Genomic DNA, 123,139 nt, shown 5'->3' with positions numbered 1-123,139 from the left:
CCGACCTCATGATCAGCCCGCCTCAACCTCCCAAAGTGCTGGGGTTACAAGCATGAGCCACCGCGCCTGGCCGAGAATACTGTATTTTCAATACAAGTTTGGTTGGAAAAAATCTGTGTGTAAATGGACTTCGCAGTTGAAACCCATGTTGTTCAATGGGCAACTGTATATTGAAATTTAATTTCCATTACATTCTCTGTGGAGCAACTTTTTTGCTTTGTTTCGTTTTGTTTTTGAGATGGAGTTTCACTCTTGTTGCCCAGGCTGGGGTGCAATGGCACAATCTCAGCTCACTGCAACCTCCGCCTCCCGGATTCAAGCGATTCTCCTGCCTCAGCTGGTATTATAGGCGCCCACCACCATGCCCAGCTAATTTTTGTAGTTTTAGTAGAGACAGGGTTTCACCGTGTTGGCCAGACTGGTCTCGAACTCCTGACCTCAGGTGATCGCCCACCTTGGCCTTCCAAAGTGTTGGGATTACAGGCGTGAGCCACTGCACCTGGCTTCTATGGAGTAACTTTCTATTTAAGAAGCAAGTAAGGCCTGGGCATAGCGACACACGCCTGTAGTCCCAGCTACTTGGGAGGCCGAGGCACAAGGACTGCTTGAACCTGGGAGGCAGAGGCTGCAGTGAGCTGAGATCACAGCACTGTACTCCATTCTGGGCGACAGTGAGACTCTCTCAAAAAAAAGGAAAAGAAGCAAGTAGTATAGTGTTTAAAAACAGACTTGAGCGAGACTGGCTCGATGACAAGTTACTCAGTCTCCTGGGGCCCCTGTTTGATCTGTAAAATGGGGATCATGATCAGATCAACGTGAGGATTAAGCGAGGGATGTAGGAAAATGCTAGGTCAGTGCATTTTCCTGGCGCGAAGTAAATGTTACTTCTCTTTAACTGTTGCCTTTCGGTGTTTGTGGTATGTAATTACCTTTTTTGCTACTCAAAATTCAGATTTAGAGTTTGTAGTACTTTAAAAATTTTTCCCACTTAAATTTTATGTCAGAAATTCTAATGGGTTCTACATGGGATATTTTAAGAAACTCAGCATTGTTATGAAGCAAGTGAATTCTGTGTCCTTGTGTCTATGCTATTGGATTGCACATTTGACACCAACAAATATCAGTGTTCTGTACAGGCAATGTCTTTAAAAGCCGTTTTTCATTTGTTCTTTATTTTGTTGGGCTAGAAATCCATATTGATTTAAAAAGCTTAAAAAGCATAAACCACTTAAGGGTTTCTAAATGAAATTTTTTTTTTCTGTTCACAGATATTTAGTCAGATATTTTCTTTTTTAGGTTGGTGCTAGGTGTAAAATGGTTATTTAAGCACATAAAGTATGTGTATGGGTTAGCATTTTCTTTTCTTTTTGGTAATTTGTAGGACAGCCTTGACACTAGGCTGTTTTACTTTTCAGAATCAGATTTAATTATGTGATTAATTTTAAATCTACAAAGACTTTTCTTTTTTTGAGAGCAAATCTTGCTCTGTCACCCAGGCTAGAGTGCAGTGGTGCGATCTCGGCTCACTGCAACCTCTGCCTCCTGGGTTCAAGCGATACTCCTGCCCCAGCCTCCCAAGTAACTGGGATTACAGGCGCCTGCCACCATGCCTAGCTAATTTTTGTATGTTAGTAGAGATGGGGTTTCACCATGTTGGCCAGGCTGGTCTTGAATTCCTGACCTCAAGTGATCTATCCGTCTCAGCCTCTCAAAGTGCTGGGATTACAGGTTACAGGTGTGAGCCACCGCACCTGGCCTACAAAGACCCTTTTTTTTTTTTTTCGAGATGGGTCTCACTCTGGCACCCAGGCTGGAGAGTGCAGTGGAGTGATCTTGGCTCACTGAAACCTCCACTTCCCGGGTTCAGGTGATTCTTCTGCTTCAGCCTCCTGAGTAGCTGGGATTACAGGTGCATGCCACCACACCTGGCTAAGTTTTCTATTTTTAGTAGAGATGGGGTTTTACTCTGTTGTCCAGGCTGGTCTCGAACTCCTGACCTCAGGTGACCTGCCCACCTCGCCGTCCCAAAATGCTGGGATTACAGGCATGAGCCACCACGCCTGGCTGCAAAGACCTTTTAATACACAGTTTTAAAGTCTGTTCAACTGAATATAGACTACAGACAAATATATTTTCTCATAACTTTAGTGTATCACACCCCAGATTTTTAAAATATTTTTATTGCGTGATAGTGATAACTAGCAATTATTTGTCATTGATGTTTCTTAATTAAAAATAATTGCAATGATAAGGAAAACTTTTTTCAAGTTTTTTTCTTTTATAACTATTACTAGGCTTTCATTCAGTAGCTTTCACCTGTAATGAGTTTTACTAAGTATGTGAAAGTAATTTTGATACGAGACTACCCAGATCAAAACGATTTCAGCTATAGCCCACTAGTATAATTCCTGGAGCTATTATCCATCTTTAGAAAATTTGAGAATTGGCCAGAGACTTTCTAGGAAATAACGATTAGCCTGAAACATTATAGGAAAACTGTGTGTAATTATCTCATTCACCAAGCCTTCAGTTACCATAAAGGAGAAGGGAAAATAAAGTTGAGTTGAAATAAGACTTTTTTCTGCTGTCATTTCCTACCGGCGTTTTTCTTTTGCTGTAGTCAGGTGTAGAGTTCTAGTCAGGTGGCTTACGCTGTAGTCAGATGAGAGCAGAATTAGATTGTTCCACCTCATTTCATTCTCCTAGAATTTCCTTGGCCTTCCAAGTACAGCCATATTCAGCCCTTTAGAGCCTCCTGGTGCCATGATAGGGAAATGCTACATTTGCCTGTGTAAATAAGCAAACACTGAATATCTGCAGCAAAGCCAGAAGGAGCATCCAAGCAGATGCATCTTGTTGAAGTAGCAGCTCCACTTTCCAGAGTTTGACATTCAGTTGGTGAGTAGCTGTCATATGTTTGGAGAACTAGGGGTCCAGATTGGCTAGGATGTAGTTTTTAATGTGATACTCAGAAGTTAAGGTTGAGCAAGATGGGGAAGAACTGCCAATTTCAAGTTAAGGAGGTTGAGTATATCTTCATTGGTAAATCATTGATGATTTGTTGTTGTTGTTGTTTTTGAGGCAGAGTCTAGCTCTGTTGCCCAGGCTGGAGTGCAGTGGTGCTATCTCAGCTCACTGCAACCTCAGCCTCCTGGGTTCAAGCAATTCTCAGGCCGAAGCCTCCTGAATAGCTGGGATTACAGGCACACACCACCTCACCCAGCTAATTTTTGTATTTCTAGTGGAGATGGGGTTTTGCCATGCAGGCCAGGCTGGTCTCAAACTCCTGACCTCAGGTGATCTGCCTGCCTCAGCCCCCCAAAATGCTGGGATTACAGGCGTGAGCCACCACGCCCGGCCCATTGATGGTTTTCATGCAAAGGGATAATAAAAAAGCAATGCTTTTAGATGATTAATCTGTTGATACCTAGTAGTTTTAGATCATGGCTTTTTTTCGTTGTTGTTGTTGAGACACGGTCTCAGTTTGTTGCCCAGGCTGCGCTGGACTGCAGTGGTACAATCTCAGCCTCACTGCAACCTCCACCTCCCAGGCTCAAGCGATCCTCCCACCTCAGCCTCCTGGGTAGCTGGGACTACAAGTGTGCCCCTCTACTCTCAGCTAATTTTTGTATTTTGTTGTAGAGACAGGGACAGGGTTTCACCATGTTGCTCAGGCTGGTCTTGAACTCCTGGACTCAAGTAATCTGCCTACCTCAGCTTCCCAAAGTGCTGGGATTACAGGTGTGAGCCACCATGCCCAGCCATGATTCCTTTCTTTTAAAAATAACAAATTTGGCCAGGCACAGTGGCTTACGCCTGTGATCCCAGCACTTTGGGAGGCCGAGGCGGGCAGATCATGAGGTCAGGAGTTCAAGACCAGCTGGGTCAACATGGTGAAACCCTGTCTCTACTAAAAATACAAAAATTAGCCAGGCATGCTGGTGAGTGCCTGTAGTGCCAGCTACTGAGGAGGCTGAGGCAGGAGAATTGCTTGAACCCAGGAGATGGAGGTTGCAGTGAGCCGAGATCACGCCACTGTACTCCAGCCTGGGCAACAGAACAAGACTCCATCTCGGCAAAAAAAAGTAATAATACTAACAAATTTGAGTACTTGAGTATAGGTTTTATCATTAAGTTAGATAAAATTTGGCTGTTAAATTTTCCACAAAATGCCAGAAGGTGACTGTCCCTCATATGCCTCAGAAGAGTCTTTCTCCTTAGTGTTTAATAAGAAGGTAAAGCTTAAGTAGTTTAAAGCTATCAGCAGGAAGTAACAGCTCATGGCTTACATATGATTGTATGTAAAGCCTTATTAATGAAAAATTCTTTACATATATACTTGGAAAGGAATGAAAACATGACCAGAAATCACTTTTCATCTTGGCAAATTTATTTTAAATACTTGAAAGACTTACTTGGGTTTCCACAATGAATTCAATTGCTTGTGGATACGGATTCCAAAGAATATAAACATTACAATGTTCCTCTGGAATTCCCATGTAGCATCTCTCAGAAAGTACTGTAGATAGAATCTTTAATCTATAGTATCTGGGATACAGGATATATCAAATCACCACAAATTATTAAAAAATGTACTTTATCTTTTAAATGTGATTGCTCGTGTTTTATGTTATCTGTGTGTGTATCCACCCCCTTTCAGTACTCAGTGGAGTCAAAGCTAGATTAAAAGCATTATGCATGTTTCTAAGATGAATATGTTGCAAAAATTTTCCCCCATAGCAGAGTTTCTAAGCTTCTAGAATGTGGTGCTAAGGCATATTTTAAAGAGAGTATTAAAAAGGTCTAACTTGGCCGGGCGCAGTGGCTCACGCCTGTCATTCTAGCACTTTGGGAGGCCGAAGCGGGTGGATCAGTTGAGGTCAGGAGTTTGAGACAAGCCTGGCCAACATGGCAAAACCCCGTTTCTACAAATACAAAAATTAGCTGGGCATGGTGGCAGGCACCTGTAATCCCAGCTACTCGGGAAGCTGAGGCAGGAGAATCGCTTGAACCTGGGAGGCGGAGGTTGCAGTGAGCCGAGATTGTGCCACTGCACTCCAGCCTGGGTGACATCAAGACTCTACCTCAAAAAAAAAAAAAAGAAAAAGAAAAAAGAAAAAATCTAACTTGAAACTCGATACTATACTATGATGAATACATGGTATGGGGAAAATACCTAATTTGGAACAGGCCAAGTCTAAATTAATGAAAAGTAGGCCAGGCCCAGTGGCTCACTCCTGTAATCCCAGTACTTTGGGAGGCCAAGGCAGGTGGATCACTTGAGGTCAGGAGTTCAAGACCAGCCTGGCCAACATGGTGAAACTCTGTCTCTTCTAAAAATACAAAACTTAGCTGGGTGTGGTGGCACATGCCCAATCCCAGCTACTCGAGAGGCTGAGGCAGGAGAATCATTTGAACCTGAGGGCTGGAGGTTGCAGTAAGATGAGATCACTCCACTGCACTCCAGCTTGGATGACAGAGTGAGACTCTGTCTCAAAAATAAATTAATTAATTATTAGTGAAAAATAAAATTATAGGTTGTTACTTTTGCCTGGGTTTATTTTGAAGTGTGGCACATTGAAAAGTTACTGTAATGGATGCTGTCAAATAAAATGGAGCAAACTAATGAAAAGATTCCACATTAAGCCTGCATCATGCTCCATGTCACTAAAATTCTTTAACATGTTAAACTTGTTAGGTACAATGGAAGTCTTACATTTCTGAAGCTTTTCCTCTTATAAAATTAAAGCATATTGACATTTCTCTCTAGTTCTACCCTGTCTTGAAAACTGGAGTAAAAGGGGTGGGTTATGAAACTGGCTGATTAGCAAGGAAAGCAAGCTCACTAATAATTGTATGAAACTTTACTATGGAGAATTTTGAACACAGGCAAAAGTAAATGGAAAAGCGTAAGGAACTTGGCACACATCCATCACCTCTTTCAACAATTAATTCATGGCAAATTGCCTTTAATTTATAACCCCATTAACTTACCACTTCTGTATTATTTTAAGCAAATTCCATTCTGCCATTTCATCTGTAAATATGTAATATTTCTAAAAGATAACTTTTGTTCTAATATAATCACAAAATCATTGTCAGACCAAAATGGAACAAACAAAAACAGTAATTCTCTAATAATATCATCGTATTTGATTACTGTTCAAGCTCCCCCTTGTCTTGTGGATATCACGATGGCTTTTTCCTAGTGCAATTGTTTGAATCAGTATCCAATTAGAGTCCATATACTGTGATTGGATGGTCTGTTTCTTAACTCTCTTAGATTCCAGGTTTCTACTTCATCTCTTTTTTCGCTTGCAATTTATTGAAGATAGGGGATTGTCTTAGGGAGTTCCTACAATATAGATTATGCTGATGATGTCAGCACATATGATTGTTCAACATTGTTCACATGAGCTGTTCAACATTACTTAATGACTTGAAAATATTTTTTATTAGTTTTAGAAAACTCAACAATTTTCAAATATTGCTTTGGCTACATTCGCCTTCATTCCTCTGAGATTCCACTTAACATTTATTAGGTCTTTTTGCTTAATTCCCTATGTCTCTTCTATACTTTCCTGTATTTTCTACTCTTGTGTCTCCCTTCACTCCAAGAATTTACTTCTTTTTTGTTTGTTTGTTTTTGAGACAGGGTCTCGCTCTGACACCCAGGCTGGAGTGCAGTGGCATGATCTTAGCTCACTGCAACCTCCACCTCCGGGGTTCAAGCAATTCTCCTGCCTCAGTCTCCTGAGTAGCTGGGATTACAGGCGCCCACCACCACACCCAGCTAATTTTTGTATTTTTAGTGGAGATGGGGTTTCACCATGTTGGTCAGGCTGGTCTTGAACACTTGACCTCAGGTGATCCACCCCCTTCGGCCTCCCTAAGTGCTGGGATTACAGGCATGAGCCACTGTGTTTGGCCAGAATTCTGACCTATATAACAGTTTATCAATTTTTTTCATCTGTGTCTAATTTTAAAAATCCATTTATTGAATTCTCAACTGCAGTATTTTTTTTCAGGTTGACACAGTTATTTTAAAGCCTGTGCCTGATAAGTTGATCATGTGGTTCCCCTGTGGGTCTGTTTCTGTTTTTCATGATGTTGACTTCTCTCCTGGTATAGCTGGTGGTGGCAGTGGTGGCTTTCTATGTTGATACTGGATGGGAGAAATAGTAGGAATTACTTCGAGGGAGGATGATGTTTTCTCTTCCTTCAGAAAGGATTTACTTTTGTTTCTGGGGGATGGGTAGGGGTATTTATGATCCTGGATCACTTTAATCCAGAAAGGGTTTGAGATTTTGAAGTTGGATTCAATTCCAGATTCTAATTCATCGTTAACTCGCACTGTGGTGGGGAATATCAGTCCAAAACCTGGAGTGCTGACCGGGGTCCCTTTTCCTTGGTGGGCCCTGAAGTCCTTTTTGTCTCCCATCCCTGCAAGTTTTTTTAAACCTCTGCTCCCCTCTGATCTACTTCATCAGCAGATGTCCCTAGTGGGTAGCAACCCTAAATGCTAGGCTCACCTGTTTAAGTCTACTTCTTCACAATTTTGTAATTTTTCACTCCTTTGTTAGCAGTCTGATGCTTTCAAGCAGCTGTTTTTGTTTTTCCAAGCTTCTTTCTCTCTCTTTCCTTCCTTCCTTCCTTCTTCCTTTCCTTTTCCTTTTCCTTTCCTTTCCTTTTCCCCACCCCCAGTCTCTCTCTCTCCAAGCAGCTGTTTTTGTTTTTCCAAGCTTCTTTCTCTCTCTCTTTCTCTTTCTTTATTTCTCTGTCTCCCTCTGTCTTTTCCTTTTCTTTTCTGTTGAGATGGAGACTCACTCTGTCGGCACATACCACCACACCCAGCTAAATTTTTATATTTTTAGTGGAGACAGGGTTTTGCCATGTTAGCTGGGTTAGTCTCGAACTCCTGACCTTAGGTGATCCACCCACCTCGGCCTCCCAAAGTGCTGGGATTACAGGCATGAGCCACTGCACCCAGCCAGTTTTGCCAAGCTTTTCTGGTTGTTTTCATTCAGTGAGAGAGGTGATGGATATTACCTCGTCTGCCATTACTGGACATTATTCTTTTTTACTCCAGCTTCTGATCCTTATATATATTTTATCTTATAGGAATGTGTACTATTTAGTTTGCTTCCTTGTAAGAAGCTTTCAAATGTCTCATTTGCTGGTGCCTGTTCAATTAAGCTTTGGATAACAGTACAAAATTTGGCCGACATGAATGCCTAGTTCACCGCTGATGAAAGTTGGGCACTGCAAATGTTCTGCTATGCTTCAGAAATCAGAAGTTGCCAGCTTTTATATCTAGACTGTGATTTCCTCATAGAGGATTTTGTACATGCCAATTCAAAGTTTAAATTCGTGCCATGTGTGAGTAAGTGCACAAAATGCTCAAATAAGAATGAGAAAAATATCTCCTTTTCCCATCCACATTGAGATACCTGAAACAACTATGAGATACAATTTTTCTTCCAGTTTTCCAAAATACTTATCTGGGTTGAGACCAAGAATGGAGCATTTTAGGCCAAAATGCTTTTTAAAATTTTATGATTTATGAGTTTAGAAAAAATCTCTTTTGGACTTTAAGCATATGTTATTTTTAGGATATCTTATTCATGAATAAAACAAATTTTTTACGTAGGTGAAATAATTTAGGTGTTTGTATATTATGAGTCAGTTATTTCTATAATATATGACTATTTTATATTTGTAGTTTTTCAGTTACATTCAGTAGCCCACATTTGTTTAGTAACAGAATTAACAAAAATTGCTGTCATTATTTTGAGTTAATTTTCAACTCGTATTTTTAATTTGCTAAATACATTCTAGCACTATTATATTGTCAGAGACCTTAATTCTAATCTTTAAATATTTAATAAAATTATGTGAAAAACTGAAATTATTTGATGTTTTAATTTTGATTGCTCTGGACAAAGACAGTATTTCCATCTTGATGCTTCAGGATAAAAATCGCGTTGAACAATACTTGAATTTAAATGTGGTTTAAAATATTTCTTAATTCTAAAGCTCTCTGTAGTTCCTATTTTCTAAGCAATATTAGCTATATTGGATCTTCTAGATGAAGAAAGATTTGACTATGATTAAATATGTGCAGTGCCATCCTGGAAGAGATTTTATTCACAGATTAATAAAATATGTGCAGCATGATTTAGGAGAAAATATTTTAGGACATTAAATTTAGTTACATAAGCTACAGTCTGTTTTAAATTCTGTGCAACCAAAATCTGTTTTGCTTTAAAGAGAAAAAATGTTCAAATTTCACTGGGAAATGTAGAGTATTTGTTTTCCAAGACTATCAAAATCATACCCAATCATACTTTTAGGAAATTTTCAAAATACTAGATTTAGCCTTTCAGCTTAATGACAATTGTTATTGTCTAATTTTCTTACCTGCACTTACCAGTATTAAGAACACTCTGATTTGGTTACATGTTTCTTATAGTACCTCCTTGGTTCAAATGTAATTCTTTTCTGATATTGAATAAACTGTAATGTCAAGGACCTAGCACAATGCCTGGTATATATTTGGTAGTCAATACACATTACTTTCTTTCCCTTATCATGTTCTTAGCTACTGATTTCTAAAGGTATTGAGAAATGGTAGCAAGAAAAATTTAGGAGCTCAACTTCCATTCTAAATCTTTAAACTTCTTTTTCTAAAAGAAAGATTCAAACTAATGCATGATGTTTTAGGCATAATTCTGTACTGACCTCCGAGACTTCTATCTTCTGGAGCACACACCCTGGAAAATCTCCTCCCCATGAGTGTGGTTGCAATCTGAATTTGATGGAATAGTCATTGCTTTGATTGGGTTGCATTAGATTGCAAAGGTGATGGTATAATTATTCCTGTGATTATGTTATGTAATATGACTCCTTCTTAGTAGGCTGGAGAGAGAAATTCCTGCTGGCTTTGAAGAAGTAAACTGCCATGTTTAAGAGGGCCATATGGCTAGGACCTGAGGGTGGCTTCTAAAAGTTGAGAGCAATTTCTGCTGACAGCCAACAAGAAGTCAAGGGTATCAGTCCCAGCCAAAAGGAGACTGTGAGAGCTTTATTCGTAACAAGTTTGCCACCAAAATATATGTATTGTGAAAACCACCACTAAACCCACTTATGCCTAATGTTCCATTATTTGAACACTAAGCTTGTGGGAGTTATTTATATCCTGCTCAAGGTCATTGCCAAGGTCTGATTCCGCCCCCCCACCACCCAAAATTTGCAACCTTTGGCATAAATGGGTTAAGGCCAAAATGGGAAAAACAAAGAATCATATCAACATTGCCGTCATTGGACATGTAGATTCAGGCAAGCCCACCATCTGATTGACAAAAGAACCATCAAAAAATTTGAGGGGGAGGCTGCCAAGATGGAAAAGGGCTCCTTCAAGTATGTCTGAGTCTTGTAAAAACTGAAAGCTGAATGTAAGCATGGTTTCACCATTGCTAACTCCTGTGGAAACTGGAGACCAGCAAGTATTATGTAACCATCACTGATGCTCCAAAACAGACTTTTTAAAAAGCATGATTATGGGCACATCAGAGAAACATTCTCTAGAGCTTCCATAGGAATACAGCTCTTCCAACACCCTGATTTTAGGATTTCCGGCCTCCAGAACTGTAAGATAATGAATTTGTGGTATTTTAAGCCACCAAGTCTGAGAATTTGTGCAGCAGTAGAGAAATAATGCACTCAATGTCAGAAGAGCCTCTTAACATGGAAGAAACCAAAACAAAGTAACTCGAAGGACAGAAACTATACAAGAACAAGAGCCTCTCAAAGATAAAAACTTTTCCTATACTTGGAGAGAGAATATACTTGGAGAAACAAGTGAATGTATGCATTCATTAAAGAACAGAATCATACGTATACATAGTAAACACTCAGAACAAAACATTCTTGAAAAATGGAATATAATAATGGAATTTTAAAACACAATATAAGGGCTGATGGATAAAGTTAAGGAAATTTCCCCCAAAAAAAGATTAAAGAAAGATAATAGGAGAGAGAAAACAAGAAGAAAAAGTAAGCAAATTAAAGGAGCAAAGCAGTAGGTCCAAAATCTGAATAATAGAGGAAATCATCAACAAAAAAATTTGCCAGAATTGAAAAATACGCACTGTCAAGTTGACAGCATTCACTGAGTAACCAGCACAATGTGTAAAAATAAACTCACACTAAAGCACATTACCATGAACTTTGATGGGTGCAATTAGAAGATTCTATAGGTCTCCAGGGAGATGGGGGATGGGGAGAGAAGGAAAGATTATGTACAAAGGAACCAAAGTGTGTATGAAAAGGAATATATCAGGAATCAAAATAGATTTGATCTTTTTAACATCATCATGGAGTAGCAAGATAATAGTCAATGCCTTCAAAGTTCTGGTGGAGAAAGAATTCTAACCTGGAATTCTATACCTAGCCAAACTGTCATAAATTGATGCTGGAAAAAATATTTTTACAGAAGTACCCTTACTATTTCACTGAGGGATGTCTTCCATCAAAATGAAAGAGCAAATCAAGAAAGAGGAAGATGGAATTCAGAAAAAAAAAGGGAGGAAATTGAAGATAATATCATATGATAGGAGATCTCCGAAATGCCCAAGGAACAGTCCTTGAAGCTCTTTTTTTTTCTTATTGATTGATTTTTACAATCCCCATGGATACCATGGATGAAGCTCTTTTCTATCAACAACAACTCGCCATGAAATTATTGCCTTTTTTCAAATTGAGTATAATTGGCATATCAGAAACTGTGCGTATCTAAAATGTACAATTGTATAAGTTCTGACATGTACACCAATCACCAAAATCAAGATACTAAGTATGTTTGTCACCTCCAAAGTTTTCGTGATGCATATTTCTATCCCTCCCTTTTCTTCCTTTCTGCCTCTGCTCCATTCCCAACCCAGGCCCTAGGCAAGCACTTAGTTGCTTTCTATAACCATAGATATTTGTATATTCTAAAAAATATTATAAGGGGAAGATACAGTATGTATTCTGTCTGACTTCTTTTAATCTGCTTGAGTTTCATCCATGTTTTTGCATATATTGATTGTTCAATTTTTTTTTTTTGAGACAGGGTCTCGCTCTGTTGCTTAGGCTGAAGTGCGGTGGCACAATAATGGCATGGTTCAATCTTTTATTGCCAAATAGTGTTCCATTTTATTAATCATTTGGGTTGTTTCCAGTTTGGGGGCTGTTATAAGTAAAGCTGCTGTGACTGATCATATACAAGTCTTTATATGAACATATGCTTCCTTTTTCTTGGGCAAATGCCTAGGAGTGGAAGTAATGCATCACATAGTATATATATATTTGGCTTTTCAAAAAGTTGTCAAATTGTTCTCCAAAGTGGGTTTAAATTTCACTTTCTCATGATATATATATTAATAGTTCTACTTCCTCCTCACCTTCACCAACATTTAATGTCATCAGGCTTTTAAATTTTAGCCATTTAATGATGTTATAGTCACTATAGGAAGGATGGACCCTCATCCAGAATTTGGTTCAGAATCCAATATTGATAATGCCACGCACACACACATACACACCCCAAAAGATGTGAAAGGACTTGTTACGTAATGAGTCTCTGAGAAGATCAGGGAAGGCTTCCCAGCTGGTTTGAAAATGGTTTGAGTGCTCGCTTCAGCAGCACATGTACTAAAATTGGAGTGATAGAGAGAAGATTAGTATAGACCTGCACAAGATGACAGGCAAATTCGTGAAGCATTCCATATTTTAAAAAAAGAAAATGTCTTGAGAGGCCGGGTGCAATGGCTCAGGCCTGTAATCCAAGCACTTTGGGAGGCCAAGGCAAGCAAATTACTTGGGCCCAAGAGTTCAAGACCACCTTCAGCAACAGAGTGAGATCCTGTCTCCACAGATAATAATTTATTTATTCATTTTTTTGAGACAGGGTCTTGCTCTGTCACCCAGGCTGGAGTGCAGTGGCATGATCAGGGCTTTCTGCAGCCTTGAATTCCTTGGCTCAAGCAATCCTTCTGCCTAAGCCCCCCAGGTACCCCTAAGTAGCTGGGACTGCAGGCACATACCACCATGCCTGGCTAATTTTTCTGAATTTTAATAGAGATGGGGTTTTGCTGTGTTGCCCAGGCTGGTTTTAAACTCTTGAGCTGAAATGATCCTCCTGCCTCAGCCTCCCAAAGTGCTGGGATTACAGGCGTGAGCCACTGCACCTGGCCTACAAATAATAATTTTAAGAAATTAGCCAGGCATGGTGGCATGTGCCTGTGGTCCCAGCTACTCAAGAGGCTGAGGCAGGAGGATCATTTGAGCCAGGGAGGTCGAGACTGCAGTGAGCTGCTATTGCGCCACTGGACTCCAGCTTGGGTGACAGAGTGAGACCCCATCTCAAAAACAACAACAACAAAGAAAATGGCTTGAGAGAGCAAGGGAAGGAGACTGGCTTGGGGATTCAATGGTGATTAAGAGGCGGGTGAAGAAGGAAGATTCTTAAACATAGGTCAGTGTTGTGTGGTTTAAACTTCCCACTGGCATTAAAGAAGGGAACACCAGTTTTCTTACCAGCTTTCTCAGTTGTTTGGCAGGAGAGGGAGAGGTGAGCGTCAAAGCTATTAGCTACCAAAATCAAAATTGGAGTCAGATACTTTATTACAAATGAGCATGTAATGGGGTCTGATTTTGGTGTTAATCTGCATTTCCCTGGTAGCTAATGATGTTTACCATCTTTTCACGTGCTTACTGGCCATATTTACATCTTTTTTATTGAGGTGTTTGGTCAAATCTTTTGCATTAAAAAATGAGTTATCAAAGTAATAAAAGCCATATATGACAAACCCACAGCCAACATCATATGAAATGGGGAAAAGTTGAAAGCATTCCCTCTGAGAACTGGAAAAAGACAAGGATGCCCATTTTCACCACTTCTGTTCTGTTCTAGTCAACATAGTACCGGAAGTCCTAGCCAGAGCAATCAGACAAGAGAAGGAAATAAAAGGCATCGAAATTAGGAAAGAGGAAATCAAACTGTCACTGTTTGCCGATGATATGATTGTATACCTAGAAAACCCTAAAGACTCATCCAAAGCTCCTAGATCTGATAAATGAATTTGGTCTCAGGATTCAAAATTAGTAGGATTGCTTTACACCACCAGTCAAGTTGAGGATCAAATCAAGAACTCAATCTCCTTTACAGCAGCTGAAGAAATATAAAATATAAAATAAAATAAAATAAAATAAAATACTTAGGAATACACTTAACCAAGGAGGTGAAATATCTCTACAAGGAAAACTGCAAAACACTGCTAAAAGAAATCATAGATTTCACAAACGGAAACATATCCCATGCTCATGGATGGGAAGAATCAATATTGTGAAAATGACTGTGCTGCCCAAAGCAATCTACAGATTCAATGCAGTTCCCATCAAAATATCATCATCATTCTTCACAAAACTAGAAAAAAAAAACCCTGAAATTCATATGGAACCAAAAAAGAGCCTACAGAGCCAAAGCAATGCTAAGCAAAAAACATATCTGGAGGCATCACATTACCTGACTTCAAATTATACTACAAGGCTATATTTACCAAAATGGCAGGTACTACTGGTATAAAAATAGCCACACAGACCAAAGGAACAGAATAGAGAACTCAGAAATAAACCCAAATGCATACAGCAAACTGATCTTCGACAAAGCATACAAAAACCTAGGGGACCCTATTTAATAAATGGTGCTGGGAAAACAGGTGAGCCACATGTAGAATGAAACTGGATCTCCATCTCTCACCTTGTACAAGAACCAACTCAAGATAGATCAAAGACTTAAATCTAAGACCTGAAACCATAAACATTCTAGAAGATAACATTGGAAAAACTTTTCTGGACATCGGCTTATGCAAAAAACTCATGACTAGAACCCCAAAAGCAAATGCAACAAAAATAAAAATAAATAAATAGGACTTAATTAAACTAAAAATCTTCTGTACAGCAAAAGAAATAATCAGCAGACAACCCACAGAGTGGGAGAAAATATTCACAAACTATTCACCCAACAAAAGACTAGTAATCCAGAATCTACAAGGAACTAAAACAAATCAGCAAGAAAAAACAAATAATCCTATCAAAAAGAGGCAAAAGGACATGAATAGAAAATTCTCAAAAGAAGGTGTACAAGTGGCCAACAAGCATATGAAAAAACACCCAACATCACTAATTGTTAGGGAAATGCAAATGAAAACCATACGGAGATACCACCTTACTCCTGCAAGAATGGCCATAATTAAAAAGTCAAAAAACAGTTGATGTTGGCATGGATGTGGTGAAAAGGGAACACTTTTACACTACTGGCGGGAATGTAAATTAGTACAACCATTATGGAAACCAGTATGGAGGTTCCTTAAAGAACTAAAAGTGGAACCACCATTTGATCCAGCAATCCCACTACTGGGTGACTACCCAATGAAAAGAAGTCATTATATGAAAAAGACACACATGCATGTTTACAGTAGCACAACTCTCAGTTGCAAATATATGGAACCAATCTAAGTGCCCATCAACCAACAAATGGATAAAGAAAATGTGGTATGTATATATACATATATATATATACCACGGAATACTACTCAGCCATAAAAGTAATGAAATAATGTCTTTTGCAGCAACTTGAACGGACCTGGAGGCCATTAGTCTAAGTGAAGTAACTCAGGAATGGAAAACCAAATATCATATGTTCTCACTTATAAGTGGGAGCTATGCTAGGAGAACACAAAGCCATAGAATGATACACTGGACATTGGGGACTTGGTAGGGAGAAGGTTGGGGGGAGTGAAAGATAAGAGACTACATATTGGTACTGCTCAGGTGACAGGTGTGCTAAAATCTCAGTAATCACCACTGAAGAACTTATCCATGTAACCAAAACCCACCTGTACCCCCAAAACTATTGAAATAAAAAAAGAGTTCTTATTGAGTTTCGAGTATTATTCATATGTTCTGAATACAAGTCCTATATCAGATAGATAATTTGCAGGTATTTTCTCCCAGTTTGTAGCTTATCTTTGAAGTCTGTTATCAGTGTTTTTTGAAGAGCAGAAGTTATTAATTGCGGTGAAGTCCAGTTTATAATCTTTTTCTTTTCTAAGTCATGATTTTGGGGTCCTATCTTTGCCTAACTCAAGGCAGCAGATTTTCTCATTTATTTTCTTCTAGATGTTGTATGGTTTTACATTTTACATTTAGGTCTATAGTTCATCTGAAGTTGATTTTTATATTTGATAAGGAGTATGGAATGAAGTTCTTATGGGATACAGCAAGAGCAGTTCTAAGAGGAAAGTCCATAGCTATAAATGCCTACATTAAGAAAAAAGAGGCTGGGTGCAGTGATGCACTCCTGTAATCCCAGCACTTTGGGAGGCCGAGGTGGGCAGATCACTTAGGTCAGGAGTTCGAGACCAGCCTGGAATACAAAAATTAGCTCAGCGTGGTGGTGCGTGCCTGTAATCCCAGCTACTCAGGAGGCTGAGGCAGGAGAATCACTTGAACCCAGGAGGCTGAGGTTGCAGTGAGTAGAAATTGCACCACTTCCAGCCTGGATGACAGAGAGAGAGTCCATCTCCAAAAAAGAAAAAAAAAAAAAAAGGGATCTCACAAAGCAGCCTAACTTTACACCTAAGAGAAATGGAAAAGGAACAAACTAAGCCCAAAGTCAACAGAAGCAAGGAAACAATAATCCAAGCAGAAATCAAAGAAACTGAGATGAGGAAAACAATTGGAAAGACCAGTGAAACTAAGAGTTGTCTTTTGAAAATAGAAATAAGGTTGGCAAACTTTTAGTTAGACTAAGAAAAAGAGAGGACTTTGCAGGACAGTGGCCTCTTCAGAGTGGTCTTGGACCACCCAGTTTTTCCCTGTCTCACTTGCAGTTCTCAAGAATAACTATAGAATGTGGTAGGAATGCGTTACCCTGAGGCAGGAAGAAATCACCTGAAACAATCTGCACCATAGTCCTGTCCTTCCTAGGGAATGTAACATTGTAAGTTAGGGAGAAAGTACCGAGACAGCCTGGACTTTTTTCCTCCCTCCCCTGGAATTAGGATGTCCTTCAAAGCTTTGCCCAGGATGTCATGTGGTCCTTGAGATATATAACCTGAGGTGGGCTGCCTTTCAGGGTCCGTCAGCTGTGGTGCAAATGAGGACCATGCAGTCCAGCTATTATCCATCCCATCCTATGCAGCTTTCATGAATGCTGGGGGACTGGCTCACAAGGGATTCTAGGCCCTTTTGATTGGTCCCTTGCTGTCTATCTGGAAGCAATCCATCTGCTTCATATAACATGTGTTTGTTCTGTCTTACCAGACTCAGGGAAATGGTAATTATAGACTCAAACAAATAAAATTAGCAGTGAAAGAGGAGAGCTTACAACAGATGCCACAGAAAATACAAAGGATAATAGACTAGTATAAATAATTATACGCCAACAAATTGGATAACCTAGAAGAAATGAACAAATTCCTAGAAACATACGTACAAACTAGCAAGACTAAATTATGAAGAAATAGAAAATCTTAACAGACCAATAACAAATAAGGAGATTAAATCAGTAATCAAAAACCTCCCAACAAAGAAACGCCCAGGACCAGATGACCTCATTAGTGAATTGCATCACTCTTTTAAAGAAGAATTAATGCCAATCCTTCTTAAATGCTAACAAAAAATTGAAGAGCAGAGAATGCTTCCCAACTAATTTTATGAGGCCAGCATTACCCTGATACCAAAGCCAGACAAAGACATTACAAAAAAAGAAAATCAAAGGCCAATATCTCTAATGAATACAGATGCAAAAATTCCCATTGAAATACTAGCAGACCAAATTCAACAGCACATTTAAAGGGTCATCCACCATGATGCAGTGGGATTTATCCCTGGGATACAAGGATGCTTCAAATAAACAAATTAATAAATGTGATGCACCACATTAACAGACTGAAGGGTAAAATTATATGATCATCTTGTTAAAGGAAAAACTTCTTTTTTTTTTTTTTTTAAGTATTTATTGATCATTCTTGGGCGTTTCTCAGAGAGGGGGATATGGCAGGGTCATAGGATAATAGTGGAGAGAAGGTCAGCAGATAAACACGTGAACAAAGGTCTCTGGTTTTCCTAGGCAGAGGTCCCTAAGGCCTACCGCAGTGTTTGTGTCCCGGGTACTTGAGATTAGGGAGTGGTGATGACTCTTAACGAGCATGCTGCCTTTAAGCATCTGTTTAACAAAGCACATCTTGCACCGCCCTTAATCCATTTAACCCTGAGTTGACACAGCACATGTTGCAGAGAGCACGGGGCTGGGGGGCAAGGCCATAGATCAACAGCATCCCAAGGCAGAAGAATTTCTCCTAGTACAGAACAAAATGGAGTCTCGTATGCCTACTTCTTTCTACACAGACACAGTAACAATCTGATCTCTCTTTCTTTTCCCCACATTTCCCCCTTTTCTTTTCAACAAAACCGCCATCGTCATCATAGCCCGTTCTCGATGGTCGCTGTCTTTTCGGAGCTGTTGGGTACACCTCCCAGACGGGGCGGCCAGGCAGAGGTGCTCCTCACTTCCCAGACGGGGCGGCCGGGCAGAGGCACTCCTCACCTCCCAGACGGGGCGGCCAGGCAGAGGCACTCCTCACTTCCCAGACGGGGCGGCCGGGCAGAGGCACTCCTCACCTCCCAGACGGGGCGGCCGGGCAGAGGCGCTCCTCACATCCCAGATGATGGGCGGCCGGGCAGAGGCGCTCCTCACTTCCCAGACGGGGCGGCCGGGCAGAGGTGCTCCTCACATCCCAGACGATGGGCGGCCGGGCAGAGACGCTCCACACTTCCTATATGGGATGGCAGCCGGGCAGAGGCGCTCCTCACTTCCCAGACGGGGCGGCCGGGCAGAGGGGCTCCTCACATCCCAGACGATGGGCGGCCAGGCAGAGACGCTCCTCACTTCCTAGACGGGGTGGCAGCCAGGCAGAGGCTGTTATCTTAGCACTTTGGGAGGCCAAGGCAGGCGGCTGGGAGGTGGAGGTTGTAGCGAACCGAGATCACGCCACTGCACTCCAGCCTGGGCAACATTGAGCATTGAGTGAGCGAGACTCCGTCTGCAATCCCAGCACCTCGCGAGGCTGAGGCGGGCAGATCACTTGAGGCCAGGAGCTGGAGACCAGCCCGGTCAACACCGCGAAACCCCGTCTCCACCAAAAATACAAAAACCAGTCAGGAGTGGCGGCGCGCGCCTGCAATCCCAGGCACTCGGCAGGCCGAGGCAGGAGAATCACAGGAGCCTGAGGCAGGGAGGTTGCAGCGAGCTGAGATCAGGGCAGTACAGTCCAGTTTGGGCAACAGAGGAAGACCAAAGAAAGAAGGAGAGGGAGGGGGAGGGGGAGTGGGAGGGGGAGGGGGAGGAAAGGAAAAACTTCAGCTGAATTACATTTAAAGGAGTTTAATTGAGCAATGAATGATTCACGAATTGGGCAGCCCCCAGAATCACAGCAGATTCAGAGAGACTCCAGGGGTGCTTTGCGGTCGGAACAAATTTATAAACAAAAATGTAAACTGACGTACAAAAATTGGAAGCAAGGTACAGAAACAGCTGGATTGCTTACAGGTTGGCGTTTGCCTTATTTGAACAGTTTGAACACTTGGCAGTGTATGAGTGTTGAAGTACAATGCCAATACTTAGCTATTGTTACAGGTGCATACTCCTAATTTACGTTTTCAATGTTGTCTACCTATTAAATTAGGTTACAGTTCATCTACAAGGACTCAAATATAGAAGTACGGAGTCTTTCTCAGGCCATATTTAGTTGGTCTTAATAATCTCAATAGATGCAGAAAAAGCATTTGACAAAATTTAACTTCCTTTCAGGATAAAAACTCTCACCTGGCCAGGCGCGGTGGCTCATGCCTGTAATTGCAGAACTTTGGGAGGCCAAGGCGGTGGATCACTTGAGGTCAGGAGTTTGAGACCAGCTTGGCCAACATGACAAAACCCTGTCTCTACTAAAAAAGCCAAAAATTAGCTGGGCATGGCGGCGCCCACCTCTAATCCCAGCTCCTCGGGAGGCTGAGGCAGGAGAATTGCTTGAACCCGAGAGGCTGAAGTTGCAGTGAGCAGAGATTACACCACTGTCCTCCAGCCTGGAGGACAGAGCGAGACTCCTGCTAAAAAGAAAAAATAAATTAAAAAAATAAATAAATAAAACTTCTCACCAAATTGGATATAGAAGGAATGCACCCCAGCATAATAAAGGCCATATATGACAAGCCCACAGCTAAAATCATTCACAAGGGTGAAAAGGTGGAAGTTTTTCTACTAATATTATGAACAAGACAAAGGTACCCACTCTCGTGCTTTCTACTCAACATAGTACTTGGAATCTTAGCCAGAATAATTAAGCAAGAGGAAAAAATAAAACACACCCAAATTGGAAAGAAAGAAATTAAATTATTTCTGTTTGCAGATGAAATGCCATGATCTGAAATATATAAAACCCAGCACACACCACCAAAAAACCTGTTAGAATGATCAACTTCAGTAAAGTTGCAGGATACAAAATCAACATACAAAAATCAGTTGAGTTTTTCTTTTATATTTATTTATTTATTTATTTATTTATTTATTTACTTTTTTGAGACGGAGTCTCACTGTCGCCCAGGCTGGAGTGCAGTGGTGTGATCTTGGCTCACTGCAACCTTTGCCTCCCACGTTCAAGTGATTCTCCTGCCTCAGCCTCCCAAGTAGCTGGGATTACTGGCTTGTGCCACCATGCCGGGCTAATTTTTGTATTTTTAGTAGAGATGGGGTTTCACCATGTTGGTCAGGCAGGTCTTGAACTCCTGACTTCAGGTGATCGATCCACCTTGGCCTCCCAAAGTGCTGGGATTATAGGCTTGAGCCACCTCCCCCTGTCCAGTTGTGTTTTTATACGCTAACAATGAACTATCCAAAAAAGAAACTAAGAAAACAATCCCATTTACAACAGCATCAAAAACAATAAAATAGGAATACATCTGATTAAGGAGGTGAAAGATCTGTACACTACAAACTATAAGACACTGATTAAAGAAATTTAAAGTACAAATAAATGAAAAGATATCCTGTGTTCATGGATTAAAAGAATGATCATTGTTAAGATGTCCATATTACTCAAAATGATTTAGAGATTCAAAGCAATCGCTATCAAAATTTCAATAATCTTTTTCACAGAACTATAAAAAAATTCTAAAATTTTTATGCACACACAAAAGAATCTGAATAGCCAAAGCAAAACATCCCACTATCTGATTTCAAAATCTATTACAAAGCTATAATAATCAAAGTAGCATGGTATTGCAGTAAAAGCAGACACACAGACCAAGGAAATAATAGAATTTCTTTAAATACAATCTCTTCTTTGGGACCTTTTATATTGCTGCTCTTTTTTCTTTCTTCCTTTTTAGTTATATGCAAGCCTGGTTGGAACGTTCCTGTAGATGTTTCCTGATGCACATATGAAAGACATTTTCCTAGAGCATGTACCTAGGAGTGTAGTTGCTAGTTCAATTTGATGATGAGATATTTCCAAATTGCTTTCCAAGGAGGTTTACCAATTTGCTCTCCTATCAGCAGGATATGATTCTGCACCCTTCATAACATTTGCTTTGGTCCTGTCAGGCTTCTTTCTTTTATTTAAAAAAAAAAAAAGCTTGTTTTTTTGACTGGGTAAAACTTTCAAGTGCTGCAAAATTCAAAGCTATAAAAAAATGGAATGTAGGCCAGGCGCAGTGGCTCACGCTGTAATCCCAGCACTTTGGGAGGCCGAGGTGGGTGGATCACGTGAGGTTAAGACTTCAAGACCAGCCTGGCCAATATGATGAAACCCCCTCACTACTAAAAATACAAAAATCAGCTGGGCGTGGTGGTGCACACCTGTAATCCCAGCTACTCGGGAGGCTGAGGCAGGAGAATTGCTTAAAGCTGGGAGGCAGAGGTTGCAGTGAGCTGAGACTGCACCACTACTCTCCGGCCTGAGTGACAAAGCAAGATTCCATCTTAAAAAAAAAAAAAAAAAAAAAAACAGAACATGAGCATTGTATGACCCTGATCTCCAGGCAGCCCATTTACAGTTTAGAGTAGAAGTTCCTAATGGAATGGTATTTTTATGTGGACACCAGCAAGTGTGTGTGTGTACATGCACGTGCGTGTGTGTGTGTGCTTTTTTGTTTTTTGACTTCTCAATCATTGTCTCATCGACATCTCTTTTATCTCATCTGAAAAAATATCTTGGAGATCATTCCACATCAGTACGCAGAACTTCCTCAGTCTTTGTTTTTTAAAACATTAACTGCTACTTGATTCTTTTTTATTTTTTAAAATTTATTTATTTATTTTGAGACGGAGTTTTGCTCTTGTTGTCCAGACTGGGGTGCAGTGGTGCGATCTAGAGTCACTGCAACCTCTGCCTTCTGGGTTTAAGCAATTCTCCTGCCTCAGCCTAGGCCGGGCTTACAGGCATCTGCCACCATGGCTGGCTAATTTTGTATTTTTAGTAGAGACGGGGTTTCATCATGTTGGTCAGGCTTGTCTTGAACTCCTGACCTCAAGTGATCCACCTGCCTCGGCCTCCCAAAATCTTGGGATTACGGCGTGAGCCACCATGCCTGGCCGTGACTGTTTTTTAAATTAAAAGAATAATTTTTTTTTGTGAAATGTATCATGCATAATAGAATAGAAAACGTTTGTGTAAGAGCAGCAGAAGAATAAAATTAATTCCTGCATACGCTTATCTCAGGCTCAGAAGAATCATGTCAGTAGCTTAGAAGTGCCCTTTGATCGTCTTCTCTATGACAGCCCCGAGCCTCCACCCCAAGGAAATTCCTCTCCAAACCTTTGTGTTAGTAGTTCCTTTGCCTTTCTTTATAGATTTCCAACTTGTTTGTATCCTCAAAGGATACATTGCTCAGTTTTGACTGAATAGCAAATACAAACTTAACTGCAATAAAATGAGTTAATTGCCGGTAGGTTCCTGGGATAAGATAAGTTCAACTGAATCTCTGGGTTTAGATTCCCTGGATGTGTAAGAGCATCCCTTCTGGAAAGGTCAGGGGCAAGGCCATTGTTGAAACCTGGAAACATGGAAGCACATCACTGAGGCATCCATTTGTGGAGCAGGGTCTGGATTCAGCAGTGATGTGGTCAGGCAAGCAGGCTACCCAGAACTTCCTGGGTCCAAACTTACCATAATCTGCCTCCAGCTCCCAAGAGTAGGTCAAAGAAGAACATTTCTCTGGGGGTGAAATGAGGATTCTCAGCTGATCCAAGTAGTAAGTCATAGAGGAGAAAAAAGAAACCTTGTCAGTACATAGACAAGATAGTCAATGAGCTCCATTGGACATGTGACCTTTGGTTTTAAAAAATGGCAGTGTGGATCTTGCTCATGACCTCCCAGGACATCCGTGGATGATGGTGCTTCTGTCTGGACTATGTTCCCTCTGTCTGGTCATTTTGAGACCTCCCTTTGTGATCCCAGGGATGCTCTTTGTCTCTCTGTTTGTGGGATTTCCCATGTTCCCATGCCTCTTCTTTCTTGGTTTACTCTTATTTTTGTGGAGTGCTTTCTCTAGTAGCTTTCTGAGAAAGGATATTTGGGAGATACATGTTTTGAGGGCTTGCATATGTTAAAATGTGTTTATTTTACCCTTATATTTAATTAATAGTTTTGCTGCGTATAGAATAATAGGTCAGACATCATTTTCCTTTAAGACATATTCTTGCTTCTGGTGTCTCAAGAAGTCTAAAGCCATGAATATTAATTCTATGCATGCCCTGTGTTTTACTCTCTGGAAACTTGTAGGATCATCTATCTCATGCCTCTCAGGACTTGAAATTTCACATGATGGGCTTGCTGTGAATCTCTGTGGGCTCTCTCAATCTGGCTACTCAGGTCCTTCAGTCCTGAGAATTTTCTTGGCTCATTCCATTGATGATTTTCTTGCTCCATTTTTTTCTAATATATTTCTGGAACTCCTATTAAATATCAGCATTGGACCACCTGGACTGGTCCTCAAATTTTGTTATCTTTGCTATTCTATTTTTCATCTTTTTGTGGTTTTGACTACTCTCTGGGAGATTTCCTCAAATTTAACTTTTTTTTTTTTTTTTTTTTAAGACAGAGTTTTGCTGGTCACCCAGACTGGAGTGCAATGGTGTGATCTCAGCCCACTGCAACCTCCGCCTCCTATGTTCAAGTGATTCTCCAGCCTCAGCCTCTCAAGTAACTGAGATTACAAGCACCCCACCATGTCTGGCTAATTTTTTATATTTTGGTAGAGACGGGGTTTCACCATGTTGGCCAGGCTGGTCTTGAACTCCTGACCTCAGATGATCCTCCCGCCTCAGCATCCCAAAGTTCTGGGATTATAGGCGTGAGCCATCATGCCTGGCCCAAATTTTACTTTTATTTGTTCTATTGAGTTTGTCGTTGTTGTGTTCCTGCAATCATATTTTAGATTTCCAAAAGCTCTTTTTCGATTTCTGAATGTCTGATTGATCCTTTTTTAAAAGACTCTGTTCCTGTGCCATGGATGCAAAGATTCCTCTTATGTCACTGGGAATATTGATTATATATGTAATTATATGTAAGCCAAGTGTCCATTGGCTTCTGTTCTTAGGTTCCCAAGAGATCCCTGTTTCTTTTTTAACTCATATGTACATCTTTACAAGGGACCCCTGCTACTTGAAGAAACTTGAAAGAGAATATTCTAGCAAGCAGAAAAATCGAACACATCTCTTGTCTCTAAATAGTCTATATTTGAACACAAGGCAGGTGCTGGATCCTTCCTGTTCTCTAGCTGCTGAGTAGGCATAATTAATTTGGTTTACAGTTTTAGGAACAATAATTAGCTCATGATTCACACTGAAGAAAATGTTCCTATCTCTTAGGCTCCTTAAGGGTTTAAGTTTCCTGATAGTTTATGTTGAGAGTTCCAAGATCCATTAGCTAAATGAAATGCACAGCAAATCCACTGTCTAGACAAACAGCACCTTTTACTGGGTCTGTCAGATACAGACTATTTATTTTTGTGTAAAAGTGACCAACATCAAGTGACACATTTGTCCCAGATGTTGCATGCAAAAAAGCTAAACTAGCCAGTGCATAACAGTGTCACCTCGGCTCCGGAAGTGAGAAAGCTGAACCCTCCACATGCTTGGAGAACAACGATGGTTAGGCCAAGGGCTGGGACATTGAAGGCTGTTGTGTTTTGTGGTTAAGTGTGGCCACTGTGAACATCTGGCCCATCCAGATACTTAAATTGGTCACACACTCAGCTAGTAGCGATCTGCCGGTATGTGAGTCTGTATTGCATTACTTTGTGTGTGAATGTTAGGGAAAGTCATAGAATTGGATTTAATAGAAAAACAGTTCTTAACTTGGACTCAAGAAAGGGAGGACGAGCTTGTGGCCATCATTAAGGGGCTTCATGCACATTCCCTTTCTCCAGGGCACACCTGGAATGGCACTGCCCTCTTGCCTAGAGTGCAGGTCAGGAATATGACTTGCTTTGGCCAATGAAATGTGAGTGAAAGCCTTAAGTGCCAGTGTGCCCTTATTGGCAGTCACTGCCAGTACATTAGACCCACCCAAAGTGCTTAAAATTCAGATTCCCAAGCTAAACTCCAGAGCAATTGGAATAGAATCTCTCCAAGTAGAAACAAGGCAACAATATGTTTTAAAGCTCTTGGGTGTTTACAGCGTTGGGCCCAGGTTGAGTCCCACTGCTTGAGCTCCTGGTTCTATTTCATGTCTCTTCATAGCACTTATTAAAATAGTGCTAATATTATTAATTGGCGCTAATAGTGCCAGTTACTATTGGCATGGTGTTATATATTTATTTGTTTTCTAGAATTTGCTCTTGTGCTTTGAGCTGAGCCATATACTGGGAACATGATTGGCCTCCTTCCAGCACCCCCACAACACCTACTGAGGTCCTGGGCTCCCCTATCAGGTGCGGGAAGGGTCCCTGGACTCTATGCCCAAGTGCTACTATATTTTTGCTTGGCATGTATGCTTCTCATTGTGTAAAACTGCTATTCTTTTGATAATTCAAGTAACTTTCATTTACTATAGCTTTGAAAACAAAAAATTGTAAGAAAAAACATCCAATGATTGTGCCGTGGTTGGAGACTTCATTACCAAGGTGTTTACATCTTCCTTTTACCTCTCATTTTAAGGAGCTATCTTGATAGAGGCAAGAGGCAGAGAAATTCTATGCAGACAGGGGTTGGTCTGTAGCAAAACCCCACCTTCTGGAAATCCTGAAACCTGCGGCCCAGAGTGAGAACTTCTATCCCTGTGTGCCCGCTGTCTCCTGATTGGTTCTTTTTGAATAATGTCTTTTTGCCAATCAAATGTTGCCTTTTCCAAAGCAACCTATGGCCTGCCCTGCACCCCATCCTGTGCCTACAAAGACCCCAGGCTTAGCCTGTAGAGAGGAGAAGCAGCTGGACACTGGGAAGAGGCAATTGGACTTCAGAGACAGCAGCTGGATGTCAAAGAGAGGCTTTCAAGGGAGAGCAACCTGCCCTTCCCATCTCCTTTCCAGCTCCCCTTTCGGCTGAGATCTGCTTTCATTGATCAACAAAATTATCCGCATTCACCATCCTTCAATTCGTTCATGTGACCTCATTTTTCTTGGGCACCAGACAAGGATTCAGTAGGCACCAAGGGCTGATACCCAAAAAGGCTGTAAACACTGGTCCTTTTCCCTCACTGGCAGAGGGCAGCTGCCCCACACGATGAGGCAAAGGGCCCACTGAGCTGATAACACACTGCTGTCTGTGGACAGTGGAGCTAAGAGAGCATTGTAACATGCTCTCTGGGGCTTTGGGGTCACAGGCACCCCCACCCAGACACTGCTGCGGGGCCTGGCTGGAGTTTGCTCCTGCTGGCACCAAAGCAGCCAGCTTGTTCCTGCACTCACTTGCCTACATGCCCGTTCATGTGAGGAGTGGAGCATGGCAGACCCGAAGGAACGGAGTTTGCTCCTGCTGGAGCTGAAGCAGCCAGCCGGTTCCTCCATTCATTTGCTTGTGTGCTTCCTCCTACAAGGGGTTAAGTGGGGTGGGCTGAGTAAACAGGGCACCTCTGTTCACGAGTCCCACGAAACAGTCAAGAAAATAATCCTGCATCAATTTGACTCCTCGTCCTCCTCCCCTAATGGTTTGCAGTCTTTCCTGTGTCATCATAAAGCTACATTTTATTCTGGAAAAAAAATTTGCTCTACAAGTTTAGAGACTTGCTGTGTTTTGTTCGCTGCCAATTCCTTAGGACTTAGAACAGTTTCTTGCAAATTATAGGGGCTCTTATTTAATTTCATAAAAGGAAGGACATTTCTCCCTGCAAAAGATAAAGAGGACGATTTCAGAAAAATATAATAGATCTTTTCTAAGAAAGAAAAATTGACAGCTTTATACTGATTTTTTTAAAAAACTGTGATTACTAGAAAAGATATTGCACACTATTACATTATGGGTTGCGTTAGGATGAGATTTTTCCCTTGACTTTGACCCCCTTTGTGGAACTGGAGTGACTCATTTCACTCAGCCTGCAGCCTGCAGCCTGCAGTCTGTGGATGGCTAAGTGTTAACAGCTCAGTAAAAGGTTAGTTAGGGTGACAGCCTACTGCACCTGCCCTTTTTGACACCCGAGTTCTTGTTCAATATTCTGGGAGAATCAGGTCACATGAACTGTTTGAAAGATGATTAGTACAGAAGACTCTATTGAGCAGTGCAAGTGGCTCTTGGTGGAAGGGGAGCTGGAAAGGGGATCAAGCGGGAAGAAGGTGATCTTTCCCTGAAGCCGAGCCTGTCTCCAGCCAGGCTCCCCTCTGAAGCCGCACCGTCTGAAGTTAGCTGCGTTTATCCGTATTCTACAGTACGTAGTTGCTGCTGCTTTGCTCGCCAGTCAGCTGCTTGTATCCCGACGGTCAGCAGCTTGTGTATGTGTGTGTTTTTTTTCCCTCTGCCAGATGAAGTCTGGTTTTTTATGGGCACAGGATAGGGGGCGGGGTGGGCCAAAAAGGAAATCATTTGGGTGGAAAAATGGGGTTGGCTGTTTTCACTTAGGGCCAAGGTTCCAGGCTTCAGGGTAGAGTTTAGCCAGGAGCCCAGCCCTTCTTGGATCAGTGCGATTATTTGTCCCTTAGATACATGTCTTTAAATTAGGAGTCTGTATTCAACATTACAAGAGAAGTGAAACTCAAATGTCCAGCTTGTACAAGTACTTCATTTTCAGTGGTGTACCGAAAATGGAAGCAACACTCACTGCTCTTTTACTCAATTTGAGATAGTTCCCCAAGATACCAAGCAGATACCTAGCAGAGCCCAGGAAAACCAGCCCTCACCACCCCTCCAGAGCTGAGGGCTGGGAGCTGCCCTCATGCATGGGTGATGGCTGAGTGTGGGAGGGCCCTGCCATCCCTTTCCAGCCTTCAGTAGCCAAACCCTGGGACTGTTCTTTCTCTCATTCCTTTGCGGGGAAGACAAGGGAAAATGCATATAATCCTTCTGAGACATGAAGATCCCAGGATGGTACGTCTTTCCCCATCTCAACAGGGAAACAGTGGTTTCCTTAATCTTTTGAACAAAGAAGAAACTTCCTATTTCATCTCTAAGAGCAGAAAGTGGAACAGATGATAAGCTGTTTGTGAAGGGTTTCATCCTCTGAAGGGTGTGAATATCTTCATGTCAACAGGAAACCCAGGGCCCTCGTGTACCTCTGGAAAGAAGAAAGGTGCCTTCTACTCCTGGTTAAGTCAGGTTCATCCTAAATAGAGGAGCTGGGCATTTGTTGGTGGCTGGATAATCTTCTTTTCCTCTAGGTGCCATCCTGGGGAAATGGATTATTAAATAATCTATCTCTTCTCAAAACCTAAGAAACTTAAAGAAGAGTTAAGTCAATTTACCTCACAAAAGGGAAAATCAGGCCAGAGAGTTCTTTTCACCATATTTATATGAGTTTCTGAAAATAGCAATACAAAGACTACAACCTCACTTAAAATTTCAAACAACGTAGGATTAAAATGTAGACAGCTCCCAATTTTACATTATCCATTTCACTCCTGAAGGGCAAATGCTATTTGCAGTTTGGGGTGGGACCTTCTAGACATTTGCTATGTATACACCACACACACACACACATACACACACAAAAACACACACACACACACACACAATAATTTCCTCCATTCTAGGATGCCATCAAATGTAAAGCCCAGGAGTGAAGGTGCCACTCCTCCAGGCTACTGTCCCTTCCTATTGTGTCCTCTCCCATTGTGCCCCAAGTGTAGGCACAGCCCAATCCCTTTCTCCACAGCAAGACTAATCAAGTAAGTGATGGTTTGCATAGCGATACTGACATTTTTGAGGGACAACTGGCAGGAATTCCATCACATAACAAGCCAGAAAATCAAACTAGATTATTGCTCTGGAATTGGACAGCCTGGGTTCGTATCCCAGTTTTTCTACTCACTAATGACCTGACTTTGAGAAAATTACCGAGGTGTCTTAACTTTCTTATTTGTGAAATGAAGATAATAATAGTACCTGCCTTATAGGGTTGTTCACAAAATTATGTTAAATATATGAGAAGAGTCTATAGCCATGCTGGGCAAGAAGGAGTGCTCAGCAAATGTTAAATTTGTTTTACTCTTCCAAAAATCCATGTGTCATACTACAAGGCAGGGGTCAGCAAACTTTTTCAGTAAAGGGTCACATAGTAAATATTTTAGGCTTTGGAACCCATATGATCTCTGTAAAACTACTCAACTTTACATGGGGGAAAGAAGCCCTAGACAATATATAAGTGCATGGGTCTGGCATGTTCCAATAAAGCTTTATTTATGACATGTGAATTTCATATAATGTTCACAAGTCATGAAATATTCTTTTAAAAAATTTATTTCTCAATCATTTTAATGTAAAACAAACAAACAAAAAAACAAACAAACCATTCTTCACTCCTGGGCCATGCAAAATCAGGTGGTGGGCTGGATTTGGCCTACAGGCTGTAGTTCACCAACAAATCCCACCACCAGCATCACAGATGCCCCCATCTGGCCATTTCTGTACCCTCTCTTTTCCAGGTCCCCATTTCCCTGTTTTTGCTCATGTTTCATCTATAGGAGAAAGCAAAACTCGGTAATCACCTTTCTACTCAAGAAGAGCCCTTTCCCATTAGGACACAGGGAGCATGGTCCCTCTGTCTCAGGCTCTACACTCCAGGTTGAGCTCTGCCCTCACCTTTGCAAACTAGAGGGCCCGGGGAAAATGGTCACATGTGTTATACGTGGAAGCCTGCCTTCTGTTGGGGACATATATTTTAATGGCTGCGTGGAAGGCAACTGCTTGAGCCCACAAACTTCTTTAACCTGTCCCTTGGTGATTGTTATGGTTTGGATGTGTGTCTCTGCCCAAATCTCATGTTGAATTGTAATCCCCAGTATTGGAGTTGGGGCCTGGTGGCAGATGATTGGATCATAGAGGTGGCTTTCTCATAAATGACTTAGCATCATCCCACCATCCTCTTGGTGCTCTCCTTGCAATAGTGAGTGACTTCTTGCAAGATCTGGCTGTTTAAAAGCATGGCACCTCACTCTCACTCTCTCGCTCTCTCTCCTGTTCCCACCATGTGAGATATCTGCTCCCCCTTCACTTTCTACCATGATTGTAAGCTTCCTGAGGCCTTCCCAGAAGCACATTCCTGTGTTACGCTTCCTGTACAGCCTGCAGAACCATGAGCTAATTAAACCTCTTTTCTTTAAAAATTATCCAGTGTCAGGTATTTCTCTTTTTTTTCTTTTTATTTTCTTTTCTTTTCCTTTTTTTTTTTTTTTTTTTTTTTTTGAGACAGAGTCTTGGTCTATTGCCCAGGCTGGAGTGCAGTGGTGCGATCTTGGCTCACTGCAGCATCCACACCCTGGGTTCAAGTGATTTCTCCCACCTCAGCTTGCTGAGTAGCTGGGATTACAGATGTGCACTACCATGCCGGGCTAATTTTTGTATTTTTAGTAGAGATGGGGTTTTGCCATGTTGGTCAGGTTAAGTATTTCTTTATAGCAATGCACAAACAGCCTAATACAGTAATGAATGTTTATATCATATTGTTTCCAGTTTTCCACTATACAAAGAATGTTGCATTTTCTCATAAAATCCTCAAATAACTCTATGAGAGGGGAACAATTTAATCTCATTTTACAGATGAAGTAAAGGAGAAAGGCACAGAAAAATGAAGTAACTTGGCCAATTTCACACATGGTTATGATGGAAGCTGCTATGACTCCACTTCCTGGATACAACTGACTGACCACCAAGGGTGGTCACCGGAGCCAAGATATTGTTACTGTCGTATTCATTTTCTTGTATTACTTAATTGGTCTATAGGCAGGCACATGGCCCATGCTAAGTCAATCAGTGTCCTTTTCCTAGAATTTTAGAACTGGAATCAGGAAACTCTTATAATTCAAACTCAGGTCTACTAGCAGACTTTTGGAGAAAAATTCCTGTTTTCAAAGAGAAGGAAGCCAAGGGAGGAAGATAAATGGATAAACCATGAGAATCTTGAGGGCACTCAAAGCTTGGTTCCAGGTGTTCCCAAGGCCCAGCTATACCCCAGACCTCCCAGAAGCTAAGCTGTTTTGTAAGAGTCCACAGTATATATTTAATCAATTACTTTTTTTTTTTTTTTTTTTTTTGAGATGGAGTCTGGCTCTGTCGCCCAGGCTGGAGTGCAATGGTGCGATCTCGGCTTACTGCAACCTCCACCTCCCAGGTTCAAGTGATTCTTCTGCCTCAGCCTCCCAAGTAGCTGCGACTACAGGTGTGCACCACCACGCCTGGCTAATTTTTGTATTTTTAGTAGACACAGGGTTTCACCATTTTGGCCAGGATGGTTTCGATCTCTTGACCTTGTGATCCACCTGCCTCAGCCTCCTAAAGTGCTGGGATTACAGGTGTGAGCCACTGTGCCCAGACTAATCAATTACTTTTTAAAGTGTTTTTATTTAAAAAAAATTTTTCTTTCACTTTTACCTGAGAGAGTTCTAATTACTTTAAGTAAATTAATCACCAAGTGATACTGTAAACATTATAAGAAAACAGCTATCAGGATACAGACAATTTCTCTGATGGCCACTTTAATATGTTTGTAAACCAAAAATAAATTTCTAAGCCCCCCAGCCGACTAAATAGATCCCTTCTTGGCCAAGAGGACCCCAGAAAAATCTGAAAAACTGAATTCCCAGCCATGACAGGAAGGGAGGTTGGACATACCACATTATATTCCCTCCCTTTTGGAGTTTAGGCACAACTGACCAGCATTAACATTAAAATACAGACCATAAGACTGAAAAAAACAGACTCTTTGTGGCAATAAGATAACAAATTCCAACCTGACTCTGGTATAGCATTGCATGACAGATAGTAGACCTGGAGAGAAATCAAAATATTTTACCCCAAAATATATTTATTTGACATATTTTGAAATTGTCCTGCCAAGCCATCTTTTATGGGGGGAATTTGCATTTGTAGAGAATCTCCATTAATGGAGATAATGCAGCCACACCTTCCTTTTCCAGGCCTTTCCTGGATCTAGGAAAGATTAACCAAGAGTCTGAAATCTTTTGAGGCTGGAAAAGAGACATTTACTATCTATTCTCTCTGAAGGCTGCTACCTATGAAACTTCATCTACATAACAAGAACTTTGGTCTCCATAAGCCCCCTTATCTTAAGCATTTTTTTCTACTGACTTCAAGTCTTTAGACAAAACTTAACTCTTTCAACCAATGACCAATTAAAAAAATCTTTGAATCCACCTATGACCTGTAACCCCCATCCCCATCTCACTGCCCCCTTCAAGATATCCTACCTCTTTAGGCCGAACAAATGTAGACCTTCCATTATTAGTTTAGTATTTTACCTGCAAGTCCCATCTCGCTAAAATGTATAAAACCAGGCTGGGCATGGTGGCTCACACCTGTAATCCCAGCACTTTGGGAGGCTGAGGTGGGGGGGATCACTTGAGGTCTGGAGTTCGGGACCAGCCTGGTCAACATGATGAAACCGTATCTCTACTAAAAATACAAAAATTAGCCAGGCGTGGTGGTGCACACCTGTAATCTCAGCTACTTGGGAGGCTGAGGCTGGAAACTTGCTTGAACCTAGGAGGTGGAGGTTGAGCCGAGATCACACCATTGCACTCCAGCCTGAGTGGCAGTGTGAGACTCTGTCTCCAAAAAAAAAAAAAAAGTATAAAACCAAACTGTAATCCAACTGCCTGGGGCACTCTTTCTCAAAAGCTCTCAAGACTGACTGTTACCTGGGCCATGGTCACTCATATTGGCTTAGAATAAACCTCTTTAAAATATTTTACAGAGTTTGGGGTATTTTTCTATCAGCAGATTACAGACTCATGACAAGTGATTTCTACTGAATAGCCAAAAGAAAATACATTTAGCAAACCAAGAAGCATACTCTATTAGCCATGGCATAAAAATAGACAAACGTAAGCCACCAGTGTTGCAGAACTTTCTTTGCTAAAAATAAAGAGGGGGAACAAGTAGAGAAGTAAAGTAAGAATAACAAATCTCAATCACCAGGAATACACCATTTAAACTCTTTGCTGCAACCTCCTCAGTTTTGTGTAAAATAAAGGAGGTAGACCAGATAACTGCCTAGCTCCCTACTATCTCTAAAATTATAATGTTTAGCTCTGATGTTAAAAATGCCAATGGTAGACAAACTTAGACTGAATGCTTTTAACAGTACCCAAGTCACCTCTTGAATGCTTTGCTGCTTAGAAATTTCTTCCACCAGATACCCTCAATCATCTCCCTCAAGTTCAAAGTTTTACAAATCTCTAGGGCAGGGGCAAAATGCCGCCAGTCTGTTTGCTAAAACATAGCAAGAATCAGTTTTACTCCATTTCCTAACAAATTCTTCATCTTTATCTGAGACCACCTCAGCCTGGATTTCATTGTCTATGTCATCATCAGCATTTTGGTCAAAGCCATTCAACAAATCTCTAGGAAGTTTCAAACTTTCCCACATTTTCCTGTCTTCTTCTGAGGCCTCGAAATGGTTCCAACCTCTGCCTGTTACCCAGTTCCAAAGTCGCTTCCATATTTTTGGGTGTCTTTACAGCAGTGCCCCACTCTATCAGCACCAATTTACTGTATTAGTCCGTTTTCATGCTGCTGATAAAGACATACTTGAGAGTGAGTAATTTATACAGAAAAAGAGGTTTAATGGACTCACAGTTCCAGGTGGCTGGGGAGGCCTCACAATCATGGTGGAAGGCAAAAGGCACCTCTTACATGATGGCAGGCAGGGCAGAATGAGAGCCAAGCGAGGGGAGACTCTATTTTTATATATGTATGTATGTATGTATGTATGTATTTATTTATTTATTTTTGAGACGGAGTCTCTCTCTGTCGCCCAGGCTGGAGTGCAGTGGCGCGATCTCGGCTCACTGCAAGCTCCGCCTCCTGGGCTCACGCCATTCTGCTGCCTCAGCCTCCCCAGTAGCTGGGACTACAGGCGCCCGCCAACACACCCGGCTAATTTTTTGTATTTTTAGTAGAGACGGGGTTTCACCGTGTCAGCCAGGATGGTCTCAGAGCTCCTGACCTCGTGATCCGCCCGCCTCGGCCTCCCAAAGTGCTGGGATTACAGGTGTGAGCCACTGCGCCCGGCGGAGGAGAGACCCTTTATAAAACCATCAGATCTTGTCGGACTTAGTCACTACCCAAAGAACAGTATGGGGGGAGCCACTCCCATGATTCAATTATCTCTCACCAGGCCCCTCCCTCAACACGTGGGAATTATGGGAGCTACAATTCAAGATGAGACTTGGGTGGGGCACAGCCAAACCATATCAGCAACTGCAATAGAGAAAGAGTAATCCATGCAGTGCCGGCTGTGCGGCAGACCAAAGTTTTAGTATTACACAAATCAGTCTCTCCAAGCATTTGAGGATCAGAATTCTTAAGGATAATTTGGTGGATAGGGGAAGGCCAGTGAGTCCAGAGTGCTGATTGGTTGGGTTGGAGATGAAATCATGGGGAATTGAAGCTGTCCTCTTGCACTGAATCAGTTCCTGAGTGGGGGCCACAAGATCAGATGAGCCAGTTTATTGCTCTGGATGCCAGCTGCTCCATCAAGTGCAGGGTCTGCAAAAATATCGCAAGCATTGATCTAAGGAACAGTTTAGGGATGATCAGAATCTTGTAGCCTCCAGCTGCGTGACTCCTAAACTATAATTTCTAATCTTGTGGGTAATTTGTTATTCCTATGAAGGCAGTCTAGTCCTCAGGCAAGAAGGAGGTTTGTTTTGGGAAAGGGCTGTTATCATATTTGTTTTATTTATTTATTTATTATTATTTTTTAAATTTTACTTTAAGTTCTGGGATACATGCGCTGAATGTGCAGGTTTGTTATATACTTAGGATTGTCTTGGCTATATGGGCTCTTGTTGGTTCCATATGAAATTTAAATGTAAACATGTGCCATGGTGGTTTGCTGCACCTATCAATCTGTCATCTAGGTTTTAAGCCCCATATGCATTAGGTATTTGTCCTAATACTCTCCCTCCCCTTTCCCCCTACCCACCGACAGTCCCCGGTGTGTGATGTTCCCCTCTCTGTGTCCATATGTTCTCATTGTTCAACTCCCGCTTATGAGTGGGAATGTGTGGTGTTTGATTTTCTGTTCCTGTGTTAGTTTGCTGAGGATGATGGCTTCCAGCTTCATCCATGCCCATGCAAAGGAAATGAACTCATTCTTTATTATGGCTGCATAGTATTCCATGTTGTATATGTGCCACATTTTCTTTATCCAGTCTATCATTGATGGGCATTTGGGTTGGTTCCAAGTCTTTGCTATTGTAAATAGTGCTGCAATAAATATACATGTGCATGTATCTTTATAGTAGAATTATTTATAATCCTTTAGTAATGGGATTGCTGGGTCAAATGGTATTTCTGGTTCTAAATTCTTGAGGAATTGCCACACTGTCTTTCATAATGGTTGAACTAATTTACACTCCCACCAGAAGTGAAATCCTTCTTCTTTCTTCACATCCTTGCCAGCATCTGTTGTTTCCAGACTTTTTAATGATCAGCATTCTAATTGGCATGAGATGGTGTCTCATTGTGGTTTTGATTTGCATTTCTCTAATGACCAGTGATGATGAGCTTTTTGTCATGTTGGTTGGCAGCATAAAACGTCTTCTTTTGAGAGGTACCTGTTCATATCCTTCACCTACTTTTTGATAGAGTTGTTTGTTTTTTTCTTGCCAATTTGTTTAAGTTCCTTGTAGATTCTGGATATTATCCCTTTGCCAGATGGATAGATTGCAAAAATTTTCTCCCATTCTGTAGGTTGCCTTTTCACTCTGATGATAGTTTCTTTTGCTGAACAGAAGCTCTTTAGTTTAATTAGATCCCATTTGTCAATTTTGGCTTCTGTTGCAGTTGTTTTTGGTGTTTTAGTCACAAAGTCTTTGCCCATGCCTATGTCCTGAATGGTATTCCCTAGATATTCTCCCAAGGTTTTTGTGGTTTTAGGTTTTATGTTTAAGTCTTTAATCTATCTTGAGTTAATTTTTGTATGAGATGTAAGCAAGGGGTCCAGTTTCTGTTTTCTGCATATGGCTAGCCAGTTTTCCCAGCACCATTTATTAAATAGGGAATCCTTTCCCCATTGCTTGTTTTTGTCAGGTTTGTCAAAGATCAGACGGTTGTAGATGTGTAGTGTTATTTCTGAGGCCTCTGTTCTGTTCCATTTGTCTATATATCTGTTTTGGAACCAGTACCATGCTGTTTTGGTTACTGTAGACTTGAAGTATAGTTTGAAGTCAGGTAGCATGATGCCTCCAGCTTTTTTCTTTTTACTTAGTATTGTCTTGGCTATATGGGCTCTTGTGTGGTTCCATATGAAATTTAAAGTAGTTTTTTTCCAATTCTGTGAAGAAAGTCAATGGTAGCTTGGAATAGCATTGAATCTATTAATTACATTGGGCAGTATGGCCATTTTCACGATATTGATTCTTCCTATCCATGAGCATGGATTTTTTTTTTCCATTTTTTCCTCTCGTTTCCTTGAGCAGTGGTTTGTAGTTCTCCTTGAAGAGGTCCTTCACGTCCCTTGTAAATTGTATTCCTAGGTATTTTATTTTCTTTGTAACAATTGTGAATGGGAGTTCACTCATGATTTGACTCTCTGCTTGTCTATTATTGGTGTATAGAAATGATTGTGATTTTTGCACATTGATTTTGTAACCTGAGACTTTGCTGAAGTTGTTTATCAGCTTAAGGAGCTTTTGGGCTGAGATGATGGGGTTTTCTAAATACAGAATCATGTCATCTGCAAACAGAGACAATTTGACTTCCTCTCTTCCTATTTGAATACCTTTTATTTCTTTGCCTGATTCCTTGCCTGATTCCTCTCGCCAGAACTTCCAATACTAATTGAATAGGAGTGGTGAGAGAGGGCACCCTCATCTTGTGCCAGTTTTCAAAGGGAATGCTTCCAGCTTTTGCCCATTCAGTATGATATTGGCTATGGGTTTGTCATAAATAGCTCTTATTATTTTGAGATATGTTCCATCAGTGTCTAGTTTTTTGAGAGTTTTTAGCATGAAGGGGTGTTGAATTTTATTGAAGGCCTTTTCTGCATCTATTGAAATAATTATGTGGTTTTTGTCATTGGTTCTTTTTATGTGATGAATTATGTTTATTGATTTGTGTATGTTGAAACAGCCTTGCATCCCAGGGATGAAGCCAACTTGATTGTGGTGGATAAGCTTTTTGTTTTGCTGCTGGATTTGGTTTGCCAGTATTTTATTGAGGATTTTCACATTGATGTTTATCAGAGATATTGGCCTGAAATTTTCTTTTTTTGTTGTGTCTCTGACAGGCTTTCGTATCAGGATGACGCTGGCCACATAAATTGAGTTAGGGAGGAGTCCCTCTTTTTCTATTGTTTGGAATAGTTTCAGAAGAAATAGTATCAGCTCCTTTTTGTACCTCTGGTAGAATTTGGCTATGAATCTGTCTGGTCCTGGGCTCTTTTTGGTTGGTAGGCTATTAATTACTGCCTCAATTTCAGAACTTGTTATTGGTCTATTCAGATATTTGACTTCTTCCTGGTTTAGTCTTGGGAGGGTGTATGTGTCCAGGAATTTTCCATTTCTTCTAGATTTTCTAGTTTATTTGCATAGAGGTGTTTATAGTATTCTCTGATGGTAGTTTGTATTTCTGTGGGATCAGTGGTGATATCCCTTTTATCATTTTTTATTGTATCTGTTTGATTCTTCTCTCTTTTCTTCTTTATTAGTCTGGCTAGTGATCTATCTATTTTGTTAATCTTTTCAAAAAAGCATTCCCTGGATTCATTGATTTTTTGAAGGGTTTTTCGTCTATCTCCTTGAGTTCTGCTCTGATCTTAGTTATTTCTTGTCTTCTGCTAGCTTTTGAATTTGTTTTCTCTTGCTTCTTTAGTTCTTTTAATTGTGATTTTAGAGTGTTGATTTTAGATCTTTCTTGCTTTCTGATGTGGGCATTTAGTGCTATAAACTTCCCTCTAAACACTGCTTTAGCTGTGCCCCAGAGATTCTGGTACGTTGTGTCTTTGTTCTCATTGGTTTCAAAGAACTTCATTATTTCTGCCTTAATTTTATTATTTACCCATTCGTCATTCAGGAGCAGGTTGTTCAGTTTCCATGTAGTTGTGCAGCTTTGAGTGAGTTTCTTAATCCTGAGTTCTAATTTGATTGCACTGTGGTCTGAAAGGCTGTTTGTTATGATTTCTGTTCTTTTGCATTTGCTGAGGAGTGTTTTACATCCAATTATTGGTTGATTTTAGAGTAAATGCTATGTGGTGCTGAGAAGAATGTGTATTCTGTGGATTTGGAGTGGAGAGTTATGTAGTTGTCCATTAGGTCTGCTTGGTCCAGAGCTGAGTTCAAGTCCTGAATATGCTTGTTAATTTTCTGTCTCGTTGATGTGTCTAATATTGTCCATGGGCTGTTAAAGTCTCCCGCTATTATTGTGTGGGAGTCTAAGTCTCTTTGTAGTTCTTTAAGAACTTGCTTTATGAATCTGGGTGCTCCTATATTGGGTGCATATATATTTAAGATAGCTCTTCTTGTTGCATTGATGCCTTACCATTATGTAGTGCCCTTCTTTGTCTTTTTTGATCTTTGTTGGTTTAAAGATCAGAGTTGTCTGTTTTATCAGAGACTAGGATTGCAACCCCTGATTTTTTATTTTTATTTTTGGCTTTCCATTTGCTTGGTAAATACTCCTCCATCCCTTTATTTTGAGCCTATGTGTGTATTTGCATGTGAGATGGTTCTCCTGAATACAGCACACCAATGGGTCTTGACTCTTTATCCAATTTGCCAGTCTGTGTCTTTTAATTGGGGCATTTAGCCTATTTACATTTAAGGTTAATATTGTTATGTGTGAATTTGATCCTGTCATCATGATGCTAGCTGGTTATTTTGCACATTAGTTGATGCAGTTTCTTCATAGTGTCGTTGGTCTTTATATTTTGGTGTGCCTTTGCAGTGGCTGGTACTGGTTTTTCCTTTCTATATTTAGTGTTTCCTTCAGGAGCTCTTGTAAGGCAGGCCTGGCAGTGACAAAATCTCTCAACATTTGTTTGTCTGTAAAGGATTTTATTTCTCCTTCACTTTGAAACTTAGTTTGGCTGGATATAAAATTCTAGGTTGAACATTCTTTTCTTTAAGAATGTTGAATATTGGCCCCCACTCTCTTCTGGCTTGTAGGGCTTCTGCAGTGAGATCTGCTGTTAGTCTGATGGGCTTCCCTTTGTAGGTAACCTGACTTTTCTCTCTGGATGCCCTTAGCATTCTTTTCTTCATTTCAACTTTGGAAAATCTGATGATTGTGTGTCTTGAGGTTGCTCTTCTCAAGGAATATCTTAGTGGTGTTCTCTGTATTTTCTGAATTTGAATGTTGGCCTGTCTTGCTAGGTTGGGGAAGTTTTCATGGATACTATCCTGAAGTGTGTTTTCCAACTTGGTTCCATTCTCCTTGTCACTTTCAGGGACCCCAATCAATCGTAGGTTTGGTCTTCTCATATAGCCCCATATTTCTCGGAGACTTTGTTCATTCCTTTTCATTCTTTTTTCTCTAATCTTGTCTTCACACCTTATTTCAGTAAGTTGATCTTCAATCTCTGATATCCTTTCTTTTCCTTGATTGATTCAGCTATTGATACTTGTGTATGCTTCATGAAGTTCTTCTGCTGTGTTTTCCAGCTCCATCAGGTCATTTATGCTCTTCTCTAAACTGTTTATTCTAGTTAACAGTTCCTGTAACCTTTTGTCAAGGTTGTTAGCTTCCTTGCATTGGGTTAGAACATGACCCTTTAGCTCAGAGGAGTTTGTTATTACCCACCTTCTGAAGCCTGCTTCTGTCAATTCATCAAACTCATTCTGTGTCCACTTATGTGCCCTTGCTGGAGAGGAGTTATGATCATTTGGAGGAGAAGAGGCATTCTGGTTTTCAGAATTTTCAGCATTTTTGCATTGATTTCTCCTCATCTTTGTGGATTTATCTACTTTTGATCTTTGAGGCTGATGAGCTTTGGATGGGATTTCTGTGTGGTTTTTTTTTTTTTTTTTTTTGCTTGTTATTGTTGATGTTGATGTTATTGCTTTCTGTTTGTTAGTTTTTCTTCTGACAGTCTGGCCTCTCTTCTGCAGGTCTGCTGCAGTTTGCTGGAGGTCCACTCCAGACCCTATTTGCCTGAGTATCACCAGCAGAGGCTGCAGAACAGCAAAAATTGCTGGCTGCTCCTTCCTCTGGAAGCGTCATCCCAGGGGGCACTGGCCTGATGTCAGCCATAGCTCTCCTGTATGAGGTGTCTGTCAACCCCAGTTGGGAGGTCTCTCCCAGTCAGGAGGCATGGGGGTCAGGGACCCACTTGAGGAGGCAGTGTTTCCCTTAGCAGAGCTGGAGCACTTGTGCTGGTAGAACCCTCCTTTTCTGGATCCACTGCTCTCTTCAGAGTGGGCAGGCAGGAATGTTTAAGTCTGCTGAAGCTGCGCCTACAGCCTCCCCTTCCCCCAGGTGCTCAGTCCCAGGGAGATGGGTGTTTTATCTATAAGCCCCTGACTGGGGCTGCTGCCTTTCTTTCAGAGATGTCCTGTCCAGAAAGGAGGAATCTAGAGAGGCAGTCTGGCTTTGCCGCACCGTGTTGAGCTCTGCCCAGTCTGAACTTCCTGGCCTCCTTAGCACTGTGAGGGGGAAACTGCCTACTCAAGCCTTAGTAATAGCGGACGCCCCTCCCTGCACCAAGCTCGATCCTCCTAGGTTGACTTCAGACTGCTGTGCTGGCAGCAAGAATTTCAAGTCAGTGGTTCTTAGCTTGCTGGGCTCCATGGGAGTGCGACCCACTGAGGAAGACCACTTGGCTCCCTGGCTTCAGCCCCCTTTCCAAGGGAGTGAATGGTTCTTTCTTGGTGACAGTTCCAGGCACCACTGGGGTGGGGGGGTTGGGGGAGGGAAACAACTTCCTGTAGCTAGCTTGGTGTCTGCCCAGATGGCTGCCCAGTTTTGTGTTTGAAATCCAGGGCCCTGGTGGTGTTGGCATGGGAGGGGATCTCCTGGTCTGTGGGCTGCAAAAACTGTGGGAAACGCTTAGTATCTGGGCTGGTCCTTCACGGCTTCTCTTGGCTGGAAAAGGGAGGCCCCCGGCTCCTGGCACTTCCAGGGTGAGGCGACGCCCCACCCTGCTTTGGCTCACCCTCCATGGGCTGCACCCATTGCCTAATCAGTCCCAATGAGATAAAGAGGGTATGTCAGTTGGAAATGCAGGAATCACCCACCTTCTGCGTTGGTCTCACTGGGAACTGCAGACCAGAGCTGTTCCTATTGGACCATCTTGCCAGATCTCCTGGACTCTTTTAAACATGCTTGAATAATAATTTTTAAAAAATTTGAACACTTGGATCAAAAAGTAGGAAATCGTTCCTCTTACATTATACCTATTGATAATTTGGTGTTCTTACACAAAGGGTTAGGGCATTGTGTTATGAAAACTGTAATTAAAAACCACAATTACTTTTGCACCAACCTAATAAAATGTTAACACATCTAATCTCCTCTGAGAAGAAATGTATTTCATTGTTTTTACTTATGTAGCTTGATAGTGTGAAAGATGCCCATTTATAGAATAAGTCATCTAAGTATACTTAGAAAATAAAATAACAACTTGAATTTGACCTCTGGATTGCCTCCAGAAAGAGTCCACTTTGTGTACTAAACTAATGTCATCTTAAGTCAGAAAGTGGTCTGAACGGGGCTCTTGTTTAGCCTATGTGCATTTTAATATTCTAGTGATTTGTTTGCTTTAAAAAGTGAGGTGGGAATAAGTTCTTTTGTGCTGATTATTTTTCCTGGGTTCACAATAGGGAAAATCTCTTTCCTTTTTTTTTTTGGACGGATTATCGCTCTGTCGCCCAGGCTAGAGTGCAGTGGTGCGATCTCAGCTCACTGCAACATCCACCTACCAGGGTCAAATGATTCTCCTACCTCAGCCTCCTGAATAGCTGAGATTACAGGTGCATGCCACCATGCCCAGCTAATTTTTCTATTTTTAGTAGAGACCATGCTGGTGAGGCTGGTCTGGAGCTCCTCACCTCGTGATCTGCCCACCTCGGCCTCCCAAGGAACATTTCTTAATTTAGGAGTTTCTTTCTTAACTTCTCATTGCATGAGTTTGATTTCAGTATGTTATCTGTTAGATAAATAATCATTACTGAAAATGGATTCAGAAAATCAAGGGTAGAGCAGTTTGAATTAAACTCGAGTGTTCACGAACAAGCCAATCCTAAGTACTTGTGGATTTCACTCAAGTAACCCATGGAGTAAAGTTTTCGTGATTTCTTGCCAAATTCTAATATGAAAATAAAGATATGTACTGTATTTTCTATCACTATTATATTTTCTTTATAGTATATAAAATAGGACAAACTGTCATTTATCTTTGTTATCGTGTTGTTTTCTTTGTCTTATTAGGACAGGTTTTTAATAATTTGTTTTAACATGCTCTCTTCAGAGTGTTATACTCTTGCAGTGTTTCTTTATATCAGATGCCTTGTGCCTTTTGATATTTATTTTTAGCTTAATTTAGCTTCATTTTAATATATAAAACACTTAATCACCGTGACTTCCTAAGTTGCCGTTTCTTCTATTCTGTTTAAACTCAGGATATACATTCCATTTTAGAGACAGTTTTAAGTTGATACTGTTAAATGATTTCATGCCCTCTGTTGGTTCTTTGATAAATTACAAGTTATATTTTGATCAGTAGGAATGTAATATTTTTAATTTAATTTAATTCTATTTTTCCTTTTTTAGAGACAGTGTCTCACTCTGTTGCCCAAGCTGAAGTGCTGTGGTGTGATCATAGCTCACTGCAGCCTTGAACTCTCGGGCTCAAACAATCCTCCTTCCGCAGCCTCCAGAGTAGCTAGGATTACAGGCACATGCCACCATGTCCAACTAATTTTTTAAATCGAATTTTAAAAATTTTGTTTCTCTTGTATATGTATATTTTTTATTTTTATAGAGACAGGGTTTCACTATGTTACCCAGGGTGGTCTCGAACTCCTGGGTTCAAGCAATCCTCCTGCCTCAACCTTCCAAAGTGTTGGGATTACAGGCGGGAGCCACCGCACCCAGCCAACAAATGCTTCTCTGTCTTTATTGATTATATATATATAAAAATATATATATTATATATATATATTCTACCTCTATTTACAGCCTTTTTGACCCTAGGCAAATTAATCTCTGCATGCCTCAATTTCCTCAGCCATAGAATAATGGATGATAATAGCTTATTTTATCAATTCTAAAACTAACTTTTTTCCCCACATTTTAATATCTGTGATATCAGAGCATGCCTCACTGTCAGCATTAAAAAGTACCATTGTGACTTAGATTACTTGGCAGCATTTTTCTATGATGGATAAAATAATGATGATGTCTTCCACTAGATAGAATATCACATTAATACCTGTATCCTAGGGTTTTGTGGGGGTTAACTGAGTCAAGATACATGAAATGCTTAGAACTGTGAATGGCTAATATTAATCACTTAATAAATGTAGTACACTAGCTGGGTATGGTGGCGTGCACCTGCAGTCCCAGCTACTAGGGAGGCTAAGGCAGGAGGATCACTTGAGCCCAGGAGTTCAAGGCTGCAGTGACCATGAAGATGCCCATAAATAGCCACTGCAGTCCAGTGCTGCACTGCACAGTAGGCCCTTTCTCTAAAATATACACATATGTAATATATATAAATATAGATCTCTATTCATATATGTATATATGTTATATATAACATATGTTATGTTATATATAACGTATGTTATATAACATACGTTATATATGTTATGTATGTTATATAACATATGTTACGTATGTTATGTATGTTGTGTAACATATGCTATGTATGTTATATAACATATGTTATATATGTTATGCATGTTATATAACATATGTTATATATGTTATGCATGTTATACATAACATGTTGTATATGTTATATATAACATGTGTTGTATAAGTTATATATAACATGTGTTTATATATGTTACATCTAATGTTTTCTGTTGTTTATACATGTTTACATATGTTACATATATAGATATAATATGTATATCTTATATATAATATGATATAATATGTAACATATGGTGATCTATATTTATATATAACATATAAATTACATATAAGTGGAATACATATGTAATATAATACATCATATAATACATATCATAATAAATATAATATAATACATATAATATAAATTATATGTGACATATATAAATAAGAGATTTATATTTATAATCTATTAGTATTCTAATCTGTGGATGGATTACAAATTAACTAGTCCCCTCCTCACATTGAAACTATAGATTGCTTCTAATTCTTCTATATATACAGCTTTGAATATTCTTCTACGTAAACCTTCATGTGCATCCCTAATTAGGATAGATTTCTAGTAATGGAATTACTAGATCAAAAAGCATGAACAAATTTAAGGGATGGATCATAGTGATTAGAAAGTCAGTCAAACCTGTGTGAGAATCACCACTTGAGTTGTTTTGGATTCCCCTATATATGTAAAAACACATGGTATTTGTCTTTCTGTACTTGACTTATTTCACTTAGCATAATCTCTAATTCATCCATGTTGTCACACATGACAAAATTTCCTTCTTTTTTTTTCTCCTTTGTTTTGGAATTACTATAGCTTTGTAGTATAGTTTTAAATAAGGTAGTATGATTCTTCCAGCTTTGTTCTTTTTGTTCATGATTTCCCTAGCTATTTGGGATTTGTGTGTGTGTGTGTGTGTGTGTGTGGTTCCATATAAATTTTAGGAATTTTTTTCTATTTCTATGAAAAATGATGTTGGAATATTGATGGAAATTGCATCGAATCTGTAGATAATTGTGGGTAGTAAGGACATTTTAATAATGTTAGTGTTTTCAATATATGAACATGAGATGTCTTTTCATTTATTTGTGTTTTTTTCAGTTTATTTCATGAGGTCTTATATATTTCAGTGTATAGATCTTTCACCTCCTTGGTTAAATTTATTCCTAAGTATATATTTTTTTGGTAGCTGTTGTAAATGGGATTGCTCTCTTCCTTTTTTGGATAGTCTCTTCCTAGTGTATAGAAATGCTATTGATTATTGTGTGTTGATTTTGTATTCTACAAATGTACTGTATTCATTTATTAGTTCTAACAATTTTGCTGGAGTCTGCAGGAAATTCTATAGAATAAGATTATGTCATCACCAAACAGTGACAATTTCACTTCTTCCTGTACTATTTGGATGCCTTTTAATTCGTTCTCTTGCCTAATTGCTCTGGCAATGACTTCCAGTACTATTTTGAATAGAAGTGACAAGAGTGGGCATCCTGGTCTTGTTCCAGATCTTAGGGGAAAGGCATTCGATTTTGAGTATAATGTTAGCGATGGGCTTCTCATATATGGCACTTATTGTGTTGAGGTATATTCTTTCTATACCTAATTTGGTGAGAGTTGTTATCATGAAAGGAAGTTAAATTTTGTCAATGGTTTTCCTGCATCTAATGAGATGATTATTTGGTTTTTGTGCTTCATTATGTTAATGCAATGTATTTATTGATTTGCATGTGTTAAAGCATCCTTGCATTCAAGGATAAATCCTATTTGATAGATGGCAAATGATAGTTTAATTTGTTGATGAATTCAGTGCGCTAGTATTTTGTTGAGGATTTTTGCATCTAAGTTCATTAAGCATATTGGCCTGTAATTTTCTTTTCTTTTAATTTTCTTGTCTGGTTTTGTATCACGGTAATGCTGGCCTTGTAAAAAGAGCTTGGATGTATTCCCTCCTCTTCTTTTTTTTTTTTTGGGAAGAGTTTGAGAAGCACTGGTATTAGTTTTTCTTTAAATATTTGGTAGAATTCAGCCATGATGCCATCCGGTCTTGAGCTTTTCTTTGATTGGAACCTTTTTATGACTAATCCAATTTCCTTACTCATAATTGGTCTGTTCAAACTTCCTATTTCTCCCTGATTCAGCTTTAAAAGGTTGCGTGTGTCTAGCGATGTATTCATTTAATCTAGGTTATCCAATTTTTTGGCATATACTCTTTCACAATAGTCTCTTATGATCCTTTGAAATATGGTGTCAGTTGTAATGTCATAATGTCTCCTCTTTTATTTCTGACTTTATTTATCTGAGTCTGCCCTTTTTTTCTTAAAGAGTCTAGCTAAAGATTTGTTGTTTTTATTTATTATTTCTAAAAACAAAAACTCTTAGTTTTGTTAGTCTTTTGTATTGCTTTTCTCATCTCTATTTCATTTTTTTCTGCTCTAATCTTTAATAATTTTTCTTCTGCTAACTTTGAGTCTAGTGTGTTATTCTTTTTCTATTTTCTTGAGGCATAACGTTAAGTTGTTTATTTGAGAGCTTCCTTTTTGATATAGGCATTTATTGTTAGAAACTTTTCTCTAAGAAATGCTTTTGCTACATCCCATAAGTTTTGGTTTGTGATGTTTCCAGTTTTATTTGTCTTGAGCCTTTTTTTTTTTCGACGGAATCTTGCTCTGTCCCGGAGGCTGGAGGGCAGTGGTGCCATCTTGGCTCACTGCAACCTCTGCCTCCTGGGTTCAAGCTATTCTCCTGCCTCCGCCTCCCAAGTAGCTGGGGTTACGGGCACCCACCACCACGCCCGGCTAATTTTTTGTATTTTTAGTAGATGCAGGGTTTCACTGTGTTAACCAGGATGGTCTCCATCTCCTGACCTCATGATCTGCCGGCCATATTTTTTTAATTTTTAATTTTTGTGGTTACATTGTAGGTGTATATATTTATGGGCTATATGGGATATTTTAATACAGACATATAATGTGTAATAATCACACCAGGGTAAATGAGGTATCCATGACTTCAAGCATTTATCCTTTGTGTTATGAACAATCCAATTATACCCTTTTAGTTATTTAAAAATGTACGATTAAATTATTATTGACTATAGTCACCTTATTGTGCTATCAAATACTAGATCTTATTCATTCTTTCTTATAACAATTTTTTGTACCCATTAACCATTCCCACTTTGCCACCCCCCATACCTCACTACCCTTCTCAGCCTCTGGTAACCATCATCCTACTCTCTAATTCCATGAGTTCAATTGTTTTAATTTTTGGCTCCCACAAATAACTGAGAACATGCAAAGTTTGTCTTTCTGTGCCTGGCTTATTTCACTTAACATAATTACCTCCAGTTGTCTCCATGTTATTGCAAATGACAGAATGTCATTCTTTTTTATGGCTGAATAGTACTCCACTGTGTATATGTATTTTCTTTGTCTATTTATGTGCTGACGGACACTTGGATTGCTTCCAAACCTTCACTGTTGTGAATAATGCTGCAGTAAACATGGCAGTGGAGATATCTCCTCAATACAGTACCTTCCTTTCCTTTGGGTGTATACCTAGTGTTGGGATTGCTGGATCATATAGTAACTTGGCTTTTAGTTTTTTTGAGGAACCTCAGAATTATTCTCCATAGTGATTGCACTAATTTACATCCAGTTTATGAGGGCCCCCTTTTTCCATATCCTCACCAGCATGTGTTATTTCCTGTTTTTTGGATAAAAGCCACTTTAATTGGGGTGAAATAATATCTCAGTGTAGTTTTGCATTTCTCTGATGACCGTGATGTTGAGCATCTTTTCATATACCTGTTTGCCATTTGTATGAATTCTTTTGAAAAAACGTCTATTCAGATATTTTGCCCATTTTTAATTGGATTATTAGTTTTTTTTTCTATAAAGTTGCTTGAGCTCCTTATATATTTTGGTTATTAATCTCTTGTCAGCTGGATAGTTTGCAAATATTTTCTCCCATTCTGTGGGTTGTCTCTTCACTTTGTTGATTGTTTTCTTTGCTGTGCAGAAAGTTTTTAACTTGTTGTGATTCCATTTGTCCATTTTTGCTTTGGCTGCCTGTGGTTGTGGAGTATTACTCAAGATCTTTGCCTAAAGTTTTCTTTTAGTAGTTTCATAACTTGAGGTCTTAGATTTAAACCTTTAATCCATTTTCATTTGATTTTTGTATATGGTGAGAGATAGGGGTATAGTTTCATTGTTTTGCATATAGATATCCAGTTTTTCCAGCACCATTTATTGAAGAGACTGTCCTTTCCCCATTTATGTTCTTGGCTCCTTTGTCAAAAATGAGTTTACTGTAGATATATGGATTTGTTTCTCAGTTCTCAGTGGATTTGTTTCATTGGTCTATGTGTCTGTTTTAATGCTAGTACCATGCTATTTTGGTTATTATAGCTCTGTAGTATAATTTGAAGTCAGGTAATGTGATTTATCCAGTTTTGTTCTTTTTGCTCAGGATAGCTTGAGCAAAAAGCTATCTTTGAGCTTGGCTATTCCAGGTCTTTTCTGGTTTCATATAAATTTTAGGATTGTTTTTTCTGTTTCTGTGAAGCATATCCTTGGTATTTTGATAGACATTGCATTGAATCTGCTGATTATTTTGGGTAGGATGAACATTTTAACAGTAGTGATTCTTCCAACCCATGAACATGAAATATCCTTCCATTTTTGTGTGTCCTCTTCAATTTCATTCGCCAATATTTTAGAGTTTTTACTGTAGAGATCTTTCACTTGTTTGGTTAATTAATATGTATTTATTTTATTTGTCTCTAATATAAATGGGATTACTTTTTGATTTCTTTTTCAGATTATTTGCTATTAGAATATGGAAATGCTACTGATTTTTGTTCATTAATTTTGTATTCTGTAACTTGTTGAATTTTTTAATCAGTTCTAATAGTTTTTTGGTGGCATCATTAGGTTTTTCCAAATATAAGGTCATATTATCTGCAAACAAAGAAAATTTGACTTCTTCCTTTCCAATTTGGATGTCCTTCATTACTTTCTCTTGACTGATTGCTCTAACTAGGATTTCCAGTACTATGTTGAATAACAGTGATGATAGTGGGCATCCTTGTCATATTGCAGATTTTAGAGGAAAGGCTTTCAGTTATTCCACCGTCAGTATGATACTAGCTGTGGATCTGTAGTATATGGCTTTTATTATGTTGAAGTATGTTCCTTCTATAGCCAGCTTTTTGAGGGTTTTTATTATGAAGGGATGTTAAATTTTATGAAATGCTTTTTCAACATCAATTGAAATGATCATGTGGCTTATGTCCTTCTTTCTTTTGATATGATGTATCACATTGATTGATTTGCATATGTTGAACAATTCTTACATCCCTGGGATAAATCCCACTTGGTCATGATAAATGGTCTTAATGAGTTGTTGAATTCAGTTTGTTAGTATTTTCTTGAAGACTTTCACATGTTCACCAGGGATTTTGACCTTTATCCTTCCTTTATTGATGCATCTTCATCTGGTTTTGGTATCAGGGTAATACTGGCCTCATAGAATGAGTTGGGAAGTGTTCCTTCCTCCTCTATTTTTTGGAATAGTTTGAGTAGGATTGGTATTAGTTCTTCTTTAAATGTTTGGTAAAATTCAGCAGTGAAGGCATTGAGTCCCAAGTTTTTCCTTGCTGGGAAACTTTTTATTACAGTTTTTGTCTAGTTACTTGTTATTGGTCTGTTCAGGTTTTGGATTTATTCATGGTTCAATCTTGATAGGTTGTATGTGTCTAGCAATTTGTCCATTTCTTCTAGGTTTTCCTATTTATTGGCCTATAGTTACTCATAGTAGCTGCTAATGATCCTTTGAATTTCTGCACTGTTGATTGTAATTCTCCTTTTTCATTTCTGATTTTATTTATTTGAGTCTTTTTTTTTCTTAGTCTGGCTAAAGGTTTGTCAATTTTGTTTATCTTTTCAAAAAGCCAATTGTTTTATTTATCTTTTATATTTTTTCTTTGTTTCAATTTCATTTATCTCTGCTCTGATCTTTATTATTTCTTTTCTTCTACTAACTTTGAATTTGATTTGCTCTTGCTTTTCTAGTTCTTTAAGATGCATTATTAGGTTGTTTACTTGAAGTTTTTCCTTTTATTGATGTAAGTTCATTTCTATGCTGCTGATAAAGACATACCTGAGACTGGGAAATTTACAAAAGAAAGAGGTTTAATGAACTCACAGTTCCATGTGGCTGAGGTGGCCTCAAAATCATGGAGAAGGTGAAAGGCACATCTCACATGGCAGCAGACAAGAGAAGAGTGACAGCCAAGTGAAAGAGGTTTCCCCTTATAAAACCATCAGATCTCATGAGATTTATTCACTACCACTAGAACAGTATGGGGGAAACTGCCCCCACAATTCAATTATCTCCCACTATCTCCCATAATACAAGGGAATTATGGGAGCTACAATTTCAGATGCGATTTGGGTGGGGACACAGCCAAACCATATCATTCCATCCCTGGCCACTCCCAAATCATGTCCTCATGTATCAAAACCAATCATGCCTTCCCAACAGTTCCCCAAAATCTTAACTTATTTCAGTATTAACTTGAAAAACTATAGTCCAAAGTCTCATCTCAGACAAGGCAAGTCCCTTCCACCTATGAGCGTGTAAAACCAAAAGCAAATTAGTTACTTCCTAGATACAATGGAGGTACAGGCATTGGGTAAATACAGCCATTCCAAATGGGAGAAATTGGCCAAAATGAAGGGGCTAAAGGCCCCATGCAAGTCTGAAATTATTTTCTCATAATTCTAGAGGCTAGAAGTCCAAGATCAAGCAATGTTCCATCAGGGTTGGTTTCTTGTGAGATCTCTCTTCTTGGCTTATAGGTGGTCACCTTCTCACTCTGAGGTCTCTTGGCCTTTCCTCTGTGCTGGCACAGAGACAGAGAGAAAGATACACACACACACACACACACACACACACACACACACACACACACACACAGAGACAGAAAGAGAGAGACAGAGAGAGAGATCTAGATCTAGTGTCTCTTCCTCTTGTCATAAGGATACCAGTCTGCTATGGTTTGAATGTGTCCCCCGAAGTCCATGTGTTGGAAACTTAATCCCCAATGCATCAGTGTTGAGAGTGTGGGAACTTGAAAAGGTGAGTCATGAAGGCTTCACCCTCATGAATGGATTAATGCTGTTATTGGCAGGAGTGGGTTAGTTTTTGCCATTACCCCACCCCCACCCCCAGTTTGCATTCCCTAGCCCTTCCAATAATTGTGGAAGCACATAATTTCTTATCTTAAATCCTATTTCTGATTGAAATATCAAGAGGATATTCTGTCCCCTGTAAACCTCCTTATACCCTAAAAATTTATGTGAAGGTGAAATAATATAGTCCTTAGAAGTCTGATAGAACTCAACGGAGCCTGATGATTTCTTTGTGGGAAGATTTTAAATTATTGATTTAATTTTAAACATGATTATAAGACTATCTATATTTCATTTCTTCTTGAGTCAGTGTTTCTGTTTGTTTGTTTGTTTAAACAGAGACAAAGCTTCACTATGTTGCCCAGACTAGTCTAGAACTCCTGGTCTCAAGCAATCTGCCCACCTCAGCCTCCGAAGTGCTGGGCTTACAGGTGTGAGCCACCTTGCCCACTGAGTCAGTTTTAATAAGCCATATTTTTCTATTTCATCTATAGTTTCAAATGTATTGACATAAAAATATTCACAATATTTTTCATGATCTTTGTCATTTCTACTATATCTGGATTATTAATACCCTTTGTTATTTCTAATATTAATAATTTGTGTCTTATCTCTTTTAATCAATCTTGCCAGACATGGGTTTAGTTTTTTTTTTTTCTTTTTTCCAAAGACAAACTTTTGGCTTTGTTTTCCATTTCATTAGTTTTTGTTCTTTAGAATAGCCATCTTTCTACTTTATTTGGATTGTGATTTATTTTAATTTCTCAAGTTTCATTCATAGCTCATTAATTTTCAACGTTTGCTCTTTTCTAAAAAGTATTTAGAATTTTCTTGTATATGCTACTTTCAATGTATCCTACAAGTTTGATAATTTTATTATTTTCATTTCATTATTTTAATGCATTTTAATTGTTATTTTGAAAATTTGCATTTCGTTGCTTTTTTGATCTCTGAGTTATTTAGAAATGTTTGTTTCTCTAATTTCCAAAAGTAGGGGACACTTTGTTTATTCTTATGTTATTGATTTTAATTTCCTTGTGGTAAAGAGCATGGCGTTACCAAGTTGCACATGGAGTTGAGATTTTCAGAGCATGGAGTTGCCAGGTTGAGCAAGGAGTTGAGACTTTCTTTGCTCTTAACACTTGATTTGTTTTTTTGTAAATGTTCTATGTATGCTTGAGAAAAATGCATTCTCAGAGTTCTACATTTGTTCAATAAGTTACAGTAGCCAATTTTTGTGCCAATCAAAATATTGTTTCCTAATTATTATTATTATTGCTATTATTTTTGGAGATGGAGTCTCACTCTGTAGCCCGGGCTGGAGTGCAGCGGTGCAACCTTAGCTCACTGCAACCTCCACCTCCCGGGTTCAAGCGATTCTCCTGCCTCAGTCTCCCTGGTAGCTGCAACTACAGGTGCTTGCAGCCATGTTTGGCTAATTTTTGTATTTTTAGTAGAGTCAGGGTTTCACCATGTGGTCCAGGCTGGTCTCAAACTCCTGGCCTCCAGTGATCTGCCTGCCTTGTCTTCTCAAAATGCTGGGGTTACAGACATGAGCCACTGCGCCTGGCCCCTAATTATTTTTTATCTCCTTAACTTTTCACTGAAAGAGGTGTGTTGAATCTCTCACAGTGATGATAAATTTGTTAGTATCTTCTGAGAGTTTAACAATTTTTGTGTAATTTTGATGCTATTTTTAAGATTGCTTAAACTTTAGAATAATTGTATACAAAATTTATCTTTATGTGGCACTCTCTATCATCTCTAATAATGCTTTCCATTCTAGTGTATTTTGTCGGCTGTTTTTATATCAAATTTAGGTTTCTTTTGAGTGGTTTTACTGGTATGTCATTCTCCATTCTTTCATTTTCGATACTGTGTGTCCCTGTGTTTTAAGTATGTCACCTGCAGACAGCGTATTGCTGTATTTTTCACAATCTTATCTCTGTTTGTTAACCAATGAGTTTGGTTCATAGACATTTCTTGTGATTATTGATATATTTAAACTTGTTTCTATCATTTTGTTTTTGTGTTCTCTCTTTCTATATTTTCCTTTTTAAATTGAGTATTTGTTGTTTATTTTTAATTCAATTATTAAAGTTTATACTGGCATTTCTACACTATTTCTGTTCTTACAGTGGTTATCCTTGCAATTTTAACACACATATTTAATTTAACAAAGTCTAAACTCTCCTGAATCACACAAAACATTTTAACTTTGTTTACTGTTCTTCAACTTATGAATTCTTGTTATCCACTATTTTAGTTCTGTTCATTGCTTAATTCTACAAATTGAGTCTTAGTTATCACAGATAGTATTCATATTTACAAACATGTTTACTATTTTACTTGGTCTACATTGCTGAGTGCATTTCAGAAATGTTATGTGCTGGGCATGGTGGCTCACACCTGTAATCCCAGCTCTTTGGGAGGCCGAGGCGGACAGATAACCTGAGTTTAGGAGTTCAAGACCAGCCTGGCCAACATGGCGAAAGCCCATCTCTACTAAAAATACAAAAATTAGCCAGGCATGATGGCGTATGCCTATAATCCCACCTATGCAGGAGGCTGAGGCAGGAGAATCTCTTGAACCTGGGAGGTGGAGGTTGCAGTGAGCCGAGATCATGCCACTGCACTCTAGCCTGGGTCTTTCATAATGCAGCTCCCCTGGCAGGATTCTGTCTGGTTTTGGCTATCTGAAAGTATCTCTATTTAACCTTAGTTCTGGAAATATCATATTGCTTGATTCTGGAAGGTTATGGATATATTCTCTTAACATTTTGAAGTTATCTCATGGTATTCTAATGTCTGGCATTGCAATTGAAAAGATCGTGGTTAGTCATATTGCCAGTTCTTTCCAAGAGCTCTGCTTCTCCTCTAGCTCCCCGCTCTTTCTGTTTGTCTTAGAAGTTCTGGAGTTTCATTATAACAGATTTATGCATGCCTTTTTTTTCTTTTTTTGAGATGGAGTCTCACTCTGTCACCCAGGCTAGAATGCAGTGGCGCAATCTTAGCTCACTGCAACCTCCGCCTCCTGGGTTCAAGCGATTCTCCTGCTTCAGACTCCTGAGTAGCTGGGACTACAGGCAGGCGCCACTATGCCGGGCTAATTTTTGTATTTTTAGTAGAGACAGGGTTTCATCATATTGGCCAGGCTGATATTGAACTCCTGACCTGAGGTGATCTGCTGCCTCGGCCTCCCAAAGTACTGGGATTATAGGCGTGAGCCGCTGCGCCCAGCCTATGCATGCCTTTTTTGTTTGTTTGTTTTAATTATTCTCTTTAGAATGTATTGTGCTTCTTGAATCTGTGGATTCTTTTTATGAATTCTAGAAAATTATCAACTATTACTAGCCAAATACTGCTGTCTTGATATCCTTGGTTTTTAATTTCCAAAATTTTATAAGACTGATTACATATACAGTGAACCTTTTCATTTCTGTCCTCCATATTTTTAATTTCTTTGGCAGAAATATCTATTTGTTTACATTTCCCAGCCTCCGCTGAAGCTAAGTTTGGTCTGAATTCTGGTAAACATAATGTAAGCCACCCGTGTGCATACAAATTTCCCATATAAAAGCCTAAACAAATATTGGCTAATGAAATTCAGTAAAAATTAAAAGGATAATCCATCAGGGCTAAGTGATTTTTATATTAGAAACATAAGGTCAGTTTTACACTTTAAAATCAAAGTCAAGGAGAAAAAAATGAATGATCATCTCAGTTGCTACCGAAAAATGAGATGAAATAACCCAACCATGTATTCATTATGGAACCTCTCAACAAACTCTGAATAGAAGGAGAATTTCATAATCTGAAAAATGCTATATGTAATAAACTTCCTGTAACTAACATCATACTAAATGGAGAAATATTGAATGTTTTCCCCTAAAATAAGAAAGTATTTCAGTATGAAATAAGACAAAGTATGAAATAAGACAAAGATGTATTATATTAACACTTCCAGAGAACATTACCCAGAGATCCTATCCAGTATGATTAGGCAAGAACAAAAAAGCTTGGAAAACCTGGGGAGAAACTAATTTTAGAAAGTAGAATCTTAATGAGCTGCCCAAATTTGAGAATTTTACTCAAGAATGCCCTGACTTGGCTAGGCGTACAGCTCCAGCAGTGAAGGCACACAGAAGTAAGGACGTTACAGTTGGAAGTCACAATCATCCGTTGCATTTCTATATGCTTAATCATTTTATGGTTAAGAAATTGACATGAATTCTGAAAGTCACAACCTAAGAATTCTGAAAAAAAAGTTAAGAAAATATGTTCATTTACAATTTTATCAAAAAGAATAAAACACTTAGGATAAACCTAGTCAAATTGGTTAAAGACTTGTATACTGAAAACTACAAATCATTGCTGAAATAAATGAAAGACAAAAAATAATGGAAAAATCCTGTGTTCATAGATTGAAAGACTTAATTTATTATGCTGTCAATACTACCCAATGTGATCTTCAGAGTCAATGCAATCCATATCAAAACCCAAAATGACATTCTTTTGTGGAAATAGACAAATTCATTCTAAAATTTATATGGAATCTCAAAGGACCCTGAAGAGTGAACACAACCTTGAAAAAGAAAAAGAAATGGAAGAACTCACACTTCCTGGTTTTAAAACTCACTACAAACCTATAATAGTCAATGTTGTACTGGCATAATGATAAACATGATAGACCAATGTAATAGAATAGAGGCACCAAAAATAAACTCTTACATATATGGTCAATTTATTTTTGACATGGGTGCCAAGACCATTACGTGGGTAAGAGAACAGTCTTTTCAACGAATGGTGCTGGGAAAACTGGATATCTATATGTAAAAGAATGAAGTTAAACCCTTACCCCATAAACAAAAATTAACTCAAAATGGATCAAAGTTCTAATTGTGGGAGCTAAAATTATAAAACTCTCAGGAAAAAACAAGGGGGATAAGCTTCATGACACTGGATTTGTCAATGATATCTTGGACATGACATTAGAAGCACAGGCAACAAGAGAAAAGAATAATATACTGAATTATCACTTTTGGCACAATAGGACGCTATCAACAGATTTAAAAAGGCAACCCCCAGAATGGGAGAAATATTTGCAAACCATGTATCTGATAAGGGAGTAATATCAAGAATGTATAGAGAAACCCTAAAATTCAACAACAAAACAACCCTATTCAAAAATGGACAAGGGATTTGAATGGACATTTCTTCAAAGAAGATATACAACTGTCTCAGAAAGCCATGAAAAGCTGCTCAACATCACTAGTCATTAGCGAAATGCAAAATCAAAACCACAATGAGATACCACTCTAAACCCATTAGGATGACTATTATTTTTAAAAAAAAAAGGAAAAAAAAAAGTATTGGTAAGGAAGTGGAGAAATCGGAACTGTGGTACATTGCTGGCAGGAAGGTAAAATGGTGCAATACTATGGAAGACAGTATGGTGGATCCTTAAATAGTTAAACATAGAATTACCATATAATCAAAAATACTATTCATAGGTATATATCCAAAAAACTGAAAGTAGAGACTCAAACAAATATATGTACACCAATGTTCACAGCACCATATTTACAATAGCCAAAAGATGGAAACAGCCTAAGTGTCTGTAAACAGGTGAATAGATAAACCAAATGTATTTATACATACAACTGAATATTATTCAACCTTGAAAACAAAGAAAATTCGAATTCATGCTATAACATGGATGAACCTTGAAAACATTATGCTAAGTGACATAAGCCAGGCTCAAAAGGTCAAATATATGATTCCACCTACATGAGGTATGTAGAATAAGCAAATTCATAGGGACAGAAAGCAGAACCGAGGTAACCAGGGGCTGGCTAAAATTAAAGGTTGACATTCCCAAGTGTTGTCAAGGATGTGGAACAACTAAAATTTTCATACATTTGTTGGTGTGAGTGTGCAATGATATGATGTAGTCACCTTGGACATCTACTTGGCAGTATTTACTAAAGCTAAACTTATGCTTACTCTAAAACCCAGCTTCCACTTAGGGTGCAGACAGCTGGAAAGAGCATTGTTCTCACCATTACAACAACAAGAAGAAACATGAGAAAAACTTGTCTACGACTTTGTAGGACTCATTAGAGTGCTGAGAATGAAAGGCAACTAACTAGCTCCAAATCTAAGGAGAATCAGGTACTTGCAGGGAGAGACAAGATGTGAGCACTTGCTTATTTGGGGCAGATGCAGCCAGGTATCAGTAAGAAGAATTAGCTAATGACCAACCTGACCAACATAGCAAGACCCTGTCTCTGCCAAAAAAAAAAAAAATATATACATATATATATATATATATATATATATAATTTTTAATTAGCCAGGCGTGGTGGCACAGACCTGTAGTTCTAGCACTTTGGGAGGCCAAGGCAGGAGGATGGTTTGAAGCCAGGAGTCCAAGACCAGTGTGGGTAACATAGCAAGACCCTGTCTTTACAAAATGTCAAAAAATTGGCTGTACATGGTGGCACAACACTGTAGGCCCAGCTACTTGGGAGGCTGGGGCAGGAGGATTGTTCAAACCCAGGAGTTCAAGGCTGTAGTGAGCTAAGATTACACCACTGCATTCCAGCCTGGCTAACAAAGCAAGACCCTATCTTTACAAAAAAAAATTAAAAAATAAGAATTAGTTGAAATTGTTAAAAGAATTGGTAAAGGCCAAGTGTGGGCTGGTGAGAAAATGTGGAACCTATGAGATATAAAGGGAAAGTGCATCCACTTGTAGGCCTTTTTTTCACAAACCGCACCAGGCGTTCACAGAAATGATACAGGAGAGGCCTGAGAATGTGCCCCTCATGGTGCCAGCCTGGAGGAGGAGAACAGCAGCCACTGTGGGAAAGTTATGAAGCTCTGCACATCTTTCTTCCCTTAAATGGAACTCTTAAACTATAAGGAAAAGGAGACAAGCACTTTCAGAGCACTGATGAAATACCATTGCAACTGAAGAAAGGGAAAAGAAAAGTAATTCCTCCTCCCGCCCCGCCCCCGGCCCCGGGGTTGAGGGGTGGGGAAAGGCAGGAATACATGCTGGGCCCAGAACTATAGCTATAGGAGCAGAAGGAGCTTTGGGAATCACCTCTTTCTGCCCACCCCAGACCCAGGGGCATAGTGGCTGCCTAAGACTGAAGCTTAATCAGAACAACACAGGATGATTCCCCTTACACCCTGCCACATAACTAAAAAGTGTTAAGTAACAAGTGACAGTGAAATATTGTTGGGAGAGTTGCTTCAAAACCTTCCCTGAAGTGCAGCCCAAAGGGATGGCCTAAAGTTGAAGGAGGAACAGACACTGAGAAAAACTCTCTGGCAAATGAGCCTCCCATAAACACAACACAAGATATTGGTAAAAGATTTTTTTTTTCTTTTTTTTTTTTTTAAAGACAGAATCACTCTCTGTCACCCTGGCTGGAGTGCAGTGAGTGATCTTCGTGCACTGCAATCTCCGCTTCTCTGGTTCAAGTGATTCTTGTGCCTCAGCCTCCTGAGTAGCTGGGATTACAGATGCATGTCACCACACCCAGCTAATTTTTGTATATTTAGTAGAGACGGGGCTTCACCATGTTCACCAGGCTGGTCTCGAACTCCTGACCTCAAGTGATCTGCCCACCTTGGCCTCCCAAAGTGCTGGGATTATAGGCATGAGCCACTGCACCTGGCCTTGATAGAAGATTTTTGGAGACTGGTGCACAACAAACACTAAACCCAACTTAACTCCTGATTAAGTTTACTCAAAGCCCATCCTAAAGGACTAGTACAAGGAAATGCATGTCCATTTATAGGCGTAAAAACAATTTGCCTTCGGTCACTATTGACTAACACAAGAAAAAATTAAAAGGCAAATGAAAGCAGCACATGCCAATAGACAAAGTGATCAATGGACCAGATTCAGATATGACACAGATGTGGGAACTATCATGCAGGGAATTTAAAATAATTATGATTAATATGTTAAAAGCACTAAGGAAAAGATGAACAACATACAAGATCATATGGACAATTTCAGCAGAGAGATGAATAAAATAAAAATGAAACAAGTAGAAGTGCTAAAAGTGAAAACCACATAACAGAGATGAAGAATGCATTCAGAGGCCAGGCACAGTGGCTCATGCTTGTAATCCTAGCACTTTGGGAGGCTGAGGCAGGAGGATCACATAAGGCCAGGAGTTTGAGACCAGCCTGGCCAACATGGTAAAACCCCATCTCCACTAAAAACACAAAAATTAGTTGGGCCTGGTGGTACACGCCTGTAGTCCCAGCTACTCGGGAGACTGAGGCAGGAGGATCACTTGAACCTCAGAGGCAGAGGATGCAGTGAGCAAAGAGTGCACCACTGCACTCCAGCCTGAATGACAGAGTGAGCCTCTGTCTCCAAAAAACAAACAAACAAAAAGAATGCATTCAATTGACTCATCAATAGACTTGATGCAGCTAAGGAAAGAATTAGTGAATTTGAAGATATGGCCATAGAAATTGTCCAAACTAAAACAAAAATGGAGAAAAGAGTGGAAAAATAAAACAAAACAAACATTCAAGAGCTATGGGACAATAGCAAAAAATCTAATATGTGTGGAATTGGAACCCAAAAAGGAGAAGATGGATAATATAAGCAGAATAAATATTTGGTTGAGTATCTCCAAAATTAATGTTAGACACAAATATCAGGTCAAGAACCTCAGAGAATATCAAACAAGATAAATACCAAAACAAATACACACACAGCACAAAGCATTTCATATTCAAACTGCTGGAAACCAAATACAAAGATAAAATCTTAAAGGGAGCTAGAGAAAAATTCATTAGTACTCATTTATGCTCATTAGTATAAGGAACCAATGCAGTGACTCTCAGTACTTCTCATGCAAAACCATCCAAGCTAGAAGCCAATTAAGGTAAAATGCTAAAAATAAATAAATAAATAAATAAATAAATAAATAAATAAACACAAAATAATATAGCTCCTGGTATGTCTTCTAAAAATGTGGTTTCTTAAAAAGATCACAAAAAGTGATAAACCCTTAAGCCATGAAAAAAGCACAGAAGACACAAATCACCAACATCAAGAATGAAAGAGGGGCCAGGTGTGGCAGCTCACACCTGTAATCCCAGCACCTTGGGAGGCTGAGGCAGAGGGATCACTTGAGGTCAGGAGTTCAAAAACAGCTTGGCAACATGGTGAAACCCCATTTCTACTAAAAATACAAAAATTAGCCAGGCATGGTAGTGCATGCCTATAGTCCCAGCTACTCAGGAGGCTGAGGCAGGAGGATCACTTGAACCCAGGAGGCGGAGGTTGCAGTGAGCCGAGATTATGCCATTGCATTCCAGCCTGGGTGATAGAGTGAGACACCATCTGAAAAAAAAAAAAAAATGAAAGAGAAAACATTTGAATTTTTGTTTATTTATTTAAAACAAAACAGATTTATTTCTCATGGTTCTGGAGGCTGAAAAATCCAGGATCAAGGAACTGATAGATTCAGACATTAGAATCTTAAGGAAATCTTACTTTTGATAACTTAAATGAAATGGACCAATTCCTTGAAAGACATAATCTACCAAAACTTACTAAAGAAGAAATAGATAACCTGCATAGCCTATATCAAAGATTTTGAAATCATAGTTAAAAATCTTCCAACAAAGAAAACTTCAGATCCAAATGGTTTCACTGGTGAATTCTTTCAAACATTTCAGAAATAATATTATTTATATATATTCTATTCCAGAAAATAGAATATTCATTTTATAAGGCCAAAATTATCCTGATACTAAAACCAAAGTCATTATAAGTAAAGAAAACTACAGAGCACTATTCATCATGAACATAGGTATAAAACCACTCAACAAAAAGAACATAGCACGACCAAGTGAAGTTTTACCTAGGAACACAAGGTTGGTTCATCCCTAAACAGGCAATCAGTGTATTCATTGTATTAATAAACTAAAGAAGAAAAACATATGATCATCTTAATAGATGCAGAAAAGTCTTTTGCCAAAATTCAACCTTTATTTCTGTTAAAAACTCCCAGCAAACCAGCAGGGGCATGGAACTTCCTTAAACTGATAAAGGGCACCTACAAAGTCCTTTGGCTAATACCATGCTTAATGGTGATAGAATGAATGCTTTCTCCCTAAGACCTGGAATGAGGCAAGGACATTTCTTTACTCACCTTTAATTGAAAGTTCTAAATGGTACAACAAGGCAAAGAAATAAAAAAAAGGATTATCTGAAAAGATTAAAAAAGAAGTAATAGAACTCTCTATTCACAGAAAACAACTGTCTAAAGTATAATAATAATAATAATAATAAAAATAATAAAAAAAAGAAAATAAAAAGTACTGATTAACTGAAAAAAAAAAAGAAAATTCCAAAGAATCTGTTAAAAAATCTCCTAAAACTAGTAAGTGAGTTTACCAAGGATACAGAACGCATGATTAATATATAAAAATAAATTGTATTTTCTCTACCCTAGCTATTAGAATTTAAAATTTAAAAAAGAACACATGTACATGAGAAATATTTAGGTTGAAGTTCAACAAAGATATATGTGGGGTCTTTATGCTACAAACTACAAAAGAAGCCAAGGAAAAAATATAAATAAATCAAAAGATATACCTCATTTATGGATTGGAAGTCTCAATATTCTTACAATGTCAATTCTCCCCAAATTAATCTATTAAAACTTCAGTTAAAATCCCAACAGAGCATTTAGGTTTTTGTAGATATTGAGATTTCATAGATATTCAGGTGTTTGCAGATATTGACCAGCAAATACTTAACTGTATGGAAAGGTAAAGGAAATGGAATAGTCAAACAATTTTGAATTAGAAGGTAGAGGACTCACACTATTTGATTTCAATACTTAAGCTATGATTAAGACAGTGTTATATTTGTGAGAAGGTAGCCAAAGAAATCAATGGAACAGAACAGAAAGCTCAGAAGTAAATCTATCTCTGAAACAGATGTGGACAATTAAAGAGAAAAAGCATAGTCTTTTCAACAAATAGTGCTTGAAAAATTGGATGTTCATATACAAAAAAAGAGTCTCAACCTATAATTCACACCTTATAAAAAATTAACTCAGAATGGATCATCAACCTAAATGTAAAACATATAAGTAGAAAATTTCTCGAAGAAAATATATAAGAAAATCTGACCTTGAGTTAGCAAAGAGTTCCTAGATACAATACCAAAAACATGATTCATAAAAGAAAAAATAAATCAGATGTTATCAAAATAGAAAACTTTCGACCTGCAAAAGACACTGTTAAAAGGATTAAGGATGAAAAGACAAGCCACAGACTGGGAGAAAATATTTGCAAATCATATAACTCATAGAGATGCCTTATTTATAATCACCAAAACCCAGAAACTATCCAATTGTCCCTCAGCTGATAAAGAGATAAACAAAACTGTGGTGTATTCATCCCATGGGAAAGTATTCCACAATAAAAAGGAAGGAATTATTGATACATGTAACAGTGTGTATGATCTCAAATATATGTTGCTCAGTGAAAGAAATCAGACCCAAAAGATTATGTATTCTATTATTATTCCATTTGTATGATATTTTGGAAAAGGCAGAGCTACAGCAATGAGAGAACTGATCAGTCCTCCATCAAGTTGCCAAGATTTGGTGGTGAAGAAAGAGTTTCAGGCTGGGCACAGTGGCTCACGCCTATAATCTCAGCACTTTGGGAAACTGAGGCAGGAAGATTGCTTGAGCCCAGGAGTTCGAGACCAGCCTGGGCAACACGGTAACACTTGTTTCTATAAAAAAAATACAAAAATTTGCAGGGCATATTGGTGTGTTCCTGTAGCCCCAGCTACTTGGGAGGCTGAAGTGGGAGGATCACTTGAATCTGGGAGGTTGAGGCTGCAGTGAGCCATAATCATGCTATTGTATTCCAACCTGGGCAACAGAGTGAAACCATGTCTTAAAAAAAAAATTTTACTACAAATGGGTAGCACATTTTGAGGGGTGATAAAACTTTGGTATCATGACTATAATAGTGGATAAATGGCACTGTGTGTTAACAAATAGAACTTTATTTCACAAAAGTGAATTTTATTGTATTTAAATTTATCAAAATTTAAAAAAAACTATTTACTTAAAAAATCTGCCCTTAAGGTTGGATCCTACAGGTAATGTGAATTTGGACTGCAAACCCATATAAGCAGTGACTTAAGATTATGAATTTTCAGGTTATTCCACCCCACCTGCACCACCCCCTACCACCTAGTGATAAAGTTGAGTTACATTTTCTTGCTATTCACTTTCAAATGGTAGGTTTATTTCTCGTTCACCCATATATTGAGGGTATACCTTCTGGGATCTCAGATTTATATAATGGGTCTCCTACTAGATGCCTCATTTAGGCTTTACCTCCTATGTATTAGTCAGGGTTCTCCAGAGAAATAGAACCAACAGGGGGAGAGAGAGAGAGAGAGAGAAAGTGTGTCTCTCTGGTGTGGGTGTGTGTGTGTGTGTGTGTGTGTATAAAGGAATTTATTTAAGAAATTGGCTCACGCAATCGTGGAGGCTTGATGATTCCAAAATCTGGTGGGTGAGACTGACAAACTGGAGACCAAGGAAAGGGTTGCAGTTCAAGTCCAAAGACAAAGTGCTGGTGAACCAGAGAAGCCAGTGTTACCAAAGAAGTCAGAAGGCAGTCTGGCAGAACTCTATCTTGCTCAGAGGAGGTCATCTTTTTGTCTAATCAGGCCTTCAACTGATTGGATGAGGCCCACCCACATCATGGAGGGTCATCTGCTTTTCTCAAAGTATACTGATTTAAATATAAATTTCATTCAAGGACACTCCCACAGAAACATCCAGAATAATGTTTAGCCAACTATCTGGGCAACGTGGCTCATCCAAGTCAACACATAAAAGCAACCGTCACATGGTGGCTGATGCCTGTAATCCCAGCAGGTTGGGAGGCTGAGGTGGGCGGATCACTTGAGGTCGGGAGTTTGAGACCAGCTGGGCCAAAATTGTGAAACCCCGTCTCTACTAAAAATACAAAAATTTGCCAGGTGTGGTGGCGTGCTTCTGTAATCCCAGCTTCTCGGGAGGCTGAGGCAGGAGAGTCGATTGAACCCCGGAGGCGGAGGTTGTAGTGAACCAAGATCGCGCCAATGTACTCCAGCCTGGGCAACAAATTGAGATCTCAAAAAAAAAAAAAAAAAGCAACTGTCACACCTCCTGTCCCCAAGCCCATGTGGTCCTTGAAGCAGAAGTTAAGGTCTCTAAGGCTCAGCAGAAACCTTTAGGATAAAAAAGCCTGTTCATGCTAGTTTCGACTTCTGATGAGTATTTTCATTTATGCCAGTCAGCAAATCATTTAAAAGGATTCTTAAAATATTTTACCAAGATTTTTGTTGTTTCAGTTGGGAGGGGCTTTCAAGCTTTCTAAGTTTACCATTTTGCTAGTACTTGAGGAAACCTGCACTAACTGTTCCCTCTGCCTAATATATTTATCTCCATTTTTGTCGACCTACCTCCTATTGTCACTTTTCAGTTTAAATATTACCTCCGTAGGCCTTCCTGACTTGAATCTCAGGTAGTCAGTGTTTTCCTTGTATCATCATCGTCTTCTTTTCTTTTCCTTCCTTCCTTCCTTCTTTCCTTCCTTCCTTCCTCCCTCCCGCCACCCTCCCTCCTTTCTTTCCCTTCCTGCCTACCTGCCTTCCTTCCTTCTTTCTTTTCTCTTCTCTTCTTCCTTCCTTCCTTTCTTTTCTTTCTTTTCCTTTCTTTCTTTCTTTCTTTCTTTCTTTCTTTCTTTCTTTCTTTCTTTCTTTTTCTTTCTCTCTCTCTCTCTTCCTTTTTCTTTCTCTTTCTTTCTTTCTTTCTTTCTTTCTTTCTTTCTTTCCTCCTTTCTTTCTTTCCTTCTTTCTTTCTTTCTTTCCTTCTTTCCTTCTTTCTTTCCAGGGTCTCGCCAGGTTGCCCAGGCTCATCTCAAACTCCTGGACTCAAGAGATCCTCCCGCCTCAGCCTCCCAAAGTATTGGCATTACAGTGTGAGGCATCATGCCCATCCCCATCTTATTTTCATTCTCTGTCCATTACTTCATAATTTCTTTTTTAATCATTATTTGTTTGATTTTCCATCTCCCCACCCTCCTGTGGGATGTGTGTGTCTTAGATGCTGGGACTTTTCCTGATTTATTTACCACTCATTTTCCAATGGCTTTTCCCAATGGCTATGATAGTACTCTAGATATTTGTTCAGTAATAAAAAATGTTAAGCTACCTGTTTGTATTAGTCCATTCTCACAATGCTATAAAGACATACCTGAGACTGGGTAATTAATTTAAAAGAGAGGTTTAGTCGGCTCACAGTTCTGCAGGCTGTACAGGCTTCTGCCTCTGGGGGGGCCCTCAGGCAACTTGCAATCATGGTGGAAGGTGAAGGGGAAGCAAGGGTGGCTTATCATGGCCAGCAAGAAGGAGAAAGTGAAGGAGGAAGTGCAACACACTTTCAAACAACCAGATCTAGTGAGAACTCTTATCACGAGAACAGCAAGTGGGAAGTCCACCCCCATGATTCAATCACCTCCTACTGGGCCCCTCCTCCAACACTGAAGATTACAATTCCACATGATATTTGGGTGGGGACAGAGAGCCAAACCATATCACTGTTAAATAATGCCGTCAGCCGGCAGATATTCAAATCCCTCTCTCTTACCTAGAAATTGAAATTAACATTCAACTCTCAGGTCTCCAAGTTCAAAGTAAAGAGGAGCAAGGAGCTCTTTGGCTGGATATCGGAAGCTAGGATTACTTCCTCATCTACGTACTCAACAACATTTATTGAGTGCGTATGATAAGGCTAAGCTGAGCACATATGTACAATGCTGAGTGTTGGGGATGTAGGGACACTGAATATACCCCTGAAGAGCTTACTTTCTGATATAATAGTACATACTATGCACACACACACATGCACACACACACATATCACACACACATATAAATGAAGTTTTGTACCAGGTACTATAGGAGCACAGTTGAAGGAGGAGGGGAAGTTGGGAGCTCCTTCATGGTTCATCAAAGACTTTACTGAAGAGGTGATGTTTGAACTGCATAGGTAGTGGTGAGACTGGGCACTAGAAAACTGCTTCAAAGGTAGCAAGAGAAAAATCTAGAGCGACTCTTGGCACTATCTAATAGAAATATGATGTGGGCCATAAATACAGATCACATATGCTATTTGAATTTTTTAGTACCCACATTAAAAAGTAAAAAGAAATGCATGAAATTAATTTTTAAATTAATTTTTATGGCAGGAAAATACACCTAACATAAAATGTACCATCTTAACCATTTTGAAGTGTTCAGCTCAGTGGTATTAAATATATTCATCATGGTGGCCAACCATCACCACCATCCATCTCCAGAGCTCTTTTCATCTTGTAAAACTGAAGTTTCATCATATATTTTATTTAACCCAATATGTCCAACATATCATCATTTCAACATATAATCATTATACAAGTTTGAGATATTGGACATTTTTTTCACTAAGTCTTTGAAATCTGGTGCATATTTTGCCTTATATCACATACCAATTTAGACCAGGCACATTTCAACTGTTAATAGCCATATGTGGTTACTGGCTACCACATTGACCACCACAGATCTAGTGGAACTTCACATTCTGCATAGATGAAAATATGGTTTAGAACAGTGCATCTCAAACTATCTCTAGTGAAGAATTAGTGTTTCTGTTGCTTTTTAAAGGAGACTTCAAGTTTGTTTTGGACTGATACTTTTGTAAAGTGGAAATAAAAAAGAATTACTGGAAAAAATGAAATCAAGGGCCGGGCGTGGTGGCTCACACCTGTAATCCCAGCACTTTGGGAGGCCATGGCGGGCGGATCACTTGAGCTCAGGAGTTTGAGACCAGCCTGGCCAACATGGTGAAACCCCATCTTTACTAAAAATACAAAAAAATTGGCCGAGCGTGGTGGTGGACACCTGTAATCCCAGCTACTGGGGAGGCTGAGGCAGGAGAACCACTTGAACCTGGGAGGTGGATGTTGCAGTGAGCCAAGATTGCACCACCACACTCCAGCCTGGGTGACAGAGCTAGACTGCATCTCAAAATAAATAAATAAAATTGAAATGTAAAATGCAAGCTTGATTTTTAAATGTCAGATTCAATAGACATTATATCCTATACTCTTACTTTGAATTTCTGCATTTATCTTGTCACAGGCCAATAATACAGACTTCACAGACCCAAGCCAGTCTGCAGGGATCCTGGTCTAGAATGTGGTGGGGCTCACTTGTCCTCTAATCAATCTCGTTAATTCCTGCCTCACTTATAGCTGACTAAAAAGATGGCATGCCTCTGGTGATTTGAAGCTCAGAGGCCCCAGCTAGGGAAACAGTGCTGCCTTCATTTGTCCAGTAAACAAGTCTATGCACACGCAGCACGAATTCTGTTTGCACTTTCTCCAGTCTCTCAGAGTCTGGGTTAATCTATTTTTGTTTGTTTGTTTTTGTTTTCCAGGCCTTATAGAAAGTCTCTCAAAGGCAACTTCCCTCTTCAGTCTTTTTAGCACAACTTCATGAGACTTTCTTGAAGCAAGAGACAGGATCTTGCTCTGTCCCCCAGGCTGGAGTGCAGTGGTGCGGTGGCCCAATTACGGCTCACTACAGCCTTGATGTCCCAGGCCCATGTGATCCCCCGACCTCAGCCTCCTAGGTATCTGGGACCACAGGCTCTTGCCACCATGCCTGGCTGATTTTTTAAATTTTTTTAGAGTTGAGGTCTCCCTATGTTGCCCAGGCTGATCTTGAACTCCTGAGCTCAAGTGACCCTACTCCCTTGGCCTCCCAAAGTGCTGGGATTATAGGAATGAGCCACCGAGCCTCGACAATTTTCCATCTTTTTAATAAAATTATAACGGGGAGTTAGATTTGAGCCTAAAATGAGTTTCATATAGGATTCAAACAGATCAAAAGAATGAAAAGGAAAGCCAGCCAGTGGCCTGACTGAGTGCCTGAGGGGTCTCTTCCTGGGGGAGAATGAACCAGAGGCATTGACACTGCTGCTGTGACAAGAGACAGAGCCCTCGCTCCACAGGGTGATGCTTATTCATGGCTTAATAACCATTTGTCCAGCACCTCCTGTGCATAGACCATGTACTTTATATAGATTATGACCTTTAGCACTTCCCCTGAAATCAGGGAGCAGGGCTAAATATAATTTCATTCTTTATTTGTATTTATTTACTTATTTATTTTGAGACAGAGTCTCACTCTGTTACCCACGCTGGAATGAAATGGCATCATCTTGGCTTACTGCAACTTCCATCTCCTGGGTTCAAGCAATTCTCCTGCCTCAACCTCCTGAGTAACTGGGATTACAGGTGTGAGCCACTGTGCCCAGCCTATAATTTTATTCTTTGGAGGTAAAACTTTCACTTAGTTCAAAATTCAAAATTTACAAAAGGATATACAGTGAAAACACAGTGAAAGGTCTTTCTCTCATCCTGTCTCATGCCACCCAGGTGTTCTCGACACTGGCACTCATTTTTATAAGCTTCTTTCATATCTTCCTAGACATCTTTCATGCTTCTGCAAAGACATATTTTTTCCCCATTGTTTTGTCTCTCTCGTCCATTTGTCATTGTATCATGGTAATTATTCTAGATCAGATATTAAGTGTTTCCTCATCCATTTTTAGAGCTGCAAACATTGCCTTTGAATGGATAAATTATCATTTATTTAACCAGCCTCCTACTGTCAGAAATTTGTTTCTAGTTTTTTTTGCAATCGTAAACAATGCTGCAAATAATATATTGTATCATTGTTACTTGTTTTATGTATTAATGGATTATGTATTAATGTATGTGTGGGATAAATTCCTAGAAATAGACTTCCTGGGCCAAAGGGTTTGTGCATTTGTAATTTTGAGAGTACTTCCAATCTGCCTTCTCAGCAATGTATGAGAGCGCCTATTACTTTATTTTTAATTTTTATTTTATTTTATTATTTTTTTGAGACAGAGTCACTCTATCACCCAAGCCAGAGTGCAGTGGCAAAATTTTGGCTCACTGCAACCTCTGCCTCCCAGGTTCAAGTGATTCTCCCCCCTCAGCTTCCCAGGTAGCTGGGATTACAGGCGTGCGTCACTACACACTGGCTATTTTTAAAATTATTATTATTTTTAGTAGAGACGGGGTTTCACCATGTTGGCCAGGCTGGTCTCGAACTCCTGACCTCAAGTGATCCTCTTGCCTCAGCCTCCCAAAGTGCTCAGATTGCAGGCATGAGCCACTGTGCCTGGCCGAGGGTGCCTATTACTTTAAACCCTCACCAAGAGAGTAGCATCAATTTTTTTTTCTAATATAAGTAAAAACTGGTGTCATTGTTTTACTCTGCATTTATTTTCTCATAAGTTAGGTTGAGTATCTTTTACAGTTTTAGGCTCATTTGAATTTTCTATTCTGTTAACTGTAGCTTTTATAAAACTTTTAATTATCTTTTATATTGTTTTATGATAATTATTTCTATATTAGGGAGATTAGTTCCTTGACTACAATGTGCCCCTCATTTGCCATTTGTCTTTTGACTTTGGTATTGTAGCTTTTGCTATGTAAATATTTTTAATTTTTATATGATAAAATATATCTTTTTTTTTTTTTTTTTTTTTTGCTTAGAGGTAAGAAAGGCTTCCCCATTTCAGGATTATTTTAAAATTATCTCATTGTTTCTTCTAATACTTTGTGATTTTATTGCTTGCATTTAAGACTTTACAGTATCTGGAATTTGGGCCAGGCACTGGTGGGTCACACCCATAATCCCAGCACTTTGAGAGGCCGAGGCAGGCACATCACTTGAGGCCAGGAGTTCAAGACCAGCCTGGCCAATATGATGAAAACCCGTCTCTACTAAAAATACAAAAATTAGCTGGGCGTGGTATTGCACACCTGTAATCCCAGCTATTCAGGAAGTTGAGGCAGGAGAATTACTTGAACCCAGGAGGCGGATGTTGCAGTAAGCCAAGATGGCTTCCAGCCTGGGCGAGAGAGGAAGACTCTGTCTCCAAAAACAAACAAACAAAAATGTATCTGGAATTTATCCTAATATAATACTTGAATAGTATCTAATTTATTTTTTTCTAGGTGGCTACCCATTTGTCCCACCACCATTTATTAAATAATCCATTTTTTTCTCAGGAATTTAAATCCTACCTTTAATATATAGTAAATGTCAATTTGTATTGGGGTCTGTTTTTTTGTATTGATTTGTCTATTCATGTGCCAATATATTATACAGTTTTAACTTCACAGCTTTATGTTTTAATATCTGAAATGGCTTATCACTCTTATTTTCAGAAGCCCCCTTGCTTTTTTTTTTTTTTTTTTTTTTTGCTGTTGTTGTTGTTTTGAAATGGAGTTTTTGCTCTGTCACCCAGGCTGGAGTGCAGTGGGTCACTGTGACCTTTGCCTTATGGACTCAAGCGATTCTTCTGCCTCAGCCTCCTGAGTAGCTGGGACTACAGGTGCACACCACCATGCCTGGCTAATTTTTATGTTTTTAGTAGAGACGGGATTTCACCATGTTGGCCAGGTTGGTTGCTCTTTGTTTACTTTTTAATATGAACTTTAGAATCTGTTTGCCAAGTTCCAACAAAACCTGGTTGGTATTTTTATTGGGATTGTATTAAATTAATAGATGAATTTAGAAAGAATTAACATCTACGTGATGTTTTGTCTTCCTGCAAACGTGATGTACCCTCCCATTTGTTTACATTTTTTTTGTTTCTCTCAGTAGTGTGTTTAAAGTTTTCTTCATATAAATTATGCCCATTTCCTGTTAGGTTTGTTCTTAGATTGTTTATCTTTTTTAATTGCTACTATAGAGTTATTTTTTTCATTATGTTTACTCATCTACTGTTTTTTTTTTTTTTTTTTTTTTTTTTTTTAAGAGATGGGGGTCTTACTATGTTGCCCAGGCTGAGCTCATCCTCCCACCTGGGCTTCCCAAAATGCTGACTGTCTGTTTTCAGTATTCTTTCTCTTTTTCAGACAGGGTCTTGCTCTGTCACCCAGGCTGGAATGCAGTGGCACGGTCTCGGCTCACTGCAACCTCCACCTCCTGGATTAAAGGGATTCTCCTGCCTCAGCCTCCTGAGTAGCTGGGACGACAGGCACCTGCCATCATGTCTGGCTAATTTTTGTATTTTAGTAGAGACGGGGTTTCACCATGTTGGCCAGGCTGGTCTCGAGCTCCTGACCTCAGGTGATCCGCCCACCTCGGCCTCCGAAAGTGCTGAGATTACAGGCGTGAGCCACCGTGCCTGGCCCCAGTATTCTTATTTTTACAGATGAGTAGACTCACACTGAGAGAATGACTCACTCAAAATCTCACCATGAGTTATGGCAGAGATGGAACTTGACCCTAGGTCTTCCGATTATACCCGCTACACCAACTTGGAGATAGAAACCATCCTCTCTTTAACATACACTTTGGTGACAAATACCTGTGATGGCTCTCACATGTTTGTTCCTTCTCAGAGCTTAAAGGAACCTCAAAATATGATCTAGCCCATTCTCGTTTTAGTCATGAGGAGAATGGCGCAGTATTATCAAGGAGCAGACTGAAATTCACAGGTGCAAGGGGGAGAAATAGATTTCTATGTGCTTCTGTCATCTTTGACCAATTCCTTTTTCATGAGAGCAGCTTCGAAATGTGAGGGAGGCTTCTCTCCATTGGAGCTGGAAACCATAACTTGTAGCCTGGATTTATACTTTAATTGGTAATGCTATTTTATTCACTCTCTGCTGAATTTTTTCATGAAACTGAAATTACCAGGACAGTTTCTATTTTACATACTTGTTTAAAATATTGCATTTTGCTCTGCTACTATAAAATGCACAACAGAAAGTTGTTGGGTTTTTTTTTCTTTTTTGGTTTCAGCACATTTCTTTTTATTTTAAAGTAATTGTAGTTTCTGCTGACTACCGTCTTCTATTTTTTCAAGGAACTCAAGCATGGAAAAGGTGGCCAGTTATTACTCTCAGGGACCTGCAGAGGGAGCTCAGTGGTTTGTTTGTTTATTTTTTTCTCCAATGCCTGTGGGTCCATTGGTTAATGTGGGAGAGCTTAGAACTATGTCATCATCAGCTTGCGGCTTATCAACTATGTATTTTTGAGGAGTCAAGGTAATTGTTCCTTTCCCTACAGCTTCACTATATAACGGATTACCACTCTGGGACCGGGATCAGTGCATAGGTAGTTTTAGTCAAATGTACTCTGCAGTGCTTCTGAAAACCTCTGGAAAATCTCCCTTCTAGGGATGGACCACAATACATCTTCTGGCTTGGGTGCTGGGGAAATGTGGTATTAGACCAGGACACCCCAGAAACAAAGAAGCTTCCTACTGGGCCTTGGGATGATCATCTTTTCTTTCTTTCTCTTTCTTTCTTTCTTTCTTTCTTTCTTTCTTTTCTTTCTTTCTTTCTTTCTTTCTTTCTTTCTTTCTTTCTTTCTTTCTTTCTTTCTTTCTTTCTTTCTCTTCCTTCCTTTCCTTTCTTCCTTCCTTCCTTCTTTCTTTCTTTCTTTCTTTCTTTTTCTTTTCTTTCTTTTTTTTTCTTTCTTTCTTTCTTTCCTTCCTTCTTTCTTTCTTTTCTTTCTCTCCTTCTCCTTCTTCTTCTCCTTCTCCTTCTCCTTCTTCCTTCTTCTTCTTTTCTTTTTTTTTTTTTTTGAGATGGAGTCTTGCTCTGTCACCCAGGCTGGAGTGCAGTGGCATGATCTTGGCTCACTGCAACCTCTGTCTCCCAGATTCAAGTGATTCTCCTATCTCAGCCTCCCAAGTAGCTGGGACTACAGGTGCCCACCACCACACTGGGTTAATTTCTGTACTTTTAGTAGAGATGAGGTTTCACCATGTTAGACAGGCTGGTCCCGAACTCCTGACCTCAGGTGATCCACCTGCCTTGGCTTCCCAAAGTGCTGGGATTATAGGCGTGAAACACCACGCCCAGTCTTCTTCTTCTTTTTTTTTTAAAATAATAAATTAGGCTGAGGGTGGTGGCTCACATCTGTAATCTCAGCACTTTGGGAGGCTGAGGTGGGAGGATCACTTGAGGCCAGGAGTTCAAGACCAGCCTGGGCAACATAGGGAGATCTCATCTCTACGAAAAATAGAATTAGCTGGGGTGTAGTGTGTGCACCTGTAGTCCCAGGTACTCAGGAGGCTGAGGTGGGAGGATTGCTTGAGCCCAGGAGGCAGAGGTTGCAGTGAGCTGAGTTCGTGCCACTGTATTCCACCCTGGGTGACAGAACAAGGCCCTGTCTCGAGAACAAATAAATAGTTTCATTTGCATTTCCTTAGACTGATTTTTTTCTTGGTAAAATGTTTTCCCGCTGAGTGAGGTCCCCTTAGCATCTCAACAATGAAAAAAGTAACAGAAGTCGTAACAGATAAAAAGCTAACATCAATTTAAAGAGCAGCATTTTATTTTTTACTGTTTAGAGACGGGGTCTCACTATACTGCCCAGGCTGAGCTCCAACTTCTGGCCTCAAGTGATCCTCCACACTCAGCCTCCTGAGTTACAGGTGTGAGCCACTGCACCTGGCCCAAGAGCAGCATTTTAAATCAAGAGGCACTACAATTGCAAAGTGTTCTGACCTGTTGATCTACATAGTGCTTTTGTAAGAGGTGCTGAGAAGCCAAGGTTCTACAGAAGTGAGGAAGGTATTTTTTAAAACAGTGATCTCGCTGAAAAAATCCCCCCAGGTTTCCCTCCCAAAAAGCTGAAGGTATTTCCTGAGGGTGAAGTCAAACCTAAAAGGGCTATCATCCTAGTCAGTCTGTGGTTCAGACTTAGGCAAATTGAGATGAAAAATGTTCTTTCAGCAGGAATCATTTTCTAAATCTGTTATGCAGGATGATTTCATTCAAATGGGACTACCAATTTTCCAATTAAAATGTGAGACTAGAAAAGTAATATTGTAGGTTCACATTTCCTATGTGGCACAGACTTTATTTTATTTCGGTAATGGGTAGGGATGGGCACAGCCTTGATTAAACACTGAGGAACTCAATGAAGGATCTGAATTAGTTGCAGTAGAATAATTCCTGGGGCCTTTGTTAGCATGCATGAACTTATTTATGAACCAGGGAAGCCTTATTCTCGGAGGCAGAATTTTTGTAATCTTGCCAGAGGAGGCGTTTATGGTTTATATCTATGTCAAAGGCAACGTTCTTGTTGTGATCTTTGTTTAACAACCACCGCCACAACAAAAAGCACCAGAACAGTATAGTGGAAGAGGCTGATTAAATTTTTAAGTGAATGTCCTTGAATTCAAGGTTGCATGACCTAAAAGCATGGCGTTTGTCACATGTCTAGGTGCTCAGTAAACATATGTAGAATGAATTTAATGAATTAGTTTTGTCTCCCACTATGAACTGTACACCTGGGCCCATTTCCTGAGATGACATAAAGGAAACACCTATGCATCTCTACAGGTTATTGAGTGTCTTCTTGGGCTGGACTCAGAAAACAAAGGGTAAGCAGCTGACCCAGGGCGGCTCAGATAGCTGCCAAGAGACACAGCTGGAGACGTGGGGCTTGCGTAAAAGAACCTGGCTGGCTTGGGTGCTGGGGAAATGTGGCGTTAGACCAGGAAGCCCCAGAAACAAAGAAGCTTCCTGCTGGGCCAGGGGATGATCATCTTCTTTCTTCTTCTTTTTTTAAAAATAATAAATTAATTAGGCCAGGTGCGATGGCTCATGTCTGTAATTCCGGCACTTTGGGAGGCTGAGGTGGGAGGATCGCTTGAGCCCAGGAGGTTGAGAACAGCCTGGGCAACATGGAGAAACCCCATTTCTACTTACCAAAAATACAAAAAATTAGCCAGGCACGGTGGCCTACACCTATAGTCCCAGCTACTCAGGTGGCCAAGGGAAGAGGATCACCTGAGCTACAGAAGTGGAGGCTGCAGTGAGCCGTGATTATGCCACTGCACTCCATCCTGGGTGATGGGAGTGAGATCCTGTCTCAAAAATAAATTAAAAAATTAAATTAATTAATTAATTCTTCCAGCTTTATTAAGGTAAAACTGACAAATAAAAAATGTATATGTTACAGTACACAATATGATGTTTTGAACTACACATACATTGTAAAATGACTAAATTCAGCTAATGTACTTATCCATTCCCTAACATATTTATCATTTAAAAAAATAATTTATTTTTTATTTTTACTTTTGAGGCATGGTCTTCCTCTGTCACTCACGCTGGAGTGCAGTGGCACGATCATGGCTCACTGCAGCCTTGACCTTCTGGGCTCAAGTGATCTTCCCACCTCAGCCTCCAGAGCAGCTGGGACCACAGGTATGCACCAGCATGCGAAGCTAATTTTTTTAATTTTTGAAGAGGTGGTGTTTCACTATGTTGCCCAGGCTGGTCTTGAACTCCTGGGCTCAAGTGATCCTCCCTGCTTGGCCCCCCAAAGTGCTGGGATTATAGGCATGAGCCACTGCATATGGCCTTTATAAGGCACTTTTTTTGTGTGACGAGAACATTAAAGATCTACTCTCAGTAATTTTCAAGTATAGGATACGTTAGCTACATTATTATTAACTCTAGGCTTCATGCTGTACAATAGATCTCCAGAACTCTTTCATTCAGTCTAACTGAAATTTTGTACCCTTTGACCAACCTCTCCGCATTCCCTGCCAAGACCATCTCCTTCCTTCTGACCTTGACTTCCACCCCCACCCACCCCCATCCAGCTACATCGATTCTTTACTTTTGAAATTGTGTGTTATTTGTTTCGAATCTCAGGAGTAATGTGTGTTCCTTGTGGAAATAAAAACTAAAGCACAAAGGAGAAAGTTACTCATAATCCCGGTACCCAGGGCAGAGATCATTCATATTTTAGTGTATGACGCTTTCGTGCTTGTGCCTAAATATGCCTGTGTATAAATATGACTTTTATACGAGCATACATGTGTGTTTTTACAATATTAGGATTTATGATACATATTGTTTCACATGGTTAGTGTTATTAAAGCAGTGTTTCCTAGAACATGTGTTTTATGCCTCCATAACCTAACCAATGCATGTGACATGTGGTTCTGGAGACTAACTCCATCAGATCAAATGGTGGCTCTTGGCTCTTCTATTTGATCGTTAGGTGACTTCAGGCAAATTACTAATTTCTGTGTACTTTTAGTTTTCTTTTCTTTCTCTTTTTTAATTTAAAATTGTTAGTCCCATTATTTACTTAATGAGTTTCCTTATCTCTAAAATGAGAAAGATAATATCTATCTCACATTGTTGTAATGGAGATTAAAATATGTTAATCAGTAAAGTGTTTAGAACATCACCTGGCACATAGTGAACTCTTTTTTTTTTTTTTTTTTGATACGGAGTCTCGCTCTGTCGCCCAGGCTGGAGTGCAGTGGCACAATCTCGGCTCACTGCAAGCCCCGCCTCCCGGGTTCAGGCCATTCTCCTGCCTCAGCCTCCCGAGTAGCTGGGACTACAGGCGCCCGCCACCACGCCCGGCTAATTTTTTGTATTTTTAGTAGAGACGGGGTTTCACTGTGTTAGCCAGGATGGTCTCGATCTCCTGACCTCGTGATCCGCCCGCCTCTGCCTCCCAAAGTGCTGGGATTACAGGCGTGAGCCACCGCGCCCGGCCATAGTGAACTCTTAATAAATATTATCATTTACCACTAATATTAGTAATATGAGCAATAGCATGAGGAGTAATTTAACAACTCTCTTAATTGTGGGATATTCAGGTCTCAGGTTTTTGATACTATAAATAATTCATTAGAACATCCTTGTAGACAAATTTCTGCACACATATCTGAGTATTTCCTCCAAGTATAATTGCTGGGTGTGCATATTTAAAAGTTTTGGTCCATTTTGCAAACTGTGCTCTGGAAAATTTGCACCATTTCTCTTTACAGTCAACATTGAAAAGATGCCAATGTACTTCCTTCAGCACTAAAGATTGTTATTTAAAAATCTGTATGTGAATTCATTTTTTCTTTAATTAGAAGAGAATTATCTTCATATGTTTATAATCAGTTGTATTAAATCTTTTGTGGGTTGCCTCCTTTACCATGAATTGAATTAAATTGAACACATAAGTTTAATCTATTTATGTTTTATATATTGTTATAATTCAGTGTATATTTTATATAACCCACATTTATTGTAATTTAAACACTTTATTTCTACCATATTATTTTGTGTTTTCTGTTTACTATATATGTACATTTTCTTTTTTTCTTATTTTGTTCTTTTCTGCTTTCTACTGGAATGATTATGTTTTCTTTGCCCTTTTCTGACTTATTTGACTGCTTCTTGGGAAGGTATATATTCTATTAATCTAGTTCTATTCTTCTGTGGCTACTTTTCAATTTTTAACTTTGTTCCTGAATTAACAAATTCTTTACTTGTTGTTCTTTTTTTTTTTTTTTTTTGAGACAGAGTCTCGCTCTGTTGCCCAGGCTGGAGTGCAGTGGCACAATCTCAGCTCACTGCAACCTCCACCTCCCCGGGGGTGAAGCGATTCCCATGCCTCAGCCTCTTGAGTAATGGGGATTACAGGTGTGTGCCATGACACCCGGCTAATTTTTGTATTTTTAGTAGAGATGGGGTTTCGCCATGTTGGTTAGGCTGGTCTCGAACTCCTGACCTCAAGTGATCCACCACCTCAGCCTCCTGAAGTGCTGGGATTACAGGGGGAGTCACCGACTTTACTCAGTTTTCTTTCTGCCTTCCTCTTGCACAGTACACAGTTCTTGGAATGTTTAACTCCCTATCCCTCCAACTCTCCTCGATCAAACATGTCATTGTTATCTAGTATTTTATTTCACTTTTGTACCTCATTCCTAAACACTGTTATCATTGTTGTATAGCTGTTCCTTGTTTAGATTTTTCTGAATGCTTACCAGTTTCATTGCTTACCATTGCTTTTACATCTTGTTTGTTTCTTCTGGGTTGTTTCTTCCAACATTTAAAGAAATCAAAAGAATTTAAAGAAATCCTTTAAGTGCTCATTCAGTGAGAGTTAATGGGCTAAATACTCTCGGTCTTGGTTTGTCTGAAAATATATATATTTTTTCTTTTATTTTTGAGACGGAATTTTGCTCTGTCACCCAGGCTGGAGTGCAGTGGTGTGATCTCAGCTCACTGCAACCTCTGTCTCCCGGGTTCAAGTGATTCTTCTGCCTCAGCCTCTTGAGTAGCTGGGATTACAGGTGTGTGCCACCACACCCGGCTAATTTTTGTATTTTTAGTAGAGATGGGGTTTTGCCATGTTGGCCAGGCCGATCTTGAACTCCTGAGCTCAGGAGATCTGCCGCCTTGGCCTCCCAGAGTGCTGGGATTACAGGCGTGAGCCACCATGCCCAGCCTGAAAATATTTTTAAGTTTCCCTCACACTTGAACAATGATGGTAGAAATCTAGATTAAGAGCTGTATCCTTTCAGCACTCCAATAATATTATCCCATTGCATTTTGGTTTTTATTGCTGCTATTAGAATGTATTTACTATTAGCTTAAAGAATGCCGTCTCTGGTGGCTTTTAAGATCTTCTCTTTGTCTCGTGTTTTGCATTTTTATCTTGGTATATTCAGATGTGAACTTGTTTATTTTTCTTACAATGTGTTGTACTTCCTGAATCCACAGATTCATGTCTTTGATAAATTCCAGAAAATTTATCTCTCTATAAATACTGGCTGTCCTTATTCACTTAATTCTCTTTCTGCAACTTCTATTACATGTGTTTGGATATTTTCATTTTATCTGAATATCTCTTTCTTAAAATCTATTTTTATTGATGTAAAAATTCACATAAAATTAACCATTTAAAAGTGAAATTCGGTGAAATTTAGTACAGTCACAATGTTATGTAACCACCACCTCTATCTAGTAATAGCTATTTTCATCATTCTGAAAGAAAGCCTTATACACATTAAGCAATTGGTCTCCATTCTCTCATCCCCCCAGACCCTGACAACCAGAAATTTGCTTTATGTCTCTATGGATTTACATATTCTGAGTGTTTTTGCATTTTTTGATCTGTGTACCGCATGTTGTATGATTTCTTCAAATTTACTTTCCAGTTCACTGATCTCTAATCAGCTGTGTCTAAATCAGGTGAAACCTAGCTGCTGAGTTTTTCATTTCAATTAGTAAATTTGTTTTTGTTTTGTTTTGTTTTAGAGATAGAGTCTTACTTTGTCACCAAGGCTGGAGTGACACAATCATAGCTCACTGCAGTCTTTCATTTTTCTTTTTTCTTTCTTTTACTATTATTATTATTTTTTTTTATACAAGGTCTGGTTCTAGTGTCCAGGCGGGAGTACAGCGGTGCTATCTTGGCTCACTGCAACCTCCACCTGCTGGGCTCAAGCCAACCTCCCACCTCAGCCTCCTGAGTAGCTGGGACTACAGGTGTGCATCACCATGCCTGGCTATTTTTTGTATTTTTAGTAGAGATGGGGTTTCACCACATTGCCCAGGCTGGTCTCAAACTTGTGAGCTCAAGTGATCCACCTGCCTTGGCCTCCCAAAGTGTTGGGATTACAGGCATGAGCCACTGCACCCAGCCACTCACTGCAGTCTTGAACTCCTGAGCTTAAGCAATCCTTCTCCCTCAGATCCCCAAGTAACTGTGACGACAGATGCATGCTACTATGCTAGCTAATTAAAAAAATTTTTTTAGAGATGGAGACTTGCTATGTTGCTTAGGCTGGTCTTGAACTCCTGGCCTCAAGCGATCCTCCCACCTTGACTTCCTAAAGTTCTGGGATTGCAGGCATGGACTACCCTGCCCGGCTGGAGTTTTATTTTTATTTTTTTAATTTTTGTTTGATTATTTCTTATTTTTACCTGATTTCATTTTTGACAATGTTATATTATTTTCTTATGTTTTGATTTCCTTTCTGACATTAGTCATGTCAAATACTCTTAGTTTATAATTTATAAGATTATCCAAGTTTCTGAAGTCCTTGGGTTCTAATACTATTGTTTATTATGTCTGCTGGTTCTTAATCATGGTAGATTATTTCCTCAGGCATTTTAGAGGTTTTGATTGTGAGCTCATCCTCTGTGAAAATCTTGTGCAGCCTGAGTTCAGTGCCCTGGGGGTTTTTATTGGCTGGAACCACGTTCATATTATTTTCTTGGCTTTTCGTGAACCATGCTGATAGTGTGAATTTGAACCCAAATTTGAATGAAGTGCAGTTATCAATTTCCAGGAAGGACTTTTTTTTCTGACTCCCAGTGCAGTAAGTAACACAAAAGCTCTCTTATAATGCCACTGTGATATTACATGGATATTTATCTAGTCTAATCTCTTATTGAGATTGTTGTTCTTTAAGTGTTCCTACTTGCTGTGGGAGTCTTCTTTACTTGCATGAGATGAAAACTCTGCCTTCTATCTTAGCAGGAATACTAAAACCCAAGCCCCAAGGATACTGAGGCTGATGATTTCTGGGCAGTCACAGTATCAGCTCACTCGCTCACTGCTCTGGTATTCAGCTCACTCTTTAAGCTGCATTTAAAATAATGTTTATCCTACATTATTCCATATTGCCAGATGTTTGTAATGGTTTGGTTTTCAAACCATCTCATTAAAAATGGAAGTTCCCGCCTTTTGGTTCAATTGCAGCTGACATAATGTTTCCTGTAGGATGGAACTGGAGCTTCAAGAACCATCTATGCCTTCTCCCCAAAGACTTGAAAGCCTGAATTTAGATGTGGTCTTCCTGGATTCTTATAATGAATGGAGGGTCTTCATGTAGCACAGAGAGCACAGCTCTGGCTGGAGCTGTGCAATGTGGTAGCCTTGGGTAAAGGTTCAAAGGCACAGCTCAGGACATACTGTACAGAGACTCGATGTGGTGCCACCAAGTTGCTAAGAGCCAAGATAAAGCAATGGCAGACAGACATGTCTGAGCCCCAGGGCTTTGAAATGAGCCCCAACCTTCTGGAAGTAGAAGGCCTGGAGGAAATGGTACAGATTCAAGGTGGCTCTTGGCCTTGGAAAGGTGAGTTTTTATTAAATAGTTTATATAGTCTGCCTTGTGTAGGATACTGGCTGAGAGATGCAGCCAGGGTGTTACCAGACTAACACAGGGGACTGTGTTACTCTGTTTTCCTTTGTTATAAAGGAACACTAGAGTCTGAGTAATTTATACAGAAAAGAGGTTTATTTGGCTCGTGGTTCTGCAGGCTATATAAGCATGACACCAGCATGTGAATTAACAGAGTGAGAACTCACTCATTACCATGAGGAGGACACTAAGCCATTCATGAGGGATCCTTCCTCATGATGCAAACACTCCCCACTAAGCCCCACCACCAACATTTGAGGTCACATTTCAACATGACATTTGGAGGGGACAAACATCAACACTGTATCTGGAATGTTCACCTTCTAGTCAAAAGCAGCCAGAAAAACAGTGGTTCTGAATTTGAGTATAAAGTGTCTCAATTAGGAGGAAGATCTGTTATAGATGTTATGCTGGTTTTGTATATTGAAAATAATGACCATTAGAGCTTGCAAAACAACAAACCCCATTTGTCCTAGATCAACCAATGAAGTTAGCAGGGCAAACTTACTGTGAAAAAGATCATATGCCAGCCGGGCGTGATGGCTCACGCCTGTAATCCCAGCACTTTGGGAGGCCAAGGCAAGTGGATCACTTGAGGCGAGGAGTTCGAGACCAGCCTGGCCAACATGGTGAAACCCCATCTCTACTAAAAATACGAAACTTATCTGGGCTTGGTGGCACACGCCTGTAGTCCCAGATTCTCAGGAGGCTGAGGCCAGAGATTCACTTGAACCCAGGAGGCAGAGGCTGCAGTGAGTCGAGGTTGCACTACTGCACTCCAGCCTGGGCGACAGAGTGAGATTCTATTTTGAATTAGTGCCATGGAAACTTCTTGAACTGTAGAGAAATGCTTATTAAGCAGTTAAAAGTTTGAAATGGAAGACAGTTTTAAGAATAAAGAGATAGTTTAAGCAAAAAAATATAGATCTCCAGACCTCTTAGTCAATGTACCTAGTCAGTTCCTTAGAGTGACAAGTATTTTTATTAATTTCATTACAGAGAGCCTGGAATTAACTGAATCAGATCAAGCTTTGGGAATAACTGATGCCCAGAAATAAATAACTGATGCAGTACATTTTCCAATAGCTCATTGACTGGGGGCAGAGGCTCTTTTATATAATTAAAGTATGGAGGTGAGCCTAGGATTACCCAGAAATGTGCTGGTGACAAGTGTGGCAGCTATCTCATTATTTAATCTACCCGAAATGAATGTGCACAACTTCATGTCATTTCCTGGCCTCAGGTGCTGTGAAAAAAAGTGCCACTCTTTAAGATCTAGGTTTCCCTTCCTGAATAAACAGCTAGACCTCCTTTCCCAGACTTCCTTGGGTAACTGAAATTCAGGTTCAGTCACTTGCTGCTTGCAGAGTCCAATGAACAGGGGTGAGGTCTGGTGTAAAGAAAGTGACTTTATTCTAAGGCTTAGCTTAGGGGAAGATGTACCGGCTCCTGCCTTTAAGGGTACTACTTCCCTTTGTGGGCAGAAAGCAGGGTTTTTAAACAGGAACCCGGCATGAGCAGCACACAGGGGAGGGAGCGATCAGGTGCAAGGTTTACATGACTCACTGTGTCGCCTTATCTACTGAGTGGTCCAGCTGGTGCCATCCTGGGCAGAGCTAGGTTGTAAGGTGGCCATTGTCTGGAGATACTCTCCAGGTGGGAGCGAGTTCCATCGTGGACATGCTTTAGGTTGCAGATTGAGTGTTGTCTCTTGAGGCGATCTCCTGGTGAGAGAGAGTCATGGCTCTGGAGCTTCTAAGTAAGCAGGTAGTGAGATCATCTGGGAGTATCATGTAGGGAGCATCTGGTGAAGGGAAGCTGAGGGTTTTCATTGCATTTCTAAAGAACTAAGTGAGAAGTGGGGAACAAGGAACAAGGAGGAAAGAGAAAAGAAGAAAAAAGTAATTAACAAAATAACTTGTTCTCTTTGTCTTGGAGAAATAGGGGTATGCGTTTATACCTGGAGTTCAGTATGATCATATGACTGAGTGCTTATGAATGGACTGTGAGCAGCCATGTGTGTCTGTCATTTCCAGGTCTGGCCTATAAAAACTTTGCAGGCCAGGCACGGTGGCTCATGCCTGTAATCCCAGCACTTTGGGAGGCCAAGGCAGGTGGATCACGAGCTCAAGAGCTCTAGACCATCCTGGCCAACATGGTGAAGCCCCATCTCTACTAAAAATACAAAAATTAGCTTGGCATAACGGCAGGTGCCTGTAGTCCCAGCTACTGGGGAGGCTGAGGCAGGCGAGTTGCTTGAACCCAGAAGGTGGAGGTTGCAGTGAGCCGAGGTCACGCCACTGCACTCCAGCCTGGTGAAAGAGCAAGACTCCATCTCAAAAAAAAAAAAAAAAAAGCACCAAAAAAAAAAAAAAAAAACTTTGCAGGCATGCTCAGACATGCTTGTTTCCTCTTCTGGATGATTGAGGTGGCAATCCTCGGGAAAGCTACATGTTAAAGAGGACTACCATCAGCCGCAATCTTGGTTCTCGTATGACTACATGGGGTAGAGTTGCCCACCCAACCCTCTGTGAGATGTTATATTTCTGTGGTGTTGAGCTACTGCACATTTGGGCCTATTTTGTTATCTCAGCCTAACCTCCCTGAACTAATGCATAGTATAACCAGGATGCCAAGGATATTAGAGGTCCTTTGAGCTCCTGTGTGTGTGACTCCCAGTAGAATTATTTTTCCTCATTCTTTGATGAAAGATGCTGTAGTGCATCCCTGGCCATCACCCAGAGCCTGGCACCTGTGCTCCCTTTCCTTGCCATCTACTGCAGCCCAGTCGCCAACCAGCCTTTGTCTTAATGTGACTGGCGATTTTGGACACCTGATGATTCAAATCCCTGGGCATCTGAAAGTGGCCCATGTGTTCCCCTGCCACACCCTCCTAGAGCGCTGGGTTTGACTGAGTGATTTTTAGAGGAGAAAAAACATGATTTTCATATTAAAATAAACATTCATGGGTAGAAGGCAAAACTGGATGAATTTCAAAGACCAAGCATAAGACTTCAAAGAGATTTCAGGCTTGCATTTGCAGTTCTGGATCGAGCCCTCAGACCTCTCCTGGGGCACTCGTTCACTGTGTTTTGGGTTGTCAGAACTGCACTTTATTTATTGTTATTCTAAGGGTTTTTAGGTTTTAATCCAATAGCCAAATATTTTCTTTCAATACAGTGCAGACACCTAATTCAAGGGTTGTTAAATATTATTAGAACATCAGATCATTTGTTATTGGTTTCTTTTTTCTTCCCATATCACCACGCCCCCCAAAAAAAGAAGGGAAGAAAGAAATTTACTACCCTAGAATATAAACTATGAAGTAGATTTTAGATGTGAGTCTCCCAGCCCACATGGGGAAGAACTAGCCTTCCTTTTAGTCTGTGGCTTCAGAAGCCCCCTCCCCTCCCCACAATGCACTCCCAGCTCCCCAAGCCCCCACTTTTCAGGAAGATTGGAGTAATCCTTCAGGCCCACAGGCCACTGGATTTCTTCACCCTCAACCTAGACAAGTCTTGAGTCTGTGTTGGAATTATGAGCAACCTGGTCATCTTGGACAGAATGGCCAACTTCTGCTCTGAGCAGCCTTGTATTTAATGCCTGTACTGGGCACTATTTTTCTCTCCAAAAGTTCATGTCTTCTCCTGGTAGTCAGTGTATCTTCAGCTAACATCTACTCTGGGAGAAGATAATCTCCTCAGGAGCTGCCAGCTGATTTGCAAAGAACTTCTCATTTCCTGAGAGTCAACCTTCCATCAGCAGCTCATTTCAGATTCACAGTCCACACTCCCCTAGCTGCACTCAGTCCTGCTTTGTGGCGTCCTCTGGGATTACTCGGCATGTGCTTACTCAACTTGGGGCCACAGTCTTCTGAGTGAGGAAAATACACCCAGGGTCAGATTTGCTTCTGGAGAGGTCTAGGGCAAAGCTGGTGGAGATGGGCCAGCACCAACAAGAGGTCCTGGAAGCAACTCCTTGACTTGAGCTCCCTGAGGACTGGGAGTTGCTGCCAATATCAGAGAAGCTGGGGCGGAGTCTCTGTGCCAGATCCCAGGGGTGAGTGCTCCACCTAGCAGGCAGGGGAGGGGACAGTCAGGACCATGTGCAGAAATGGAGGGCAAATGGGAGAGGCTGAAAAGACAAGGACTGGAGACAAATGGAGATGCTGGGATTTTGCCCAGGGTAGGTCAGCCTGTCTATAGCCTGGAGCTCTGAAAGCAAAGCAGCAATATTTGCAATGAGAATCTCCTGATTAAAAAAAAAAATACTTATTTTGACTAGGTAGTATATCCAGAGGAAAAACAGTGCTTGGCACTGTGGCACACGCCTGTAGTCCCAGCACTTTGGGAGGCTGAGGCGGGAGGATCACTTGAGCCCAGGAATTCAAGACCAACCTCGGGAACATAGTGAGACCCCCATCTCTACAAAAATTAAAACAAATCAGCAAGGCATGGTGGCGCACCTGTAGTCGCAGCTACTTGGGAGGCTGAGGTAGGAGGATCATTTAAACCCAGGAGTTAGAGGCTGCAGTGAGCCATGATCACGCCACTATGCTCCAGCCTGGGAAACACAAGACGCTGTCTCAAAAAAAAAAAAAAAAAAAACAATCCTCCAAAGTGGACAAAAGGGCCTACATTCGCCTTATCCCCATAACACTGTTTTCTTCCCACAAAGCCACACTTCTCCTAGCTTCTTATTTATTGTTGTATAGTTTATGTATGTATAAGCATATGTGTTTGCATTATTTGTTAGTTTATCTGTTTATATTTCAAAAATGGCACATTCTGTACAACTTTTCATTATTATGCTTTTGGCTGCCAGGAACTGAAAATCCCTATTAAAATAACTTAGCCTTTATTTGATGTAACAATAAGTTGAGAGGTGGGTGGTTCCAGGGTTGGGTTGAAACACACCTTGCATCTTAGAATCCTCTTACAGGAGTGGATTTCCTTCCCTTGGCTCTAGGCCACAACCTTCTGGGAGTGCAAAATGCTCCCTGCATCATTTCACTTCCTGAGAGGTTGAGAGCAAGGCTGGGGCAGGGCCACGTCTAGGGCCACCAGAGGACCGTGTGGCCAGAACAGTGAGTCATGGCCAATATCAGAGGAGCTGGGGCCAGATTTTCCAGCGTCAAATTGCCAAGTGGGTTCTTTCTTGGTTATTTCTCATCTTTGGATGAGGAGAGGTCTTCCTGAGCCAGCTATTAATACTTCCAGGAGGACTTGAATTACGTTCCCGGCTAGCAGGAATCCTTTCACCAGGGCCTGTGAGCTCCTGTAAACTTTTTCCCACCATGTCCTGGAATCAGGCTTTGTCCATACCTTTCCCTGTCCTGTGCTGCCTTTTTTGGGTCGCAAGATTTCAGCAAAGGGCCCAGCCCTGGCCCAACACTTGTTGGCGTTGTCTCAGACGTGGGATGGATGTGTGTGCTCCTCAGGGAGGGAGCCTCCCAGCCTGAAGGACTCAGCTGTGCCCTCACGACTGGCCCCTTGGACCTTCTCGTCTCTCTTTAGGCATCCCTTCCTTCCTCACCACCGTGCTTCAGGGGACAGCTGACTCCCAGTTCTGTTTCTATTTCTTGTTCTGCTTGTTGTTTTCGAGCAATTCCCCAGTAGAGAAGGCGGAATATCCCATTCACTGCTGCTGTGGGAGACTGGCTGAAGCTCTTCTCTCTTCAGGTCACACCAGTGCCATTTTCCCCATGATTAATTTTTTTTTTTTTTTTTTTTTTGAGACGGAGTCTCGCTCTGTCGCTCAGGCTGGAGTGCAGTGGTGCAATCTCAGCTCACTGCAACCTCCGCCTGCAGAGTTCAAGTGATTCTCCTGCGTCAGCCTCCTGAGTAGCTGGGATTACAGGTGCCTGCCGCCATGCCCAGCTAATTTTTGTATTTTAGTAGAGATGGGGGTTTCACTATGTAGGTCAAGCTGGTCTCGAACTCCTGACCTCAAATGATCTGCCTGCCTCGGCCTCCCGAAGTGCTGGGATTACAGGTGTGAGCCACCGTGCCCTGCCCATAATGAAAGTCTTTCATGCCAGCCCATCCTGAGGATGACAAGCACCTGGAGATGGTATTTCAGTCCACTGTTGTTTGTCAGATTACATTAAGTTTACATGTATTATTTATTTATTTTATTTATTTATTGTTTATTTGAGACAGAGTCTTACTCTATTATCCAGGCTGCAGTGCAGTGGTGCAGTCATAACTCACTGCAGCCTCAAACTCCTGGGCTCAAGCAATCTTCCCATCTCAGCCTCCCGAGTAGCTGGGACTACAGGTGTGAACCACTACACCCAGCTAATTTTTAAACATTTTTTTGTAGAGACAAGGTCTTGCTATGCTGCCAGGGTTGGTCTCAAATTCCCAGCCACAAGCCATCCTCCCGCCTCAGCCTCCCAAAATGCTGAGATTACAGGTATGAGCACTACACCTATCCCAACATTTATACATTTAAATAAGAGAAAGCATGGGATGGCTTCAGGGTTAGCCCCGGAGAGCCTCTCCCTGTGCCAAGCCCACAGTCAAGGGGCGAATGTGCTGCAGCACCTGCAGTATCTCCCAGGAGGGACAAATGCCCTTCCCCACAGTGAAAGCCACTGACATTAGAGCCAAGGGGGATATCCACACCTGGGTTGTCTGAACTTGGCTTCAATTCTGGCCCATGTCTTATCTATCTAAAAAATTACTAAATCTGGCTGGGCACGTTGGCTCACGCCTGTAATTGCAGCACTTTGCAAGGCTGAGGCAAGTGGATCACTTGAGGTCAGGAGTTCGAGACCAGCCTGGCCAACATGGTGAAACCCTGTCTCTACTAAAAACACAAAAAATTAGCCAGGAGTGGTGGGGCACACCTGTAATCCCAGCTACTCAGGAGGCTGAGGCAGGATAATTGCTTGAACCTAGGAGGCAGAGGTTGCAGTGAGCCAAGATCACGCCACTGCACTCCAGCCAAGGCGGCAGAGTGAGACTCCATCTCAAAATAATAATAATAATAATTAATAAATTACTAACCTAGTAACAGTCAAGGTGTGGTCTGAGGGCCACTTGGGGCCTGGGAAGCTGCCCTTCGGATGATCTGGGTTATATTTCTGTATTCAAACTATGTTTCCACTTTGTTTGGGGAAGAAATTGATCATTTCCATATGCTTCGACAAAAGCAACTTCAACCAAACCATTCGTTCTTGTCAGTTTTGGTTCTGATGAAAATGTGGACATTTAAAATGACATGTATTTTGCCCAGTGATGAAATGCACAGAGTGAAAATCTAGAAAGTCTCTGGTTTACCATGCTCCTGTCATGTGGGTGCGTGAGTAGGACTAGGGTGGAATTAGACTGTGGGCTGGTTACCAATGGTAACATGAACTTGGAAGGATGCATCAGGAGATGTCCAGTGACTACAGGTGAGTGTAGCTCACTGTGGAGACTGAGACCATGGAGGCAGACAGCCCAGGCTCAGGGGGGCCTCTATTTCACTAGCCACGGGACCTTAGTTTTCTCAGGTGTAAAACTGGGATCATAAGACATTCTCTGAATTTTAAATAAGAGATCTTAGGTAAAGTGGCTAAATGAATGTCAGTTATTTAAATGAAAAATTATAGGGAGATGGGACTTGATACCAATTCCAAAGCAAAAATATACTAGGAAGAATAAAAGATTTGAAAAAGGTAAGGCTTCTATAAGAAACACACACTTTAAAGGGTTATAAAAATAATATATGTGAAAGCACCTTTTTTTTTTTTGAGATGGAATTTGGCTCTTTTTGCCCATGCCGGAGTGCAATGGCACAATCTTGGCTCACTGCAACCTCCACCTCCCGGGTTCAAGTGAGTCTCCTGCCTCAGCTGCCCAAGTAGCAGGGACTACAGGAGTGCACCACCATGCCTGGCTAATTTTTTGTATTTAGTAGAGATGGGGTTTCACCATGTTTGTCAGGCTGGTCTTGAACTCCTGGCCTCAGGTGATCCACTCGCCTTGGCCTCCCAAAGTGCTGGGAGAAAGCACTTTTTAAACTGTGAAGAACTGCATAAATCTGTGGACATTTTGTGATTACCATCGTGACAGCGTCAGTCTGAGTTAGATCTTCATTCTTTAAGAGGATCACTCACTCACCCATCAGACATTGATGGAGCATCTGCTTTGTGCCAGGCACTGTTGAGATATGGAGCAGCAGCCTGCACAGGTGTGGCTCCTGCCCTCAGAGAGCCAGGAGTTCAGCGGGACAGACAGACAATCAATAACAGTGACAGGGCGATGAAAGTTAAAGAACCCTAGGGTGTAACAGGACTTCAGAGCAGTGGCCTAACTGCCTGGAGAAGTCAAAAGGCCTGCTCAGAGGAGATAACTTAACTAACCTAGAAGATCTCCCGGGAGGTCAGAGCCAGGGAGGGGATCTGAGGCAGGTGTGTTAGTCTGTTTTTTGTTGCTATAAAGGAATATCTGAGGCTGGGTAATTTACAAAGAAAAGAGGTTCATTTGGCTCACGGTTCTGCAGGCTGTACAGGAAGCATGGCACCAGCATCTGTTTCTGGTGAGGGCCTCAGGAAGCTTCCACTCAAGATGGAAGGTGAAAGGGGAGCAGTCATGTCACACAGTGAGAGAGGAAGCAAGACAGAGAGATAGGAGGAGGTGCCATGCTCTTTTTAACAACCAGATCTCATGTGAACTCATGACCATTGGGACTGTAGGGAGGGCACCAAGACATTCATGAGGGATCCGCCCCCATGAGCTGAACACCTCCCACTAGGCCCCGCCTCCAACACTGGAAATCATATTTCTTTTCTTTTCTTTTTTTCTTTTTAGATGGAGTCTCGCTGTGTTGCCCAGGCTGGAGTGAAATGGCATGATCTTGGCTCACTGCAACCTCCACCTCCCAGGTTCAAGCAATTCTCCTGCCTCAGCTTCCCGAGTAGCTGGGACCACAGGCATGTGCCACCACACCTGGCTAATTTTTGTACTTTTAGTAGAGATGGGGTTTCACCACATTGGCCAGGCTGGTCTTCGAACTCCTGACCTCAGGTGGTCTGCCCACCTCAGCCTCCCAAAGTGCTGGGATTACAGGCGTGAGCCACTGCGCCCAGCCTGGAGGTCACATTTCAACATGAGATTTGGAGGCGACAAACATCCACATTTATTTGACAGGCACGTGTTTCGGTGTCCCAGGCAGAGGGAACAGCCCATGCAAAGGCTTGGTGATGGCAGACAGCATGGCACAGATGAGGAAGTTAGGCCAGTGCTGGTTATATCAGCATGGAAGCAGGAGGAACCACAAGAAGGGGAAAAGGATTGGAGATTTACTGGAAAAAGGGAGCACAAAAGTTATTTTTGGAGGGGAAGATAGATATTTTAGGACACGCCATCTGAGATGGCTCCGAGGGATGTGAGATATGACAGGCACCAGCTCTGAGGCAGGTTCACCGAGGGGTTTGCAGGGGAGCTCAGAGTGTTGCATCCGCTGGTCAGTGCAGTTCCCAAAGTGTCAGCAACCCCGGCTGGTAACAGCAGCTGCCCAGGTAGGGGGAGGCAGAAGGTGAGGGTCCTCAGAGGTCCCTTATGGGGGGCTGAACAGTGCGGGGCACCAGCATTAGCAGTGTGGCCACCGCAGTGGCCAGTCGCAGGTTAGCACTTATATATTGGGTTTACAAAAGTCTTACACAGGTGGAGGAATTTCTCTAGGAGTTTCCATGAATTTTTTGTGACATCCATGGGTGCCAGAGGGCAAGATCTGTTCTTTGACATTTGCTTTCCAATTCTCACAGGGACCCAAAGTCAAACTGGGCAGCTACCCAGTGGTTCCCTGGCCTCATTCCATATGGCTTTACATTTTTAAAGTTCGCTTACTCCAAATAATTAAATGCTTTATAGACTTCATGTAGCAGCTTCATCAGGAGGAGGCTGTTTCAAAGGAGAATTGACATTCATGCCGTGACTTGGGGGAAACAGGCAAGGATAGGTATTGAACGGAACCTTTAGGCATGCTGCAGTAAGTCAGGACTTTGAAATCAGATGCACCATGTCTTTTATTGCTGCTGTTTTTTGTTTGCTTGTTTTTGAGACAGAGTTTTGCTCTTGTTGCCCAGTCAGCTCACCGCAACTTCCGCCTCCCAGGTTGAGGCGATTCTCCTGCCTCAGCCTCCCGAGTAGCTGGGATTACAGGCATGTGCCACCACACCCGGCTAATTTTGTATTTTTAGTAGAGATGGGGTTTCTCCATGTTGGTCAGGCTGGTCTTGAACTCCCGACCTCAGGTGATCCACCCGTCTCGGCCTCCCAAAGTGCGAGATTACAGGCGTGAGCCACTGCGCCCATCCTATTGCAGCTGTTTTGTTTTATGTTGTTGTTTTTAAAGACAGGGTCTCACTCTGTCACCCAGACTGGAGTGCAGTGGTGTGATCTTAGCTCACTGCAGCCTCAAATTCCTGGGCTTAAGAGATCCTCCTGCCCCAGCCTCCTGAGTAGTGAGTCTCAGAGAGTACAGATGCATGCCACCACACCCAGCTTTTTTTTTTTTTTTTTTTTTTTTTTACTTTTTGTAGGGGTGGGGTCTTGCTATGTTGCCCAGGCTAGTCTCAAACTCCTAGCCTTCCACCTCAGCCTCCAAAGTGCTGGCATTACAGACATGAGCTACCATGCCTGGCCTACACCTTGATTTTAACTATTGCTTTGCCATTTTCTTGCAGTTACTTGACCTTGGACAATTTATTTCCTGTGAGCCTCAGTTTCTTTGTGTGTGAAATGGAATAAGATTGTTCTATTACAGATTTGTCACATGGAGATTACAGAGTAAATGTCTATCACGTGTCTAGCTCAGTTCCTGTTTCTCTCAGGTGTCTCCAGGTGCAGCCTGTGCATCATGGAAATGTCTGTAGGTCTGATACCTTTGGCAGGGAATGTCCTGTGGCCCCAGCTCGTTCCTTGATGTAGTCTGTGCATCATAAAATGCCACAATGGCAGCTTTGTTTATTGGCTTTCCCCAACAGCATTGGGGAAAATTGCTGCCGAGTATTTTTCCATTTACGGAGAGCTGCTCTCCATATATGCTGCTCTTATATAGGATTTGGGCTCAGGCTTGCTGGTTTGCTGGTGTGCATCCTATTGTCCCTGAATAGGGCAAAGAGCATCCCATGGTCCCCTGATGAATATGCAAACTGAGGGCAACGGGAACCTGAGCAACCTCTCCTCTGTTTTATGCTCAACCGGTGTTTTTCCCATCCCTTATACACCTCCTCATTCGAAGAAGGATTCCAAGCAACTTACAGAGCTAGAACCAATGTAAGAAGCAATCATGAGTAGCTGAGGCAGGAGAATCGCTCGAACCCGGGAGGCGGAGGTTGCAGTGAGCCGAGACCATGCCACTGCACTCCAGCCTGGCAACAGAGCAAGACAACGTCTAAAACAAACAAACAAAAAAGAAGAAATCACGAGGATGCAAAAATAAGAATAGTAACCCAAATGTAGGTCATAAGGCTTTGACTGCATTGGTAGAGGTGGCTTTCAAATTTGGCTCTGGACATCTTAGCAGCCAGGGTGGAAAGGAAAGCAGATGTAGCCAGCTTGCGATACCATCCGGTGAAACCCTGTTCCCAGTACAAAAAGGAGAATAAATCGTTTTAGCTGGTATTAAGTCTACATATATTTAGTACTCATGGGGCACACGGACCTTTTATGGAGACAGGGACTTGTTGGATTAACAAAAGCAGCAATCTTATCCCCGAACTCAATAACATTTATAATCTGATTTTTCAAGGCAATTAGTTTGTGGAAAGCCACAAGCAATATTTTGAGCAGATTTCATGGAAGCAGTGGAGCCGCGGGGCATTCTGCGAGGCGCTCTGCGTCTGGTCTGTTCTCTCTGATGAACTGCTCAGGTGGCATCGGCTCGTCTCAATCTACCCCTCATGGCACAGCTAAGCATAGGAATACAAATAGACTCCTACCCAAAAAATGAATGCCACCATATGTGTGTATTTTGACCACACCCTTTAAACATTGATGAAGTTTCTGCTTGTAGTAAATTAAAAATAGTCAATCCAACAGGGAACTTGAAAAATATATGATTCTCGTTCACACAGTGAAACCATAATTATTTGTGCCCAGTTGGGAATCTCTAGGTTTCCACGTGGTTCTTTCAAAACCCCTGTAACAGAGGAGGCTCTTCAGGGAAGGGGGGGCCTGAAAGCCCTGAACGGGCATTGGGGAAAATGGCTGCACAGTTTTTCTTTTAGTGCTGTGGAAGTGGGAGAGGGAGCAGAGGTCTTGGAAATCATTGAGCACGTGGGGGCAGAGAGGGTAGAGACAGGTGAAAGAACTGAAACACACTGAGAGGTCACAGAAAGTCCTCTGTTAACAACAATAGCCAAAATATCTCCCGGAAATTGGGAAACTTTGCTGTTATGTATAAAATTATATTAAGCTTCCAGCTCTGAGCCCACGTTTCTTCCTTCAGCCGCACATTCCTTTCCGCCACTCACTCTGCTGCCTTCTCGTCCTGTTCGTGCAACTGACATGTGATCTCTCAAAGCCAAGCCTGGACTTGACTTCGCTCACCGACCTTTGTTCCAAAAAGAGACCCTCTCACGCTGCAAGCTTTGGCTCCCTGGAACGTGGGACTGCCCGGGAAGAGCGCCCATTGCTTTTGTAGCAATGGCCTGGGGCACGTGGATTAGGTTTGCTGTTTTGCATTAATGCTGCACACTCAGCCTCACAGGGTGATCCTTGACTGACAGCTGTGCTCCTCCCCAGCTGTGGGGGAAGTTACTATTCTTATCTAACAGCACGGGTCCGTCATTATGTTTCCTGCAGCAACCTCACTTGATTTTCACCAAGTATTATCATCAGTACCTTCCTCCCAATTTCTTATTTTGAAAATATTCAAACGTGCAGAAAAATGGAAAAAACCATAAAGTGAAATTCTTACACTTTTGGACCAGAGTCACCAATTTTGCCCCATTTGCTTGTTCTCTTTCCAGTGCACGCTTGGGTGCACCTCTCTCTCTTTCTTTCTCTCTCTCTCTCCCTTTCTCTTCCTCTCCCCCGGCCACTCACTCCCTCTGTTTTCTATGTTATTTATATACACATATCCACTTCTTTTTGCTTAACTATTTGAAAATAAATTGTAGTCATCACAATAGTTTACCTCTAAGTACTTCAGCATGAATCTCCTTAGAATTAGAATGGTTTCCTACCTAACTGTAATATCATTGTCATACTTAATAAAATGAACAATTTCAGCCAGGTGCGATGGCTCATGCCCATAATCCCAGCACTTTGGAAGGCCAAGGCGGGTGGATCACTTGAGGTAAGGAGTTTGAGACCAGCCTGGCCAACATGGTGAAACCCCATCTCTATTAAAAATACAAAAAATTAACCAGGTGTGCTGGCACATGCCTTTAGTCCCAGCTACTGAGGAGGCTGAGGCAGGAGAATTGCTTGAACCCAAGAGGTGGAGGTTGCAGTGAGCCAAGATTGCACCACTGCACTCCAGCCTGGGCAACATGGCGAGACTCTGTCTCAAAATTAAATAAATAAATAAAATGAACAATTTCATTATATCTTCTCATGCAGTATATATTCCTTTGTCCAATTCAGGATCCTATTAAGGTTCAAGCATTGTATGTGACTGTTACTGCTCTTTAATTTCTTTATTATAGAACAGTCCACATGCTTTTCTATCTTTTGCGATGCATTTTTTGAAGAGTTCAGACCAATGGTCTTGTGCCATATTCTGCCTTCCAGATTGATCTGGTTATCTCTTCGTGGTGGTGTTTACTGTGTTCCTGGTAGCTCCTATTTTTTCCCTGTAACTCAGAGTACCTTAAGTCTAAATGTATGATTAGATTCAGCTTAAACAACATCGGTAAGAACATTACAGAAGTGACCTTGAAAACTTGTGCTTTCATCACATCAAGAGGCACATGCTATTCGGTTGCCCTAATATTTGTGTTGCAAGTTTGATATTTTTGCTAAGACTGTGACCACCAGATCTCTCCATTGTATAGATGCAGTTTGCTGTTGTTTTCAACTGTCAAATTATCTGTAGGGGGGATACTTTGAGATTGTTTGAATACCTTGTCACTAACAATATTCTGTCCAGCTGTTAAAGAATCCATGAAGATCCCTGCCTCAATCAGTTATTACATTGAGAGCTGCAAAATTATTTTTTAAATTTGAGAATCTTTTCTACATTTATTAACTGGACTTCTGTAAAAGAGGAGTTTCCTTTCTTCCACCTTTATTTCTCTCCCTCTCTCTCTCTCTCCCCTTCACTCCCTTTCTCTCTCTTTGTGGCACAAGTCATCTCAGGCTCATCTTGTGCTTTCTCTGCCCCAGATCTAAAGTCAGCCATTTCTCGAGGGAGCCCTGGTTCCTTTTAGTGGGAATGACACTTAGAAGCCAAAATATGGGCACTGGTTGTGCTCAGGCCATTTCAGTGAGCAAAGCTGGGAGATGCGTTGTCAACATAATCATGAGTTCTTTTTTTTTTTTTGAGACGGAGTCTAGCTCTGTCACCCGGGCTGAAGTACAGTGGCATGATCTCGGCTCACTGCAACCTCTGCCTCCCGGGTTCAAGCAATTCTCCTTTCTCAGCCTCTAGTGTAGCTGGGATTACAGCTGCCTGCCACCACACCCAGCTAATTTTTGTATTTTTAGTAGGGACAGGGTTTCACCATCTTGGCCAGGCTGGTCTTGAACACCTGACCTCGTGATCCACCCGCCTCGGCCTTCCAAAGGGCTGGGATTATAGGCCTGAGCCACCGTGCCCGGCCAGTCATGAGTTCTTAATGACATTTCCTGCACAAATGTCATAGTATAGGACTTCTCTTATCTTCCTTTATTTTGTATTTTCATCTCTTTTGTATTTCATCTCTTTTCTCTTACAGAGAGAATCTTGTTTCCTAAGTAGATTATTTGCTTTATCCAAAATAAAAATAGAACTATTTTAGAGTTACATTGTGTTAGGGTTCTCCACAGAAACAGAACCAAAAGGATTTGTATGTATGTGTATGTGTTTTTATATGTGTATCTATAAACATATATATATATATATATATACACATATATATATGCCTGTAACCCCAGCACTATGAGAGGCTGAGGCAGGTGGATCACTTAGGCCCAGTAGTTTGAGACCAGCCTGGCCAACATGGTGAAACTTCATCTCTACTAAAAATACAAAACTTAGCTGGGCGTGGTGGCACATGGCTGCAATCCCAGCTACATAGGAGACTGAGGCACAAGAATCACTTGAACCCGGGAGATGGAGGCTGCAGTGAGTTGAGATCTCACCACTGCACTGCAGCCTAGGTGACAGAGTGAGACTCTGTCTCAAAACAAACAAATATATATAATGTTTACGTGTATATATATAAAAAACATATAAACATATATAAACATAATATATATTATATATAAATATATGCAATAAACATATATGATATAAATATACACAGTAAACATAGATTTACTCTGAGGAATTGGCTCATGCAATTACAGAGGCTGACAAATCCCAAGATCTGCAGCCAGCAAAGACCCAGGAGAGCCAGGCCAAAGGCCAGCAGGCTTGAGACCCTGATAGAACCAATGTTTCAGTTTAAGTCTGAAGGTAGGAAAAGAAATGATGTCCTAACCTGAAGGCAGTCAGGAGGAGGAGTTCTCTTTTATTCATGGGAGAGTCAAGCTTTTTGTTCTGCTTAGGTCTTCAGCTGATTGGATGAGCCCCGCCCACAGTAGGGAGGGCAGTCAGCTTTTATTCATTCTACCAACTTACATGTCACTCTCGCCTAGAAACACCCCCACAGACACACCGAAAGTGTTTGACTAAATGTCTGGGCACCACATGGCCTGGTAAAGTTGACCTGTAAAATGAACTAACATTACTGCTGTCAACAAAACTATTAAGTCAAGTTTCACATTTATTTACCATTCTTTTTGGCCTCAGCATGTATCCCATTACAGACGGCAGTCAGAAATAAGAGTAAGTTGAGGGCTGAGCACAGAGGCTTGTGCCCGTAATCCCAGCACTTTGGGAGGCCAAAGTGGGAGGACCACTTGAGGCCAGGAGCTCAAGACCAGCCTGGGCAACATAGCAAGATCTCACCTCTGCAAAAAAAAAAAAAAAAGAAAAAAAAGGAAGAAGAAAGAAAAGTAACTTGAATTAGCCAGAATGAAAAGATTTTTCAAATTAAAAGTTACTTGAAATACTTTTTTTCTCTCTGTGGTTATTTTTTAATTTGATATATATATTTATGCTTACTTCTGTTTGCATTCAATTTTAGAATTTGAAAAATCCTTTTGGATTTAATTTTGTTTTTTGAATATGTAAAACATTTATATGTTTCAAAAATCAAAATGATATAAAAAGTTGTACTCTGAGAAGGCTCATTTCCATCCCCCTCCCATCCTACTCCTTCCCACTCATCTGTTTCAGGCTTATCATTTTTGCATTTCTTTTAGCAAAAATAAGAAAATACTCTCTGTACTATTTACTGAAGGCTTTTCTAATTGATTCCTCTCCATTTTCCATCACCAAAGTATTACACATTCACTGTAGGCATTTCACAAAACGCAGAAAAATGCCTAAACACCACAAAAATATTTTGGACACCTATTGTTTGATAAATCGTGTTAATTAACTGAGCTAAGTCAGATATTCATATGATTGGATTTAGATTTGGTTCAGTGGGATTTTCTTTAGTTTCTTTAAAAACCTCATACATCTTGTTCTTTTGAGTTACATGATTTAATTATTATTTCTATTTTCACGAACACATTTCCTCTCTAAAGTCAGTATTTCCTTACAAGGATGACACCCCGGAGAATAGGATGCAGGAAGTCATGAGGCACTTTCTTTGTCTACTTAACAGAAAAGAGGCTTCAGTTAGACGAGTAACACCAGAAAGGACCTCAACCCTGGCTCCACCCAATTCCCGGGAGGAAGTGCTCATCTCCACAAGCCAGGATGTCCTCTGACAACTGACTCCCTAGAGGAGGGAAAAATGCTTTGAAAACACACTGCATTTCAGTAGCAACCCAGTGCTGCCTTTAGCCTTGCCAGGTGGTGTACAGTTTCAATCGGTCGTATTTCTCAGGCTAAACACGACATGGCACAATTGGGATTGTACGAAGGATGGGTGTATTTAGAGGAAAAGAACAGAAAATGGCAATGGGGCCAAGACTGGCTTTTAGAAACAATACATTTCATGTGTGTGCAGCGCTTCACTTGCTGGAAGTGGCTTTACATGTATTATTTCCACTGGTGTAACTCTGAAAACTAGGGTAGAAATGATCATACCTTTTTTAAAGATGTGGAATCTGAAGGTGGTTAACCCAGAGATGCTCTGTCAGTCAGTGGCAGAGCTGGGAGGCTCAGGGAGAGATTTCCTGGGTCAGAGTCACTGATTTTTCCTCCAAGTATGAACAAAGGTTTCAAAGAATGCAAACACTCTTGAAGCCAGAGTCTTACATAAAGCCAAATACCTTGTATTACAAATACTCTGTGTATTAGCTATCTATTGCTGTGTAACAACGCCCAAAACATAGTGGATTAAAGCAGCAGACACGCATTTCAAGAATCTCTCAGGAATCAGGATGCAGTTAGTCTGGGTGCCTGAGACTCTTCATAAGCCTAAAGAAAACCCAGGATCTCTCACAAGAGAGACAGAAATCAAGGTGTTGGCCAGGGCTGGAGTCCTCTTGAGGCTTCACAGAGAACACTGCTTCCAAGATCATTCACATAGCTGCTGGCGGGCCTCAGAGCCAAACTCGCTATTGGCCAGAGACCCCAGTTCTTTGAGGGTCTTTCCACAGCGTTATTCACAGCATGGCAGCTTGCTTCACCCAGAGTAAGGAGGGAGGAGTGGCGGGTGGGGCGGTGGGGGAGAGAGAGAGAGAGACCAGATAATAGGAAAAAAAAAAAAAAAATCAAAGAGAGACCAGATAACAGGAGAAAAATCAGAATCTTTTTGTAACCTAATCTAAAAAATGACAGTCCATCTATTTCACCATATTCTTTTTGTCACTAGGTAGGTCACTAGGTAGCAAGTCACTAGGTAGGTCCAGCTCACATTCGAGGGGAGGGGATTACACAGGGGCATGCATGCTGAAAGGTAGGGCTTACCAGGAGCCGTTGTAGAGGCTGCCCACCATATTCAGCAATTTAGTTAAAGATTTGTGTGTGTGTGTGTGTGTGTGTGTGTGACAGAGTCTTGCTCTGTTGCCCAGACTGGTGTGTAATGGTGCCATCTCGGCTCACTGCAACCTCCACCTCCCAAGTTCAAGCAATTCTCCTGCCTCAGTCTCCTGAGTAGCTGGGATTACAGGTGCCCATCACCATGCCTGGCTAATCTTGTATTTTAGTAGAGACGAGGTTTCACTCTATTGGCTGGGCTGGTATCAAACTCCTGACCTCAGGTGATCTGCCTGCCTCAGCTTCCCACAGTGCTGGGATTATAGGCATGAGCCAGTGAGCCCTACCTTAAGGATTTTATTTTATATTAGCCCTTATGGTGATGTTTTTTAGAATTTCAACAATTCAGTGAGATCTTTTTCAAAGAGAATCTAAAATATTATTGTCCTTAGAAGATATAGATTACTTTCCTCTATCCAAAAGACAATAAAGATTTATAATAGGGTATCTAATGTGATTGAAATTAATTTTGCTCCCCCACCCCCCAAAAAAAACCAAAAACCAGAAAACACCCAATGGGTAGGAGGAACTTAATGGCTGCTGTGTGACACAAAGGTAATATCCATTAGGAATTCACAAGTCTTCAGAGAAAGATGATGGTAGATCTCAATGCTTCTTCCTGCAGAATAAGTGCTATTAAAAGTTGGGATGGCCCTGACAAAGACTCAGTGACAGATATGGGCAATTGAAGCTCTCTGGATAAAATTGCCCCAAGCGCAGAAACCAATGTGATAGTGGTCAGGCCCCTTGACTAAGTCCAGTGATAAAAGGAGAACCACGGTTCCGGCAGCAGATGCTGGAGCCTCTCCTTCTCAGTCATCCTGGGCAAGGCCTTTTGCCCAATGGGAAAGGATTTAGAAGTGAACCCAAAGAGCTCTAACACTGGGATCACAGGGCAACGTTGATAGTGGGGGTCTCAGAAGCGGGAAACTCAGCACCATCCATATTTCTTTGGACCCAACAGTGACAACCTATTCCAGTGGCAACAGCTGCAATGGCAATGTGAGTATGATCTGGGATTTGTTATGTCCAAGCAACCAGGGCTGGCCCTTGGATGTGAGTGAGGGAGTTCCCTATGAGAGCCTTGGGTTTATAGGGAATAAGGTGTTCTGAGGGTGGGAAATAGATTCCCTACTAATCTGAGGATCTGTATATCCCACTGTTGTATTTCAGAGGCTATTGCAAGAGGTTGGGAAATTTACATATACCTACATCCAAACTCTATAGCAGAACACCCCAGTTATATTAGATGTCTTAGATACTCAATGCAAATGTTTATTTATCAAATCAAAATTACCACAGGCTTGTAACTGGCTGAGATGGTTTGGATCTGTGTCCCCATCGAATCCTATATTGAATTGTAATCTTCAATGCTTAAGATAGGGGCTGGTGGGAGGTGACTGGATCATGGGGGCTGATTTCCCATTAGTGGCTTAGCATCATCCCCTTGGTACTGTCCTTGCCACTGTGAGTGAATTCTCATGAGATCTCATTGTTGAAGAGTGTGTAGCACCTTCCCCTTCTCCCTCTCTCTTGCTGTTCCAGCCATGTGACTTGTGTGCTTCCCCTCGGTCTTCTACCATGATTGTAAGTTTCCTCAGGCCTCCCCAGAAGCTAAGCAGATATAGGCATCATATTTCCTGTACAGTCTGCAGAGCCATGAGCCAATTAAACCTCTTTTCTTTAGAAATTACCCAGTCTCAGGTATTTCTTTATATCAATGCAAGAATGGACGAATACACTGATAAACCTTGCTTCCAGTCCCGGTGCTGTTAACAATTGGGTAAGAGACTTCTCTGAATTTCAGTATTCTCACTGATAGAACAAGGTTGAATTTTTGAGGCATAAGTTCCTTTGAGATCCGCTAACATGGAATCTTTTAGAACATGCACTGCATCTTACTCATCTTTCCATCTCCAGTCACCAGCCCAGTGCCTAGCACAAGTTGGCACCAAATTTAATATATGTTAAATAGCTTTTGAGTACTTTTATTTTATTATTTTTGAGTTTTGAGACTGAGTCTCACTCTGTTGCCCAGCCTGGAGTGCAGTGGCATAATCTCAGCTCACTGTAACCTCTGCCTCCGGGGTTCAAGTGATTCCCATGCCTCAGCATCCCTAGTAGCTGGGACTACAGACACCTGACAGCACGCCCGGTTAATTTTGTATTTTTAGTAGAGACGGGGTTTCACCATGTTGGCCAGGCTGGTCTCGAACTCCTGACCTCAAGTGATACACCTGCCTCGGCCTCCTAAATTGTTGGGATTACAGGCATGAGCCACTGTGCCCTGCCAACTTTTGAGTACTTTAAAAAGAAATGAACCAAAATGTTGCCCTCTGTTGGGATGACTAAATGCTAACTCCGTGATAAGCACAGCTATTTCAAAGCTACATACGGGAGCAAAAACCTTGCACAGTTTTTATATCGAGATGTTTTCAGTTGCAAGTAGAAAAAAATCCAGCCCAAGATGGCTTATGACTAAAAAGCATCTTCTGGCTCCGTAACAACTAAAAGGTTCACAGGTAGTAGGCTTCAAGTGCAGTTTGATCTGGCTCTATTTCTGTGGCTGTCTTACCTCTACCCACCTCTGTGACTGGCTTCACGCTCAAGCTGGTTTCCTTCAGGGTCCCAAGACGGCTGCTGGCAGATCCGGAGATGGGGATCGTGCTACCTCCCATAACCATGGAACTAGAGTTCTAAACCATGTTCTAATTGGTCCATTCCTGAACCAATCACCAATTATTTTAGACCAATCATGATCTATCCCAGTAGCTGGGGGTGGGATTAATCCAACTAAAACCTCTTGGCTTCAACACAGTGGAAGAGGGAAAGAGTGGATGTTGAGAGTGGATGTCGGGAATATTGTTAATCAATATCCACACCTTCAAAATGCTCATACTTACCTGAGAGGCACAAACTTCAGCCAGCTGCAACTCCAGCCTCTGCAGCTAATAATGCCAGGCCAGGATATAGCTCCTCATTATTGAGTAAATTAGGATTAAATGATAAATTACTCACTCCAGCATTATTGCTCAGGATTCTCAATTACAAACAATGGAATCTACTGGACTATATTAAACAAAAAATGAATTTAGTAAATGACATTAGATAGCAAATAGCATCTCAAAGGGGACCAAAGAGCCACATTCTAAAGCTACAGACAATGCCCAATCACGCCCCAGGGGTTGGTCCAGCAAAAATACTCCTGTCACTGCCACCAGACTTCTACAGCACTAAAGGGCTGGGTGCCAGAAGCACTACCACTATTGCCCAGATAGAACTGAAACCTCCTTTGCAAAAATTATAACTGAGAAAATTATGATGGTGAAAGAGATCTGACCTAATTGGCTCCATCTTGCTTCCATTCTCCAAGCTGTCCTTGGTTCATTCCCAGGTGTAGGCCAAACTAACTTTGGGAGGAACTTTGTTTATGGTTTAACTTTGAAACAAAGGCGATAATAGCCCTTTCGCAAAACAAACCCCCTTCTTTCTTGGGGACTAGTCTGCCTTTGTAGGACCAACCAATTAGCTACAAGATTAGAAATTGTGGTTTAGGAGTCATTCGGATGGAGGCTGTAAGATTCTGAACCTCCCCAAGTTGCTCCTGGGGATAACATCACTATTGTAAAACCTAAGATCAGCACTTGAGATGTTTTGCAGATGCTGCATTTTGATGCACCAGCGGATGCTTCCCATACTAACTAATTTGACTCAACCAGTTCTGTGATCCTATTCAGGATGAGAAGACAAGGAAAATCCACTTCGACTCCCTATTATCTTGTCTGACCAATCAACACTCCCCACTGCCCGACCCCCTACCCACCAAATCATCCTTAAAAACCCCAATCCCCAAATTTTTGAGGGGACTGATTTGAGTAATAATAAAATTCCGGTCTCCTGTCCGGCCAGCTGTGTGTAAATTAAACTCTTTCCCTATTGCAATTCCACTATCTAGATAAATCGGCTCTGTCTAGGGATTGGGCAAGGAGAACACGTTGGGCAGTTACAGAAACAAACACTGTCTCCACATTTGCTGAAAGATTCATCTCAATGCTTCATTGTTGCTCTTTTCTGTTTCCACATTTCCCGTGGGTGTAACTGATAGGTGGAAGTTAAGCTATGTGTCTGCCCTGTAGAGGCAAGGGATTCTGGGGATGTGAATTTCCTGGATTCTACCTTGGGAATGTAGAACTCATAATGTGAGAAGTTATCCAAGATGTAGGATGAATGTTGAAAATATATCAGTCGCAAATGATAAATATATCCTATATTAACCTATAAACATGGGAAAAGAAGAGGACACATACATTAAATCCTTCCATTTGGGAAAGAAGATCCTGGTAAACAAGGTATGTCATATCCTCACAGATGAGAATTCTGTTTCTTGGTCTGAAAGTGGAGCTAGTTTTGTGGTCAACCTATGTGGTATCCCTAAGTTCTGTGTTCTGGGGGGGACTCTCCCTGGCACCTGGTTTTGCCCTTTGGGGAATGAGAAAAAGGATCTGTCTTGTACTTTTTTTTTCTTTTTCTTTTTTTTTTTTTTGAGACAGAGTCTCACTCTGTCATTCAGGCTGGAGTGCAATGGCACGATCTCGGCTCACTGCAACTTCCGCCTCCCAGATTCAAGTGATTCGCCCTGCCTTAGACCCTCGAGTAGCTGGGACTACAGGCGCCGCCACCATGCCCGGCTAATTTTTGTATTTTTAGTAGAGGTGGGGTTTCGCCATGTTGGCCAGGCTGGTCTCGAACTCCCGACCTCAGGTGATCCGCCCGCTTCGGCCTCCCAAAGTGCTGGGATCACAGGTGTGAGCCATCACCCCCGGCCTCTTGTACGTTATTTTTCATAAGAGAGACATTGGGAAGGAGGCTTTTTCTGGGCCTGCACAGCTTTAGCTTGTCTCATCTGTTGGTGGTAGTTCTGAAACTATATGGCTGTAACCCGGGAGGTTAATCAATCATAAGTTTTGTTGGCCAGGTTTGAATAACTTTTGTATCACACCTTCCTAAAAACTTTAGTTTTAGGCTTTTGACCTGTTTGTTTCCAGTCAATTCCATGGGCTTGCTACCAGGGCCATAGCCATAGACCTTGTTTAGGCCTAGTCTTCAAATCTGGGAATTCCTATTTCTAACAACAAGCCTCTGTACCCTGGACATCCTCTCAAATCATGGTTTTCAACCATGCATATTAGAGTAACTTGGGAAGATTCTGGAAACATGGAGGCATCATTTTTCAGTCTGTTCAAATCTCTATATTAAAACAGAGCACACAGGTAGTAAAGCCAAAATCCCATTCACAACATTTACAACCAAACTAGGTGACGAGATGTCTTCAAGAACCCACAGATACACCAGGTAGAGGCCTACCAGCAGCTATAAGATGTTCAGGTAGTAGCATTTCTGCAGCAGAAAGCAAAGAAAATCAACAGAGGAAGCATGGAGGGGCCTGAGAGACAACAGAACTCCAAAATAATGAACAGAGCTTAGAGCTGACTTGAGAATAGTTGCTGAACCTGGGAAGGCTCTTGCTCTTTCCAATAGCAATTGCATGCAAGAGGCTGGTGGTAAGCAAGTCTGAAGGGGCTGGAGCAATGCAGCTCCTGTGAACTCTCAAAACCAACCCATTAGCACTCCTTTCTAAGGGAAGTGTCCAACACTGAGAATAATCTGCTGAGAGTAGAAGAAAAATTGAGGAGCCAGGTTTACACACACACACACACACAGAGATTGAGAGAGAGAGAGAGAGAGAAAGAAAGAAAGAGACAGAGAGATTCAAATACCTGTATCTAGGGCCCACCTCAGATTAATTAATTAAATCAGATTATTTGGGGTCATGTGGGCATCAGTAAGTTTCCAAAGCTTTTCAAGTGATTTCATCACTTGAACTACTGCCCTAGCCTTTGGTTTACCTCTTTTGTGATAGCTTCTCTGAGGAAATTCAGTAGGAAACTCAATTGCCTAGATTGCCTAGGCAACTTGCCCAGGATGTATCCTAGATGCATCTTCATAAAAGATGAAAACAAGCAGATGATATTTCATAAATACTTTAAAATATGTGGCCGGGTTCTCCAAGCCAGAGTTCCCTTACTCGTAAATGAAGAGAAGGGTAGTTCTTTCCATGTATTAGCTCATTTAATCCTAACAAGAATCTCCACAGGATAATAATAAATGAGATAATATGTGTAAAGTGATTGGAACAGTACCTGGTACATAGTAAGCCCTTGTTTTTATTGACGTGCAGAGTAACTGCTAAGTGCAGTTCCTAACAAATGGAAAGATTGTTGGCAGCTTTTATACACCTGGAAAAGCTTGGCTATAACTAAAAAACTATGAATATAACCGAGTTCAAGGTTTAGTCTTACTTTTTAGGCAAATCCAAACCCCTTATCTTATTGTCCATCTGGTCCCTTTCCCTGTACTCCTTGGAGCTACTATGGTTCACTTTCAAGGGAAAATATCAAGGTCAGATGCAAGGAACTGAAGAGAGTTCAAGTATTTTTGTTGGAGCTGTTAGCATTCTTTTCTCCTGGTGTGAGTGCCCGGGGGTTAAGTGACTATTGCGGTTTTGCAGAGCAATGTGGGGCTATCTAGGGGGCAACAAGAAACACTGGCCCCTTTCCTAACTTTGATTTTGGCATCCAAATCAGTGTTCCCATTTCTGGCCCTCACAACAATACCTGTCCCACGTTCTGCTGAAAGACAGTGTAAGAATGAATGGAATGTCTGCAAAGTGGGAATGACACTGTCACTGTCATCGAGGACTTTTACTAAGAGCCTCCCTCCTTGGTTCCAGCCCTAAGGTTATATATACGATAGCCACAGAAGCTGGGTAATTAAGAAAGATCGACCCTGCTCTTGAAGCTATGCTTTGAAGCGTGGTCAAGAAACATCAGTGCTGATAAACCACAGCTGTTTGCAGCTCCCTTTCTAAGGCTGTTAAGGTTGCACCGGGCTCTCATTTCCGTTCGTTTTTGACTTCTCGACCTTTATGCCCAGTCAGGTATCTCCTCTCCCTCTTGTGTCTTAGCATAGTCGATCTCTCTCCAATGGCTTCACTGCCTTCTACAAATGTGCTCAGGTCTCCCCTACCCTAAACAAAACCTCTCCGAGCTGGGCTGTCATCCTCAACACCTGGTCCATCCTGCCCTTCGTTCACCGCCGCCGTCCTCACGCGCTGCCCAGCGGTTTCCTCACACGTGCTTTGCGCTGCTCTTCTCCATGTTTCTGACCTGCTCCTTGAATTAATACTCGTTTAAGGGCGACCTCCAATCACCACACCCACTGGCTGCTTTTTCATCCGGTCCCCTCAAGTGGGATTTTGACACCCTTCCTCCTCTGGCTTTTGCACCTGTGTGCCCTGCCCTGTTTTCCTTTGCTTGGTACCAACTATTCGCCTCTTGTTAGGACTACGTGTATGTAAATGACATTTTTCAAGATTCTCTTTTTGATCTTTCACACTCTCTTGCTACACTCATTCACCCCTTGGTGGTGTCATCCTCTTTCACGACTTGAGAAGTGGGCCAAATCAGTTAATTTTTATCAGTTTATTTTTATCTATCTATCTATCTATCTATCTATCTATCTATCTATCCATTTATTTCTTCAGTTGCTATTGCTTCAGGATCGGCCAAATCAGTTAACAGTGATCTCTAATTCCCAAATCTACTTAGAACTCATCTCCTGAGGTGTAGGCCCCTGTTTTCAACTGTGCACTCAGTTGGGGTGTCAAAATTAATATTTCCCAAAGCCACCCATCCCCTGGAGATCAGTTCTTCTGCTGGCTCCAAGCTAAACCTGGGATCCCATTCTCTTTCACCTTCTACTTTTAATTCGTTGCCAGGAACAATGGAGAATTTCATTATGATTTCTCCTCCCCTTTCTATTAGCACTACCTTGGTCAGTGCCACCTCACACCTGGCTTGGACAATTCCAGTAGCAGGTTTTTGATGAGTTTTGTCGCCTTCGGTATCCCTGTCCACCTGTCCTGCACACCATCTCTTGATTGATCTTAAAGTCTTACATGGGTCTTGTTACATAAGTCTCATTACCAACTAAGTCAAGTTCAGTCACCTTAGTGGGATATTCAAGGCCTTTACAATCTATCCCTATCCTATCTCAGGTTAGCTTTTCAGACTAGTCAAACCATTCCCTTCTTATTCAACAACTCATTCCCTCACAGTACTTCATTCATTGGACAATGAATTAGTGAATACCTCTTAAGGACCAAGCACTGTTTTTATATTATTTTATTTATTTTATTTTTTAATTTTAGTTTCAGGAGTACATTGCAGGTTTGTTACATGGATATATTTCAGGATGCTGGAGTTTGGGCTTCTATCGAACCCATCACCTGAATAATGAACATGGTACCCCACGGGTCATTTTTCAACCTTTCCTCTCCTCTCTCCTTTCTCTCTTTTGGAGGCCTCAGTGTCTATTGTTTTCACCTTTATGTCCATGTGTCTCCATTGTTTTGCTCCCACTTATAAGTGAGAACCCACAGTATTTGATTTTTCTGTTTCTGCATTAATTGACTTAAGAGGATGGCTTCCAGCTCCAGTTGCTACAGAGAACACGATTCCATTCTTACTTATGGCTGCATAGTACTCCATGGTGTATATGTACCACATTTTATTTATCCGGTCCTCTGTTGATGAGCACCTAGGTTGATCCCATAATTTTGCTATAGTGAATAGTGCTGTAATACACATACGAGAGCAGGTAAATTTTTGGTAGAACAATTTATTTTCCTTTGGGTACCTACCTATAAATGGGATCGCTAGGTTGAATGGTAATTCTATTTTTCTTTCTCTGAGAAGCCAAGCGCTGTTTTAGATACTGATGATATGCAATGATGAACAAGACCCACAAAATCTCTGTAGTCATGGATTTTACATCCCAGTGGGCTTCAGAAGTAGACTTTGTGTTTGGTAACATCAGTAACCTAAAGAGAATTGCATGAATTTTACTACTTACTACATTCCCATTTTCGAATTCCACTGCATTCATCAACTTTTGCTGCAATCACAAACAGGCCTAAAATCTCAGTGTTCTAAAACAGCACGTATTTCTTTCTCACTCACCGGACTCACGGATATGTAGGTAGGCTGGGGCTGATATGCTTCAGTCTGAAAATTAATCAGCGTTCACACGTTATTCTCATAGTGAAGGGTAGAAACTCCCAGGGGCATGAATGGAAGCATACAATGTGTCTTCAGGTTTAGGCTCAGAACTAGCTCTTCTGCTCTGATTCCTCTGATCAAAGAAAGTCTCATGGTCCAGGCCAACATTACTGGGTGGGACAGCATACACCCCTATGGCGGGGGAAGGAGAAATATAGTCTGCCACACCTACAACCTTCAAGGACAAGCTGAAATCCTTTCTTTCTAATGTATTTTTTTAGAAGTTGTAGGGATTGCGGTATATATTCTTCACATATTGTGGTTTACTTATAGTTAATATGTATCTGATGATATAAAATGTAAGAATCTTGCAACTGTATAGTGTATTTTCCAGCCCTATCTGTTATGCTGCAGTTATTATATGTAATACATTATGTATATTATGCACTCCAAAATATAATATTTTAATTTTTGCTTTTTAAAACATTTATTTATTTTTAAAAGAGATGGGGTCTCCCTGTGTTGCCCAGGCTGGTCTCAAACTCCTGGGCTCAAGGAATCCTCCTGCCTCAGCCTCCCAAAGTGCTGAGATTACCAGTGTAAACCACCACGCCTGGCCAGAACACACTTTTTTTTTTTCTTTTTAAGACAGGGTTTTGCTCTGTCACCCAGGCTGAAGTGCAGTGGCATGATCATAGCTCACTGTGCTCTCAGCCTCCTGGGCTCAAGCCATTCTTCTACCTTGGCCTCCCAAGTAGCTGGGAACACAGGTATATGCCACCATGCCCAGCTAGGTTTTTAAAAATTTTTAAAAATATTTATTAATTTATTTTTGAGACAGAGTCTCACTCTGTCACCCAGGCTGGAGTGCAGTGGTGCAATCAGAGCTCACTGCAACCTCCACCTTCCAGGTTCAAATGACTCTTCTACCTCAGCATCCCGAGTAGCTGGTATTACAGGTGTGTGCCACTGCACCCGGCTAATTTTTTTGTACTTTTACGAGAGACAGAGTTTTACCATGTTGGCCAGGCTGGTCTCAAACTTCTGGCCTCAAGTGATCTGCCTGCCTCGGACTCCCAAAGTGCCGGGAATATAGCCATGAGCCACCGCACCCTGCCGGTTTTTTAATTTTAATTTTTTATTTTGTAGAGACTGGGTCTCCCTACGTGGCCCAGGCTGATCTTGAACTCCTGGGCTCAAGCGATCCTCCTGGCTTGGCCTCCCAAAGTGTTGTGATTACAGGCGTGAGCCACTGCCTAATTTTTGCTTTGAATAATCATATGCATTTTATAAAATTAAGAGGAGAAAATAATCTTATGTGTATACGCCATATTTACCATTTCCTGTGCTCTTCTTTGTTTTCTGAAGATCCAGATTTCCATCTGTTATAATTTGCCTTTATCCTGAAGAACTTTCTCTATTTAGCATTTATTTTAGTCTAGGTCTGCTGAAAACAAATCTTCTTTCTCTTTATTTTTGTCTGAAAGTGTGTTTATTTTGCTTTCATTCTTAAAGGATAGTTGAGCTAGATATAGAAATTGATGGTGATAGTTTTTTTTTTTCTTTTTCAGTCTTTAAAGATGTTGTTTCAGCCATCCTGGAATCCTTTTTTTCTGCCTATTCTCTACTTTCCTTCACTCTGTAACCAATTGCCTACACTGGGAATCTCCTTCCTTAAAGCCTCTTCTTTTCAGCCCTATGCCTACTTTGTTTAGAGACTCATTCTCTGGTTTTATCCAGGAGAAATTGTAATATGGGAATATACTGAAAGGGGAAGGGGCACAGCTGACCCTGTGGTTCTGTAGGCAGAAGAGACAACGATGTCTTCATTTCAGATGATATGCCTGTATATCCAGACCATCAAAGTAAGCCTACTATTAGAATTAAATAAGAAAATTTTATTAAATAGGCAGATAAAAGTGAATTTACAAAATTAATATCTTTGAGCTAGTAGTAAAAAGTTGGAAGCTAAAAAGTTTTATATTTCATTCATACATTAAAAATTATAACGTATTGGCCAGGCGTGGTGGCTCACGCCTGTAATCCCAGCACTTTGTGAGGCCGAGGCAGGCAGATCACGAGGTCAGGAGATCGAGACCATCCTGGCTAACAGGGTGAAACCTCGTCTGTACTAAAAATGCAAAAAATTAGCCAGGTGTGGTGGCGGGTGCCTGTAGTCCCAGCTACTCGGGAGGCTGAGGCAGGAGAATGGCGTGAACCTGAGAGGAGGAGCTTGCAGTGAGCAGAGATCACACCATTGCACTCCAGCTTGGGTGACAGAGTGAGACTCCGTCTCAAAAAAACAAAAAAAATTATAACGTATTTAGAAATAAATATGTTATTTAGCTTGTCTTTTGTTTATATATTTTTCTATAACTGTCAATTATTATTAACATAAAGCATGAATAAACGGAGAGATAGCTCATGTTCTTATATGGGAAGATTTAATTTTAAAAAATTGTCATTCCCAGTTATTTTAATTTGATTCCAATAGATTCCCCATTTTTCAGAACTACATACAATCATTACATAGTTCATGTGAAAGAATAAATGTTGAAAAATCAGTGGATGAGAACAGAATTTGAAATTGAATTAATGAATATATGGGAATTTAATATAAACAAAGGTGGCATTTCAAGCCAGGCCAGAAGGGATGACTTATTTAATAAACAATGCTAACTAAGGACTATCCATTTAGAAAGAAACAAATGTAGAATTTAATTTGTATTATATGAAAAACAAAATGCCAAATAGGTTAAGGTGCAAGGTACAACATTAAATAATAAAAATACTAGAAGAAAATTCAAGATAGTATTTGCATTATTTGGGGGGTAACTTCTTAGTAAGATAGAAAAAACAGGAGCAATAAATGAAGGAATATGATAGAAAAAATATATAATATGACTTTATGACTTTATATATGTGTATGTGTGCATATATGAGTGTGTGTGTGTATATATATTCGTATTTGACTACATACAATTTAAAAATAATTGTGTAGCAAAAGACACATAAAATAGAATCCTGCTTTGGAATCTTCACAGAGAAAAATAAATAAATAAATATAAAAACAACAGACACACTAAATAGAATTCAAAGACAAATAATATACCAGGAAAGATACTTACAGCACGTATAGTGGATACATATGGTAAACCACTCTATTATACAAATCCTATTAATAATTTTTCTAAAAAAGACAGCCCAGTGGAAAAATGGACAAAAGGATAAGTGGCCAAGATGGCCATATATTCTCATGCCATTTCTGAAAAGCATCTGTCCAACTAGGAGCCAGATTTCTGAGCCTCTGCCCTCCCCATTTAATGATGTCATGTGACTAGTTCTTGCCAAGGTAAGTGATTGTGTCATTGCCAGCGTCAATGAGGTTAAGGAAAGGGTGTCACTTTTCTATCCCCTTTTCCCAAAGCTCCAGGGAATGGTGAAACCACAGGATGAAAGGAGCCCACACCCCCGAATCATCTCCTGGAAACCTGCCCACTAAACACCCTCGTTGGACTGTTACATGAATAGGAAATAAAAAGTTTGAGTTTTCTTTATTTTTGAATTACATTACTCTAGCAAGTATAGTATATGAACACAAAATTCATAGAAGTGAATTACCCAGTAGTAAAGGAACATATGATTAGAGATTTAACCTCCATAGCGGTCAAGAAAATGCAAATGAACAGAGATATATCATTTTGAAGAATCCATTAAATTTGCAAAAATTAAAAGCCCAGTAATATCTAGGACAGTTAAGATGCAGAGAAATGGATATTGCTGGTGGAAATGCACAATGCTATTACACAATCTTTGGGGGAAGTAATCTGACAATGTTTATTACAATTGAAAATACATATTTATTATACAACATCTCATGTCATGTATATTTATTTTTGTGTTTCTTGCCAGAAATGTGTAACTTTAATCTAATCAAGCCCCTAGACCTAACTTTCAGTTTCAGAAATAGCGGAAGTAAAGAGAAAAGTTAAATGATTTAATGGAAAGAAATGATCAGAGCAATCCAGAATGTGGGACATTCTACAAAATAACTTGGCTGGTCACCTTAAATGCCAATGTCTTAAGAAAAAAAATGAGAGGACTCTTCTTCACTAAAAGAGACCAAGGGGTGTAAAACCCAAATGTAGTACATTAACCTAGACTGAAACCTGGTTAGCAAAAAGAGAAAACTGTAAAGGAGATTCTTAGGACAATTGGAGAAAATTTGAATATGAACTGAATTATTAGATGATATTATGAAAAGATTTTACATTATCTTAGATATGGCAGTGGTTTTATAGCTGTGTAGAAGATAATCTCTATTCCTAGAGAGGCATGCTGAAATATTTAGAAGTGAATTGTCATAATATTCAGGTGTGAATTATCAAGTAGTATAGCAAACATATGAATTATGCATACTTACAGAGATAAATCACACACATATATTCGATCTAGCAGTCCCATCTTTGTGAGCTTCTTCTACAAAATAACTGTACTAACACATAAGAATGAATGTGCAGGGGTGCCTGTTGCCTAACTGTTTATTATGACAAGAAGTTAAAAACAACTGGAGTGCCCATCAATAGCAGAAGGTGAAGAAATTAGGACACATTCATGCCATGGAATATTATACAGCAACTAAAAAGAATGAGTATGACTTGTCTGCACTGATGTGAAGAGATATGCATGATCTATTAAGTCACAAAAATGTTATAAAATAATAGTGTATTATAAATCCATTTTATATAAGGTGATATTTATATAAAAACAAACCATACCCTCCCAAACTATCTACCTATAGATTGATCAATCATCTATCTATAGATTGATCAGTCATCTATCTACCTATCATCTGTGTGTGTGGAAATATAAATATCAGGTGTGAACACTGGTGGCCTTAAAGAAGTAGGGGGAGAGTTTTTTTTTTAATCTGTATTATTTTACTCACTACAATTAGTGTGAGTGACAATTTAATTTCTTAAACACCTTAGGAGATAAATTTTGATCTGCCTATGACACCTTTTCCTGCTTTCCATCACTGTTATGGATTTATTCTTCTAAAATGTCATTTCTTATCATTGCAATGGGATTTGGGGAGAGAGGGTGAGTTAATGCATGCTCAGTGCATCATCTCAAACCTGGGTCCCTCCCACTGCTCTCTCGAGCTTCTCTGTAGTCATGTAGTTTCTTCTTCCTGAGGCACTCTTACCTGCACATAGAGTTTCTAGCTAGAAGTAGTTGATCTGGGAACTCCTTCATGGAACTGTTTAAAGTTTAAGCATTGAGGCATCATATGAACTCCTGGACTTGGTTTGTTTGGGGAAGGAAGAGGAATGAACTGTGACCAATCCCTCTTTTCAAAATTCCTCCATTCTCTTAAAAGAGATGCATTTGGTGGAACAACATTTCCAGCTGGTCTGATAATATACAGGCTCTCTGTTGGAGATCCACAAGAGATCTTTGCTCTTTCTGTTAGCAGCACTGACCAGAAGCCTTCTGAAGCCATTAACCTACTTTCTAATTGGCACCTGCTGCCTTGGTGTAAGTTATAGGGACATATTTATAGCAAGCAGTGGAGTGAAAGAGGATAAGCCAACTTAAATTACCAATCATAGAATTGGCACAACACAGGTGGCTGGCATGCCTGGGTTAGGTAAGTAGGTCAACTGTTTCGTTTAGGTGCATACAGGTAGTTTGTTGAGGGTGAATTTTGAAAGAACACAATCCCTAGGTTTGGTAATGTGTGTGTCAGAGGAGAAAAAGGAAATGTCTCAGAGCATAGCTGGAGGTGGAGATTTCTCCTATGGAAACGATGGAGAATGTATTGTTCCCAGTGCTGGATCAGGAAGGAGCCTCTGGGAATCATTGTGTGCAGCGCTCTATCTGGACACAGACAGAGGTGAGGAGCTTCCTTTTTCAATAACTGAAGGACAGAGATGCCACTGCTTCTACGGAAATGGTTTATGTCATAAAAAATACATTTTCTCTTCATAAATGATCAAAAATGCACATTAGGTAAAAGTGGGACTTGGAAAGACTATAATTCTGGTCCCTTTTTTATTTTTTTAATGGTCTCACTCTGTCGCCCAGGCTGGAGGGCAGTGGCATGATCATGGTTCCTTCGAACTCCTGGGCTCAAGCAATCCTCCCATCTCAGTCTCCCAAGGAGCTAGGACTACAGGTGTGTGTGACATCATGATTGGCTTAATGTTTAAATTTTTTTGTAGAGACGGGATATCACAATGTTGCCCAAGCTGGTCTCGAACTCCTGGCCTTCAGGAATTCTCCTACTTTGGGCTCCCAAAGTGTTTGGATCACAGGTGTGAGCCACTGCGCCCAGCCTTGGTCCATTTTGTCATCAAGACACTCATCCTGGCTGCTTGTGTGTCCCCAGAAGAAACAAAGTGAAGGATAACAGTAAAAGCACCAAAGAAACCCACTTAGGGCAGCCCCAAGAGCAAAGGTGGACAGCACCAGTGAGAAGGCATGACTGTTCCCTCTTCCAGGCTGTTCCAGCAATGCTTAGCCCTGCCTGACTCCACAAATTACCTGCCCCCAGAAGCCAAGAAACTGCCCTCTGCTTGAACAGCAAGTTCCCAAGCCCCCACTCTGCATGACCACACCCCCCTTGAATCTTGGATTCCCTATTATCCTTCCCACTTGTTACCAGAACAAATTTGGACCAGGGACGTCTAACTTAAAGCTCTCATTCACTCTTTCTCCTGCACCTGGAGTCTGGGTCAGGTTTAGAGATTTGATGTGGTATTTTGTTCTTCTAGTTTCACATGTTGGTATGATGCTTGCCTACTGTTTGCACATCCTTGGACTTATCTTTCACTCACATAGTTTTCCCTGTGGGCAATGTGTACCCTAGGGCATATAAACTTCCCTTATGCAGCTTTTCAGCAACACAGATCAGCCGTCACCATGTCTTGCTTTGAAATGGCTCTTAGAGTTTATAAAGCACTTATGCATATATTGGCTTGATTTATCTTCCTAGCTACTTCTAAGGTCAGTGATAGTATCCAGTTTTTAAAATAAGGAAATTGAGGCATAAGAAGGTTAGGCAATGTCTTAAGTCTACTCACCCAGTCAGTGCTGGGTTGGGGTCAGGATCCAGGTTTTCTGGCTCTTCATCTTCTGCCCTCTGGTCTCTCAGCTCTAAGACCATCCTGCTCCATTTGGAGCTAAAGATCTCCAAACTCCACTCTTAGGCCCCTCACCAACTGACTTCCTTTTAGGTTCTGTCAATAGGAAGCATTCAGGGAAGACTGGCTAGGTAGGAAGTGGACAAAAAAGGCTTTTTTTCCCCCTCAGTGTCCATTTGCAATCAGTGTTGCTCTCATAGCAGCAGGGAGAAGGTTCTAGCTGCCCTCTGTGTGACTGTTCCCAGCACCTGCCATGCTGTGCCTGTTCAGTGATGTCCATGGCAGCTGGACCATGTCCCCTTTGCAGTTGTACAGCCAGGCGGGCTATCCTTTTTTTCTCACCCTGAGCCAGTGCTTCTGGACCATTCGAGCTTCTGTGGGGCACACTTCCTGCCCCATGAGTGACTGGAATATCCACTGGGTTGTGCTGCCAGCTCAGACATCCAGGGTATGGCCAGACTTCCTTTTTAGAGGTACAGGTACCAGCTAGACTGAAGACTCTCCTTTAAATATGAGGGTCCGCCACTATCAACACCCTACTTAGAGTCTAGGCACTAGCAGTACAAAATGTCCCCCTGAAGTTCTGATCTCCAGAACATGGCACCCTGTTCTCAGAGGCTGCAGTACTAGCTGTGTAGAGATTTCCCTCAGCTGTTTAAGTGGAACCCCTACAACACCAAGGTCCTGGTAGCAATATTCCTTCCCTTTTGTTCTCTCAGCCTGGGATGGTAGTTTCTTCCTGGTGTGAGTAATTTCAGGGTTATCTTAGCATCTGCTTTTTGTTCTTTCAGTCTTCCAGTGCCTGTGATGAATCCGTAATTACCTGTGGTTGCTTGCAGCAGAGTGGCCCGGAAGGCAAAGCCTTAAGAATGCAGCTGGCTGCTTCTGATGGCGCTGGAGAATTTACAGAGGTGGGAAAGTGACAAACTCAGGTCTTTAAGCCCCCAGCTCTGTTTCTTGGTAGAATAGCCCACAATCTCTAGAATTTATATTATAAACCTACTTATGATTACTTAAATAACCCAACAATTCCACCTTGAGGTATATACCAAAGAAACATGGAAAAATATGGCCCTACAAAAACTTGTACAGGCATACTTTGGAGATATTGCAGGTTCCAGACCACCGCAATAAAGCGACTATCACAATAAAGCGAGTCATACGATTTTTTTCCTTTCCTGTGCATATGAAAGTTTTAAGTTTCTTATAGATTCTGGATATTAGACCTTTGTCGGATGCATAGTTTGCAAATATTTTCTCCCATTCTCTAGGTTGTCTGTTTACTCTGTTGATAGTTTCTTTTGCCGTGCAGAAGCTCTTTACTTTAATTAGGTCCCATTTGTCAATTTTTGGTTTTGTTGCAATTGCTTTTGGCATCTTCATCATGGAATCTTTGCCAGGAACTTAAACAAATTAACAGACAAAAAACAAACAACCCCATTAAAAAGCTGACAAAAGACATGAACAGACATTTTTCAAAAGAAGACATACATGTGGTCAACAAACACATGGAAAAATGCACATCATTAATCATTAGAGAAATGCAAATCAAAACCCACATGAGATACAATCTCACACCAGTCAGAATGGTTAGTATTAAAAAGTCAAAAAATAACAGATGCTGGTGAGGTTGCAGAGAAAAGGGAACATTTATAAACTGCTGGCAGGAATATAAATTAGTTCAGTCATTGTGGAAGGCAGTGTGGCAATTTCTCAAAGAACTTAGAACAGAATTACCATTTGACCAAGCAATTCCATTATTGCGTATACATCCAAAGGAATAGAAATCATTTTGCCGTAAAGACATATGCACTGATAAGTTCATTGCAGCACCACTCATAATAGCAAAGACATGGAATCAACCTAAATGCTTATCAATGGTAGACTGGATTTTTAAAAAGTGGTACATATACACATGGAATACTACACAGTCATAAAAGGGAATGAGATAATGTCCTTTGCAGCAACATGGATACACCTGGAGGCCATTATCCTAAGGGAACTAATGCAGAAAACCAGATACTGCATATTCTCATTTATAAGTGGGATCTAAACATTGAAAATACATGGACACAAAGAAGGGAACAGACACCAGAGCCTACTTGAGGGTGAAGGCTGGGAGGAGGGAGAGGATCAAAAACTACCTGTTGAGTACTATACTTATTACCTGGATGATGAAATAATCTGAACACCAAACCCCGTGACATGCAATTTACCTATACAACAAACCCACACATGTACCCCCAAACCTAAAACAAAAGTTAAAAGAAAAAAAGGTCTTGGGTAAATGTTTCTTCCAAGAACATCTACAAATGGCCAATGAACACATGAAAAGATACTCAACATCATTAGTTGATGTTGAGTATCAACATCATTAGATGTTGATACTGCATTAGAAAGTCATTAGAAAACTGCAAGTCAAATCTATGAATAAGATAATACATAATGCTCATTAGGACAGATATTACAAAAATAATAGCAATAAAATAAAAGTTATGTTTCTACTTATACTGTGGTCCGTTAAGTGTGCAATAGCATTATGTCTAACAAAACAAGCTTAATTAAAAAATACTTTATTGGTGGGAGCTAAGCTATGAGGATGTAAAGGCATAAGAATGACACAATGGACTTTGGGGACTCAGGAGGAAAGGGTGGGAAGGGAATGAGGGATAAAAGACTACAAACTGGGTTCAGTGTATACTGCTCAAGAGATGGGTGCACCAAAATCTCACAAATCACCACTAAAGAACTAACTTGTGTAACCAAATACCACTTGTTCCCCAAAATCCTATGGAAATAAAAAAAATTAAATACTCTATTGGGCTGGGGACAGTGGCTCACGCCTGTAATCCCAGCACTTTAGGAGGCTGAGGCAGACAGATCACCTGAGGTCAGAAATTAAAGACCAGCCTGGCCAACATGATGAAACACCGTCTCTATGAAATGGAAAACTTACCTGGAGTGGTGGCACACACCTGTAATTCCAGCTACTCAGGAGGCTGAGGCACGAGAACTGCTTGAACCTGGGAGGCAGAGGTTGCAATGAACTGAGATCACACCACTGCACTCCAGCCTGGGTAAGAGAACAAGCCTCTGTCTCAAAAAAAGAAAATACTTCATTGCTAAAAAATGCTAACAATCATCCGAGACTTCAGTGAGTTCTAATCTCTTTCCTGGTGAAGGGTCTTGCCTTGATGTTGATGGCTGCTGACTGATCAGGATGGTGGTTACTGAAGGTTAGGGTGGCTGTGGCAATTTCTTAAAATAAGACAACAGTGAAGTTTGCTGCGCCAGTTGACTCTTCCTTTCATGAAAGATTTCTCTGTAGCATGCAGTGTTGTCTGATAGTGTTTTACCCATACATTCTGAACTCCATTCAAAATTGGAGTCAGTCCTCTGAAACCCTGCCACTGCTTTATCAACTAAGTCTGTGTCATGAGATCTTTTGCTGTCATTTCCACAATGTTCACAGCATCTTCACCAGGAGGAGAAGATGCTCCTCAAGGGCTTTCTTTGCTCATCCATAAGAAGGAACCCCTTATTCATTCCAGTTTGATCATAAGATTGCAGAAATTCAGTCACATCTTCAGGTTCCACTTCTAATCCTAGTTATCTTCCTCTTTCTTCACTTCTGCAGTGATTTCCTCACTGAAGTCTTGAACCCCTCAAAGTCATCCATGAAGGGTGGAGTCAACTTCTTCCAAATTCTTGTTAATGTAGATATGTTGACCTCCTTGCATGAATAATGAGTGTTCTTAATGGCATCTAGAAAGGCAAATTCTTTCCAGAAAGTTTTCAGTTTACTTTGGCCAGATCCATCAGAGGAATCATCATTTATGGCAGTTAAAGCCTTGTAAAATGTATTTCTTAAATAATAGGACTTGAAAGTCTAAATTACTCCTTGATCCATGGGCTGCAGAATGGATGTCATGTTAGCAGGCATGAAGACAACGTTAATTTCCTTGTACAGCTCCACCAGAGCTCTTGGGTGACTAGGTACATTATCAATGAGCAGCAATATTTTGAAAGGAATCTCTTTTTCTGAGTAGTAGTTCTCAACAGTGGACTTAAAATACTCAGTAAACCATGCTGTAAATAGATGTGCCGCCCACCAGGCTTTGTTGTCCAATTTCTAGAGCACAGGCAGAGTAGATTTAGCATAATTCTTAAGGGCCCTAGGATTTTCAGAATGGCCAAGGAGCATTGGCTCCAACTTAATGTCATCACCTGCATTAGCCCCTAACAAGAGAGACAGCCTGTCCTTTGAAGCTTTGAAGCCAGGCATTGACTTCTCTCTAGCTATGAAAGTCCTAGATGGCATCTTCTAATAAAAGGCGGTTTTGTCTACATTGAAAATTTGTAGTTTAGTGTAGTGATCTTTAACAATGATTTTAGCTAGATCTTGGTAACTTGCTACAGCTTCTACATCAGCACTTGCTGCTTCACCTTGCACTTTTATGTTGTGGGGACAACTACTTTTTTTAAACTTCATGGAGCAACTTTTTCTAGCTTTGAACTTTTCTTTTGCAGCTTCCTGACCTCTCTTAGCCTTCACAAAATTGGAGAGAGTTTGGGCCTTGCTCTGGATGAGGCTTTGGTTTAAGGAAATGTTGTGGCTGGTTTGATCTTCTAATCCAGACCATTCACACTTTCTTCACATCAGCAATAAGTCTGGTTTACTTTCTTATTATTTGTCTGTTCACTAAAGTAACACTCTTAATTTTGTTCAAGAACTTTTCCTTTGCATTCACAGCTTGGATGACTGCTTGGCACAGAGGCTTTCAGCCTGATTTGCCTTTCTTACTAAACTGAATCGTTTCTAGCTTTTGATTTCAAGTGAGAGACATGTGACTCTTCCCTTCACTTGAATATTTAGAGGCCCTGGTAGGGTTATTAACTGATCTAATTTCAATATTGTTGTGTCTCAGTGAATACGAGGCCAAGGAGCGGGAGAGAGACAAGGGTACAGCCAGTGACACACAATCAGAACACACACAACATTTATCCATTCAGTTCATCATCTTGTCTTATGTGGGTGAGACTTGTGTAGCCCCAAAACAATTAACAATAGTAACACTAAAGATTAGTGATCACAGATCAACATAAAAGATATAATAATCATGAAAAGGTTTGAAATATTGCAAGAATTACCAAAATATGACAGAGACAGGAAGTGAGCCCCTGTTGTGAAAATGGCACTGACACGCTTGTTGCAGGGTTGCCACAAATCTTCAATGTGTGAAACACACAATCTCTGCAAAGTACAAGAAAGCAAAGTGCAATAAAATGAGACACACCTGTACACGAATGTTCATAGCAGCATTATTCATGAAACTCAAAAGGTGGAAACAACCCAAATGTCAATCAACAAATGAAAGAATAAGCCAAATGTGGTATACACATACAAGGGAGTATCATTCAGCTATAAAAAGAAACAGGACGGGAGCAGTGGCTCACGCTTGTCATCTCAGAATTTTGGGAGGCTGAGGCAGGTGTATCACTTGAGGTCAGGAGTTTGAGACCAGCCTGGCTAACATGGTGAAACCCATTTCTACTGAAAATACAAAAACTAGCCGAGTGTGATGGCACACGCCTGTAATCCCAGTTACTCGGGAGGCTGAGGCAGGAGAATTGCTTGAACGTGGGAAGCGGAGGTTGCAGTGAGCCGAGATCATGCCACTGCTCCAGCCTGAGTGACAGAGCAAGACACCGTCTCAAAAAAAATAAAATAAAATAAGATATCCACAATAGGCAATTTCACAGAGGTAGAAGTAGTGGTTTTTAGGGCTGGTGTAAAGGGGAGGATGGGGAGTGGCATAGCTTTGGAGGTGATGGGCATGTTTTCTAAATGATTTGTAGTAATGGTTGCACCACCCTGTGAATATACTAACAAGCCCTGGGTGGTGCACTTTAAATGAGTGAATTATATGGTATATGAATTATATTTTAATAAAGCTGTTACTCCCCCTCCCCCCAAAAAAACCTGAATAATAAGAGAATTTATTTCTTTTATAACAGGAAGTCCAGAATGAGGTCAATTTTACAGTTGATTCATTCAGTGGATTAACTGAATGTTAAGTAAAGACTTCAATTTCTCCATCATTTCACTCTTCATCTTCGATTACCTGCCCTCATGGTTTTAAGACAACTGCAGTAGCTTCAAACATCTTGGAGACAGAAAAACAAGAGAGTTCTTTCCTAATTCCCTTTATTTGGGGAGGAAAAGTCTTCTCCTGTCAGTACTCCCCAAGCTAATCATCTATCGTATCTCATTGATTAGAAATAGTCTCCGGCCGGGCATGGTGGCTCACGCCTGTAATCCCAGCACTTTGGGAGGCCGAGGCTGCTGGATCACCTGAAGTCAGGAGTTTGAGACCAGCCAGACCAACATGGTGAAACCCCATCTCTACTAAAAAAACAAAAATTAGCCAGGCATGCTGGCAGATGCCTGTAATCCCAACTACTTGTGAGACTGAGGCAAGAGAATTGCTTGAACCCGGGAAGCGGAGGCTGCAGTGAGCCGAGATTGCACTGTTGCACTCCAGCCTGAGCAACAGAGTGAGACTCCATCTCAAAAAAAAAGAAAGAAAGAAATGATCTCCTATCAAATACTGAACCAGTCCCAGGCAAGGGTACTGGGGTCACCAGGACTGACTTAGAACAAACAGATTTAACTCTGAGTCCTCAGGAAGAGAGATGGAACTGAACTGAACCAGGACTCTGTCACCACAGAAGAAGGGGACAATGGCTGCCAGATAGGCAACCCCGTGCCTGCAGAAAATGATA

General features: G+C 40.6%; 1 long non-coding RNA gene and 1 other non-coding gene across 2 annotated transcripts; one reads left to right on the top strand and one right to left on the bottom strand.

Annotated features, from left to right (window-relative positions):
* Positions 1–12,669: 12,669 nt before the first annotated feature.
* Positions 12,670–12,774, top strand: LOC129006965 (U6 spliceosomal RNA). The gene has a single exon (XR_008492151.1). It is a non-coding gene; the product is annotated as a U6 spliceosomal RNA (small nuclear RNA).
* A 16,134-nt stretch (positions 12,775–28,908) lies between these two features.
* LOC129044912 (uncharacterized) lies at positions 28,909–102,737 on the bottom strand. Its single transcript, XR_008504849.2, has 4 exons — positions 102,662–102,737; positions 97,822–98,000; positions 83,470–83,750; positions 28,909–28,966 (listed from the first exon to the last, which is right to left on the bottom strand). It is a non-coding gene; the product is annotated as an uncharacterized LOC129044912 (long non-coding RNA).
* Positions 102,738–123,139: the final 20,402 nt, after the last annotated feature.

Source organism: Pongo pygmaeus, chromosome 8 (genome assembly GCF_028885625.2).
Source record: "Pongo pygmaeus isolate AG05252 chromosome 8, NHGRI_mPonPyg2-v2.0_pri, whole genome shotgun sequence".
NCBI lineage: Eukaryota > Metazoa > Chordata > Mammalia > Primates > Hominidae > Pongo > Pongo pygmaeus.
The sequence above is the reverse complement of the archived record's forward strand: the minus strand, read 5'-3'. Positions and strand labels throughout refer to the sequence as shown.